The sequence below is a fragment of the Canis lupus genome, chromosome 12 (assembly GCF_011100685.1).
Source record: "Canis lupus familiaris isolate Mischka breed German Shepherd chromosome 12, alternate assembly UU_Cfam_GSD_1.0, whole genome shotgun sequence".
NCBI classification, from domain to species: Eukaryota; Metazoa; Chordata; class Mammalia; order Carnivora; family Canidae; genus Canis; species Canis lupus.
In genome coordinates, this window is record NC_049233.1 from 17,550,339 (window position 1) to 17,694,517 (window position 144,179).

The following is a 144,179-nucleotide window of genomic DNA, read 5'->3' on the forward strand; positions in this document are numbered from 1 at the left end:
AAGACAGCTCTATTTCTATCTGCATATAGTTTCAAATGAGTTAAAAAGGACATCTGAAGAGAAATACTAATGTAATCATTCAACTTATTTAGCAAGGGAAATTCTAAAACATTCTTTTGACCTACATCCAAGTCAGTTTCCTAGATTTGTAGTTAGAACATCCTATGCTGGTTACACTTGACATGGAATGGGTGGTAATTTGATTCTTTGTGAAGCAAAAAGCTGAGATATGTGTCTGTATGAAATTTATAGTTACCCCCAAAGAATTAATGGCTCTGGGTCAATTTGGATGTCCCCAATTCTATAGATTCAGAACTATGTCTTCAATTTATAGAAATCACAAAGGAAAAGTAAGGTATCTCTTTACCCCAAGGATGAACAAAAAAGAGACTTGCCAAAAAACAAAATTTATCAAATGATGTGTTGGATTGGCTTTGCTTCTAGTGTGTAAATGGAAGCACTGACTTAGGTAGAATTTAACAACTAAGAATAAATAAAGAGGAAAATAACTCTAAAAAAAAAAAAAAGACAGTGTGGTACTGGCATAAAAACAGACACATTAAAAAAAAAAAAAAAAAAAAAAGACACATAGATCAATGGAACAGAATAGAGAATAGAGAACCCAGAAATGGGCCTTCAACATTATGGCCAACTAATATTCAACAAAGCAGGAAAGAATATCCACTGAAAAAAGGACAGTCTCTTCAATAAATGGTGCTGGGAAGGATGTGCATGTGCATGTGCAGAAGGATGAAACTAGACCATTCTCTCACACCATACACAAAGATAAACTCTAAATGGATGAAAGATCTAAATGTGAGACAAGAATCCATCAAAATCCTAGAGAAGAACACAGGCAACACCCTTTTTGAACTTGGCCACAGTAACTTCTTGCATGATACATCTATGAAAGCAAGGAAAACAAAAGAAAAAATGAATTATTGGGACTTAAGATAAAAAGCTCCTTCACAGAAAAGAAACAGTCAACAAAACTAAAAGACAACCTACAGAATGGGAAAAGATATTTGCAAATGACATGTCAGATAAAGAGCTAGTATCCAAGATCTATAAAGAACTCATCAAACTCAACAGCAAAGAAACAAACAATTGAATGATGAAATGGGCAAAAAGACATGGACAGAAATTTCAACAAAGAAGACATAGACATGGCCAACAAGCACATGAGAAAATGCCCCGTATCACTTGTCATCAGGGAAATACAAATCAAAACCATAAGGAGATACCATCTCACAACAGTAAGAATGGGGAAAATTAACAAGACAGGAAACAACAAATGTTGGAGAGGATGTGGAGAAAGGGGGACCCTCTTGCACTGTTGGTAGGAATGTGAACTGGTGCAGCCACTCTGGAAAACTGTGTGGAGGTTCCTCCAAGAGTTAAAAATAGAGCTACCCTACGACCTAGCAATTGCACTGCTGGGGATTTACCCCAAAGATACTGATGCAGTGAAAGACTGAGACACCTGCACTCCAATGTTTATAGCAGCAATGTCCACGATAGCCAAACTGTGGAAGGAGCCTCGGTGTCCATCGAAAGATGAATGGATAAAGAAGATGTGGTCTATATATACAATGGAATATTACTCAGCCATTAGAAACGACAAATACCCACCATTTGCTACAACACGGATGGAACTGGAGGGTATTCTGCTGAGTGAAGTACATCAATCAGAGAAGGACAAACATTATATGGTTTCATTAATATGGGGAATATAAAAAATAGTGAAAAGGATCATAGGGGAAAGGAGAGAAAATGAGTAGGAAAAATCAGAGAGGGTGACAAAACATGAGAGACTTCTAGCTCTGGGAAATGAACAAGGGGTAGTGGAAGGGGAGGTGGATGTGGGGATGGGGTGACTGGGTGATGAGCACTGAGGCGGGCACTTGATGGGATGAGCACTGCCAACTATATGTTGGCAAATCAAACTCCCATAAAAAATATACAAAAAAAAAAAAAGAAAGAAAATCTGATTTTTTCCCTTCTAGTCTTAACTGAGTGAAAATTTTGTCCATTGTCTTATTGGATAACCCACACATTTGTTTTTTTTCTCTCTCTGTCTCCAAGGGAAACAAAATCAAGACTCTTCAGTGTTTGTCTGAGACACACATTCATATAAAAACACTCAAGAAGAGTATGAAAGTATTAAGAAAACTGAGGCTCATTAGGACAAGTAGACAGCTTGCCCAGAATCCAATAGGTAGAAGATGCTGACCTAGCACCTAGGTAGGTCTAATGCCCAAGTACATGCTTTTGCACATCTCCATATAATTCACTGAGCCTGAGATGAGCTACTACATCTTGTGAACATGACCATAAAAGTCTGCAGAGGAAGCTTGGTCGATGGGACAGAAAGTGAAAAAGGAAAAGGCAAGTGTATTTCAGGACAACATCTTCAGAGTCATAGTAGTTATTTATTTTCTTGGTTCACAAATGTATTGTTCATTTGATAGCAGCTTTCATGACAGACAGAAATTCTGAATGAGTAAAATGTCATTTTTTTATTGAGTAAATCATGGAAATCTAAATTAGCCATATCCTCAGGAAAAATATCTCACTGAGAAATTTTTACTCCAGTGAAGAGTGATTCATACCCCATAAATTTGCTAAAGAACACTTTAAGGAACTCTTAGCTGAGTTCTTAGCAAATGTAAGCCTAGAAATATTTCAAATGTCTTCTATAATAAGAGCTAGCATTTTGTAGGATAAAAAGGATATTTTGACTCGTAAGACCAAAAAAAAAAAAAAAATCCTTTCTATTCCTGGTTGCCTCATAACCAAAATAAATATTCTAGTCAAAAAACCTGGGTTTGGGGGGAAGAACTGTCTTCCCGTTTGGATAAGCCAAAATAATAAGTGATTAACTCATCTCACCTGAAAAGGCAGGAAACACAGTTTGTCTTAATTCTTTAGGCCTATTGTAGACACCATCTCTCTCTCGGAATCATTTTATTTAAATGATGCTGCCGATATCCGTATATATAACACCACATATCTGAAAGTTTTGCTTTCTCCCCCAAGCTATGGAATGATTTGCCAGTGATGCCAGATTCCTTTGTGACACATATTTAATACAATGACCCTGGGTTTGAGTGTGAGGTTTACAAACTGGATTGAAACTAAGGGGTCAGTATATCGTGAGCTAAACCTCATTTTGAGCGAGAAATTAAGGATTCCAAAACAAGACATATGTCCCTAATCACAGCAGCCTTGGTCAATCCTAGGCAAAAAGGGAAATGCAAAATGTCTCCTTGCCTCCTATCCCACTGGCATTTGAAAAAGCTATTATCTATTATTTGAAAAAGAGGAAAAAATGCTTATAGCTCAGATAAAGAGAAAAAACATAAAATTTTGTGGCTGCTTCAGTAATATACAAATATCTTCTACTGAAATCAGTGAGCTACCTGGAGGAAGTCAATTTTTAAAAAAGATTTCACAGTAAGATGTTAATGATAAAATCCATATCCTATCTGTAACATTATCATGAATTGCATGCTTCAACCACATTGACTGTCCCCAACTCCCTGAATAAGCTCTGTTTCCACATACCTGTTTTACATACTCACACTTCTGCCCACTTAACCTCTTTCCTTGTTTCAAACTCCAGATGTTGTTTCCTCTTTGAAGCTTTCATTTCTCCCACGGGAGAAAATCAACAAGTCTTCTTGTGTTCTCACAGCACTAGGTAGAGACCTTCTTTACAACCCTAGTCACAATCTCCATGAGTTTATCTGCTGCAAACTGGCTACCAGCTCCTTGAGAATAAGAATTATGTCAAATGAATATATTATTTTTATTTCCAAAGGCTAGAAGTGAGGCTAGCAAAAAGTATGATAATAATAATTACTATAGGAGACACTTATTGGTGGTTTACTGTCTGCCTAATAGTTCAAAGCAGGTTTCATGCATTAGATCATTTAATCCTTAAAACAAACATTTGATGTGGGTTCTATCACCATCCCTTTTGTACGACTGAAAATCGCAGCAGAATACATGCAGGACTATGACAGCACAAGACTTACCAAGTAATTGGCTCCCCCTGGAGTCTGGCGGTGCACAAGCTGTGCACAACTAGCAAGCTCTTTCAATGTTTTTAGAATCAAATTTAAATGTTTAATATTAGGTTTTTACCAGATAAATTTGTAATTTAAAAAATATTTTTGGAGGTCTTGGATGCTTTAAACTAAATATGTTAGACTTATCTGCCTTGTGTCCTTTTAAACTTATTATCTAAATAACCACTTATTCTGACGGAAGATTGTCACTGATCTGATCAGTGACAATTTTGATCACAAAATTGCTCTGATGACCATATGGGTTAATAAAATGACTAAACTAAAGGAGGCAATAGGATAGACTGTTTGAAGTCCAGTAAAAACAGTCCAGAAAACCTGAGAATGTCATTACTGTTATTCTACTCTTCTATCCTCCCACACCCCAACACATACATACAAGTTCTAGATTAAGATTTTCATTCATAGAAAGAATTAGCAAAAGTGTCTTTTTGCTATGGACATATGTAATGCTTACTGGCCATGTGCAGCTCTGCTAAAACACAATAAAATGTTGTATGTTTTTATTTTCCAAAAGTAATAGCATATTAGAACTTAACAAATGGTAACCAACCAATGAAAGTACATATTACATAAATTCATGACATTTATCTTAATTATATTTTGCCCATGATCTCAGAAGCAAAAATGTGTTATTAAATAATCCTGAAAGAAGTTATTAAATTCTGCATTGTTCTTTTTTTAAGGGATTTCAAGGAAATTTATATTTTGTGTTGTGTGTAAATACTCTTAGTATGCCCTCATGGCATGTTAAGTGGTAAGAGGAGGTCAGTATAACAAGGGATTTGAATGCAGAGGGAGGAAATAGGCCATGAAGAATCAGTAACTTAAAATAAGTTAATGTCAATTAGAGATAAATTTACTAAATAGAATTCAATAATAATCTCATATCCAAGGTCATATTCTAGCTTCACTGCTAATGAACAAATCATTTTAGCACAAATGCAGCATAGTTTATGAATAATTATCAACATGTAGTTGTACTGACCACAAATCACAATCACAAAGGATGACATTAAGTACATCTAAGCAGATTATGAAAAAGATGTGCTTTTCCTGAAGTGTTTACAGAGCCTATGGGTCTCTGGATCTCTAAGATGGACATCATTTCAAATTATTTTTTCAAGGAAACAGAATAATCCTGAACTTAGAGAGACACCTACAGGTACAGCAGGAAAAATAAAAGGAAGATCTGAGAAACAGAGAACAGTAGCATTATGTTCATTCAGGAAAACCAAAATGATTTTTCTTCAAAAACACTTTTGAATGTCAAGAGGATTTTCATAATGTTAGGCACAAATTTTCGTCTAATGACCTAAAGGATGGTTCATAATTCTTCGGAAATGGAGTCAGGGTTTGCCTATTGGTAGAAATAACATTATTTGTTAACATCATCAGCATCATTTTTACTATGTCTACCAAATAGCAGTAAAAATATTTACATATTCATCACTGTGCTAAGTCTTTTTTCCTCTCATTTAAAATAAAAATATACCTGGTAAAATAAACCTGTTCTGCATTAGCAGACATTTATGTCTTAACATAAATGGTTTTATGTTAACCTTTTTTTGTAAAGGAAAAGTTTTTGAGTAGTATGAAATGAATAGGCATTTAAAGATGCTAGAAGAGGGTGGTCGAGACCCCTGGCATAACCTTGTCTCTGGGTAAATAGGTTTAGAGTTGTTTAACATGCCCTCAGCTCTCCCCTCCATTGTATTAATCCCCACTCCCTGAAATGGAAATCAGAGGAAGAAATCATCCGGTTTCTTTAACTCTTCTATTTCCAGGCAGGTTTTGTTCAGAAAGGTTGCCCCTTCAAAGCTCCCCTCCATCTCCTGTACTATGATAATATTTATATAACACTGACGTTTCCATTAAGTTGTAGGGAAAGGATTTTAATGTCTTCAGAGTACCCTTAAGATGTCATTCAGGGTGTTTCCAAAGCCAGAAAAATTCTAGTATTGACAGAAAGACTACTGGAAAACAAATCCCATTATTTGTACCTTTTCCTGATTTTGACATTATGCCAGTATATCCAGTCTCAAAATCGCTGCACATCAAAAACAGCCCACAAAGGAACAACCAATATAGGTGAGAGGATATAGCAGATTCCACACAGTGAATATTCAAGGATCAAGAGCCCCTCCCCTTTTTTAAGATAAAAGAGAGATTCCATCAATTCAATCTCCCAAAATAAGATCTTACCCTCTCCATGTTTGTCATCTCTGAGCAGCACCCGAGCAGATAAGTTTCGTTACTGGAAATGCCTCTAATACATTATTCTAACAGTCTTCTCTCATTGTCAGTCTTGCCCCCACCCATCAAAAGGCATCTTCCACACCACTGGTGTGCTAAACACAAACTGTATCAGATTATTTCCAAAGAAAACCCTTTTATGATTCTGTCTTTATCTTCAGGACAAAGTCCAAATCCCTTAACTTGTCTCTGTACATAATCTGGCTCCTGCCTACCTTCCCAGTTTCCTGCCTTACCATTCACTTTTTTTCAACAATAATAATAATACAATAAAAATACCAATAGCATTTATAAAATAAACATGTCAGAACTATCCTTATAAATACTTTTATTGTGGTAAAATACATGTAACATGACATTTACCTTATTCACTATTTTTAACTGTGCAGTTTTGCGGCTTTAAGTTCATTCACATTGCTGTACAACCATTACCATCACCCATCTCTAGAACGTTTTTATCTTCCCCAATTGAAACTCTGTAACCATTCAGTTCCTTAATTTCACATTCCCTATCCTCAGGCCCTGGCAACTACCATTCTTTCTGTCTCTATGAATTTGACTATTCTAGAAATCTCATATAAATGAAATATCTGTCCTTTTGTGACTGGCTGACTTCACTTAGCATATTGTCTTCAATACTTTACCTAGTTGATGCATGTTTCAGAACTCCCTTCTTTTTTTTAAGGTTGAATAGTATTTTATTTATCCATTCATCTATCAGAGGACACTTGGGTTGCTTCTACCTCTTGGCTATTGTGAATAAAGCTGCTATGAACATGGATGCACAAATATCTATAGGACACCTCACTTGCAGTTCTTTTGGATATATACCTAGGAGTGAAATTGAAATTACTGGGCCATTTGATAACTGTTCAATTTTTTTTTTTTTTTTGAGGAATCATACATTTTCCCCAGCAGCAGCAGCAGCAGCAGCAGCAGCAGCATTGTACGTTCCCACCAGCAATGTACAAGGGTTCTGTGATAACTTTAGGTAATAGGTACCTAGAATAGGTAATCAACTTGAGTGGCCATGGGATGCCCTGATTACGTATTATATCTGGGTGTGTCTGTTAGGGTACTTCTGGATAAGATTAGCATTTGAATCAGTGGATTTAGTAAAGTAGATTGCCCTCTCCAGTGTGTGAGCATCACCCAATCGGTTGAGGGTCTGAATGGAACAAAGGCAGAGAGAAAGAGGAATCCACCGGTTTTATTTCCTAACTAACTGATCTGGGACACATCATATTATCTTTTCCGGTCCCTAGGCTGTGATTTACACTATGGGCTCTTGATTCTCAGGCCCTTAGACTTGGACTGAGTTATACCAACTAACTCTTCCAGCTATCATAGTCCTTCTACATTCCCAGTTTACATCATCATTCTGAAGAAAGCCATATTAACAACTTAAGCACCTTCATTTTAGGGAATATTCATAAATATCCACTCTCCTGGGGCTTGACCATGCCCAGCAATAACAGGGTCACATGTTCATACCCAGGAAAAAAGTAAAGTCAGATTTGAAGAAACATTCTGCCATTTCCTCCCTGTTCCAACCTTCGGGTCTGATTTAACATTCTTACTGAAGTGATTCCAGTAGAAGTTGGCTGAAGATCGTAACCATATTATATTTCTTTATATAAATACTTTTCCTTATTTTTTCCAAGGTAAGTATCATTATTTTGTTCATACATGGATTTTATTTTCTGGTGCTCAAGTCAATACAATACTAAATCAAAGAATGGGACTAGTCAGATATTTTTTAGGTAAAGTTTAATTTTTAAAATAGACTTTAATAAGAAATACTTCAAATAAATATCATGACTTTAAAATAATATCATTGTCTAGAGTTTCTGATGATGAATTAAACATATGGAGTTTTTAAGGATATATATGTTTTGATTTTTAAAGAAACTATATACACTTAGAGCATCACAAAATTCTTATAAGTCAGGTATTTTAATGTAAAGCTTTCAGGAAAGCACATATCAAATGTTGAAATAAATTGAAGACATGGTTTTATTCTCTGATCATCATTGAAAGTCTATTTTAGAAAGAAAGTTAACACAAAAAACAGGATGTTACATAGATTGCTGCTTCTTTTCCAAACACTTCTCAATATCATCAAGCACTTGAACGGCAGCCTTTGGAATTCGAGTCCCAGGACCAAATACATTGGAAACTCCAACTTCAAATAGAAACTCATAATCCTGTTGAAAGAATTTATTTAATTAAAGAAGAGACAATATTTTTAATTTCAAGGAAATGAAACTAGGGCAGTAATTACTGATGCCCCCAGCTTTCTCAACTGGTATACTATTCATATTTGAAGCTAAAAAATTTTTCCTTCCCTGGAAGTGCTAATAATAACCACTTGTACCCATTTTCCAAATACCCCAGTGTTTGATATGTGGTAGGAAACATGGCCCACTGAGCAAGAAGTTCTATGCCCCAAATCATATAATTTTCTTTTGCCTTGATTTTCACTACTTGTAATTATTTGTGTTAAATTTAGTATCACATTATAGGTTTGCATTATAAGGCTATTTATTTCCTCTAAGATATTTTGTCTACAGCTAGTGAATGCTAATACTTTTGGGGGGTGTTTTGTTTTAATTTTTTTTTTGCATATAGTTGACATACAGTGTTACACGATTTCAGGTGTACAACACAGTGATTCAAGTTTATACATTAGGTTTTGCTCACCACAAGTGGAGCTACCATCTGTCATGTTACATTGCTATCACAAGATCATTGACTATATTCCTTATGCTGTCTTTTATTTGCATGACTTTTTCATTCCTTAACTAAAAGCCTGTCTTTCCCACTCCCTTTTACACCCTCCCCTCTGGCAACCATCCGTTTGTTTTGTATTTATAGGTCTGATTCTGTTTTTTGTTTATTCCCTTATTTTTTTAAATTCCACTTATATCTGAAATCATGTGGTATTTGTCTTTCTCAGTCTGACTTACTCCACTTAGCATAACATCCTCTAGGTCCATCCATGTTGTCACAAATGGCACAATCTCATCTTTTTTACAGCTGTGTAATAGTCCGTGTTATACACACACACACACACACACACACCTTCTTTATCATTTGGTCTACAGACTGACACTTAGGTTGCTTCCATATCTTGGCTATTATAAATGATGTTGCAATAAACAGAGGAGTGCACATATTTTTTTGAATTTGTGGGGTTTTTTTCTTTGGGTGAATAGTGGTACTTTGAATTTTGCTTCATGATGAAATTAGATTTTCTGTAAATGAAGATTAGTTCATTTAAAAAAAAATTTCTCTCTTGTTTCCGCTGCTGTTTGTCAGTTTATTTTAAACACAAAGTTTGAGTGAGAAGATTCCCAGGACACAAATACTGCTCCAGGATGTATTCGGTTTAAAAATGAAGGTACCTGTAGCTATAATATTAAGTTTTAAGACAGGCTGTAAATCCCTGATCCTTATCGACTAGGGTGATCATATGGTTTTGTGGTTATTATTATAGCACCCTCTTTATTTTTATGAGTCTTTCTTTTTTCTATTGATGTATAATTGACATTTAACACATTAGCTCTAGGTATACAACATAATGATTTGATATTTGTATATATATTGAAAAATGATCACCACAGTAAGTCCAGTTAACATCCATCAAAAAGTCACAAAACTTAAAAAAAAAAAAAGTTACAAAACTTGTGTATCTGTGTTGAGAACTTTTAAGATTTACTCTTAGTAAGTATCAAATATATGATGCAGCATTATTAACTACAGTGTAACATTATATTCCTATGACTTATTTATTTTCATAACTGAAAGTTTGTACCTTTTGACTAAGTTCATTTGTTTTGCCCATCCCCTGCCTCCTGCCTCTGGTAAGCACCAATTTGTTCCCTGTATATGAGTTTGGGTTTCTGTGGGAGTTGTTTTGTTTTTAAGATTCCACATATAAGTGAGATCACATGGTATTTATTTTTCTCGGTCTGACTTATTTCACTTAGCATAATGCCCTCAAGTTCCATCCATATAGTCACAAATGGCAAAATTTCCTACTTTTTTATGACCAAATAATATTCCATTATGTATATATACCTATCTTCTTTATCAATTCATCCATTACTGGACACTTAGGTTGTTTCCACCTCTTGGCTATTGTAACTAATACATGAACAAACATAGGGGTGCATATTATCTTTTTGAGTCAGCGATTTCATTTTCTTCAGATAAATACCCAGAAGTAGAATTACTGGATTACATGGTAGTTCTATTTTTAATGTGAGAAACCTCTGTACTGTTTTCCATAGTGGCTGCATCAGTTTAGATTCCCACCAACAGTACACAAAGGTTCCCTTTTTCCACATCATCACTAATACTTGTTATCTCTTGCCTTTTTGATAATAGCTATTCTAATAGGTGTGAAATAACAGCTCATTGTGGGGTTTTTTTTTTTTCATTGTGGTTTTGATTTGCATTTCCCTAATGCATCTTTTCATGTACCTGCCAGCATCTGTATATGTTCTTTGGAAAATGTCTATTCAGGTCCCCAGCATCTGTATATGTTCTTTGGAAAATGTCTATTCAGGTCCTCTGCCCATTTTTTAGACTTTTTCAACACCTTTTTAAAAGCCCTATATTTATTCTTGAAGTCACATTTAGATGATGAATATGTGGTCATGCCAATTATCCTCCAACTACTTTTTTTTCCTGTCTTTAATATTTCCTTGTAATATTCTTGTAAATACTATATCCTGGCAATGACACTTAACACATCTTACTGAACTTTTCTCCTAAATCTGAACATATTTTTTTCTTTTTTTTTAAGATTTTTTTTATTTTGCGATGCCTGGGTAGCTAAGTTAGTTAAGTATCTGCCTTTGGCTAGGTCATGATTCTGGAAGCCTGGGATCAAGCCCTATGTCAGGCTCCCTATTCACCCTTCTCCCTCTCCCTCTGCCCCTTCCCCTGCTCATGCTCTCTCTCTCTCCTACTCACTTTCTAATAAATAAAATCTTAAAAAAAAAAAAACTGATTTTTTTTTGGTAAGTAATCTCTACACCCAACGTGCAGTTCAAACTCACAACTCTGAGATCAAGAATCACATGCTCTACCACTACCTGAGCCAGCCAGGCATCCCCTAAGTCTGAACTTCTAAAGTCAGAGAACATTTCTAATCATTTTTATAACCTCAACATTTGACACATTAAAAACACCTCAAGCATGTCATTATTCCTGGGCAGGTGCTATAGATTTAAGATTTCATAAGAAAACAATGAAATAATAAATTGGGGATGGTCAAATTGATAGGTTATCTCTTCTATCTTTCCTAATAATTCTATATATCATTTGCTCTGATCCCTGACTTACGTATTTGAAACGGAAGACTTATCTGGGAAAGGATGGAAATTTTGCAAATGGGGAAAGGGTTCTAGATCTACCTAAGCCTTATAAAATGTACTTTAGGGATCCCTGGGTGGCGCAGCGGTTTGTCGCCTGCCTTTGGCCCAGGGTGCGATCCTGGAGACCCGGGATCAAATCCCATATCGGGCTCCCGGTGCATGAAGCCTGCTTCTCCCTCTGCCTGTGTCTCTGCCTCTCTCTCTCTCTCTCTCTCTCTCTGTGACTACCATAAATAAATAAATTTAAAAAAATAAAAAAATAAAATAAATAAAATAAAATGTACTTTAGTGAGCAGATAAAATGTTGGAAACAAGTAACTCTAAATAAAGGATACACAGGTATTCTTTGTACTATTTTCATTTTGTATCTTACTATTAGTTTGAAATTATTTTCAAATAAAAACTTATTTCAAAACATTGTCTACTGAGCTGGCCAGGCATATAATCATAGTGTCTACTACATAAAATAAGTAAGCATCATGGGGCTGCTAACCTTGCCGAAAATATTTGGAAACCACTGCGTTGAAGAAGGTCAGAAGTTCCAGACTGTAGTTAACACACACTGGTGAGGACAGATCATATTTATTTAATTGAGCTGCAGAATCTCTAAGCTCCACGATGGCAGTGGCAAAATCTGTTTTGATTAACCACCATATATTAGTGATTCCTAATTTGAAATCTAAATGACTTTCAGCTGAGTAATAGTGCTATTTTATATACTTACTGCAAACAAATAATGCGAAAAATGCATAGGTGGTGACTGCTACAATTACAAAGGATACTCATATTAACACACAAGTGTGTCATTATTGAAAATAATCTTTAGTCTTTAAACTCACAGGGAAAAAAGTATGGAAAACATTTACAGATGCTTTGAGTAATTCAAATATCCATATCCAGAGGGTTAATACAACTTGTGTAAAATGTGTTTCTTGAAATGTCAGCTCATTTAGATAACAAGCCTGTGTTTTTTCTCAACTCATATTGCAATTCCAATATTTTGTGCAGCCTAATTATTTTAGTTCTTAAATTTTAACATGTCTAAGAGCTTAGACAGTATAGATTCTAAAACTGCAATACAAATAAAAGTTTCCATAGACAGACAATAAAGAATAAAAGCCCTTTCAAAAGCCCATATAGTAAAGTATATTTGTGAAAATAATAAGCAAATATGTTTAGAAAAGCAGTTTTCTGTTGACTATATCACCATAAGTATTATGTTGCTAGAAAGAATAAATAATATAATTTGGTTGCTAGCCCCACATTATTATAAACCTCACAATTTCATACATATATTTTCTGATTTCCTAAGTAGTATATAAGTCACTATTTTATATTCTGAATGGTATAAAAGAAAAAATTTTAGACTTAGACATAAGATCACATTTCAATGATAGGTTCCTACTATAGGGGAGGGGTCTTAGCATCCATCAATCTCATTTAGAGCAATCTCATATATACTTCTACTTTTTCTATTCTCAGTAGAAAAAGAAAACTTGATATAATTGAAAACTGGATTGGAAATAGAACAAATTTGTATCTTAACTAATTATTTTAAATGACAGGTAAGGTAATAAATGGAAGGTATCACCCCATCCCATCAATAAATTAACTGATTGTCAACTAGCATTCATTTCTCCTTTTCTAAGAGGATCCACATTTTTATTCAATTCAAGAATCCACCTCTTCTCCAATCAGGGAAAATTCAAACTATTGACTTTTCAGGGCTGGCTGATTCCATTTCTGGATTACGATATTTTTAGCTCTAAGAAAACTATACCCCAATCAAATTAGTTTTAATGAAGAAGATATTCTGCAAAACCATGTAACTGAAACAGCTCTGAGTTAGGGCAACATCCATGGATGGAAACATGGAAGAAATGAATAAGGTAAGCTACTCTAAACCAATAGAAGCATGTGCTGCTGACTGGTTAACCAAAGGACTCACTTCATTACCAAGACAAAGAGTGTTCCTATATCTGTGGTTGAGGGTTGATACATGCACTGGTGTGTTCATCATTCTTCTCTCTTCTAGCTGTGAGATTTTATTACTTTTATCCTGTTCCTTTTCCATCATTCTTTATTGAATATGAAGAAAGTATATATCTAGGTTACTAATTTGCAAAGAGGTAATTCCCTCATAAAAGCTTTATAAATTGTTAAATTTGGGGATCCCTGGGTGGCTCAGCGGTTTGGCGCCTGCCTTTGGCCCAGGGCGCGATCCTGGAGTCCCGGGATCGAGTCCCGCGTCGGGCTCCCGGTGCATGGAGTCTGCTTCTCCCTCCTCCTGTGTCTCTGCCTCTCTCTCTCTCTCTCTCTTATAAATAAATAAATAAATCTTTAAAAAAAATAAAAATAAAAATAAATTGTTAAATTAAATTATATATAATGAATTATAGCTTGAATAGAAAACAACATCCCGATCAAATCAAATGTGGGAATTCTCTAAGCACAGAGCCCTGAACTCTACATAGCACTCTACATAGCTTGCCCATGAAGCAGGCTCTGTTTTGTAGTTAGCTTTCTAATCACAGGTGCTCACTAACAGGCCCAAAGGCAGAGTAGGAAACAAGCATCTTGCCCAAGAGCAAACATCCCTTGCTAGAGGGATGCAACTTTCTCTCCAACCCATGCCTCTCACATCCATCTTTGCCCCAGTTCTTTGAAACATCTTATGTAATTGGGAAACACTTGGGAGGTTTTGCTAGAATAAAGAAAAAAAAAAAAAAGAAAGAAAGAAAGAAAGAAAGAAAACAACATCCCCCACATTTTTAGTAAAATTTACTTTGTAAAATCACCAGGAAATAATTTAGATCAAAATCTATATCAAATTTATCTTTAGTAAACATATACAGTAAATTAGAAACTAAATATAAACTAATATTACTCAGAATTCCCATTACAGTACTAGAAAAATACAGAATACAGGAGATGAACAATACCTGTGGTGGTATCACCCCTCCACACATGACAAGAATATCTGGCCGTCCGAGGGAGTTAAGTTCTTTGATGAGTTCAGGAACAAGGGTTTTATGACCAGCAGCGAGTGTGCTCACACCCACAGCATGAACATCTGCATCCACAGCCTGCTGGGCCACTTCACGGGGAGTCTAAAATAATCAGAAGGTCAAGAAACAAATCATCATTTATTCCAAAAAGTATTTTAAGACTGTTACCTACTTAACTGGCATTCCAAGGTTTTCCTCATTAAAAATCTTGAAGTGAATAACTTCAAATTTCATCATTCTCAAATCATAAATACCAACTCATCCAATTGATAAAATAAACACTAGTGCTATATTTGCTTCTAGCCCTAGAATTTATCAATTAGATTTAAGTTACACCAAAATATAGTTCCCAAAAAACCTTAGATAAGAAATATAGACAAAATATATTATCTTTCCATGTTACAATTTTTGAAAACTACATCTGTTGTCTTATCAACATTTATTGAATGGTTGAGCAGTACAAGACAACACATTATATAGTATCTATGAAGTAAAAGACTAAACATAAAATTCAATATGAAAAGTGAATCTTCAGTTTTAAAATAGAATGGGAAAGAGTTATGTTAGCAAGATGGCACACTAGGAAGCTCCAGGACCTCGGTCTCCCATGAAGACACTGAACAACGTACAAATCAAAATAACATGAGAACTCTAGAAACCAGTGAAGGGACTACAACATCTTGGCAAATACATAAACAAGAAAGGAATGGTGCCAGTATGATTGTTCTTCATTATTAACTGGATTTAACCAGTATGAAATACAGAATCATAAAGGATATTTTCAAGTATTCAATTATGTACTGAGTTACCCAGAATCATATTCATTTTCTGGAATGAGTCTATACCATTTGCTTTGATCATGTGCATGTATTCAAATCACTTCATATAAAAGATACCTACAAGCTTCTCATTGTAAATATACTGTAATTTGAGAAACTTGGAAAGGAAAAGGTTATCTCAAAAACCACTGAACAATCATAAGCTCAAAAAATTATCAAAATCTGAAAATTTCCTTAATTTGGGAGTATTTTAAGGCTCATAATTTCAGTGTGAAAACAAAAGATTCTATGTTCTCAGTAATGGAGCCACATTTAAGATCTTTAGGTAAAACACACAGCGTATTGGTAAAACCTTCAGTCTGGTGAAAAATATAACCTATGAAATTAAAACCTTTAAGAAAATGTGCATATTCTTGGTATTAAGAAATTTAATTGTTATATGCATGATTGGTCATTCACATCATCCATGTTATAAAATTTATTAGATTAAAATTCCATTTAAACAAATTCAGTTCCATGCTTTATGCTTATACACATTAAATTGAATTTTGTGTTCAAATGTTGAACATCTTAAAACTTCAAATTTAATTTTAATTAAATCAGACACAGAACTGTAAGAAAGTACCTTCACCCACAGATAAGTTTTCTTTTTTTTTAAGGACAAAGTATTATGTTAACAAAGTTGGTAGTACTAAAAGGTAAATTATATTTTTATAGATGGCATTTAATGGGGAAATGAACCTACAGCTCTTTGAAAAATTCTTGCAAATGCCAATGGATGACAATTGTTTTTAATTACTTTTATTTTATATAAAAAAATATTTCCCAAAAGCTACTGACTAAATATCAGGAATTATTATATTTGGTCATTATTTAAAACAAAGGAGCACCTAGGTGGCTTAGTCAGTTAAGTGTTGGAGTCTTGATTTCAGCTCAGCTCATGATCTCAGGGTCCTGGGATCAAGACCCATGTTGGGCTCCCACTGAGTGAGGCACCTGCTTGTCTCCCTCTCCCTCTGCCCTTCCCTCCTGTCTCTCTCCCCCTCCCTAAAACAAACAAATAGGCAAACAAAAAGCTAACATAAAAGGGTGGTAGAATAGAAGTAAAAAACTAGAATGGGAAAGTATTCAACTCAAAGGAAGAATGAAAGCAATCTATTTATTTAGTCTAAAATATATTTGAGATTCTTAACAAAATCTAGCTTAAATGCATTTATGAATTTACCTACCAACACAGCTCAAGGATGTATCTATCTCCTGAAGTTCAGGCTAACTCTTCATAGTAAAAACTTCTTCTAGACTCTCTAATAGTAGTATTTAAAAATTCAAAAGGGAAAACTTACAAATTCTACAAAGGGCCGCCCTCTTCAGGAAAGTTTACTTTTTTGCTGGTGAAAAGTCTTCACCTTAGTTGACCCATCTGCAGTGTGGAATAACAGACTTTCCTTTTCATTGAAACTCTTTCTTCCTCAGTTTTTTATCTCACTCCTCACTCCATTCCCTTTCCCTTCTTTGCTGCCTCCTTTTCTTTTTCCTTTTAATGTTCAAGTTCTCATCTCAAATACATTCTTAGTGGGAAGTTAAATCAGTTTCCATGGCTTTATGTACCATTTACACATTGATAAGTCTGAAAATCTTATTTATTATGGAGGCCTCTCTTCTCTGCTCCAGACATGCATATAAACTCACATGGTCATCTTCACCTGAGTGTTCTGTAAGCCAGTTCTCTTAAGCCTGCCTCCTTATCTGTAAATAGCCCTCTCTTTAAATTTTCTTCACAATCTTAGCTGACTTCTGCTAACCCTGACACTGCTTCAGTTAAGGCCTGCCTTGCTTCTCACTCAGATTACTGAACTACTTAACTGGATTCTTTGCACCTAGTCATGGCTCTTCTCAATCCACTTCAGAAAGTGATTTTCCGTGCTCGCTTCGGCAGCACATATACTAAAATTAGAAAGTGATTTTCCTGGAAAGTGAGCTTTCTAAAGTATACATTTGATTGTCACTCTGACTAAACACCTTTGGGATAATGTTCAAACTTCTCAGAATGGCATATAAGGCTCTTCATCTTAATCTACATACCATCCCAAGCTCTGTATTCTAACTGTACTAAACTTCTTACAGTTTCCTGAAGACATCATGCCTTCATGGTTCTGTACCTCTGCTCAAGCCAACTCTTCTTCTTAGCATGCCCTTCCCTGCCTTGCTCTCCAGGCTTCTGAAGGGCACAGCTCACCTATAAGTTCCAGGACACTTGGACAAGTTCCTTGTTCAAACTTCAATTACAGTGATTATTATTCTGCTATGATTACTGATAAGTAAATCTCTTTCTGTTCAGAGTCTGTAACCTCCCTGAAGACAAAAATCATATCTTACTCAACTCTGAACCTAGCATTTGATAGATGATCAATAGGTATATAGTGGATAAAGCTTTTTAATATAAAAGTTATTACAATGTACTCAACCAAAGATATTTTGTAAAGAATGACTGTTGTATCACTCTATAGAGGATTTCAGCTTCATTTACTTCCAACAAATTAACTTGCTGAATCAAATATTTTGTGATTAAATAAACTACTACTAGAGAATAACAAGAATAGAAATCTAATTATGAATTCCGCTCTCACTGTGATGTTTGATTTCCCTTTCAAAACACTTTCCACCAATCCATTATGGGCTATCTTTCCCATAAATTATTAGTCAAATCTCAATAAATGATACAATAAGACCTCTGAAAATAACCTACAGTTTCAGAAGCCTAGTAACAATTTTAGTTACTGATACTGATTTTACAAAGTTTTAGAAACACGTACATTAACATAAATTACATTACTTTCCTATTTCTGCCATAATTAACTGGATTATATGCATTTAAAAATAGATTGGGGAATTTTGCTGAACTCATCTTCTTTTATAACTTGAAAAATATTGTCACGGTTTATCATCTTAATATTATTTTTTCTGAATTTAAGTGATTTATGACCCTCTTTTTGAAACTCCAACAATTTTCAGTACCTGAAAAAGAGGACCTATGTCCACATCAAAACCAAGATCAGCAAATCCTGTAGCAATAACTTTTGCTCCTCTGTCATGTCCATCTTGTCCCATTTTTGCCACAAGAAGACGAGGTCTGCGGCCTTCGCGTTCCATAAATTTATTAACCCTAAGAACATTTTAAAATAGAACAGCTACTAAAAAGTAGTAATACTAAAATACAATGGTTATATAGCAATTGTCCAAAGGTAAGACATAAAAACTATAATTTATTAACAGCAAATCTTTCAAGTTTATTTAAAAACACCTTTTTACATCTGTTTACTCATATTTTGTGAATATCTCTATTTCAAATTGAGAATTCCATTAAGGCCTGGATATGCTTACCACCTTTCCCTTAAAGGAAAGTCTGAAAGATGGCACAGCCAATAAGCCCGTAACAATTGAGAAAATCACGGTGAAACACGATGAGGAAATGACAACTTTTCACCTTCTTAAGCCAGTCTCCAGAGTATAAGATACATAAATATTTAAATATAAACTAAAAGGTGCCTTTCAGAGTTATTTATAAAAATGTGACTCACTAGTTGTTTTGAACTGTCCGTATCTCACTTACCCATCACAAGTGTGAACTCCTCCAAGCTGAAAGCAATGTGGTGCCTTCTAATGACAGTTAATCAGAATATCTGCTAGCTTAAATCAATAAATTTACACCCCATGTGAAAAAGTACTACATTTGTTTTTTTTTAAGAGAAAAAAATTTCCATTTTGATGACTTTCACCTTGGATGTTTTGATATTTATAACTAGTGACATAAAAAGAGGGAAATTTATTACAAAGGTTGAGAAGAACAATCATCAGAAAGCTACATACCTGGGAAGTATGAAAAATTTATATTAATTTTAATGTCCTAATCATGTTTGACAGTGTTACCTACTGTCAGTCAAGAGAGTTTGATTTTAATTTATGTATAGATGGCACAAAATACTTATTTTCAAACAGGAAAATTATTTTATAATTATAATTATTTCAGCAATTAAACAATTTGAATAAACTTAGGAAATGTATACTGTAGTAAGGAAACTAAAATATAAGTACCCAGGGGATATGAAGCAGTATCAATGTTAATTAGACAAACATTTGTTTTATTTATATTTATATATATATATCTATATATATATATTTTTTTTTTTTTTTTACATTTTATTTATTTATTTGCAAAAGAGAGAGCTCACAGAGGGAAAGGAAGAAACAGACTCTTGGCTGACCAGAGGGCCCCACATGAGGCTTGATCCCAGGACCTTGTGATCATGATCTGAGCAGAAGGCAGATGTTTAACCAACTGAGCCACCCAGGTGCCCACAAACATTTGTTTTAAATGAGAAATATCTAAAGGGAGCTATGGTGAAAATTCAAAATATTACATTAGTAAAACTACAGACTAACAGGACAGTCGATTCAAATGTTTTCCAAATGGTGTGTGAGAAAATTAAGCCTGTAGCTGACTCATGGGTATTAAGTTAATAAAAAAGACATTCTGGTTAAAGAAATCTCACATATTACCTCTTGATAGCAAATGTTATTTCTTTACTTTCTCCAAATTCCTGGCGATAGGCTCCACTCACCATACGATCATTAGCTTTATGTTCACCAAACACCTTTTTCATAGCATCTGTGATTTCTCCAACTGTACATCTAAAATATTAAAATAATAAAGGCGCTATTAACATCATCATTGAGACAAAAGTACTTACTTTAATACTTAATATAATTAGACATATTTTATTACCTAAGTAAAAAATAGGCTATCAAAAATCTTATGCTATTTGTCTTTCTCTGATTGACTTATTTTGCTTAAATAAGAATGCTTTTTTACTGCATTGATAAAAGTCTCTCTCCTCAGAATACTTATGAAAAATAATTCTGGAAGCCTCTATACATAGCAATATCTTTTTAACAACTGTTAACTAAAAAATGACTAAATGATTTAAAAACTGTAAGTAGATAAGCATGTAAAGGTTACATGAATAATTCACCAAATACAATCTGGCAATACAAATAGGCAAAGAAAGCAAGATTCCCACTGATACTTTTTTTTTTTTTTTTGAGAGAGAGAGAGAGAGAGCATGAGCAAGGGGAGGGGCAGAGGGGGAGAGAGGATCCTAAACAGACTCCAGGCCCAGTGCGGAGCCAAACTTGGGGCTTGATCTCACAACCCTAAGATCATGATAGGTCAGCTGAAATCAAGAGTTGGACACTTAACCACCTGAGCCACCCAGACACCCCTCCTGCTGATACATTTTGATAGGAAGTAGGTCTTTTAGCATATTCCATCCATTTGTTTATTCATTCAACATTGATTGAATGCCGAATATGGGCCAACCAAGGTAAGTGCTAGACATATGGTGATAAATGAGACTGGGGTTGATCTTATAGAACTTATCTTTTAATCAGGGGACACAGATAATACACAGGCACACAAATGAATTAATAAGAATTTCATATGATAATAAGCACTTTGAACACACTGAAACAGGTGAAAGAGGGTCTCTGGGGAAGCTATTCTAAAGATAATGAAGATATTAAGATACAACTTTTCAACTAAGACCTAAATGATTTGAGAAGGAGAAACTCAAGGGAACATAAGGGGGAAAACTATTTGAAAAAGAAAGTACTAAATGCAAAAGTTCTGAGAGGTAGAAAAACATGTTCTTTGCTCTAAAACTAGAAAGAAGGACACTGGGAACACAGCATCATGAAGGAAATAGAATAAGATGAAGTCACAGATACAGGTCAGAATCATATCTCACACAATCTTGCAGGCCGTGGTAAGATTAGATTTTAATTTTATTTATTTATTTATTTATTTTAGATTTTAATTCAAAAGCCATGGGAGACCATTGCAGGACTTTAGCAGAGAAGTCTTATTTCTTTTAAGAAATTAAAACTGGAAAAAAAAATACACACACACAAACCCAACCCATATACTATGTATTTACTCTATCCCTTAAGCACTTAAAACATGTTAAAAAAAAAAGTTCATTATATTAGGCAATACGTAACAAAAGCAAAAATAATTCATTTAGTGACATCATATACTGGAAGAAATTTTTCTGTGGTTTACTTGCTTTTCTGTATGTCCTATTAGGCAAAGCATTGACTGCCCTTTATTTTCGACTATCTATTCAAAGATAACTACACAGTGAAAAGCTTTGGAAGACAGAGAAACCTTGTCTACCTCTGAAAAGAGAGTAGGTTTACTGTTAAAAATAAAAATGTCTCCCTATACTTGAAAGTACATCAAACTTCTCAATCTACAAATGAGTGACATGAATTCATTACAATAGTTTCAAATATCCTGGGCCATGGGGAAATACACAGTATTAATATACTTCACCCACTCTGGTGAGTAGATGGTAAAGGAGGCTTAGCTGCCTCCGAAGGGCTTCAGTGAGTTTTTTTGTTTTCACTTGCTGCAACTCTTAAAAGGCTGGTTCATCTTTTCTCATCTTTGAATACTTTTGACCCTTTCCCAAACCTTGTTAGAAAGCTTTAGTAACTAGTGGCTAAACAAAATTTAGCTGGTTGCACAGATCTGTTAATGAACTCAAATACAGAATCTGTTCACTGATTTTAAATACACCTTCAATAGCTCCACATGCATACAGAATAGCTCCACATGCTTACAGAAGAGTGGACCCTAGAGTATCATGAATAATGCTTTATCTGCTCAAACCCTGGTAATGACCAAGTATTGTAAATGCATAAAATGTCTTCAGGAACCCCACTGTTTGGCTAGCTGGCCACCTGGCTGCACTGTCCTGCAGCACACTGTGGCACATGGATTCCTGGGGTGCTCAGCATGCTACCTTTCATCCAATGAAGGAAATGGGAGAGCTTAAGCATCTTTCTTGCTCAGAAAGGTTTCATGATACCCCTGGAACCTACATGAATTCACTTATAATTCATTACCATCAAGCTGCTAAAATGACCAACCTTCAGCTTTTTCCTAGAGATGGGAAATGAGCACATGCACCTGAACAGTTCTCACTACCTTATTTTGCCAGTAACTGAATATGACAAAATCAATCACTTTTGCCCTGTTTTGTTCATTCATTTGTAGAAATGTTTAGAACTAAATTAGCTAGTTAATAATGATCTGAAGGTATTTTCCTTTGTAAGATGGGCTTTCTCAAAACCTAAGGACTGCATGCTTGTATATTTTAAATGTTAATGTTTCATTTTTAAATTTTATTTAAGAGGATTAAATCCTCTTAATGTTTACATGTTTAAAAAAATATGAATGCTGTAAGCGCACAGATATTTAAAGAAAATAAGAACTAACTTCATTTGAGTTTCCAATACTTTCTTTTAGGCTCACATGGTTTTTATAATCAACTTTTTTAAGTAACTACACTTTAAAAAGCTAAACTGGTCCACTTCTATTATTTGGAAATCTCCAAATTTCTTTTTTTTTTTTTTTTTTAAGACTTTATCTGTTTGTTCATGAGAGACATAAAGAGAGAGAGGCAGAGACACAGGCAGAGGGAGAAGTAGGCTCCATGCAGGGAGCCTGACGTGGGAATGGATTCCGAGTCTCCAGGATCATGCCCTGGGCTGAAGGCAACGCTAAACCACTGAGCCACCCAGGCTGCCTGGAAATCTCCAAATTTCAATATCCTCACCTTGCACGAGCTGCATCCACTGCAAGAGCCAGAATATTCCCATCTCCACTAGCAGCACATTCAGTCAGTGCAGAAAGACATCGTTCAGCCAAATCTTGATCTCTGATGGCTTTGACCTTATGAAAAAGTCAAGAAAAGGGACAATTTATGTGAATACCTAATAAAACAGAGATCAGGAAATTAGACATTGATATATATCACATAGAAATTGTTCCATAATCCTAAAACTCAAAAACAAAAGGAAAGACAAGGAGAGAATAAATGTATCCTAGGTCGGATACTCATTCAATTCATTCATTCATTCATTAAATAAACATTAAAGGGCTTCCTAAAATAATACTGAATTCTGGATAATTCTGATAAGTCAGAAACAAGCAGGGCAATAATAAAAAATAGATGGTGACTCTCCCATATAGTACATGCTACTTAGGCTTTACTAAGGTAACAGGACATTGAAAACAAGTAGATCTTTTATATGCATAATTTCAAAGGCACACTAAAGAATAAGAGTGACAAGGAAGAAAAAATAATAACAGGTTATAATTTAGAAAATATTTCAGTTACATGTTGTTTTCCTTAACTAATTAACAATATATTGGTAATAATATATCCGTGTATTGTTTTTCTTTATTCAAAAATAACCCAAAGAGGGGAACCTGGGGTTGGCTAAGTCAGTTATGTATCAGTCCTGTGATCTCAACTCAGGTCTTCATCTCTGAGTTTTGAGTTTAAGCCCTGTATTGGGTCTAAAAAATAATAAAGAAAGAAATCCAGAAGAGACAAGAGACAATGAAAAATAGCAAGAGAGTCAAAAAGACAATGAAAAGCATGGTCAAAAACTTTTCCTGTCAGGTCCTAGCTCTACTCTGCTTTACCAATAACCTGCCTAAACAAAGTTACATAAAATCCAATTTCTTACAAGTTTGCATCACCTATAAAAGACTAAAATATGATACTACTCAAGATGCTACTAAAATCTTGTATCTATACACAGAAGTGGACCAGAAATCTTATATTAAGGGCAAGGAAAAACCCAACTCCATTATCATTATTGAATTTTTCTCTTGCTTGAAATAAAGTTTAACATCATTTATGGCAAATGAAACCCCTCAAATTATGAGGGTGCAGAGTTAACAAAAGCCTAAAGTATAAGAGAAGAGAAAAGGAGTTTTCCTAACATAATAAATATTCAGACTTTTGTGATGACTGAAAATAAAATGCTACATCCTAAATAGGACCTTTTAAAAAATGACAAAAATGTGAGAGAGGGGTCATTGTCTCCTGATTGAGGGTGAAAATGGAAATAATGTCATTAAACATCTGCCATTACTGGGCGCTATATTTTATGTTGGCAAATTGAATTTAAATTTTAAAAAATTAAATAAAAAAATAAATAACTGCCATTAACTATAATAGAAAAAAATAGAAGATGATAGTTGTGCATTCAGTTTCACTGAACAAACCCTATTAGATTCCTAAAGAATATCTAAACTGAGGAGGGGAAAAAGAAGTCAGATCTTAAATTTTCACAGGGAAATTAAACTGAGGAAAACCATTAAAGATCACTAAAGAATGTCAAGTCTCTTGCCTTAGAAATAAAAGTAAGTATAAAAGATAAAAAGCCCACCATAGCTTCATACAATAGAAATATATAGGTTGTTAACTGTAAGACCATGTTATATCTTAGTATTTCATATACTTTGATTCATCTTGGGAAGAAATTGGAACTAAAGTAAGACAGAACTCTAGTTTCAATCAAAATAAATATATTTCATTTATAAACTGTATCTTACTTACAGCACCATCAAATATATTTGAATTAAAAAGAAACAGAAAGCAAATGATTCTTTCAGAGTAGTATCAGAAACCAGGGTCTGATCAGAAACAAATTATAGTGAGAAGTCCTAGGTTCAGATACTCTGAACTTAATTTGGTTTTGATTTTGAGTGAGTTACATAATCATTTAAGCCTTTGTTTTAATCTATAAATTATGGGAAGTATTATTATTATAGCAGTTTTTAATAGCAATATGTAAGTTTCACAGAGACAGCTGTCAAGATTTAAAACATGAGTGTTACAAATAAACCATGAAGTTCCAACAAATAAACCATGAAGGTCCAATTTTTCTAAAATAAATAAATAAATAAATAAATAAATAAATAAATAAATAAATAAATAAAACATGAGTGTTTAGTGTCAACAGACTTACATTTGAGTCTTGGTTGTTCAATTATTTATTCTGGTCAAGTTTCTCAAACTCAAACTTATCTTTAGTTTCCTTAACATTTTTTTTTTTAAGATTTCATTTATTTATTTGACAGAGAGAGAGAAAGCACAAGCAAGGGGTAGCACCAAGAAGAGGGAGAGAGAGAAGCAGACATCCCACCAAGCAGGGAGCCCAACAGGGGGCTCAATTCCAGGACACTGGGATCATGATCTGAGCCAAAGGCAGATGCTTAACCCATTGAGCCACCCAGGTGCCTTTAACTTTAAATTTCTTTAACTTTAAAATGTTGGGAAATAATGCCCACCTCATGTAGTTGTTATGAGGCTTAATAAGCACAACAATGTAGGGGCTTATACAGTGCCGAGAATATAGAAAGCACTCAAAAAACGATAGCTGTTATTACCTTCTTGAGTTTTTCAATTTGCTTGTTACGCACTGAAGTATTATCAATCGCCAGAACTTCCACAGATTCTTCTTTTTCCAATTGGTACTTATTTACTCCAACAATTATTTCAGAACCTATTAATTTCCCAGAGGAAAACAATATGTAGATAGTAATGCTCTGATCATCACTTACTTTCCCTATAAGCTTAATATTTTTACATAGTATTCTTAAATCCTAATAAAACTTCAATATAGATCAACAAATTATATCCCAATAAAATGAGAAGAGAGGGGAAAGAAAAGTTATGTATCAGAATCTCTGTAAGGGATTTTTGTTTTATTATTGTTATTTTATTATTCTCCCAAAGTTATTATTCTTCCCAGAGTTTCCTGATAAACACTTCTAACACTACAAAATTAAAATAATAATACCAGCAACATCAAGATTTAAAAGGGAGAAGATTAACATCCAATAGCATTTCTAATATATTCTTGAATTCTCTTATAACCCAATCACTTTTAACAAAAAATACTCTTAAAATTTAAAAGTAATAAAACAGAATTATAAAGATGTTTAGATGTTTCCTGAACATAGTAAGAATATATTTTGCCTCAAACTACCAGATTATTACTGTATCTAAAGACATCCTGCCACCCACCACTTCTCCTTATTTCCCTTATAGAACTCATCACAATCTATAATTATTTTGTTTACTTGGTCATTTTCTCTTACTAAAATGCAAGCTCTAAGGGTGCAGAGAGCATGTCTAACCTGTTCACAGGTGTATGCCCAGATATGGCATAGTGCCTCAAATACTAACTAAATACTAAAAAAGTGTTGGCTGACTGAATAAATTAATACTCCAATGCAAGCATAATGACAATATCTTTAAAACGCTGAAGATATCCACCTACACACTATACACACACACACACACACACACACACACACACAATGGCATACCTCCACTCATACTCTACATATGCTTACCCATGTGCATCCATGCAAAAATACAAAGAGACAGATAGAGAGATAACAGAGATGAAACATTTTATCCAAGTTTCATTTTTCCATTATTTTTGTCTTATTAACTACATATATTATCTTCAAACAGAAATTAATATCTCTTTTTAAATACTAGATTCACATATAAATGTTTTCATTTTATCTTACCAGAGTCTATCCTTGCCTGCCTTCGGGCAGCACATTCTTCAATTCGAAGTTTAGGTATTCCTTCTGCTACAGCTTTGGCCATTCCACCCATCTCTTCAATTTCATCAATGAGCTAATATGAAAAACAGATTAGTAAAACTGGAAAAGAATATAAAGATATTTCTATAAACTATACAATAGTTACACTATATAATTACTGATATTAATAAAGTCATAAACTATTTTAGTGGCAAGTTTAATGTTTCATAAGAAAAGAATTAAGTTAATATCAAGAGCACTGATTAGAAGTTCTACAGAGTTAGGGGCATCTGGCTGCCTTATTTGGAGGGAGCATCCAACTCCTGATCTTGGGTTGGTGAGTCTGAGGCCCAAGCTGGGTGTAGAGATTACTTAAATGAATAAATAGAAACTATAAAAAACAGAAAGAAAGAAAAAGAAATTCCATACAGTTAACAATACACTATTGTGTATTTGCAAGTTGCTAAGATAGTAGATCTTAAAAGTTCTTATCACAGGAAAAAATTTTATAACTGTGAAGTATGGATATTAATGAAACTTATTCTGGTATTCACTTCACAATTCATAGATATATATACATATATGTATATCAAATCCTCATGTTGCATATCTTAACCTAACACAACATATGTCAATTACATCTCAACTAAAAGAAGAAATTATGTACTTAAAGTTACTGAAAAACAGAAAAACTAGGACGTAGAATATAGAAAACAGTCTTGTTAGTCTTGAGAGAAAACTAACATCAATTCTGTAATCTTATTTTTAGTTACACAAGTAAAATATTCATGATCACATGAATAAATACTCTTTAAAAATATATTCCAAAATGCAATTTTATTTTTGATTTGAGCAGCAGAGTAATGATATTACTCCATCTTTACCAATACTAGAAAATACCTAAACCTTTAATCACCGCCTCATACATACACAAGACAGTGGGAAAATAAATGCTGGAAGGGTATATGAGTTAGCAGAAAGGAACAAAGTTAAATTTGTTTTTTTCCTGAAGAATTCAAGAAATAAGAATTTGTGTTGGATTCAAAAGAAGCCAAAGCTAAGATAGGAAGCTAAAAAGAGGGGAATACTTTAGAATTTGCAACTACCTCTTTCCCATTCTGTCAAGAGAAAATGCCTTGAGGAAGTTTACTACCCGCAGAAAATGGACCAAAATTTACTTCTGCAGAAAACCAATGGGCTATTAAACACCAAGTACAGAAAGAGGCAAGGATAAGATGTCTTGGTGAAATAAAAAGCTGCATTCTGAATAATAAGACTAAAGACAAAAGGCACATAGAGGAAACAGACAATACGGGATACAGAAGAAAACTTTAAAAAATATAATTACTATCCTCAGAAAAGAAGATTAGGTTCTGTATTAATGAAGCAAGTAGGATTAATATACAAAGGAGAAATTCAGAAAACAAAAATGAGCTTTTGAAAATTAAAAAAATGATATATGAATTTTAATATATAAGTAGAAATTTAAAGTTGATGACTCTTCAAGAACAGAAAACAGAATCTCATGGATGAGTTATATAACAGATAAGAACATCAGAGTATCTTTTAAGAAGGTCCTTATCCAATAACTAGGAGTTCCAGAAAGAGAAACCACAGAAAAATGGCAGGGAGGAAATTATCAAAAAAAGTAATACAAGACAATTTTCCAGAGCTATGAGAACACGAAAGTGGGCGAGATTAAAAAATGCCCACTGAAGGTCCAGTGCAATGTAGGAAAAAAATACATACACCAAAGTCCAGCAACTCAAAAAATAAAGAGATCCTAAAACTGTTAGAAATTTCCTGAGAGTGAAAATAGCATGAGATTTCAAACAGAAATAGTTGGAAGTTAGAATAAAAAGCTAGGATAAAAAGTAGATCAATGCTTATACACTCCCAAATGAAAATAATTTCAAACACAGACTATCTATCAAATCCTGAGTAGAGTGAAGACATTTTCAAACATCCAAAGTTTCATATATGTCATCTCCCAGTTACCACTTTTAAAGGAGGTTCCTATGAAGTGTGCTTCAAAATAACAAGGGATAAATCAACAGAGGTGGACACAGGATTCTAGATACAAATTCAACATAGCGGACGTAAAAATAATTCCCAAGATAATGTCAAAGGGAAGTCAAAGGACTATAATGGTCAGCAGGTCTAGAGAGAAACTAGAGAGAAAAATCAAAGGAGAGCATTGGAGGACTTCAGAAGGATATATACATACTATTGAGATATAATTGTATTGGTAGTATTATAAGACAAGAGAAAGCAGAGGTAAGAATCAGCTAAAATACTACACTACCATACTACAAAGCAATAGATAATGAAGGACTTAGACCTAATAGATACGTGTAATTTTAAAATATGGAGATAAAAACAAACAAAAATGATGTATTTGATTCAAGGAAGCAGGAAAAAAGTAAGTAGAAGACAAAGGACTACTTTTTTACGTTCCAGCCTTTTAACACTAGTAGGCTTTTCAATTCTTTGAACAAAATACTTTAATATGAATACACATGTATTTTTAAATTATGTTTCCACTTGTATACTATTAAAGTTGAATCTGAAATTCTTTTTCTCTCATTTTATAAATCTTGATATAAATAAGAGAAACTGACCTTCAAGGCAGCATCATAAACATCATTTGTGAGAGATTCCATCATATAGGAACCTCCCCACGGATCAGCCACTTTGGGAATCCCAGATTCTTCTTGAATAATGATTTGTGTATTCCTGGCAATTCGAGCACTTTTCACAGTTGGCAAACCCAAGGCTTCATCAAAAGAATTTGTGTGCAAAGACTGAGTGCCTCCAAACACTGCTGCCATTGCTTCTATTGTAGTACGAATAATGTTATTATAAGGATCCTAAAACATTTAGTGAAAAGCAAAAAGGCAAAACAAAACAACAGTTGATAAACGATGCTATGATTAAGCAGTGGCTGCTGTATACTTTCTTGCCAATGTCTATACTAGGCTTCAGAATATCCAATAAATTAGTAGACGCCAGACTTAACAGGCACTCAGCAAATGATTTATTAATAAATGACAAATGAAGCAGATAAACAATGTACTATGAGATAAAAAATCTGGATTTATTCTGTTCCTGACTGTGATCGGCAAATCACTGGACCTTTCTGAACTTTAGTTTCCTTAACCATAAAAATGAGGAGGTTAAGACAAATGATTATTAAGGTTTCTTCTAACCCTGAAACTGTATATCTTCATTTATAAGTACCTGAAGTCATATTTAATATGGATATATTAGTTTTTATGCACTTTTAAATGTGTAAGAACAATGTAACTTTAAAGTTATGAATTTTTAATGTATCAAAATAATTTAATATATAAAGAAAATGCATGAAAAAAGATCACCACACGATTTTCTAATAGAACGAAATTAAAACACTCACATGACAATAGCCTTTAAATGGGTCTGTGTGCATGCATACTTACTTAAACATAACTAAAATATTTTATGTGCACAAAATTTTAATTAGGCAATTTTATGTTATGAATTTGAGTTAAAATTACTTAGGACAATATTAACTAAGTCATGATTTTTACTTCCTCCTTATCATCACATTTTTTTTTTTTTTTTTTTTTAAAAAGGTAAAACAGCACTACAGTTAAGTGGATTTATATGATTTTATATTGTTAACCACTAGAGGGAGCCAGCCTTATTTATTATAATATGTGTAAAAAATCTAAATGTGCATTATATTTCAGAATGATAATTTTCAAATATTAACAGCTGGTTTCTTAAATCTACTTCCTGATTGTGCTATGTTGCTTATAAGACAATATATGACTAAAACTTTACACTTTATATATATATATATATATACACATACCTGCTCAGTAAGTGACCATCCTGATGTCTGACAATGTGCTCTTAGAAGAAGAGATTTAGAGTTTTTAGGCTGAAACATTTTCTCTATTAAGTGAGCCCAGAGTCTTCTCCCAGCTCTCATTTTTGCTATTTCCATATAAAAGTTCATCCCAATTCCCCAGAAGAAAGACAACCTAAAATAGTAATGTTAAGTCCATTATTTGTTTATACATATTTGATTATACAACATAAAATGGAAAATAAAACTAATTGTATCACACACTAAAGAAAATAGTGTCCAGATTTTAATTTCAAACAATTTAATTTGAATTAGAATCAAAGAATATATATTAAAGTAGCTTTAAACCTAACAAAGTACAGTTTTAGGCACACAGAAGAAAGGGCTGTGATTATTTGCCTCACTAAGAAATTATTCACTTTACAATTGGTTTTCTTTATAAAAGAAGTTCCTCTTGCACCCTTAAATAAAGAATGAATAGTTATCCAAAAATAAAATACTTCAAGAATACCCAATATGTAATTCAGGGGTCACCTACACAGGGAATCAAACAACAAACTTGTTTTCTTCGGATAGCAGGAAGTTTTCCTGTTTTGGTTTTTTTTTTTTTTTTTAAGACTTTATTTATTTATTTGAGAGAGAGTGAGAGAGATCGTAAGAGAGAGCATGAGCAGGGAGGAGAGCACTACTGAGGAGAAGAGGGAGAAGCAGACTACTCCTGAGCAGGGAGCCCGAGGCCAGGATTCCCAGGACCCCTAGATCATGATCTCAGCCAAAGGCTGACGCTTAACCAATGGAGTTACCCAAGAGCCCTTGTTTTGTTTTGTTTTTAAAGAATAATGATATATTTGGTCTAAGCATACATTTCTCCAATTGCCCCCAAGCCCACTACTCCTTTTTATTTTATATTCTGCACCTAGTTACACATTTGGTTTACTTGCCTGTGCCTAAAGGCACAAAGGCTGTGTTTCTTTCTATAAAACTAGGTTAGTCTGAAATAAAGAAATTAAAAACTAATAAAAATTCTTGATACGCCTTTTGCTGTTCTCAGATATTTGTCTCAGGATACCTTTTCATTCTTAAAAATTACTGAAGATCCCCAAGGAATCTTTATTAGGATAATATCTATCAATGTTTTATATATTAATTCATTTAGAAACAAGAAACATAGGACATAAGTAACATAAATAATATTTTTATGAAAAATAATTATACTTTGTCAAAAATTGTAATAAAACAGTCACTGTTTTACATTTTTGCAAATCTAATGTGTGGCTTCAGGGAAGACAGCTAGAATCAATATCGTTACCAGAAAGAAGTCAAATTTAATTCTGAAATTTAATTATACACAGTATTGGCTTATTCTCTAATTAGTACTCCAATAAAACATAAGAGAATCTAGTGTGACATTTATATATACAAGTTAATTTTATCAATAGGTCTACTGTACACTCATAAATTGGTCCTAAAAACTTTCCTAATATTGAGACAATCTCTGTGGTCAATTTACTCACCTTGGTGCAAATTCATCAATTGTCAGACCAGCTTGGAGTCCAGTTCTACAGTATTCCAACCCATCAGCTATAGTATAGGCCAGTTCCAGGATGGCATCAGCCCCTGCTTCCTGCATATGGTATCCACTGATTGAAATTGAATTAAATTTTGGCATGTGCTATAAAAATAATAAAAAATATAGCAGTGAATAAAAATTTTTAAAGTTTCTATTAAACCCATTTTCTAAAAGACTATTATTTTTAAATGATGTTCAACTCAGTATACTCTTTAATATTAACTGAAAATATTTAATGCTTACTTTGTTACATTTAATTCACTCAATTTAAGTGGTGATTCAATGAACCATCATAAAAACTGCACCTGTTTTATTTTCCTAGTGAAAAAGAATTTTCACTAACCATTCTTTTGAGTCAAAGTTTAAAATAAATTAGTTGAGATTAGAAATGCAACCAACCCTCAGTCTGAGAATTAAATAAGACATCTTTAATTCCAAAGCAACGACTATGACCTCTTACGAGGTTCTAAGATCTTGTAACTTTGGGTTAATTTGCTGAAGATATATAAATTTAAGTTTTACTAATTATCAATTTTATTATTTGAATGAAGTCATTAAACATGAACAAGTACATGGTAGGGGAGGAAAGAGAAAATGACTCAATCCTTAGTACTATATATTAAAACACAACAGGATAAATACATGGTTTAAAAATCTAAGATTTCAATTTGACTTAGTGTGACATTTAATGCTAAGCATACCCAACACAATTTCTAGCAAAATCACTACGAGAATGGCATTCCTTTCAGAGGGCACCTAGCTGGCTCAGTGGGTGGAACATGTGACTCTTGTGGGGTCGTGAGTTTGAGCCCCACATTGGGTGCAGGGATTACTTTTAAAAATAAATAAATAAAAAGATTAAAAAAAGAAAAGGTCATTTCTACCATTCCCCTAAAACTTTATATTAGGGAGGGTACATATCATACATATTCTGTAAAGCCTCCAAATTATTATCCTTCCCAAGAATTGGCCAAACATAAAATAATAAAAACTTAATCACTGAAATTCACTATGATAATTAAGAACATGGGCTCTTGAGTCAGAATGCTCAAAGTCTAGCTATGTTACTTAACTAGCCGTAAGACTTTAGGCAAGTTTCTCACCCTTGTTATTCCCTAGTTTCCTAAAGCATAAAATAGAGGTAATAATTATGCCTCCCTCGTGTAATTGTTATAGGATTAAATGAAATGATTCATCTAAACCATTTAGCATTATGCCAGTATGCAATAAGCATGCAAAAGGTGCTACTTGTTGCTGCTGTATGCTATTGATCTGCAACTTACCTTTTTTTGTTTTTAAAGATTTTGTTTATTTATTCATGAGACACAGAGAAAGAGGCAGAGACACAGGCAGAGGGAGAAGCAGGCTCCATGCAGGAAGCCTGATGTGGGACTCGATCCCGGGACTCCAGGATCACGCCCTGGGCTGAAGGCAGGCACTAAACCACTGAGCCACCCAGGGATCCCCTGCAACTTACATTTCTTAATATTTTATTTATAATTAACCAAAAGCAATTGAAAAATGTTCCATTGCAAAAACAGTAAGAGGACTGAATTACATGGAATTGAGAGATTGCCCAAATATATAGTTTATAAATAAGAAGCAATAAAACAAATAGGTTCTTCTCTACAAAGAGGAGTTTAGTAGTAGAATTTCTTTAAAAATAATAGAAATACTGGGATATTAGAATATTATTCAGCCTTAAAAAAGGTGGTTAATTCTCATACATGCTACAACAGAGATGAACCTTGAGGACACTGTGCTAAGTGAAATAAGGCAGTCACAAAAAGACAAATAGTATACGATTACATTTCTAGGAGGTAGCTAGAGTAGTCAAATTCACAGAGATAGGAAATGGAAAGATAGTTTCCAAGAGCTAGAGAGAAAAGAGGATAGGGAATTACTATTTAATAGGTACAGAGTTTTAGTTCTCCAAGATGCAAAAAGTTCTGGAGATGGATGGTGGTGATGGTTGCACAACAGTGTGAATGTACTTAATGCCACTTAACTGTACACTTCAAAACAGTGAAGATGGTAAATTCTATGTCATGTGAATTTTGCTACAATTAAACATTTTTTTTAATCAAGAAGTTGACAGTTTTCAACGTACTTCAATACAGCATTATTATGTCAGTATATGCAACCAGCACTTTCATCACTTATGTGAAGGATTATATAAAGCAATTTTGAACTTGAAGAGGATACTAGGAGCTTTACAAAGGTAAAATGCCCAACAACATAACAGCATAAACTGTACAAACTGCTACTAACTATTCATTTCTCCACTCTTCTCCTATAATACCTGAACCATAAATGCAGAATGCCAATTTACAAGAACTGTACTTCCAATCTTCTCTCATTACTGTGGGCATCCACTGGGATAAACGTGGTTGCACTGGCCAGGAAGTGAGTCCACTGGGATAAAAGTGGAACTGGGGATTCTTCCTTCTGGAAATTTACCTTAAATCAGAGGAGCTGAGTCCATCCCTCCCTTCAACAAACACATCCAGTGCACCCACCTCTTCAACCATGAGTGGCATAGTAACAAAAGAGGACAAGCAAGATTAAAGGAGACTGGAACCCTGGTGACTGTGGAGCTCCCATACAACCAAGCTCTTGACAGCCTACTTTCCAATTTCTTTCAGACAGAGGGTCCACTTCTATTTAGTTTAAGCTACTACTATTTGGGTGTGTGCGTCTGTCATATGCTGCTAAATGTATTCCTGTGCATATGTTCTTGAAATTGAAAAGGGGGATAGAAATATACAGTTCTATACAACACAGTTCACATGGGCAGAGATCTATGAAAAGAAATAAAATTGCCAAGCGTAAAGGCTAAATATTGATGAGACGAGGCAATGCTTGCAGGAGTTCTTAGACAACAGCAATTATAAGAAATAAAAAAGATTAAAAAAAAGTTTCATGGTGGAGGGGAGATGGGCCCTTTGCCATGAAATAACATAGTCTAACCTTAAGGTAGATTAAGAGAGCATTGCAAGCAAGAAGCAAAGTGTGAGTGATGGCAAAACTACTTATTAATTACTCAGAGGAAGATGAAAAAGCGTTATGTTTCCCTTACAGAGATTGCTACAAACACAGAACACTGTAAAACCCTTCTTTTCCCACCATTCTGATGGTGAAGACAACCTTATTCAGAGGTGAAATACCAGGAAACTCATTCTAGATGCAGATATAAGCAATATCTTATAAAGCTGTTGTTTTGATAGCCAAATGTCTGACCCCAGTGTATACTTCGAAACTAAATATGAACTCTGGAAAGAAATAAAGAAGTGTAAATTATGAGCCCTCCTTAATTCTAAAAATTATCAGATAATAAAAATTTTAATAAAGAAAATACGGTATGCATCTAATGCTCAGATTCCTATAGATAATAAGACTATAAGATGAGTACATTAAAAGCAAAACATACAAATTAACAACACACATATACATAAAACTCATACTCTGACTTTACACTAAAACTATTATTTTGACTCATTTATTAAATTCAAATTAGGTGATATTTTATAAAAAGTCTTACATCTAAAGAAGTAAAGCAAATCTCATAAGTAGCAGGAAATACCTGTGCTGTATATTGGAAGATGTCAGCAATAATTCTCATGGATGGTTCTGGAGGAAAAATGTAAGTATTTCTGACCATAAACTCCTTTAGTATATCATTCTGGATTGTACCAGTAAGTTTCTCTTTAGGTACGCCTTGCTCTTCTCCAGTTACTATGAAAGTTGCAAGAACTGGAATAACTGCTCCATTCATGGTCATGGAAACTGACATTTTTTCTAAAGGAATTCCATCAAAAAGAATTTTGGTATCTTCCACGGTGTCAATAGCAACTCCAGCCATTCCAACATCACCACGAACTCGAGGGTTGTCTGAATCATATCCGCGATGTGTTGCCAGATCAAAGGCAACTGATAATCCCTGCTGACCAGCTGAGCACATAAAGAAAAACAATGTAGGATTTAAGGAGTCTGGCACCAAAGTAAACTCATTTACATTAACACTACTAAAGGAGTTGATTCACCTCATCATAATATATATTTTTTAACATTTTTATGCTCATACATGTCAAAACAAATTTAAATAAAGATAGTACATTTCCTAAGTTGTTTCCCATGTGGTAAAATGCACAACTTGAATTGCAGAACGGCAAGAATAAAACATCTCACCTCATGTCTGAGGATCTTTTTTATCTTAGCACTTTTTAAAAAATAACTGAAAGTATGTACCTCTTAATCTCCTTCACCTATTTTGTCTTTATCTTAACAATTTCAGATAGAAATATTTTTTAAGGTACACAAGAAGACCTATTTATAAATAGTTAACATAATTTAGTATCTGTATGCTTATATAATTAGTTCTTGTATTTAATAGGGTAGTAAACAAGATGTCCTGGCTATTCAAATATTCTGGAAAACAGAATGATGAACACTATGCAAAAAACAAAAAGTGTACACTGAATATAAGATCAGTCCTCTATGTGTAATATAAATTTACAAATCCTCAAATTTAGCAAATATGATTTTAATACAGATCAGATAGAAAAAATAGTAGTTAATATAATTTTCAGAGACATGAATGCCAGACTGCACTAAATATATTTGTACATTATCGTTGGCTTATTACTTTACCTGGGCATCTTTTAAATTGTTTTCCCCTTCAATTCCCATCTTGACAATGTTAATTAAAAGCTTTTCAAAGAGAAAGCCCATGTCTCCTTTCATCATACAATTTCACCTAATCTGTTTTACATAAAGTGCATGGTTTGTTTTTGTTTTGTTTTGTTTTTTAAGATTTATTTATTTATCTGAGGGGCAGGAGCCACAGAAGAACAAGGGGAGTCTTCTTTAAGTAGACTCTGTGCTGAGTGCAGAGCCTGACCCAGGGCTCGATCTCAAGACCCTGAGATCATGACCTGAGATGAAACCAAGAGTCAGATGCTCAACTAACAGCACCACCCAGGTGTCCCCATAATATGCAGGTTAACTGTTGTTAGCATTCAAGAATTTAGCAATTTAATTTGGTTCACCTATCCTTTGACTATGGAAGTTGAAAACATTCATCTTTTTCAGAGTATAGTCTTAACTACAAAATTACAAAGTGACTATCATCTTTACCAAGATTAACCAGTGTCCCTTCAAAAGAAGCCAAGAACAGGAAACCTATGTTTGATTATGAATATGATGTGCTGCATTAAAATCTCACCCTTAATATTGTCTTTATAGAACTTATTGCTTTCTTCCACAGTACTAAAACCAGCATACTGGCGGATGGTCCAGGGTCTAAAGGTGTACATGGTGGGATATGGTCCACGTGTGAATGGCTTCACTCCTGGAAGTTCTTCAGCTAAGTCCTTGGTATCCCTGCTGGAATACAAAGGCTTTATGGAGATCCCTTCTGGAGTGTGCCATATTAAGTCTTCTGGGTTTTTGCCTTTCAACTGCTTTTTAGCCAGGGCAGCCCATTCTGGGTGAAGGGGTTGTTGCTGATGCAGAAGTCGACGCCATATAAGCCTGGATCCTGGTGACTCTTTGAGCTGCTTCAGATGGTGCGGTGAAAGCAAAAGAAGCCGAGTCTTAGCCCTCAACATGATGGAGCATGAAAAACACTCAAAAAAACCCAAGAACTGGCCTAGAAAAAGAAGCAGAGTATACATGTATTCACAAAAGGCAAAATGGGAACTATTGGTGAAAAGATAACGAAGGCAGCATTTTAGTATTATTTCAGCTCTTCTCCTTTTCTGGTTCCAATAGTTTACATTTTGTTAACTTTGGCCCCTCTTCACAACTACTATCATTGTTCTAGTCTTCTTCTCAATACTTTCTTAGCTGGTTTTACTGGCCCGTCTTAGCCCCTCTAATCCATTCTACAAACTGACACCAATGCAACTATGATTATGTCACACTTCACTTAAGATTTCTCAAAGGTTCGGCATCATGTAGAGGATAAAATACAGCTCCTAATTTTTTCACTGAAAATATTTTTACAGCTACTTTATGACAGGCATTGTGTTGGGAGCTGGAAAAAAAAAAAAGTGGTGAATAAGACAAGTAAGACAAATTCAAGGCCTCTATGACCTGATCTCTGCACACCTCTCAGACTCATCACTGCTTTTGTCCTCTACACCTTTTGTTCTAGAAATATTGGATAACCTAGAGCTCACTGCATATATCAAGTTCTGTGACTTTCTCTTGCTCTTTCATCTACCTAGAATGTTCTTTGGCTAATGTGGCTAAGGTATCCCAATACATAGAGCTTTCTATGTGCCAGGCACTGCTGTAAGAACTTTATAAGAAGTAGCAATTTTAATCCTTTATAAAGAGTAGCAACACCGAGACAGGTACTAATAATATCCCCATTTTACAGATGAGGAAACTAAGGCACAGAAGAGCCAACATTTAAACCGTAGGCAGCACTAGGTTTAAAAGTCCTTGTATTTATTTATTATTTATTTATTTATTTATTTATTTTTAATTTACGATAGTCACACACAGAGAGAGAGAGAGAGAGGCAGAGACACAGGCAGAGGGAGAAGCAGGCTCCATGCACCGGGAGCCCGACGTGGGATTCGATCCCGGGTCTCCAGGATCGCGCCCCGGGCCAAAGGCAGGCGCCAAACCGCTGCGCCACCCAGGGATCCCAAGTCCTTGTATTTAAATAATACTCAGAGCCTCTCCCTGAACTCAAAAGCTGGACTAAATGAGCTCTTAGGTAACTGTTTCTGTTACACATCAATCATCTTCCATAGCATATTAGAACACTTTTTTGTGTGTTTATATAAAATGTATTTAAGATGTATTTCATATTTATACAAATACATATATAAAATAAATACGTATTGCGTCAACATACAGAACCTAATATTCTAAAAGGCTTTGAGATGCAAAGTTTATTAATATATTCATCATGCCATATGATACATAAGGCAACAAGTAAAGTGAGCTTAAAATTATATTTTCCATACCGTCTCCTGTCAATTTAATGAGGCTTACAGAAAAGTAAGAATACCCAACATTTGTCAGGGGGCTGTGAAGCAAAGGGCAGTTCTGAATGAAACATCTTTCCAAATAATGTGCTTTCACATTAATATGGCAGGAAAGGCTAGCTACCCCCAATGTTCAGCTAATTTGGGTTGGAGATGACAACATACAGCATGCAAATTACACTTAATATTAGTGTAATATTAGTATAAACCTATCCTTAAATATAAGAAATTGTTGGGAGAAAAATCACCAAGTGATTTCAAGCTTTACACAAAAACACGTTTATCCAAGGTCGCGAGCTCTGAAAAACCGCTCTCTTTCAGGGTAAAAGAGAACAAGTGAGTAATTTACGGTTTTCTGTCTTTCCTAGTTCACCTCTTACCCTTCCCTCCACCTGTATACACAAAGTCACTTTCAGTCCTATCACCTCGTATCCGAAAAACCTCAGAGGAACAAGAGCCGCAGCCTGGAGGGGAGGCAGCTGTGGAGGCAGATCACCCCCCCCCCCCCATAATCCTGCAAGCGCCCCCTGCCTAGCGGAGTCTCGGGGTGCTGGCGCGGCCGGGGAGGATGACGCCGCGCCTCGGGGGCGAACAAGCACCTTCTCTGCAGCATTACCTCCTCATTCCCACGTGCGACGCTGGCAGTGAGAGGTCGGTCGGGAAACTAGAGCCAAGGAGAAGGTAGAGGAGAGCGGGGTGCCGTCACCGTGGGAAGAGGAAAAGGACAGGCTCAGGGGACAGAGGGAAGTGGGGAGAGAGGAGCCAGAGGAAAGGAGGGAGCTGAGAGGCTGACGCATCTCGAGGCGCACAGTCTTACTCACTGGCTGGCCTGTCTCGGACCTCGGCTGTGACAAAGGGCGGCTGGACTTCGGAACCCCAAGCCCCGCGACCCAGAAACACACAACCGAGCTCCTCACTGACCTTGCGCAAAAGCCAGCTGGAGGGGTCAGGGGGCGTAGGCCGACACCGCCCTCCCCGCCGCCAATCTCCTCGCGCTTCCGTGGGCGCGCTTCTGATGACGTTAGAACTGTGACCCGAGGCCCGCCTCTCCCGACAGGCGTTTCCGGTTTCTGCCCGCCCACTTCCGGGCTTCGTCGGTTTTTCAATGGTTTGGGCGCGAATTGCTGTGACGTTGACTCGCTGGAGGGCTGAAGAGGCTTCTTTGGTGAGTCGTGGAAGCTCTTAACCTGCCGGTGAGTCCAGCTCGCGGCTAGCGCGATTGTGACCGACTCCGCGGTTTGTTTCTCAGGAGCGTGGGGGTGAGACTCCAGTGGATATTCCATATCTGCCTTTGCTTGGGGCCAAGGATTGAAGTGTTTTTATTCGCAAGGATGGAGTGAAGGGACGCCTGGTTCCTCGGTTCTTCCCTCCATCCCCCAGTTCATCCTCGTCCTCGTTCTTTTTTTTTCTTTTTTTTATCTCCCGCGGCCCAAGTGGGGCGAAGTGCAGCCTTGGAGATTAGCGTCTTTAGGCATTGAGGACACTAGCGTCGCATCCCGAGGCTTTTGTCAGGAGGTAAACATAGCCTGGTTGTGTTTTGCCAGACTTGGCGCTAGACCTGGGTTGAGAGACTTGGTTTCCACGAATTTCACTAAGGACAACAAGAGGATTTGGGATGCCTCCCTGTTTCCTACGGAGTAAGGAGTGAACTCTACCGCAGCATGTAGTCTGGCCGCGGACTACCGTTCCAGCCTCCTTTCTATTCCATCCAGACACCGGCAAGTCTGGCTGAATTTTCCGTGTCCCCCAGCAGACCAGTTTCTTTTAACCTGTTCTGCTCTCAGACTTTTGCTGCTTTCTCTCAAATACTTTATTCCCTGTCTTTCTGGCTAAATATTTCGAAATGTAATTCACATATTACTTTTTTTTTTTTTCTGGCCGCCCCCAGCACACGCACACACATCAATTTGAGATAGCCGTTCACTCATTTGTCTTTTATAACTTTTGTCACATGGTGTATACTTTTATATAGTAGGGTTTTTTTAAATTTTATTTATTTATGATAGTCACACAGTGAGAGAGAGAGAGAGAGGCAGAGACACAGGCAGAGGGAGAAGCAGGCTCCATGCACCGGGAGCCCGACGTGGGATTCGATCCCGGGTCTCCAGGATCGCGCCCTGGGCCAAAGGCAGGCGCCAAACCGCTGCGCCACCCAGGGTTCCCTATATAGCAGTTGTTTTTATATATCGGCGTCTACCCACTGTCACTGAGCTGTGGTTTCCTGTGGATCTAAAACAGGGCAAAGTTTCTGTTCCTTTTACATTTACAAGTAAAATGTCTATTCTCGTTCCTGGACAACCAGCCCAATAGAAAACTATGACTTTTATGTATCGAATTGTTACCGTGTCCCATACGTCATTCTAGGCACTTTACATATTCTGTACGAAGTTTTAGCTTCACAAAAGCCTTTAATGTTGGTGCTTTTAAACTTTAACCCATTTTGTCAGGGGGGAAATTGAACAAATTTACGTGCCTAAGCTTGTACCGCTAGTTAAATGCCAGAACCAGGATTTGGAACCAAGCTTTTTATCTATTTATCCTTATCCCTGACTTGCTCTTGGCAGTGTTTCTCAGGCTGAGGTGTCTTCATACCAGGGGACATTTGATAATGTCAGGGGACAGTTTTGGTTGTCACACCTTGGGGTTGGTTAGGAGGAATGGAGAGCAGGTGGCTCTTGCACTGGGGAGGTGGGCAGAGACAGGAGAGCAGCTCAGGTGGAGGGCATAGTGCATGCCTCACTCAGTGTGTACTCAAAATCATCAAATCTAGCTAGAGAGAGAGTCTTATAAGGCATAGTGGGAGAGAAGTACAGAAAACTAGACCAGGCTAACGGTTAAGAACTGTAAGTGGCATGGTAAAGCGTTGGATATTGTGTAGTAGGTATTGGGGAAGGATTTTTTATTTTATTTTATTTTTAATTTAAGAAAGTCATTTATTTTGTTCCAGAATTTGTGATCAGGAACAACGTGGTAGAACTGACTCCTGTCTTTTCCATTCAGGGTCAGCTGCAGCATATTAGCTTAAGTACATGTGCCAGGCTGGTAAGATGGCCCTGGGTATTCTGGGAGTTCAGCTGGGCTTTTGCTTGGGCCTTTCACTTCCTCTCCATGTTGGCCTTCCTCAGAGCATGGTCGCTGGGTTCCAAGAGCAAATATTCCAAACATGAGGACGTTGCAGCTATGAGTCTCTTCATGTTTAGGCCAGTAAACTGGTACAGAATCATTTCCACCATATTCTGCTGCTCAAACAGCTACAGAGTCTGCCAAGATTTAAGATAAAGGGACATAGACTCCATCTTTAAATAATAGGAGTAAGAAGGAATTTGCACCATTTTTTAATCTACCAAATGGGGTAAGGACTAAGTCTCAGCCCTCACTTGCTCCCTCACCTTCTTCCTTGAACAACTTGTACTCTATGTACGGTAGCCCTTCCAGGGGAGGTCCTCAAGTGAAACTGTCATGTGGATTGGTTTTGAAGTAGGGGAAATATAAAGGCATGGATGTCACATTGAGGGAATTAGGCATCTCAGGAATGTAACTTAGACTAGGTATGAAGTAGGGTAAAGTATAATTTAGCTTCCACTGTTTTTTGTAACTGATCTTACGTGTACTCCCTAAGTGTAGTTTGTCATCTTTCAATTAATTATTTCTCACTATTTCTGTTAATCTTACTGAAAAAAAGTTTCTTACTGAAACTTTACCTTTTAAATTTCAAAGAAATAGATTTATCCAAAGTACCTCCTTTATTATCTATCTCAATCCACCTATATAAACTATTAATATAATTAACTCTGAATTTTTAGAAAAGGAATGGTGACTGATTTGTATTGTTATGAAAGGACAGAATAATCAGTATTCTTCTGTGCTTTTTAAAAATGCAAGTAGCCCACACGGAGTAGTAGCTTAAATCCTTATGAGTGACCTTTCTGCTTGAATTTCCACAACATAGTTTCATAGTATGGTCTTAAAAATTAATTCCTTTCATCTCTGGCATAAATTCTGAGAATACATTAGGCTTAAAATAAAAAGACCTGAATATTACTATATTACTATTCCAATTAATATTGTCTGTGACAGGGTAATACAATTTAATACATTATTATTTCCATTTTCTTGGCTCTAAACATGGAAGTAATGTTATTGTATAGGGGAGTATAAAGGAAAGATGCAAGAGCATTTTCACATGATTTTTTAAAGCCATAAAAATGGAAGAAATTTCCAGGAATGAAATTGAATCAAATACACTTACTTTAATAGTAATCAGTGTTACTTGTTTTAAAGTATGTTCAAATGTTCTAAAAACACTATCCCAAACCTTTCATTATTTTTTAAGGCAAACTTGGAACATTTATAGGTAGTACTTTTTAACAAAATGTATGTAGGATTAAGCTTATTTTTGTGTCCTTTTTATTTTACAGATTTTTTGACGTACTATTATAATTGTTCTGTTTAGATCAAGATGTCTAGCAAAGCAAGTGCTTCCAAGAAAAGATCTCAACAATTAAAAAGAAACCCTAAAAGAAAAATTGATGATGAAGATGTGGAGTTGCCAAAGAAAAAGGTAATAAAAATAATTGAGTTTATCATTCTGAACTTTTTGAGTAAAAATGTAATTTGTTCCATATAAAGGAATATATAAAGACTAAAGGTCAATTTTACTACAAATTAAAGTAATTCATATCGTTATGTGGGAGCTGTTGCAACATAATTGGTAAAGGTTCTCAGATAAAAATTGTTTCAGTTTCTAAAGATACTGACCAGAAAATTCTTTGTTGAGGAGGGGGTCATAGGGCGTTTTTAAGGTGTTTGAATGTAAAGACTAGGAATAAACTATATACAGATTCTGTGGTTAAAGATAGGAAAATCTGTCAGTTAGTGGGAAGAGATTTTTATTAACATAGAGAAAAATTACTTTGGGAGGAATTATCTTCTTTCTACCATAATTTTGCCCATTTCTTAAAAAAGAATATAAAATTTTTTAAAAATTTGCGTGTTTTATCCTATAAGAGGCAATGCCTATGTTTTTTGCAGGTAAAGTATGTACCACTATTTCACAGTCAAAATGACTAATGATTTCTTTAACATATTCTTTGATACGGGGCAATGCCTATGTTTTTTTGCAGGTAAAGTATGTACCACTATTTCACAGTCAAAATGACTAATGATTTCTTTAACATATTCTTTGAAACGGGGTGCCTGGGTGGCTCAGTTGGTTAAGCATTCTATTCTTATTTTTGGCTCAAGTCATGATCTTTTGAGTCATGGGATCAAGTCCCAAGCTGGGCTCTGCACTCAACGGGGAGTCTGCTTGAAAAATTCTCTCTTCCCTCTGCCCCTCCCCCACTGGCAAGTTATCTCTCTAAAATAAAAATAAGTCTTAAAAAAATTATTTGACCCTCTATGGAATTCTATTATACATTATCACTATTGTCCAGGAATTGCTGTAGTATATCCCGTGCCTGGGATAAATACACACCCTTTCTCTGCACAAGCAGCAGTATGTTTTTTCTGTCTAGCCAGAAGATACATAAATACTCTTCAACATACATGACAAATATATTGCAAAAGTGGTATCTTTTATCTGATGCTTAATTACATGTGTATGTGTTTTTCTCTCTAGGTTAGAAACACTGCAAAAAATAAAAATCCAAAGCATCTGCCTTCCAAAGGTATTTATTTTCTGTATCTTGTTTAACTTGTCCGTCTCAAGCTGTGTGTATTCATGAAAAACTTCTCAGCATCTTGTTTATGAGTTGTACAAAAGCAAAAGATAGTAGGGGCTCCTGGCTGGCATAGTCCTTTGAGCAACTGACTCTAGGTTTCTTCGGCTTAGGTCATGTGATCTCAGATTCATGAGATCAAGCCCCATGTCAGGCTCTGTGCTCAGTGAGGAATGTGCTTAGAATTATCCCTCTCCCTCTTCCCCTCCTTCCTCACCCACACATGTTCTCTCTCTCTCTCTCTCTCTCTCTCTCAAATAAGTAAATCTTTTTTATAGAAACAAAGGACAGTAATAAACAGCTGCATTCTCATTTTTGCAAGAATAAATTGTACTGGTTAGTCTGTTATTTTGGTCAACTGAAATTTTACTTGCTGCCTCTAGCACATATTGTGGAAGGTTCTAAATTGATAGGAACTAGAGAAAATCAAAGTTTCCCACAATCTGAATTATTACTGGTCTGTGATCTATAGACACACCTACTGATTTTTCTTTAAAACAGATATATTTCTGTCCTACCACCATTGCATAGATTAGTTTGGGACTACTGTCTAACTTTGTTTGGAGTAAACTAATTTGGAGTAGTCATCTTTACTTAGGCATCACTTCATCTAAAAATTCCTACTTTCAGGGGGATCCCTGGGTGGCTCAGAGGTTTAGCGCCTGCCTTCAGCTCAGGGCGTGATCTTGGAGTCCTGGGATCAAGTCCCACATCGGGCTCCCTGCATGAAGTCTGCTTCTCCCCTGCCTGTGTCTCTGCCTCTCTCTCTCTCTCTCTCTCTCTCTTTCTCTCTCTCTCTGTGTGTGTGTGTCTCTCATGAATAAATAAATAAAATCTTTAAGAAAAATAAAAATAAAAATTCCTACTTACTCCTCACCAAGACCAAGCAAAGTCCATGGTTTTGTACTTCCATAATGCACAATACTTTTGTAAGGCTTTGCATACTTGTATTTATACTAAATAATTATAATTAGTCTCCCTTCTCTCTAAAACTAATCATCATATGAGCCAATAGTATTATCTTCTTTGTTTATCCTTTATAAATAGAATACCAGCAACAAGACCCTGAATATTTTGTTTCAGTTGCCATTCAATATTTGGGAGAAATAGCTTTCTAGTCTTCTCAGTGAAACTCTTTAATTTAGGTCATTTCTGAGAACCAGACTTTTATACTGAATCCTAATAAAGTGTAGCCTGCTTTTGCATTTAGAATTGTCTTGGGTTTTTATCTGCAGTTTCAGTTAATAGTATTTTAATTAACATAATAGCATAATCATATTCAACACCTGGCATATTATGGGAATAATGGCAATAAAAAGGGAATGAAACAGTTTATGCAGCTTTATCATATTTTGGTTCTCATGATTCTGTTAGCTTTTTAAAATAAATGTATACTTAAATCAGTTTTTAAGTAAAAATGTAAAACTTTGAGATTGACCAGTCTCGTCTTTCACCAGTAACAGGACAAACAGAACATACTAATCTAAAACAGATTAAGATAGCATCCAACAAGAGGAAAACCTGGCAACTTCTTTCAGAGAGTATCAGAGAGCATTTGCAAATTATGATGGACTCAGTTATAATGTAAGTATGAAATCTTTCCATTTCATTCTTGATCTCTGCTTACATGTTCCCCATAGAAACATATTTCCTGAGACACCTGGGTGGCTCAGCGGTTGAGCATCTGCCTTTAGCTCAGGATGTGATCCTGGATTCCCAGGATCGAGTCCCACATCGGGCTACCTACATGGAGCCTGCTTCTCCCTCTGCCTGTGTCTCTGCCTCTCTCTATCTCTCTCTCTCTCTCTCTCTCTCTCTCTCTCTCTGTGTGTTCTCATGAATAAATAAATAAAATCTTAAAAAAAAAAAAAAGAAACATATTTCCTTAGAAACATTTCCTTTTATATGTCATTTTTTAAAAATTTTATAGTGATAGGATGTTTTTCAGAACAAGACATATGTAATGTCTTTTGATGCTGTTAGCTTTAAGCAAGAAGTCTGTTAATTTCAGAAGCTTAAAATTCCCTGGTGAAAGAAAAGAAGTCTATGTGGCATGACCTGCTCTTTGTGAACTTTAAACTTGTTCTAGGGATCCCTGGGTGGCGCAGCGGTTCAGCGCCTGCCTTTGGCCCAGGGCGCGATCCTGGAGACCCGGGATCGAATCCCACGTCAGGCTCCCGGTGCATGGAGCCTGCTTCTCCCTCTGCCTTTGTCTCTGCCTCTCTCTCTCTCTCTTTCTCTGTCTCTGTCTCTCTGTGTGACTATCATAAATAAATAAAAATAAATAAATAAATAAAAATAAAAATAAAAAATAAATAAAAAACTTGTTCTATCACTAGGGATACTTTAAGAAGATGTTGAGTTCAAATTGACACTTTATATGTAAGCTAACATGTTAGAGGGGATACAAAGAAAATAAGATAGTATTCTGCATCAAGAAGCTGAACTCATCGAAATTAATGACAATAATAGAATGTAGTAAGAATTTTGATTGTATCTATGCTTAAAATGTATTTGGTATAAAATAAAAAGTGGTTGATTCTGCCTGGCTAGTGAGGAGGGGCACTTGAAAGAAAGCAGGGAAAACAAGTAAGTGCATTATATTAGTTGTGTTTCAAATTGTTACCTATTTAATCTCTTTTTCTTTTCTAGAGCAATTTTGAGTAACAAGATTAGAAAAAATGATCAAGTTCAGTATCATCTTAACTACCTGAAGAAAAGGTAATATAGTTATGTAATAGAACATTTTTTTAAATATAATTAGTAAAAATCTAACTTCTTCCTGTGTTACCAGAACAGACATTTGTGTGTATAAAAGTTTTCCTTTCATTTTGTTTTTTTTGTTACTGTTTTTATTGTTTTAAGATGAACAACTTGGAAATGTATATTCTAAAGTGCTGCTGCACAGTTATGAAGTAAGTTAAGAGAATCTATTTAAAAAGAGAGTCTGAAAATCATAAAATGCCAACTTCTACAATTTATTTTTTGTATTAAGATTTGAAAAAATATTTTGTCAACTTTAACTCCATCTTCATTTTGAGCAACTTGAAGTTAATGGTTTACCATTCTTATATTTATTCCATTGCTATTTTCTCTTCACTTCAGATATTGTACTACATTATTTTCATAAGCAGCAAGTGTGATTTTCCTGGGTATTACTGCTCTTCATCTTCTGGCAAATCCCAAATGGAAATTTCTTTTCAAATGCTCTTAAAAGTCACACCACTGCCAATGATATTCTAACTACTATTTGCACAACTTTATCTTTTTCTTTAAAGATTTTATTTATTTATTTATTAGAGAGAGAGAGAGAGAGAGAGAGAGAGAGCATGAGCAGGGGGAGGAGCAGAGGTAGAGGGAGAAGCAGACTCCTCACTGAGCAGGCAGCCTGATGCAGGGCTCGATCTCAGGACCCTGGGATCATGACCTGAGCCAACAGCAGCTACCTAACCAACTCAGCCGTCCAGGTACCCAACTTTTTCTTTTCAAGAAAAATGTTCTGCATCTTAGTTTCAGGTTTGCTTGGAAATGTTTGTGAGCTAGTACTTTATTCTTGGAAAGGCTGAGCAGAAATTCTGCTTACTTCAAGTATAATTTCAACAATAGTAGCAAAACGGAAAGGGTGGATGGGGCTAGTTTATAAAAAGGTTGAAGAGATTGAAGAAGGTTTACTAGAAGCAGGCCTGCAACCTGCTTTCAAGAATGAATTAAAGGAGGAGGAGTATACAAGAATCTAGTATATAAGCCAACGCATAAAAAGTGTAGCAATTTATTCCCTTTTAATGTAGAACAAATAAGTCGTATGTGCTGTATAAAGAATATTGTAGTACATAGTAACTGCTCTTCACAGTGATCACTGTGGGTCATTAGATCTGTTCAACATTTAGGCTTTCTTTATCCTGTAGCAGCCTTGGAGATACTTCAAAGACTGCCTATTGTCTCAATTTTGCTTTCACAACTCAGTCTTTTGGCTTCCAAGTAACAATATTCAAGATAGTTTTCCTTCTGCTGATATAGCAGAGTACTGCCATAGCAAATTGATTCTTTGGATCTCTGAATAAACTTTCCTGTAGCAGCATTTGGAGTGCCTGTTCTTAAAGATACTCTGTGAATAAAAGTATAAAAGAATAAAAAAATAAATAAATAAAAAGTAAAAAAGAATATATAGTGAATTATGTTTGGGTATATTAACATAAAAGTCCTACAGTGAACAAATATTTTTCATTTTGTTTAACCTAACATCTTCAAAATTGGTATATTTACCACAAGAATTCTTTATTTCATATATTAGTCTCAACTCTGCCTCTGGCTTGTTTGTGGGCTTCATTCTTTTAGACAAGTTGTCCTCACTACCTTAGAATTGTAGATATAAATAGTTCCCTGTTTATCTCTTCAGCCTTGTGAAGAGGAGAAATAGAATTCATGTCCTCTTAGCTTCGGTTAGAAAGTTCTGGGAAATGGGCTCTGATTGGCCCAGATTAGGTGCTACATGTATCTTTAGACTGATTTTGTGGCAAGAGCTGTTAGGATTCATACAGACCGGGTCGTGTGCCTATCTCTGTGATCAGACAAACAAAACAGGGTTGCTAGTCAAACAAAATGGGTTAGCCACTGCAGTTTCTAGAGGAACATACTTAGGGAAAGTTTGCCCTATAGAAAAATAGTATAAATGATGATTAGGTGTTGTTGACATAGTAGGGTGTATTCATGTTATGCTTTCGGTTATTTTAGTTAAGAAATCAAGAACTATATATATATATATTTTTTTTTTTTTTTTAAGATTTATTTATTTTAGAGAGCAAGAGATCAAGCACTAGCGAGTGGGGGGAGGAGCAAAGGGAGAGACACCCATGCAGACTCCAGGTTGAGTGCAAAGACAGATGCGTGGCTTGATTCTACAACCCAGGGATCATGAGCAGAACCAAAATCCAGAGTCAGACACCTATCCAACTGAGCCACCTAGGTACTCCACAGGTTTTTATTCTTAAACGTGATGTCTTAATGATTATTAACTTAATGATAGTCAAGTTAATCCCAACAGTTTAACAAAAATTATGACTGGTGTATTTTTATATTGCCTACGTTTTTCTTTACAAAAATTAGTATTTTGGGACACCTGGGTGGCTCAGCGGTTGAGCGTCTGCCTTTAGCTCAGGGTATGATCCTGGAGTCCCACATCAGGTTCCTCAAAGGGAGCCTGCATTTCTCTCTGCCTGTGTCTCTGCCTCTCTCTCTATCTCTCTCATGAATAAATAAAATCTTAGAAAAAAAAGTAATGTTTTGAGTAAGATCCTAGGAAGATGAATTTTAGTTTCCACTATTTAAATTGCCTGCAAATCTTAAGTAGTATGGTTTTTGAATACCTCAAAATGCTGCTATTAGGTAGAAGCAACCAAATTTAGATTGTCCTCCTGAATTTCTTCCTCTTAGAATCCAAGAATCCAACCTTTTAGAAAAGCTGTATTACTCCCTGCTACCAGTGAGGGTAATAATAGGTTAGTTTCCATTGGTGATCTAATAAACTTGGTTTGAAGGAGGTTTTCTTAATCTTTTTAGGTTTTGTTAACTTTTCTGCTTTTAATTTTTTTCTTCTTTCCTTTTTTTACATATTTAGAGAGGATTTTTTTTTTTAAGATTTTATTTATTTATCCATGAGAGACATAGAGAGAGAAAGGCAGAGACACAGGCAGAGGGAGAAGCAGGCTCCATGCAGGGAGCCTGATGTGGGACTCGATCCTGGGACTCCAGGGTCACGCCCTAGGCCAAAGGCAAGCACTAAACCACTGAGCCACCCAGGGATCCCCTAGAGAGAATTTCTTAACTTTAATACTGCACAGTATTCATGATGATTGTACTTTTAAACAAAGTAATTTAATCTTAATGTTTTATTTGCCTTAAACTCTATGAGACCTCCCTGTCTTTAAAACCACTGTTAGAGTAACTGATCCAGAGAATCTTTTTCACTGGTCACATTGTCCAGGACAACTGAACTATAGAATCTAGGGCCATAATTATGTCTTCCAGAGAAGTATTTCATCTCTTACCCAGCTGTTCACAATAAATGATGTAATTATGTGCTATAATAGTCTAGGAAACACATTCAGAAGATATAAGGAAAGTTTTATTTTAAAATGTGCATAAATGAAATTGTGCAAATAAATATATATAATAAAATTGATTGTTAATAGTGTAAAGTAGAAATTTTTCCTTTCATTAAACAATTTAAGTGCCCCATGATTTGAGGTAAATCTTAATAAATCAAAAGGCTAAAAGATGACGTGTCACAGCTTTTTATGGGTGAGTCATTGCTAATGTTAGCTACTGTTAATAAAAGAATAGTAGAGCCCTTGGGAATATGAGGGCAGAAAAAAGATGACAGCAGTATTTCTAACACAACAAAACAAAACAAAAAAACATAAAAATAATGGTAGTACAAAGGTAAACATAATTACATTTTTATTTTATCCCTAAGATTGCTACAACTGTGTGAAACCCTTAAAGTCCCTCCCAAAAAGCTGAAAAATTTAACTAACGTGTCAAGTCTACTGAAAATGGAAAGGGCACAGCACAGAGCTAACGAAGAAGGTCTGGCATTATTACAGGTATGAAATTTGTAAAGGGACTCCATAATTAGAAAGGAGAAGAGAATAAGAAATTTTTTTAATTATCATGATAGTCTCTGATATTCTCTGAAAAATAAATACTAGATCTTAGAACAGTTTTCATTAAATTCTTCTCTTTTTTTTCTTTTTTTTAGTCAGCAAAAACTTTGCCTAAACTTTGAGCCTCTAAAGTTGAAAGTATTTCTAATATATTAGTGATTAAGTACTACTATTTTTTTTTCATCTGACTTTAACTGAACTATTTTTGGTTATCAAACTACAGGAACTCATCACTAAATGTAGAGTTATTCTTGGTGGTGACTTTCCAAAACCTGTGTCAGCTAATAAGTAACAGAAGTTATATTCATTCAACAACAGTGTATTCATTGAGCTCTCTCACTCAGTGATAGTGCTGTAGAAGAGGTGGTAGTGAGCAAAGTCTCTGTGACTGAGAAGATGGGATAGGAACTGCTGGGGCTTAATCTCTATGGACCTCTGCATAAGAACAGAGCCATAGAATTTCACAATCAGAGTTAGCGTAAGAAAATATAAAAATAAGGACAAACAATAGCAATCCACAGATAATGAAAGCACGCCGAAAACAAGAGTTCACAAAACAGATGAACACTATCTAATTCTTAAGCAAACAAGTGATTCAGAAAAACAGGAGTTATAGAAAAAAATTATAAATCAGTATTAGAAATACTAAAAACTGAAGCTACAGAATTCAGGAAAAAATTAGAAGTAAAAAAAAACCTTTTCAGATGCAGATTAAATTAGAAGGAGAATTAAAGAAAATCCAAGGATAAATGCTTTCAATAAGTAGTAAAATAAGGAGAAAAGGTTAATAAAAAAGAAACATGTTTTTAAAGGTATTGAGAACAAATGACAAATGTAAAAGCTCAGCAAAGAAGATATGGCATGGTAGGAATGGTAGGAATACCCAAAGAAGATAACCAAAGCAATGGAACAAAATAATTTTTTTTTAACTACAATGGAATTTTTTAGTCCTTATTATAATAACTGTTTCCTTTTTTCATGCTGTTACTCATTCCCTCTCTAGTGGGTTGAATAGTGACCCCAAAAATAATATGCACAAGTCCTAACCCTAAGAGCTGTGAATGTGACCTTATTTGGAAAGAGAGTCTTCCCAGGTATAACCCTAAGAGCTGTGAATGTGACCTTATTTGGAAAGAGAGTCTTCCCAGGTATAATTAAAGATCTCAAGACGAGATCATCCTGGATTATCTTGATAGGTCCTAAGTCCAAAGACTAGTGTCCTTAAAGAACCAAAAAAAATGTCCTTATAAGAGTTGGAGACATGGAGGAAAGGGCTATGTGAAAAATGCAGAAATTGGAGGGATGCAGCCACAGGAATGCTGATACCATCAGAAGCTGGAAGAGATGAGAGGGGATAATTGGAGTGGAAAACTATAGATGAAAGGAGACTTAATATGTACCTACTAGAATGGCCAAAATCTAGAACATGGACAGCAACAAATGCAGATGAGGATGTGGAGCAACAAGAATTCTCATGGCTGATGGGAATGCTAAATGGTACAAACACTTTAGAATACAGTTTGGCAGTAACTTACAAATTGAAACATACTCTTACTACATGATGCACAAATCATGCTCCTTAGTTTATTGTAGATGGATATTTGAATACTGCACATGGATATTTGTGGCAGCTATCTTCATAATTGCCAAAAGTTGGAAACCCAAGATGTCCTTCTTAGGTGAATGGATAAATAAATATGGTACATCAAACAATGGAATATATTCACCACTAAAAAGAAATGAGCTATTAGACCCTAAAGAGATATGGAGGAACCATAAGTGCACATTATGAATCCTAAGTGAAAGAAGCCAAACTAAAAAGGCTCCATTACTATAGGATATGCAACTATATGATATGCTAGAAAAGGCAAAACGAGAATGAAAAGACCAGTGGTTGCCAGGGGTATGTGGTAGGGATAGAGATGGATAGGCAAAGGACAGGAGATTTTTAGGCCATCAATCCTTTGGCTCTGCTAGGTTCACATAGGTCTTCCAGGATCTCTGATTGTAGCAGTTTCAATGAGTTTTTGAGGAAATATTCTTGTACATGGATTATATCTCCTTGTTCCATGGAAATTAAATTTCCTTATAAGGAATTATTCTGGTAAATTAATTTCTTGGAAGTCTGTTTTTTGAAAGAAGAAATTTACCAGTTTCTTGCAAAAATGTTTCAGTATATGAGATATTTTTAAAAATGTATATTAATACCTATTTGGGTTTCATTTAATAATATATTTAATTTAAAACATCAACTTTCTCTTTCTGACTCAGGAAGAAATAGATAAAATAGTCCAGACCATATTGTCAATGACTGGGAATATTGAGAGCTTAAAGAACAGAATTCAAGTTCTGAAAAGTGAGGTGGAAGAAGAGGAGGAGAAAGTAAAAAAGGTAATTGTTTAATAATGTGTTCCTAGAGCCTGGATCAATTTTTTAATGCTTACATCCCACCAAGACAACTTTTGAATATAAGAAGAGAAAAATTGGCCTTTTGAAATAATCTATATCTTTCTTTTTCTACTTTAGATGTTTCAAATAGGTAGTAGTGGGGTACTCTCTCTTCCAGAACTTTCTCAGAAGAGTCTCAAAGCTCCCATACTTCAGGTAAATGTCAATTTACCATATCAACTATATCATCAGTTATGAATTGCATATATAAAATCATAATATCCTTCTCCTTTGTTAAAACAAATGAAATCCATGATAAAAGTTCTTAGGCAACATTTTTCTCACTTGACAGAATAGTTTGAACATCTTTCCTTGTGAGCATCTTGCATGAGAAATCTTCTCATTCTTATCAATAGCTGTATAACATTCCCTTGTATGAATGTACCATACTATAACTTGTGAATTACTGATAGAAATAAATAATTTTTGCAATTACAGATAATGCTCAGTATACCCTTTTATATATAGCTTTACATATTTGTGTGGTCATAACTGGGATAGATTTGTGGAGGTAAATTCCAATAGTTGAGTTTGGTTATGCTTCTAACAATGACATATCTCTTCACGAAATAATGTTGTGTTACTTGTACCAGACTATATACTTGGATCTGTTTTCACAGGTTCTAATATAGTGTAAATACTTATAGTGTTAGAAAGTCTTCAAGGTTTCTCAAAAATAAAGTAGTCCGTCTGTAATCCATTTAGGTCGAAAGGAAAGGGACTGGGCAAAAAATAAAACAGTAATACAAATTTGAAAAAACAGGACTGAGTTGATTACTGAAGTTGGTTGATGAGTATATGAGGTTTGAACCATCCTCTCTAAATAACATACATTTGGTATTTCTCATGATAAGTTAAAAACTATTTATGTGGGTAAATGTGTCAAAAGATACAAACTTCCATTTATAAAATCAAACAGTCATGGAGATGTAATGTAGAACAGAGTGACGGTAGTCAATAGCACTGTCATATATTTCCCAGTTGTCAAGGAAGTAGATTTTAAAAGTTTACATCACAAGAAGAATTTGTAACTATGTATGTAAATTTGTATGCTACATATTTTTTTTGAGGTGGGGCGGGGTTGGTGCTACATATTAACTAGACTTGTCCTGGTGGTCATTTTGCAATGTACACAAATATCACATCATTGTGTTATGTACCTGAAGCTAATATGATGTTATATGTCAATCATATCCGTTTTGAAAATTTTTAAACTAATTGTACCATCATACCTACAGAGAGAAATTTTGACATTAATTCCAAACCATAACGCTCTTCTGAGGGACTTGGATGTTCTCCATAATTCATCCCAGATGAAGAATATGTTAAGCTTTCATTGAAGAAGCATATAAGAGACTGGATGCCTCTTAAAGAGTTTTTTTTAGATTGTTCTATATTAATTTAATGTTTATGAGTTTGTAAAAACTGTTGGCCTATGATGATGCTGCAGAGGCTGAGACTTCTTTGGGATTTATTTTCAATATGCACTTAAAATTAGCCTCTGTAGATCTATTAGCATCTAATGTAGCCCTGAAAACTGTTTTTAGTAGTTGCCAAATTGAGCTCACATTTCTGTTGCTATGTCTTGTTGTTTGCCTAAGCTGCAATCTAATTATTTATAATGGCTGAATAGAGCTCATTTATTGGTTAGTACAGAGGAACTATGATATTATGATATAATGTATGTAAAGTGTGTGGAATGCCCGGTACAAAAGAACATGATCGTTTGCAATTATTATTGTTCTTTAGTTCATGACTTGGATTTTCTGTCTGGTCATCTGGAACTTGAAAAATCCCCAAATGCTTTTATTCTTTTACATAACCCTCTAGACCTTTTGTGACATAATTAAGATTTGCCAAGTGTCTTTACCTTTGGGAGTAGCATGAACATTTTATTTCTTTGGTTGGTTTATTGACTAGGTGTTGAATATTTTCCACTATCATTAAAGCATACTTTTATTTAAAGGAACATGAGCACATCTGTTCCCCTAAAAGAAAAATCAAACAAACAAACAAAAAAAACCCTTTCTATAAACTTTTTCGCGTCGTCTGAATGTTAGGAGTTTGTTGGACAGTTAGGTAGTCAGGGCTGGAGTCCTCAACAAGAGAACATAGAGTCAGGACAGCTAAGACAAAACAGTACTGATGTCCTGTTTCGCAGCTTAAGCAAGACTGCACTACCATTTTGTTCTGCAGCCTTTGTAGAAATGACTTCTGCAAAATGTTGTAAAATAAAACAAAGCATTTGTCATTATCATGAGCTGAGGCAGTTAAGACCTAAGTCCCCAGATGTCAGCCCCAAAAGACCATCAGCATGTAGCTATTAACCTAATAGGTAGACAAATGTCTGATTTACATGCCTTAGTACACCCCGGTTGTTTAAGATAGTACTCCAAAAGAGTTCATAAAAACCTCTAGACTTAGAAACTCCAGTGGCAATCCTCTTGGGTCCCCTCCCTCTTCAGGAACTTTGGACTATTGCTCATTCTTTATCCAGTCTATCTATTCCTTCTTCCAAGCAGCATGACCAAGACCTGCAGCACTAAAGGAAAAGAAATCCTGAAACAAATATATACATGTGAATAAATTATCACTTAAATATATTAAAAATCTTCTCTAGTCACTACAATATATTGTCTGGTTTGCTTTTATTTATAAAATAAAATAACTGCAATTTCTAATTATTTTTCCTCTAGCCTAGAATATCTGATCAGTTAGGTAGAAGGTGCCATAATTCTGTTGGTACCCTCCAGGCAGAAACCACCAAGAACACAGCTTTAGTTAAATACAGTGTAATGCTCATTGCAGTGAGGGAGACATTGTCGTGTGGAATCCGAGAGAGCTTAGTAAAAGGGTCAAAAGCAATATCCTCTTAGGAAATAATGGTTATGGAGAACATTAATGGATTCTAGAGGAAAAGTCTTCAAGAAAGGAAACCTATAGTGCAGCACTTAAAACATTTTTGTGTACTTTGGACTGCCTGCTATATGCCAGGCAAAGCAACTAAAAGTAAAAGAATAATACAAAATCTCTGTAAAACCCCTCACTTGGAAACTTAGAACTTCTTGCTTTTAGAGTGATGAATAGAGCCCCAGCTCACTGATTTTTATTGTTAATCATGATGTTTATAATAGCTTTTGATGTAGGGGGGATTAATAGAAAGTCTGCTATTTCTCTTAGAATATCCACTCAGTGGGTTATTGATAAAGCTGGAATTTTTAAGTTTTGCAGAGTGATAGTGCTTTACCATGCATGACTGGTCATATTGCTTTCTTGCAGTTTTGAAAAGTACATGACCTGATTTTGAAAGATCTACCATATCTTCTGGCAGATAGTGGGCAATCCAAAACATACACAATATTTTCTTCAAAGGCTAAGTTTGTTGTACTCTTTGTGAAGAATTTAAGAGTTAATTACAGACCCAAATAAAATTAAAATTCAACTGCACATGATCCCAACAATTCAGATGGCTATCCTCCTATGTAGTAGCTTCACTCACCTATGTTCTCATACAAGTCATGCCAACTATAGTATAACTTCTCACCACAACAAGTGGAGAGTGCCACTTGCCACAAACTTTCAAGTCTAAAACATACAAATTTTGGAAGATATATAGTATAAATACATAGTGTAAAAGAAAGAAGGTAAGTTATGACTCGGGAGGCAAATAGGTGTCTTGTACAGACAAATGGAAGAACTTAGTGTGCTGTCAGTATTTGAAATTCTTATTTTATAGGAACCCTTCCATTTTCCCCAATTTTAATTTGGGCATGTGTTTAACAAAACAGGTTTTGCTTAAATATTAGACACCTAAACTGGAACCTAAAAGTAAGGAATTTACTTTCCTTTATTTGTTTGGATAGAATTTCCTGGCATTCTCCACCAAAACTAAATGCAGGTGCGCCTGTCAAACTTATTAGGTAAATCAGGTTGGCTTAGTTTACAAACATAAGTCTTCTAAATCCTCTCATGTTTCCTTCATTGTCAAGAAATACTTCGCTTTGAGGAAGGGAGAAGAAAGAAGCAAAGGCAGAGAGAAATTTAGAATAAATAAATAAAATTAAAAAAAAAAAAAAGATTTGCTGCACAGAATGTATTTCTTTGCTACTAAACCCCACCTTGAAGTTGGCTTTGAGATTCTCTCTGCCCCTCCCCCCACTCACTCTCAAATAAATAAATACATTTTTTGAAGATTTTATTTATTCCTGAGAAACAGGCAGAGACATAGAGGGAGAAGCAGGCTCCCCAAAGGGAGCCTAATGCGGGACTCCATATCAGGACTCTGGGATCACAACTTGAACCGAAGGCAGACACTCAACCACTGAGCCACCCAGGTGCCCCTAAATAAATATATATATTTTTTTAATTATCAATATACTAGGATCAAAAACAGTCTGCTTTTGACATTCAGTAATTGGCATCTAATACCCTTTCTCCAGTCACTTTCAGCTATCAGCTACCCATTGTGTTACTTAAGCACCTTCAAGTAAAGAATGCCCCAGGGACACCTGGGTGGCTCAGTTGATTAAGGATCAGACTACTGATTTCAACTCAGGTCATAATCTCAGGGTCATGAGTTCAAGCCCAGCCTGGGCTCTGCCTTCAGAGGGGATTCTACTTGAGGTTCTCTCCTGTCCCTCCCCTACTGCCCCCCCCCCTCAAATAAATAAATCTTTTAAAAGGGGGGAATGCATCGAGTTTCCCCATCATTCGATCTTGACTTTAAGAGGCATAAAGATGACAAACAGTATCCTCCCATGTGACCACATTCAAATTGAAGCACTCTTCATATGCCATTGAGACATTCATACTGTTTATTATCCCAGAAGCACTCTTCATATGCCATTGAGACATTCATACTGTTTATTATCCCAAAGTTCAGGTATTGTGTTGGGGCCAAGATGCCTATGTAAGTGTTGGCTTATCGTTTAAAATTGCAGCCATTTGAGGGAAGCAAATAAACTGATGTTACATTTAAAAGAATAGAGTAAGAGAATTAAAATGATCAAAAATACTCTCAATTCCACAAGTATACTTTACTCTAGACATTACCCCTTTGTCAGCTTTGGAAATTTAGGATAGCAAAATCATTTCCTTCAAAATAGATAAAAAAGATATAAGAAGTCAGTACCTCTTTGTCATTTCCTTATTGTACCCCATCCACCTGTGTCCCATTCCTTTCTGTTCTCTTTCATAAGATCTTAACAGATAGTTGGTTTGGGGTCCAGAAAATGTCCATCTTTAAATCAAAGTTAGTATTCACTGCTTTTTACACCATAAGTCTAAATGTGATGGAAGAGGTGGAGTGAAAATACTAGTGCTGTATGCATGATGATTTTCACCTGACACCATAAACTCCTCCCTAACTACAGGTGTGGACACTTTTTTTTCCCCTTTCCTCTTTCCACTAAGGACTAATTAGGGACGTAGGCTTGAAGAATAAAGTCACCATTTATGAAGAAGGAACCACTACCCTGATACAAACTGAAATTTCAACAGCAGGTAAGCATTTATTCATTAAAATAACATTTCAAATCATTGATTATAATTGCAAGAAGAAATGAGAGAAATAGGGGAGATGAATTTCAGTATTATGCAGGAAGAATATATCATCAGGTTTACAGGAAAAGATGTTTGCTTTTTGTTTTACTGTTTTAAATTTTAATATGAGGAAAAGAAGCATTACAGAATATAAAATTATTTGCACTGATAGGGGCACAACTAGAGAAACAGATAAAAGAAGGCATCTCTAAAGAGAAAGCCTATCAGCTGAAAAATAATTACTAGCATTAGATCAGAGGTGCTTTAAAAAACTCGATTTCCTCATTAACAAATGTTCACCATTGTACTGTAAGTGCTATATTATCTTTATAAAAACAGAGATTTTATACTTTATTTATTTATAAGAAAGGCCTCCCAGGGGGATCCCTGGGTGGCGCAGCGGTTTGGCGCCTGCCTTTGGCCCAGGGCGCGATCCTGGAGACCCGGGATTGAATCCCACGTCGGGCTTCCAGTGCATGGAGCCTGCTTCTCCCTCTGCCTGTGTCTCTGCCTCTCTCTCTCTCTCTCTCACTGTGTGCCTATCATAAATAAATAAAAAATTAAAAAAAAAAAAAAAAAAAGAAAGGCCTCCCAGGAGAGTGTTGTTTTCACTGTCCAATTAATGTTAAAATATTTTAGGTGCCTGTTGTGTGCTGAGGGACATTTCAGTGCCCCAAATAAACTTAATCCCTAAAACTTAAATGAGTATAATTACATTCTTTGACAAAGATTTCAGTTAGTCTGTTGTTGATAACAGTTGAGTCAGAGGAATTACAAGTCTTCACCTTCCAATTCTAGAACAGATACGAATTATGGGGAATTTATAATTGATTGGTGGTATTATGACCCTCTGATCTTATAGCTTTCAGAAGTAATGGTTGTCATTAAGACTTTTTAATGTAATTCAAAAATCTGTAAAATATCTGTAAAAAAATATTTTTTGTCTCTATGAGAATTCCTGCGTTCTGTTTTGTGGCCTTCAAAAAATATTTATTTCATAAAAGGTCCTTATGAAATTCATCATTGTTTACTGAAAGATTGTCCAGTGGTGTTCATTAATTATAATGCCCTCTCTGTTTGAACCCATGGGAGAAATGATTCTCTGATTTTAATGTCATCAATGTTTGTCTCCTTGCATAATTTGTGAATTGAAAGAGCTTCGTAATCTAGAAAGGAATATTGAAGCCAGATCAAGGAGGGTTTTGATTATTTAGAAGTTAGAGAATTTCATTTAGCAATAGTACAAGTGAAAAGTCAAGCAAATGCTATGGTAAAGAGCATAAGAATAATGTTTTAAAGATTTATTTATTGTACTTAAAAATTTTTTTTAAAGATTTTATTTATTTATGACCGAGCGAGAGAGAGCACGAGCAGAGAGGGCATGAGGGTGGTGGAGTAGGAGAAGCAGACTCCCAGCTGAGTTGGGAGCTGGACATGGGGGTCCATCCCAGGACACTGAGATCATGACCTGAGCCGAAATCAAGAGCCGTGCCCCAAGAGCATAAGACTAATTGTATGGACAAGCTGAACCATGTAACTAATCATGTTTGTTTCTCTTGTTGTTGGCTGCTAGAAAGCTTATAGTACAAAACGTGCTCTACCTACTGCAAATACACTTGATTCTCATTGTGGTAGTTATGTTGCATAATGCCACAGGGATCACTGTAGGTAGGGAAAACATAAGATTAGGTTTCTGCAAGTCTTTAATCACAACATTTTCATCAGAAGATCAACACATAACCTTGTTTATGTGTATTTCTGTTTAAAGACACATTATTTAATACATACTGTTGATTTTTTATCATTGAATTCAGAGGCAAGGGCATTATAATTCACATTTGAAGGAAGTTTATGTAACACATGTATCTTCTTGGTAAGACACATCACAGTCTGCACATAACACTATAAACAGCTGTTGAGTACTATGCTTGGGGCCATTTTAAAATAGTGAAATCACCAACAGAAAGCAAATAAATATTTAGAGTACAAGAGCTGGAACAGGAAGTCAGCTTCTGCAACTTCAACTGATAATGTTGGCACTGGAGATTCACATACATCCATAAATAACTGTGAAAGCACTGTGAGTATTGATTTAAAGGGCTCCAGGTAAATTTTAGCAAGTAGGTGAATTCACAAATATGGAATCCACAAATAAAGAGTATTAACTTGGGCAGCCCAGGTGGCTCAGCGATATAGCACCGCCGTCAGCCCAGGGCGTGATCCTGGAGACCCGGCATGGAGTCGCACATCAGGCTCCCTGCATGGAGCCTGCTTCTCCCTCTGCCTGTGTCTCTGCTTCTCTCTCTCTCTCTCTCTGTCTCTCATGAATAAATAAATAAATCTTTAAAAAAATAAAATAAAGAGTATTAACTTTATATGTAAGACTATAGTCCATTTGCTTTACCTGCTGGCATGTACGTTTATTTCTACCTTGCCTGAATTTTAATTTAAACTTAATTTTTCTTAATATATTTTACCCTGTTGCAAATATAGAGGAAAAAAATATGTTTTAAATCAGTCAAGACTTGGGGTCCCTGGGTGGCGCAGCGGTTTGGCGCCTGCCTTTGGCCCAGGGCGCGATCCTGGAGACCGGGGATCGAATCCCATGTTGGGCTCCAGGTGCATGGAGCCTGCTTCTCCCTCTGCCTGTGTCTCTGCCTCTGTCTCTCTCTCTCTGTGTGACTATCATAAATAAATAAAAATTAAATAAATAAATAAATCAGTCAAGACTTGATTGGAACTTTGGGGGAAAAATGTTTTCTTAGGGACAAAAAGCAGGAGATACGTAGCCCCCAAATCTAGAAAATATAATTATATATCAACGGTTGAATTATATACATTGTATTAAGTCCCTTTTTTATTCCTTGGTTTTATCTAACTAAAATGAGCCTCAGCCTTTGCTCACATCTGATTTTTCATCTTCAATCTAGGTGTTTCTCTGCAAGTTGTTCACCTGACCCACTCACGTCGTTTTCTGGTTCTTTGCCCCACATTGTGAAAAGGAGTATCTCTACTTAACCCTAAGACTCTTACTCTGAGTTTCCTATCATCCACTCAGCAACTACTTAGAATGCCTTTTACTATGTGCCAGACCCTGTAGATGCTGGGGATACAGTGGAGCACAAAGCAGATGTATCCTTCCTTCTTTTACCTCCCAGTCTGAGACATACTTAATGAAAACACAAATAAATGAGTCATTACAACTGCTACTATGTCCTAAAGGAAGAGTTTAGCGTACAGTGAATGTGTATCATAGGAAGACTTAACCCAGTATGGATACTCACTTCTATCCAGGATTCGGTCATTAACATTCCCTATTTCCACATGTTCTCTGCTTTACCCACTTCAGTGCCTCTCTTCTTCCTTCTTCTCCCCTCTTCAGAGGGAGCAGCTGCATTTCAAATTACATCCAGTGAAAACAGGACTTCAAGGATATTCCTCAGGAGATTCAAATGTTAACAAGCAAAAACTAAACATATACCTTCAGGTTTTTAATTAGGTGTGGAATTGCTAGAGCTCTGGAGAAGATGCAAGTGCTAAACTGTTCTACCAAATTACTAATACTGGAAAAAATGTTGAAGAGTCACTTTCCTGAATCACTCAAGGTATTCTACATTTAAGAGCTTTCTTTAATTTCTTTCTTTTATTAATCTATGAAGTAATATTAGACTTGTGGCTGTTTCCCAATTTTTTTCGATGTCAGGACTTTCTTGGAGCACTTATTAAACAGTTTCCCAGTCCCCTCCTGCTAGACTGATTCCATCCATGCATTGTAGATACAGCCCTGATGATTGTTTTTTGTCACTTTAAATTACTTTTAGGAAAACTTGGGTGGTGATGGACTAGATTATTTCTAAGGTAAACTCGAGTTTTAAACTTTTTTTAATGGCAGAAGGGTATGGATTAAGTGTCATTGCTCATAAGAACATAACCTAGGTTTATGATGGAGCTGAGGTTCAGGGGTCATTATAAAATTTTTCTGACTATTTTCAACATCTTAATTATTGAAGTTTTTTTCAATGGTTTTGTTGGTCATTAAGCCTCTATCTGTCGAAGTTGGCTCAATGTCCATGAGGGCCTGCTGACAACTCAGAGCTACTGTGGAAAAGGACATTGATCAGAGATTACAAATTAATGTGAGATTAAAAAGATTTTAAGCACTTGGAGAAAAAATGCAGAATGCAAAGAAATTGTCTTTGAAGGCTGAGATTCTTGATCAAAGAGATAGCCATACAACAGTGATTTTTAAATATGAGTGGCAGGGCGAAAATAGCTCAGTATTAAGAGTATTTGACTGCAAATATGAGTGGCCTGCTATTAATCCAGAAGAGATATAATGAATCATAATTGCTAAAGACAGAGACCAGAGACCTGTGTTTTTGGCACACACCCTGCATAATCCTTGTTTACACTAAACGTTAACAAGTGATCTAGAATACTGTACTAGGTTGATTAAATCTAATCATCTTGCCTTATGGATCATGTTTAACCTATATGTGCTAGAGAAAAACTGATTGATAATCTGGAATTGTATGGCTAAAAGAATACCAAATGGACAATCTGACTGGAAATTTCCCATTTTGAATGCATACACTGTGGCAAATCAATGTTTGGCCCACTCTTTTGCCAGAAAGAACTAAAAAGGTTTTGGTGACCTTCACAGGTAACCTTCTAAGATATAATCATCAAGACAAATGATGGGCACCTACATTATAAATATTATATTTGGATAGTAATTTAGCAGACAGATAATTTTAATTTGTTTTATCCTTCCAACAACTTTGTAAGATGTCCATTAACCCATTTTAGAAATGAATAAGTTGGAATCCAAAAAAGATAAAAGCAAGTAAAGAATTGGTTAAATCTCAGTTTCTTTGTTTTCATATTTACTACTTTTCACATAACAGCTTAGCTACCAGATGCCCAGGTGTAGATATTGACTTTTTTTTTTGACACCTCCCATACTGTTTGCCGTGGAGCTTTGCTCATAATAATTCTCAATAAACTGTTGTTGGTCACTGGCAATGTTATAAAATAATTACTTATTAACCCTCACCTGTTCCAGTCTTATTTTTTAAGGATCTCTGAATTCAAATTAGTTGAGTTGATCCAAATAGTATGTATCATTTTTTTAAAAATATCTTTCACATTATCTCAGTTGAGCTTTATAAAACCTATTAATCCCTGTGTAATATTAATACCTCTAAATAGGCAGGTATTAACATAATTTTACGGGTGATATTACTAAATCTCTTCCCGTATGTAAGTGCAAGAGTTCAGATTTAAATGCAAGTTATCAGATTACAAACCGCGTGGTTGTTTGTTTGTTTTTTTTTGTTTGTTTTTAAAGGTTTGCTTCTCATAACACCATTTGAAATAAGAGATAAATAAGCTGTGTAGGCTAGGCACAAATCAATGGCTTACTTGTATAATCTCTTTAATAGCTGCTTAGCTTATCTTTGAGTCTCTTTGTCTTACTTCAGTTATTGCATTGTTGTATAATGCATAGCTTGGGTTCTCTGACCATACTTTCAAAATCCTCTTCTATTTACACTATGCCCTTTAGAGAATAAAAACGATAAAGAATAAAATGTTTTGTTGGTCACACTGCCTCCATTTTTTGAGGCTATGGGTATGTATTTTATAATCTTTTTTTTTTCTTTTTTAAATTTTTTAAATTCCAGTTAACTTACAATGTAATATTAGTTTCAGATATACAATTTAGTGATTCAACACTTCCATACAACACCCGGTGCTCATTACAAGTGCACTCCTTAATCCCCCATCACATTTCACCATCCCCCCACCTACCTCATGTTAGTATTTCAGTAATTAAATATCTCTCCAAATTTCTTTCACAAACTCCAACTGCTCATTCCTCCAGCAAGCATCCTTACTTCCCCTAGCTACTTCCCATCTCCTCACAGCACTCACCTTTTGAATAAATAGCTGTCAAAAGCATTTGTTTTGTTATTCTCAACTAATGCCAAATCTTTCAGTCAGCTGAAAATCTCTTACAAACAGGTCATGTTTTTTTTTTCTTTCAAAATCTGAATATTGGAAAGAACATTTTTAAACCTTCTAAACATTCCACTCATATACTAAGCTCCATCTTTGAAAAGAGATACATGGTTTCTTCATGGGAATAAACATTTTAATAAACTTATGATTATGTATAATTAAGATTGGCAGCCCCAGAATTTAAAGAGAAAAAGCATGACCCTTCCATGTTAATTTGATTCTCAGATTTTCACTCAGTATTAGCCCAACTAAATTTGAAAAGATACATTCTATGAAAGATTTGAGTGAGGTCCCAGACTGGGCCAGACAGAAGAGAGTTGAATAATGTTCTAGGTATTGAGGTAAGTGATTTGAATCAAGATGTGATAAAAGAGGTAAGATGTAGGTTCCAATGCCCTTATAATTTAGTTTTCACTGAAGTATAACACATTCTAAAGGTGCACACAACGTAATTATGTAACTCTGAATTTTCATAGAGTAAATATCTGTACAACCTGCAATCCAATAAAGAAAGCATTACTTCAGACGTGGTTTCTCCCTATCCCATCCCCCAGTGCTCTTTTCCAAACATTATCTTTCCTTGCTCCCCAAAAGTAACCACCATCCTGACTTCTAAAGCCATAATTTGGTTTTATCTATTTCTTAATATAATATAAATTGGAGCACATAGGATATCTTTTTGTATCTACATTCTTTTGCTCAACATTAAGTTTCTGTTTTATAATCCATAGTATGAATATACTGCAATGTATTCATTTTGTCCACTGCTTATGGAGACTTACACTGTTTTCACTTTCTATTTATTATGAAAATACTGCTAGGAACACTAGCCTGGAGCTCATCTCTCCTTGTTACAACCACAATTATCTCTTTTCTGTAAGCACCCATAGCATATGAAAGTGGTTTTGTAGGGCAAGCATCTATGATTCTTAGTGGAGAAAAAAAATATGAAAGGCCACAGAACAGAATTCTATTTTTTTAAAGATTTTTCTTCATTTATTCATGAGAGACACACAGAGAGAGGCAGAGACAGGCAGAGGGAGAAATAGGCTCCCTGCAGGGGAGTCCCATGCGGGATTCAACTCAAGGACCCTGGGATCACACCCTGAGCTGAAGGCAGATGCTTAACCACTGAGCCACCCAGGTGTTCCCAGAATCCTAACATTCAGAATTGTTTAGTCAACAACCAGTTGATCCACTGTGTCAGACTCCATGTATGTAATAATGAATAATTATTATTACATAATTACAACCCTCAGGGAATGCTTATAGAGCCTCGCTCCATGAAATCTGAAAAGCAGGGGGCTTCTTTGGGAAGGGGGATTACCCTCAATGATTATTAGCCCTAAATCCATATATCAGATTCTGATTCATTCTGTAAGTATGTATTATTGATCTGTGTGCCATTTACTCAGCATATTGTTTCGGTACCTCTCACTGCTGTACAGTAAAAACCTAAGTTTGGGGAGAGTTTTCTTAGGCTTTCCTAGACTTTTACAGTTTTCATGTATAGTAATGAAAAAGCAAGAGAAAGGTTTGTATGTGTGCATGTTGTATATATAGGTGTATATATAGGTGTATATAATTTCCCCTCTCATGGCCACAATTATACCATAGAAGAAGAAGTGGAAACGGTAATATGAAACTGAAAGAATTAGTAATGTGATTGGCTTGTCTCTCTGGGTTCTCTGGCTCAGGTTTATGGAGCAGTGATGAACATAAATCGTGGGAATCCCTTTCAAAAAGAAGTGGTAGTGGATTCATGGCCAGACTTCAAAGCTGTTATCACCCGGCGACAGAAAGAGGTACAGGTTTAAAAGGCTAAAACAAAAACAAACCCCCAAAACCGGAGTTGGCATCAACTAAAAAGAAAAGATTAGGTAAAGGCAATATTACAATCATCACAGCCATATATATTAGCATAAGAAGCTACATATTTCACCATTAGTTCTTTTTTAAGACTTTATTTGAGAGAGAGAACGTGTTCACAAGCAGTGGGAAGGGGCAGACGGAGAAGCAGACTCCTCGTTGAGTGGGGAGCCTGATGTGGGGCTTGATTTCAGGACCCTGAGATCATGATCTGAGACAAAAACATGCTTAACCACTAAGCCACCCAGGTGCCCTTCACCATTAGTTTCTAATTTGATTGTCTTTGGAGTATCAGGCATATGAAAAACGTGTTCAATAGTGTTTCTTCAATGTTTCACAATTTCTAGAAGAATGAAGCATATATACTTCTGCATACTCATTTTTCCTCTGGTTTGATGATGGCTGAGGACCAATGACTTTGGTCATGTGGGTAAATACATAAGAAGATTGAAAAGGATGACATCTACCCCATTCTTTGAGGACAAGGGGAAGCTCACATGATCAAATGTGCTACACTGACCACATAGGAAAGTTCTGAGAGTTATATTTAAGGTGTCTCCATTAAGTCATATACTTTTCATTTTTATAAATAAATAAAATACCAGAAAAATATGAAATAGATATCTTAAAATTTCCCAAATACCAGAAATATAATCAAGCAAAAGTTCCAAAATTTCTGTTCTTTCCCTCACTATAGTATATTAGTCACATCCCCATCTAGCCATTGTTAATAGATGGCTAATTTTGGTAACAGGAATTATCTAGACATATGTAGTCAATGGTATCTAATCTATCTGGGATTTGAGTTACATGGAGAATATATGTATGTTTTTATGATTATGTCTTCTGTCCCAGGCTGAGACAGACAACCTGGACCATTATACTAATGCCTATGCTGTGTTCTACAAGGATGTCAGGGCTTACCAACAGCTATTGGAAGAACGTGATGTTATCAACTGGGATCAAGTTTTTCAAATACAAGGTGACATCAAGTGCAAGATATTAGGCAGTCTTTGTTTTTTTCTCATTTTTGTCATACATGCCAGATAGATATATTTCACATATATGATAATATATATGATAATGTCCACATAAGTGGACAAATTCATATATATACATTTTATGTACTTAAAATTTACATATTATGTTTTGTAAGAACACTTGTTTTACTCCTAATGAGGCTTGGCCTTTCGGGTAAGTAGAAGACGTTTAAATGGGGCTGCTTTCAAGTGATATTTCCCCCCACTGTTACTGTAATATGGATATCACTAAGTATCACAGCATGTGTTTCTTTATTACTCTTAATCATTTCCTGTCACAATCTTTTAAAGTGACTCTAACTTAACTATAAGCCAATAGGTAGGTCTTTTCTTCTTTCTGAAGCAGGTGATTCTGGAAAGAGATAATTAACTGATTTGCATATGATATCTGACATGATTTAGTAAGATAAGAGTATATTTGAGATCCAAGGAGATAATTGCATGGTTGTCAATGCTAGTGGAAGAATTTTGCCCAAGTCCGAATTAGATTTAGAGTTTCTGATAGTGTGCATGGACAATTTCAGCTTCAGTGTATCACTTTTTCAACTTTTCATAACAATTGGGAGGTGATACAGTCAATGAAGTTACTGTTTTTAACTTTTCCATTGAAAGTGAATTCCTTGATCATTTGATAGCAAGGGAGGATTTCTCGTGCTAGAAATACAAAGTCTGATAATTTTTTTCAGCAGCAAACAACTGAGGCCCTCTCACAAGGAGAAAGTTCCTACCTACCTGCAAATAATGACCAATGCATATTCATAACCTAAAGATTTGGGGTGTTTTATCACATCCATTTGGAAATGCTCAAAAAGGTGTTATAATAGAAGTTCTAAACTATCTCTCACTCTTACATATTTACCTCAGTTACACTGGTTAGACATGAGACATGGTTCTACCACTCATTTAGCCAAACTAGGAAAATGTTTTCACCATTATTACTTTAGTGTGGAAATGAGTATATCTTTTACTTGGTGTGAAAAATCATGGCAGTAATCGGATAGATGGTGGTGCTATAGGCCCACTCTCCTCAAATCACCTGCAGCCATCATTAGGAAGAGAACATCTCTATAATGCCAGTATTTTTTCCCCCAGCAGGCTGAGCTGCTAGTCATGAGTCAGGTATCATCATTTAAATTGACACAGTCATCCTTCCTGAAGTTTAGTGGGGACAGATGTAAGTTAATAGCACCTAAAATAGCTGGAGTGTTAAAGGCCTCTCATTTAGCATGTAATCAGTGTAGGGCATTACCTTTGGCCGCTGATGTGGCCTCTTGGCTATGGGCTTCTATGGTAAGAACTACAGTTTCCTTGAAATACTGAGTAGCTTCAAAGAAATCATCAGTATCTTCACTATTTTTAACCAGACACCTAAAGAGTGCTGTTTCCAAAACATACCCAAATCATGAACAACTCCAAAGACCTACTACCGCCATAGAAATGGCCAATCTTTTATCTTGCTGCCACAGAGCTATTGGTTGGGCTGATTAAAAATTAGGCAATGGAGGGGCATGTGGGTGGCTCAGTGGTTGAGCATCTGCCTTTGGCTCAGGTCATGATCCTGGAGCCCTGGGATCGAGTCCCGCATCAAGCTCCAGGGAGCCTGCTTCTCCCTCTGTCTATGTCTCTGCTTTTCTCTGTGTGACTCTCATGAAAAAGTAAGTAAAATCTTAAAAAAAAAAAAAAAAAAAATAGGCAATGGAGCAACTTCAGTGCCCGGTGTTCAGAGTAACAGCACCCTCTGCACAGGAATGCCTTTGTCATTTTTAATCCAAGAGCCACCCATAAACAATATTAAATCAGGGTTAATCCACTGACTACTAGGAGTCAAACTCTTTGTGTTGGCCATGGGAGAATAGGTAATGAAAAAGTATACAGTTACCCAGATAGGCCAGGCTCTTTTGTTCACTAGTAGTTGCATGGACATAAGAGAGCTCATTTACATGAGCACTAAACTAAAAGTTTCAGAAGCCTGCTTGCTGGTACTATGGTCCAATAAACTATGATTCAATAAATGGCCTGAGTTCTGTCTTTTCCAATTAGTAAGTCTTTCCTGTCTGAGGAGGTAGGGTAGACAAAGACAGGACAGTCAGTGCAAGTTCCTTCTGTGAGCAAGGAGAAAATAATTTGTTAAAATGGTAATCTACACAAAGGACAGAAGGACATGGTCAGCAACACCATGGAGAGATAATCAACAAAATCCAAACTATGGAAATTCTACCCAACAAACTGGATTCTTCAACAAATAAATTGAAAGGATTTTTAAAGAGAGGTTGGGAGAAGATACAGATATTGAAAGAAAACCTGTAGATGAAAAGATTTACCAGACAAAAAGTGGACAAAATCTAATAATAGTGCTTATGGACTCACACTTGCAAAATAAAACTTAAAACAAGGACATTATTTAGAGGACAGTGAGAGAATTGTGATTGGGAGAATGATAAGTAGAACATGGTTAGTACATTAATAAGAGCACGTAATGTCATGAGCACGTGTGTTATATAAGACTGTTGAATCACTGAACTCTACCTCTGAAGCTAATAATACACTTTATGTTAAGTAATTTAATTTAAATAAAAGTTTAAAAAAAGATGATTAATGAACTTTTATTTTGTGGCCTTAGTAGTAGTTAAAATATATAATAATTAAGTTATGCATTTGTCTTATGCAGTTTTCTCTGCTACATCTTATAATTTTAAAAAGTTTTATTAAAGAAATGTTAGTCTGGGCAGCCCGGGTGGCTCAGCGGTTTAGCGCCTGCCTTCATCCCAGGGCGTGACCCTGGAGTCCCGGGATCGAGTCCCACGTCGGGCTCCCTGCATGGAGCCTGCTTCTCCCTCTGCCTGTGCCTCTACCTCTCTCTTTGTCTCCTCTCTGTGTATTCTCATGAATAAATAATAAAATCTTTAAAAAAAAAAAAGAAATGTTAGTCTGACTTTGAGAAAAAATTATTTCAGTCTAATTTAGAAAAAAGAAATTTTATTTGAACTACTATCCATACCCTTGGTTAGGATGAACTATGTTTTCTCATAGTCTCTTGAATTACTTCAATGTAATTCCAGGTTATAATATGGAATTCTAGCCACAGCATCTATAATTTTTAATAGCAATAACTTGAATACCTACTTATCTCTTTGTAGATTTAACTCCCTGAGGGAGGAACCAAAGTTTAAATATCAGATTGTGTTCAACATGTCTTCCTATTCATGTAGTCCTGTATTCTTCAAGAGGAAGTGACTTACTGGAAGGAGGAAAAAAGCCTTTAGATATGGATGGAAGTTGGAAAGTCAATTTCCAGAGGATAAAATTAATCAGGACCCAGAATGGAAAAGATAGAGCTGATAAGATTTTGGAGAAGCAGAGCAAGGCAGTTCTAAGTAAACAGAAGATAACATGCCAAGCAGTGAGTTCTATCAGAACAGAGACTATAATTCTTGTGTTTCACTGTGATGCCCAGCATAGTGCTTTACATGCAAGTACTGAATGAAAATTTATACATAACATAGTATAGCTATGATAAACGAGTAGGATCCAAGTGAGTTAAGTTTAGGATAAATCTCACCAACTAAATTTATACCTTGATATTTCTGTAATGGACATCTAGGCAAGAGGCTGGAAGACTCTAAGTCAGAATGCCATGCCAAATAAATCTGAGTTATTTTATGCTTCTAGCTATACAGTAGATTATAGACTTTTAGAGTTATAAAAGTTCTCTTACCTTTAGGAGTTTAAGATCAGTCTGAGAAGTCAGAAAAATCAAGAAAATCCCACAAGCAATTCCAAATTCCTAAGGGATATTCCCATCAGAAAGGTTCATGGAAGATCACGATTATGTGAAACAACATGATGGGGATTTGAAAACCCCACACACTGTTTGAAAATCAGGCAGAGAGTAGCTGTAATAATTTATATATAAATATGTAATGGTTAGGATAATACAAGGTGGCAAACTGGTGGTATTGATGATACTTAGCATAAAAATACTGCAATGAACTTCCTTTTTTGTGTTTTCAAATAAAGTATATTTTTCATTATATCTTTCCATGTACAGGGCTGCAGAGTGAATTATGTGATGTTTCCAAAGCTGTTGCCAACTCAAAGCAGTTAGGTGTAAAGCTTACTTCCTTCAAAGCTGTTCATTTTTCTCCTCATTCAACTCTGCCGGACACCAGTTCTCTGTATGTAGATCAAGTTTCTACGTGTGGGATGGGACTTAACTATATAGAAGTACAAATAGCAGTACCTGAAATACTTAGCATTATTAAGGAATATTTGGGTACCCTGGAGTAGGGACACACAGTCTAGATATGTCTGTGTGTCTATATGTCTCTGGGTCTGTGTGTCTGTTTTTTTCTGCTGTGCTTAGCTGCTCATAAGTTCTTGAAATAATCAAATCAGCATCTTTGTGCGTAATGAATGAATCCAGGAGTCCTATATTTTCACTATATACACAGAAAAATTATTGCTTGGTATGCTCCTCCTCCAAATAATTCCAAATAACCTCTGTTGTCTGAGCCCAAAGTGTGTATTGTTTTTTTCATGGTTCAGGGATAAGGATAAGTAACTGACTTATATGGGTCTATTCTATGCCAAGCACTGAATGCTTTAAATATATTACCTCTCGAACTCTTTTCATAACCCCATAAACTATGGTATAATTCCCTTTTTGAACAGTCATTTCCCAAATTTGTATACTCTTTATTTTGGATACCCTGTCCTTCAGGTACAAGGTCATAGTCACTGATATAACTACTCCTTAGCAATATTCTTATTTGCAGTGACATTTCTACCTGAGGCTTCTTTGCCTCAGTCTCAGCCTTTGTTTTAAGTTCATTTTCAAAAATTAAATTAAAACTTCTTCTAAGCCAGTAATTGCTTATATTTATTTATTGTTTACCCCTGCTTAGTGATTAGATTATTGGTCCAATGCCAGAGCCCATAGTATGCCTAGAATGTGAGCTAACACTGCTGAACCACTTACAAAAAGAAAACACAGGGGGACCTGGGTGGCTCAGTGGTTGAGCATCAGCCTTCGGTTCAGGGTGTGTCCCAGAGTCCTGGAATCAAGTCCCACATTGGGCTTCCTGCAGGGAGCCTGCGTCTCCCTTCTGCCTATGTCTCTGCCTCTGTGTGTGTGTCTCTCATGAATAAATAAATAAAATCTTAAGAAAAGAAAACACAAACTGTTACTATATAAAGACCGTAGCACAAATGGCATTAGAAGTCATGGGAGATGGTCTTATGACATGGATCATTTCAAGAATAAAAGCAAATTCTGAAGCAAAACCAGTACCATAGGTTTTTAAGTAATCCATCTCAGGTCTTAGAAATTGCAGCAATTCCTATCTTTGTCTTTATCTCAATACTATGAGCTTTTAGACCTGTTTCCAGACCTTTAGGGGAAGGCCTAGAAAGATTAGTATTACTTGAGCATCTCTATATGCCTAGAAATGTTAAGCAATTTGTATTTCTTTTCTGACCATGGATGCATACAAATAGAAGTTCTATTCTAATACTTTTTTTTTTTTTTTTTAAACCAAGGAGAAGATTAGTGACCGAAGAATCTGGACTTACCCAAGGCTTTAGAGAGGGTGTCAACAGACTTAGACTTAACAAGTCTGAGAACTGTTTTACAGAAAAATGAAATACCCTAATCTATATGAAGGCAATAAGAAATGGGGGTAAAATTAGAAGGAAAGATTTAAATCCCATATAATGAGTATTTTGTCCTATCAGAAATGAAACCCTGAGAGATGTTCATAAGTGGGAAGTGATAGATTCTAATCCATTGAAAAAATTTTGGTATTTGCTAAGTACATCTCTGGGATTGTTTCTCAGTTTGAATCAGTATAAAAAGACAAGCAGCTGTTTGTAGTCAGATGATCCCAAGTTTACATTTCTTCTCATGTTGTTTTCTTCTAGAATGAGTTCTCCCCCACGGCTAACATACCTGAGCGTTACTGATGCTGATCTACTCAACAGGACTTGGTCACGAGGAGGCAATGAACAGTGTCTCCAGTACATCAAAAACCTCATCTCTTGCTTCCCCAGTGTATGTGTCCGTGATGTCAAGGGAAACCCAGTCTCTTGGTCTCTCACAGACCAGTTTGCCACTATGTGCCATAGCTATACCCTGCCAGAGTATCGCAGGAAAGGTTATAGCCGGCTGGTGGCCCTCACGCTGGCCAGGAAGTTGCAAAGCCGGGGATTCCCCTCTCAGGGCAATGTCCTGGATGACAACATGGCATCCATAAGCCTCCTGAAGAGTGTCCATGCTGAGTTCTTGCCCTGTCGTTTTCACAGGCTTATTCTTACCCCTGCAGCTTTCTCTGGCTAAGTTTAGCTCTAGCCTATTGAAACTTCAGGCATTTTCTTCCTTTCCCTGATGATACATATACTCCTTAACTGGCAACGAGGAGAATATTCAAACTGGAGTCAGAAGAATCTCAGGTTGTTGAAAGCAGCCTGGAAAAGACATGCAGGATCAGCCTGAGAAGCCTTCACTCTCTCTGTGTCAGGTTTCTATGGTAAATAACTAGAGGTCAGAGATATCAGTGGCTGAGAAGAAGATAATTATCTTCCTTTGGGATCCACCGCAAGAAAAAGGTTCTAAATCCAGCAGTTCTCAGCAAAGTTATAGAAATGAAAGCCTGAAAACAGTGATTTAAAAGAAGCATGTGGCTACTGCTTTATTATTGCTGCTTGGGCTTAGCTCTGAATTTTCACAACCACAGCTGCTCCCCACTACCATACATACACTCCCCTGTACCTCCTGTTGCTATGTCTCTCTAAACTCTTCCTACCGCTTTTGATCCAGGTGCTCTGTAGAATAATCCTCCTTTTTTCCCCTTTAATTATTGGTTTTCCATTTCTGCTTACAACTCTAGCCTATAGTTCTTTTCTGGGAATGTTCAAATGCAGTGGTTCTCACATTTTAGGGTACTTCTAAACCACCTGAAGGGCAGATCTGCAACACAGTGGTGGAGCCTCTTCCCCACAATCCCTGATTCAGTAAGTCTTAGGGTCTGAGAATTTGCATTTTTATATAATTCTCACTGCTCGGTGGTCTTGAATGGAGGAATGAAGATATGGGCATTTTAAATGCTAGAAACAGATGATATCAGCATAGGACTGGACCTTACCTATCACCTATTCCAGTTCCTTGTTTATAATCTGCTTTTTCATAAGAAATTATATACGTGTGAATGTGTGGTATGCAGATGCACATATAAATGTGCTTTCATAGATACACAAATATAAATACATTCCTTTTGTATTTTATATATGCATATTATAAACATAGAATTTTGATAACATAATAAACTAATTCTTTGTATATGAAAAATTTAAGGATCAGGGAAAATAAATGATTTTTTAAGACAATATAGATAATTGCTGTTAGATGTCAAGCCAGAATGCTGTCATTTTTATTTCAATCTATTTTTTTTCGCTAAATCATCTATCATTTTTGTAAATTTAAATGCTTAAATAATTAAATAAATACTTTCATCAGTCTTATATCCTGAGGGTTTTTTTTTTTTTTTTTTTTTTTTTTTAGTTTAGGTTTCAATTGCTTTTGTGTGAATATTTATCTTTCAAGGACTGCAAAGGAAGAGGAGATAAGCATCACGAGCTGTGTTCCTCCATTTGCAATAAAAGCAGGCACAAACACAATGGTCAGATTTGTCTAGTTTGTATAAAGTTGACTTCGCCATAGAAAAAGTATTTTCTTATCTCAATAGAAGTCATAAAATCCCAGCTACAAAGATAAGGGAAGATCCAACTTTAGATGTTTATTCTGACAGAAGTAAACAAACTGAGAGAATCCTTTTAATTAAAAAAAAAAAAAAAAACAAGACTCCTTGAGAATGATATATGCTTAGGTCATCCTGAGCTACTGGTTACCTGGAAACTTATCCTTGTGCCAGAGGGAAGAACACCAAGTAATCCAAGTCCATAAAGCTCTTGGGAGAATATGGCCTAGTTTCTGCCCCAGGGATGCTCATTATCTTTAGCATTGATTAAACATGGTTATTCCTGCCTGGTAGGTGGCAATAATATTATAGCCTTACTTTTTTCTTAATAATAATATGCTAACCACTTATTTAAAATTTAACTATGTGCTGGTAATTGTGCCAAAGAGTAGATATATATAACTTAATTGTTGTGAAGGATAGGAATTATCTTATCTCGAGAATTCTGGCTCAGAGGTGTTATGACTCACCAAAAGTTATGCAGGTTTTAAGTGGCCACATCATGGTCAGAACCAGGTTTTTCAGATTCTGAAGCCAGTGCTGTTACTCATTACACTAATTAGTCTCTTAAGCAGCTTGAAACTCTTTGGGGGCAGTTATTCCTTTATCTCATTGCTTTCTGAATGTTTCACCGCCACCACTACCCCAAAGTGGGCTGGATATTTTGAAAGAGACTTTTTTTTCTATCCAATTTCACTGTAACTTTACATATATATATATATATATATATATATATATATATATATATATATAATTTTTTACTTTTATCTTCCAGATAACCATGTTGGATATAATTGTTCAAATTTCAACCGTTTCTGACCCTTTTAAGGAAAGTGTGGAGCAATTTCTGGAGAAAGGAAAGAACTGCAAGAAGAGAGGGGGAGGGATTGGGTCCTTAATGCTGCCTTAAGGAACTTATTCAGTATAATATACAAACTGTTGAAGAGTTTGAAGCAGAATATTCACTTGTTTGGAAATTAGTTTGGAGACTATGACAATAGTCTAAGCAAGAGATGATCCTGTTTAGCCTGGATTTGAATGCTGATAATGATATTGGTGAGAAGTGAACCATTACTAGAGGTATTTAGGAGGAAAAGCTGTCAGGATTTCATGGCTGAATGGTATACTGAAAGAGAAATCTCAAGAATGACTTCTAGGTTTCTATATTATGAACCCCATGGCTGGTGGTATTTTTTCACTGAGATGAACACTGAAACAGCACCAGGTATGGAGCAACTGGAAGTAGAAGGGATTGTTTGTTCTGTTTGGGGATGTGGCATTTTGAGACCTATTAAGTGATGGAGTCAAGTTGGATATCTGAGTCTCAGGGAAATTGCCTGTGATAGAAGTTTAAATTCAGAAGTCATAGAAATATAGATGGTAACAGAAGCCATGTATTAGGCTGAGGTTGCCTAAGATTTCCTTGAGGACATCAATGATTTAAGGTCGAGTGAAGGGGAAGACTCTGGAACAGGAAGAGTAGCAGAAGATCAGGAGGAAAGGGAAGAGATAATGTCATGGAACAGAAAGGAGAAAAATATGAAAATGAGGATGGTCAATGGCGACAAATTACAGTAAGAGGCCAAGAATATATAAGGAATAGAAACTTTATATTGTACTATCAAATATTTTAAATACATATCCAAAAAGAAGCCAGAAGGAAGAATACATGTTGTACAATTCTGCTTATATAAAGTTCAAAAGAGGCAAAACAAATTTAGAGCCTTAGAAATCAGGAAGCAGTTACCCTTCGGGATAGTAGCCAGAGGAGGATGGAAGTGCTTCTAGTTTTTGGTAATATTCTGATTCTTGACCTGGGTAGATTATATAAGTATGTTCACTTTGGGAAATCCTAGTAAGTTATAGAATTATGATTTATGCACTCTTCTGTAAGTACCTTACACTGCAATATGAAATATCTATCAATGGAAAAAAGGCCTGGAATCTGGGGGAAGCATAGTCCCTTGACCCAAGAACTCCACTTCTAAAAATGTATCTTACTAGTATAATAGCAAGTATACAGAGATTTCTATAAAAGGATTTCATTACACATTGTTCATAAAGATTAAAAAATAAACTAAATATTTAAGTAACTCACTGATTAAATGCAGGGCAACCATTCAATGAATCTCTAAAGAACACCAGAACACTGCCTGCTGATATGGAAAAGATACACATGCTAATACTAAATGCAAAGCAATGCAAAGCAACTACAGTGAAGTCTGTATCATCTATTTAAAATTCAACTGCAAAGAGTAAGCATATAGGTAAATAGTTCTGAACGCAGTATAAAGGCTTTCATTGGGAAGAGAGGAGTCTTTGGTAAATGGCAGCAAGGATTTCATTTTCTGTCTATAGCAAATCATAATAATAAAGGAGTCAGCATAAGTAATATGCTCAGCTCACCTGGGACAGGTACTTGTCTTGCTTTGCAAGTGTCTGTGTATTTCTGCATGAGTGAATATTCACTCTGCCTAAGCCCAATGAGGGGGAAATATAGAAGGACAACTGAAATTCAATGTGCTCAAATTTGGGGAGCAAGATAAGGCAATGCAATTTGGGGGGACATTTACACATCCACTATAACAATCTCATTTAATATGATGAGTTTCGATTCTATTCAATTTGCATTTTTAATCACTAATTTTTGTTGGGTGCTTTGAATTTTGAGAAAGTACATGAAGTAACTGAATTAAATGTCCTTAGGTTGTCTATGAAAAAACTTTGATATCAAAAGTTTGATATCCACTATCACTACCCTCAGTAAACACTAGGGACAGAGAAAAAAATAAAACTGAATGTATGATGGGATAGCACAGCATCAACTACAAAAATGACTCCTTTCTTTCAGGCTGGCATGTTTGCATTAAAATTATTTCAGTGTGGAAAATGAAAATAGTAGAAGTATCAAATATAGATGGAAGGGTTTTGCTATCTCAGTACAGCTAGAATTAACAGCATTATTCTCTTTTCCTGAGTCTCTCATAGCCCACATTTCTCAACCTCTCATAGAAACCTTAGCTCTAACTGTAAAACCCAATTGCTGATATCCCTCTGCTTTTTCTCATCGAGGCCCTTACTACACCTGAAGAATGAGAGAAAAGAGGGAAAGTTATCGCTCTAGGCTTCTGTTCTTTTTTTCAACCCCTCCTACATCTGCAGCGCTGCTATCACGGATGTCTTCAGACCTGTTCCAATTTTGTTCACTTCTTAAGTGAACTTTTTGTTTCTCTTAAATGAATCTTTTTTTCACTTCCTCTTATTCCTGCCCTTGTGTGGGAAAAGTTTACAGAAAAAGAACAGCTAACATCTGGGTATTCTTCTTACTGATTTATGTTCAGCTTTCTCTTTTGCTTACAGATTGACATTTTTCCAAGGCAAAATATGCTCTAGGTTTTAAACACAAGTTAAAAAGCATTGCTTGTAATGTAATAGGAATATCAGACATTGGGTTAGTACCATGCAGTGATTTCAGTGAACACTAGATGTCAGAGTTTAGTTCTAGATGATTTCCCAGAGAGCAAGCCCTTGAATTGTGTCTAGTTGTTTCATTAGAATTTTTGCTGCATTTGCTCTGTTTCGGCTCAGTAGGTTCCCTGCGACAATTTTTTTCTAGGGCTTATGTGGAAAACAAATACATAAGAAGAGCAATACAAATCCTGAAAAGACAGAGTTAAAGGGTAGATTAACCCCACCAATATTACAACACTATAAAGATTATATAGTATAGTAATGGTATGTGATTACGCAGAACAGTAAGGCAGAAAAAAAATAAAGGTCCAGAAATAACCACACATACCTAGGAAAGTTTAAAACAAGACCAAAAATAACATTTCAAATCACTGAGGTAAAGATGGAATTTTAAATAAATGACAATTTATTTAAAGGAACAACTGGATAGCAATTTGAAAAAAATCTAAAATAAAACTGGATTCATACCTCACACCTTATACCAGAATAAATTCCAAACCAATCTGAAATAAATAAATAAATGGACTTTTAAAAAGAAAAGTCATACAAATACTAGAAGAAAATATGGTTTAGCTTTTTTATGACCTGGATGTGAGAAAAACCTTGTGAAATTCAGGAACTCCAATTCAGAAGTAATAAAAGAAAAATTTTTAAATCTGAAAAATAGTCAAAATACAAATGACAAACTAGGGAGACTATTTACAACTTATATCACACAAGCAGGAAAGAATAAGAAAAGTAGTATATATCAACAAAGACCTCTGCTTATTTTGCCAACAGAAACATAAGAAAATTAAACCAGAAACTTTTTTTTTAAGTGACCTATAACTTATGGGATGGAGACAAGGCTTCTCTGAATATAGCCCATGTATATACTTTTGCCTTTTTAAACAATGTATAAACCTGAGATGTGTAAAAAAAAAATCTAGCTCAGAGAGAGATCAAATATGATAAAAGATTATTAGTAAATTGAGATGAAGGGTAAAGCTGCTGTTTATTAAACTGTTCTTTCAACTATTTTTGTGTTAGAATCAAAACTACTGGTAAAAAGTGGCAGATTTATGGGAGCTCAAACTGTACAAATGACAAACACAAGTCACCACAAATTTAAATATAATATTTTAATGTAAAATATTACACTGAAGATGTTATATTATTCTCATTTTTTTCTTGATGAAGGATTTCTTCTTTACCTTCTCATTGGTAAATCCATGACTAGTAATTATTAAGAAATATTGAATTTGCAATGTTTTAGTCTACTCAAAAACCTTGAAACCAGACATAGTTGACAATTTAGGTCAGCAGTAGATGATAGAAACCTGAGAGGCGAAGAATGTGGAAGTAGAAACAGAGTCCTCAATGAGGAAAGAAAGAGGAAGCAGGGCTCCAAGGAGGGGGAGGGAGAGAAGGATAAATATGATAAAAATAGAAAACTAGTTAATTCAACAATGGTATCAGGCACCATTCTTGTAGTGGGGATATAGCAGTGATAGTTAAATTTCAGTGAACAAAATAAGGAAAATCCCTACCTGCATTCATTCTTGAGGAAATAGTGGTAGGCTCTGTTCCAGGGACTTTACATAGGCTAATCAAATCCCAACAACAACCCCAGGAGGTTGGTGCTATTCCTATCTCACTTTTCAGGTGAGTAAGAAAGGCAAAAGAAGGGTAAGTATGCTGCCTAAAGCCCTGCAGCTAATATGTGATAGGGGTAGGAACTAATCCAAGGAGGTAACTCCACCACTCACACTCTTCAATTCTGCTCTATATCACATTAGAAAGTCAAGAAGGAGCTGCATAAAAGACAAAAACAAGCAAACAAAAAAAAGAACAAAAAAAAAAAAAAAAAAGGAAGAGAAAGTGCAGAGAAAAGGTAGAAAAGACACAAAGCATGGTCAGAGGAAAGGATAGCTGTCAGGAGTATTAAACTGAAAAAGGGTCAGGGCACCTGGGTGGCACAGCTGGTTGAGGTTGAGCAGCTGACTCTTGGTTTCAGCTCAGGTCACGATCTCAGGGTCATGACCTCAGGGTCCCGAGACGGAGCCCCACATCAGGCTCCATGGTCAGCATGGAATATGCTTGGGGATCTCTCTATTTCTCCCTCTGCATCCCATGAGTGCTCTTTCTCTCAAATAAATAAATCTTTATAAATAAATCAATTACTTTAATTTAATGTAAAAAAAACTGAAGATGGGCTAAAATTCATGTCTTCTTAATGAATTTATGACACTGAAAATAAAACATGAGATTATCCTTAATGGAAGAGCTGAAGAAGAGCTACTTCACCATTTTATGCAAGCCTTACCCTTGAGAGGTGAACTATGAAGTATGTATAACAGAAAAAGAGAGATTATTACTAACAGTATTTTTGAGTTCATGAACATTCCAGATCAATTTGTTTGCAGACCTGCTAAGCAAGAGACTCAATATTTTCTACCCACTCATTGCTTTGTTGATATAACGTAGCACATTATGACAGCTAGATATTTGGAGAATGAAGTCTTTCTGGATGTAAAATACTGAGGATTTCCACAGCTGTCATACCCTTACCCAGATCACATGTACATTAGTTAATATAATAATGTAATGGGAAGAAAAACTCCCTTCCCCTTAAGTTTTGATTTTTACCTAATCAAGATTGGGTGTTAAGATCATGGCCTTTAATCTACTAACCCAAGTGATAATTTTATTTGAAATAATTCATAAATATTTAATTCACACATATTGAGTCAAAGATTAAATTATCTCTGGGGATCCCTGGGTGGCGCAGCAGTTTAGCGCCTGCCTTTGGCCCAGGGCGTGATCCTGGAGACCTGGGATCGAATCCCACGTCGGGCTCCCGGTGCATGGAGCCTGCTTCTCCCTCTGCCTGTGTCTCTGCCTCTCTCTCTCTCTCTCTGTGACTATCATAAATAAATAAAAATTAAAAAAAAAAATAAATTATCTCTGGAAGAAACTACATGTTACTATCTAACAGGTCAACTTTTGTTTATGCTCAAGATGGATATATGCCAAAGAACATGAGTTCTTCATTATCATCATTAAATGCTGACTCATTCACTAATGATTCAGTTTCCTGTTTAATAAGTTACTTACTCATACTCAATGAAAGGGCTAACTAAGTCTTATATCTTGATCTCTGACAGGAGAGAATGATGATGAATATACTTTAAAACTGTGGTTGATGCAGGCATATGACACCGAATTGCAATTTCAAAATCTCTTTTAAATAGCTACTGCTCAGAGCTACATGAGTCAGCTTGCAGTTAACTGACAAACCTGCTATGCTCCATCTTTTAACTCCAAATTTCAAAATACTTGGCCAACATCATTTAGGGGTCAACACCTCTCTACAGAGTGAAAAGATGATATGCATAAATGTTTTATTTAAGTATATACATAATATAAAATTTTAAAATATATATAGCAAATTAGTCTGGGCTACATATTAAGCAAATTTAAGTCTCTTTCTTCTTCTTCCAGGAACACAAATATTGATAACTCAAAATTTAAAACAAATATCTCATTTCTAAAACTTTGCCTCAGTTTCCATTTTATCTCAGCCCCCTGGGCTAAGCTGCTTGATATTCACACAATTGCCACATTCTCATTCTGTCTCTTTCTCATCCCCACGACCCCCCATTTATAACTACCAACATTTGCTCCTCTATTCCAGGATAACAAATCTGGTTCTCATTCCCTAGCTCCAGTCCTTGACTTTTGCATCTTTTCCTGCAGACCTCATTAAAAACTTTGCTGTAGGTTCCCAGTTCTAAAAAACAAAAATGAACTTTAAAAACTTAAATTAAAAATATTTTTCAGACCCAAATCCAATATCTGAAACCATACAAATCCTGGAAGAGAGCATAGGCAATAATTTCTCTGAAATTGGCCATAGTAACATTTTTCTAGATATGTCTTCTGAGGCAAGGGAAACAAAAGCAAAAATAAACTATTGGGACCATATCAAAATAAAAAGCTTTTGCACAACGAAGGAAAGAATCAACAAAACTAAAGGACAATCTACTGAATGGGAGATTATTTGCACACGATATATCAGATAAAAAGGTTAGTATCCAAAATATATACAGAAATTATACAACTTAATGTAAAAAAAATCCAATTAAAAATAGGCAGAAAACATGAACAGTCATTTCTCCAAAGAAGACTTACAGATGGTCAACAGACACATGAAAAGATATTCAACATCACTTTTCATCAGGGAAATGCAAAGCAACCAGAATGAGATACCACTTCACACTGTCAAAATGGTTAAAATCAACAACACAAGAAACAAGTGTTTGGTGAGGATGTGGAGAAAAGGTAACTCTCATCTACTGTCAGTGGGAATGCAACCTGGTACAGCAACTGCAAAAGACAGTATGGATGATCCTCAAAAATTTAAAAATAGAATTACCATATGATTCAGTAATTCCATTAATGGGTATTTACACAAAGAATACAAAAAAACTAATTGGAAAACATATATGCTCCCCTATGTTTATTGCAGCATTATTTACAATAGCCAAGATCTGGATACAGCCCAATTGTTCATCCATAGATGAATGGATGAACTTGTGGTATATATAGATGATAGATTATTACTCAGCCATAAAAAAAATAAAAAATAAAAATAAATGAGATCTTGCCATTTGCAGCAACATGGATGGATCTAAAGAGTATAATGCTAAGCAAAATATGTCAGTCAGAGAAAGACAAATGCCATATTTCATTCATATGTAGAATTTAAGAAACAAATGACCAAAAAAAAAAAAAAAGAGAGAAACCAAGAAATAGACTCTTAACTATAGAGAACAAACTGATGGTTATCAGAGGAAGGGTGGGTAGGGGATGGGTGAAATAAGCGTTGGGGATTAAAGAACACATTTATCTTAATGAGCACTGAAGAATGTACAGAATTATTGGATCACTATATTGTACACCGAAAGTAATACATTATGTTTACTATACCGGAATTAATTTTTTAGAATATATTTCTCAGGCTTCATAATTTTCAGAATGTTACCAGAAGAATCCTTTGATTTGACCTCCACAGCAGCCTTGAGAAGGTGGGATGGACCTTATTTATACCTTCAGGTATAAATTTATACCTATAGGATTGGAGACATTGGGAGACTCACCAAAGTCTCCTGACTCAGTCCAGTGTGATCTTCTTTGCATTGTCTAAGTTCTCCAGGTCATGAGAATTTAAGCTTTCAAAGGAAGTAGCATTGAAGTCTCTTTTTAAAAAAAGGCTGATAGTTTTCAGGGTCCAGGCTGGATTTTATTTATATAGAATAACCTCACATTATTCTCAAACCTATGCTTTGTGTTCATTTGAGCAGCTTGCTTGTTCGTTCTTTTTTTTATTCACTCAACTGTATACAGTGATAGGCCAGGTAGGATTATGAAGATCTTTTATGCCACGCCTAAGAGTCTGACTTCATTTTTGTAGCTTCAGGGATTGGAGAGGAAGAAACAGAAAGAAAAAAGGTGGCATCTGCAACACTAGGTTAAATATTAGGTATGTGGGGCCAGGGGGTAGCTTCTGAGGGAAAATAAAGATAATAGAATCACCAGTCTTACTAATCTTTGAAATAAGGAACAGAGAGGGACGCCTGGGTGGCTCAGCAGTTGGGCCTCTGCCTCCAGCTCAGGGTGGGATCCTGGAGTCCTGGGATCGAGGCCCACATCGGGCTCCCTGCATGGAGACTGCCTTTCTCTGTGTCTCTCATAAATAAATAAATAAAAATAAATAAATAAATAAATAAATAAATAAATAAATAAATAAGGAACAGAGAAAAGGAGCTGATTTAAGAGAATAAATGAGGGGTTCAATTTTAGATATTTTGGAACCATGGAACATTCAGAAGGTACATCCAATAGAAAACTGAAGAGAAACATATTTCACTCGGTTAGACTGTGTTAAGAAACAAACCCCCATTTTTTTCTTATATATAACAAAAGTTTGTTTCTTGCTTAGAATACATATCAGCTGAATCTCTGTCATGTTGGTTGTCTTCATTCTTTGATCATACCTGAGACAGCAGCCCTCATCAGGGGCGTGCCCAGAGCCAGCCTTGCAGTGACTCCAAGTTTTTGCTCAGATGCATCTGACACCACATCAGTTTATATTCCATACAAGTCACATGGCCTAAGTCAGCATCAGTGGGGTAGGAAAGAGTACTCCCACAGAGGGAGCATTGCAAGTCCTATGGTAAATAAGCCAGGAAATAAGATCCTCTTTCAGGAAAAAGAAGTAAATAATTTGAGGCAATAATACAATCTACCACAAGTTTGGAAGTGTCATGGCGTATAAAAGAGATATAAATTTGAGAATCGTTAGTGTACAAGTTGCAGTTGAAGCCATGGGAATAAAGTCACAGAGTATTTTAGACTTCTGAGAAATATCAAGAAGAAAACTACTCTCTACATACACTGCCATATATACCATTGCACCATTGCTCATAATGTTGTCTTATCCAGAGTGCCCTATTGGTCACTCTTACATCCAAATTCTGTTTATAATAGTGTGGTAGATTTTTTTTTTTTTTTACCTCTTCTTAATTACACCCTGTCTTCTTTATAGGAGTATTAGCTCTCCCTACTGTACAGTTTTGTTAGGTGGTAAGACTAGCTGTTTGCTTTTCCACTGTAGGAGCTGAAAGGGCCCCCAAATCTTCTTTGACTGTATCTTTCCTTTTACTGTCCTACATTGTCAAGGGGTAAGTTGCATAAACTCAGTCAGTTGGATGCTTGTGAGAATCTGACTCCTGAATAAATGCCACAAGGACAAGTGAGAGAGTTGTTCATTCAATCCAGCAATGGAATCTGCTCTTACAGTGTCAACTTCCTATCCCTCTGCAACAGCTTGGATCCTTATCCATTTCAAAGTGGGTTCTCCTGCTTTCCCAGCAAATCTGTGAGCTCTTCGTAATAACAGTATCCTTGTGATAAAGCTTATTACCTTTAAATCATTTAAAGTTGGTATATTAGTCAGTTCAGATTACCGTAACAAAATACCATAGACTGAGTGGCTTAACTACAGAAATTTAATTTCTCAGTCCTGGAGGCTGAAAGTCCAAGATTGGGGTGCCAGCATGGTCAGGTTCTGAGTCAGAGCTCTCTTCCTGACTTGCAGATGGCCACGTCTTGCTGTGTCCTCACATGCGAAGTGGGGAGGGTGGCAGTCCTATCAGACCCCACCCTTATGACTTTATTTAACTCTACTTACTTCCTAAAGACCCTATCTCCTGACACAGACACATTAGGGGTTAGGCCTGAGAATGAGGGCATACTTTCTAAAGGCAGAGGTACTAGAATATTGACAGTGATACTAAATTATTAGTATTTAAAATAACTTCTGAATCCAATCAGCCAAATGAGAGCAGCTGGTCCCTGGGAGACTGGCCTATTAGTGACAAGCTTTTGACCTTACTAGATATAGAATCTGAATCACTTTTCAGACCCCAGGTATATAAATTGTTTCACTACCCCTTAATGGCTGCATATTTGCAAGTGTTGTAGGCAATTCAGAGAGGAAGTAAATGGGTTCACTTTAGTCTTTTAGGCACTTTGAGATATTAAAGCAGACCAAGCACCACTATCCTGGAGGCACAATGGCTGTTTCTCTGTTTTATAAACTTCTTAGATTTGATCTCTTTGAAGTTTAATTTATTCTGCACTTCCGGTGCATTTCTTTTATGCATTAATATACAACTTTTTGACATCTAGAAATTCAGGTGCTACATGATGGGTGAGCAGTTTCATTTCTCAGCACATAGGTTTTCCTCATTCCACAGTCGCACTCGAGCCCTTCACCCAATCTCCAGAGGCAAAATAATCATAATCATAATAAAATAAAAATTTAAAGTAATAAATTTTATGGTTTATATTACACTTCCCTCAGAATACAGACACCTTTTTTGAAATTCCCTCTATTCCTGCAAGGAAGGAAAATGCAGTGTTACTGCCACTTTGAAAACAGTAAAAAAAAAAAAAAAAAAAAAAAGGCTAGGGTTTATCTATGTAGATTTTTGGTAATATTTCTCCTAATACTGTCCATGGACCACTAGCATCAGAATTACTGGGGGGGGGGGGGGGGGCTTGCTCAAAATCCATATTCTGAGTGCAACCCCAATTCTATAAGAACAGACTCTTTTAGCAGTTTAAGGCATCGATCCTCAGGTGATTTTAGTGTACATTAAAGGTATTTTATCCTACTTTTGGACATAGGGTTTGAAAAATGAAAACCTCAAGAGGACGAGCAATTTGGCTCATTCCCCCAGATGTCCCCATCACCTAGAACATTGGCTGACATTTACCACATACTCAGATATTACTGGTTAAGTAAATGAACAGAAAAGAACATGAAGTCATAAGCTTAAAATAGGAATAACTAGAAATAGGAGGAAGCATTGAAACATGTTAGAATTCTGGCTCCATTGTTTATCAGTGCTTGACCTTGGACAAAAACTTAACCTCTCTGTTCCTCAAGGTTCTCAAGGAGACCACTGGCTTAGCTTGTTGTGAAGAAAAAATGAATTTAAATATACAGAGTGCTTAGGACAATTCTCGTCTAAAACACTCAAAAATTGTGTTATTTAGCAGTAATCAGCCCGAGGTCAGGCATCTCATCTCAGCCAGATCTGACCTGGATTTTCTCACTCCTTCAACACTAATATATATTTGTGTGTGGTTTTTTTTTAAAATTTTATTTATTTATTCATGAGACACAGAGAGAGAGACAGAGACATAGGCAAAGGGAGAAGCAGGCTCCATGCAGGGAGCCTGATGTGGGACTCAATCCCGGGACTCCAGGATCATGCCCTGAGCTGAAGGCAGACACTCAACCACCGAGCCACCTTAATATATATTTGAATGACTTGGCATACATCAGAAGGACTCCTCTTTCCAAAATAACACTTTCACCACGCTATTTGGTCTTTCATATATGGGTAGAAATTTCCACCATTGCAGTCATTTTTCTAAAGTAGATAGGGAAACAGCGACTGTTTTCTAGTAAAACAAGCACCTGTTACTAAGGATGGGGTGGCAAACACAAACGAAGCTCTCCATTTTTTTCCCATTAGCTACTTTTCTCCTTTCACCCTGGCCAAAGATTAGTTGTGTCAGTGTGCCCACCAAGGAGTAGACTCTGGAGGTCCACACAGAGATGCATGCTCCTCCAGCCTCAAATTTGGAATACATACTTTTTTTTTTTTAATTGCTCGGGTTAAAGAGAAAGGGGGTGAAGGAGTGAAGGGGTAATTTTTTTTTAAGATTTTATTTACGTATTCATGAGACACATACACACACACACACACACACACACACAGACATAGGCAGAGGGAGAAGCAGGCTTCATGCCTGGAGCCCAATGGGTGACTTGATCCAGGACCCCAGGATCAGGACCTGAGCCCAAGACAGAGGCTCAACCACTGAGCCACCAAGTGGCCCCGAGGGGGTACATTAAAAAAAAAAAAAAAAAAAAAAAAAAAACTAGGTGAATACGGAATTTTAAATCCTGAAGACATTCATTTAACAACCTCTTTTTGTTTTGTTTCTGTTCAATCCAAAGCACTAAACCCCTTCCTGGGGTCAGCATTGATTTTAAACCAATATGAAGACAGAAACAACCACCGTCCCACAGATCGTGGCATCTCAAAGGAAGAACAAACAAACTAAAAGCTGTTTTCTCAAGGTCTGCTCCCTAGATCTACATTCGATAATTCTGGCAGCACGGTGGGGATAGATTTGGACCGGACATGAAACCCTTTTCACAAGAATTGATTAAATCTGATAATTAAAACAAAACCAGAAAACTTCCTTGTTCCTTCACCGGGGAGGCGCACCCCAGGAAAGGAGAGGGCACTTCAGGGGGGACGCATGTGTGAGGACGGCTTTTGCCTTTTGCTGGGGGATGGGGGGGAGTTGGGGGACAGAAGGTGGTAACCGGAGCTGAGATGTAAGAGGGCACATAGCATGAGAAACAGGACAAAAGCAGCAAGCCCAGGGGCGAGAGTGAGAAGGAGAAACAGGAGTGATGGGGGGTGGGGACACTTTAAAACGTTAGAAAGGGGCAGCCCGGGGGGCCCAGCGGTTTAGCGCCTGCCTTTGGCCCAGGGCATGATCCTGGAGACCCCAGATCGAGTCCCTCATGGGGCTCCCTGCATGGAGCCTGCTTCTCGCTCTGCCTGTGTCTCTGCCTCTCTCTGTCTCTCTGTCTCTCATGAATAAATAAATCTTTTAAACAAAATAAAAATAAGCAAGTCAAAGGCTAGGAAGAGGGACACCTGGCTCAGCAGTTGAGGACCCGCTTTAGGCTCAGGTCCTGATTCTCCGTCTGCGGATCGAGTCCCCCATAGGGGTCCCCGCAGGGGGCCTGCTTCTCCCTCTGCCTGTGTCCCTGCCTCTCTGTGTGTCTCTCATGAATAAATAAACAAATAAAATCTTAAAAAAGAAAAATAAATAAAAAGGCCAAAAAAAAAAAAGAAGAAGAAGAAGAAGGCGGAGGCGGAGGCGGAGGTGGAGGTGGAGGGCCCCGGGGCGCCCGGGGCAGGGGGCGGGGCCGGCAGGGCGCCCGGGAGCCACACCCCCCGCCGCGGGGTCGGGCGCCCTCCCGAGCTCAGCGGGACTTTGCTGCGGGAACGGCCGGCAGGAGCCCCGGATGAGCGAGCCGCCTGCCGGGCAGGGGCCCTCGTGGCCCCGCCGCGCTGCGAATGCCGCCGCCGCTCCGTGCATCCCGGGGCGCGACAGGTCGTCTCCGGGCGCGGGGAGTCCGGCGGCGGCGGCGGCGGCGGGGGGGCGGGCGCGGGCGCGGGCGGAGGCCTGGGCGGCTCCCCCGGCGGCTCCCCCGAGACCCTCCCGGCCGCAGACGGGCTGGACTGTGAGCCCTGGATCCGAGAGAAGGTGCTGTTCCTTCTGCACCCAGAGAGGTGGCTGGGGACTCCAGGGGACTCTGCAAGGGCAGGAGAGGCCGGCGGGGAGGACCTTTGCCCGGCGGCCGGAGCCGCCCGGGACCCCGACTGCGAGCGGGTTCCCCGCGGCGGCGGAGGCGCGCCCCGCTCCGGAGCGCCCCCCAGGTCGGTGCTGGTGAGGATCGTGGACTACCAGGCGACCGAGGAAGTCCTGTGGACCGCGTGGACCAAGGGCCTCGCGGCCGCCCGGACCCAGGAGCGCTCCGTGACCGCGATCACTTTCCGCACCGGCAGGGAGTGAGGCGGGCTGTGGGGCGCAGGGCTGCGGGGACCCCCGGGCTCTCCCAGCTTCGGGGGAGGCGCCCCCGGCCGCGCTCGCAGAGGCCACCTCGCAGCCCCCTGGGACTGGACCGCCCAAGGATAGGACACAGGGAAGAGGAACCGGAGGAGTGTTGCGGGCTAGTGGACGAGCGAGGCTCCTTAGGAAAATGCTGCTCCTGGAGCACCGACCTGTAATTAAAGGACAGCGAGGACCTTTCAAGAGGCCGGGGCAGCGCTGCAGGGAGGCGGATGACACCCCACAGCCCACAGCCCACAGCCCGCACCGAAGGCGGAACTGTGAGCCACACCATACCTCCCTCCTTTGTGTCTTGAATATATTGTGACGGCCTGGGGCCCTAAGTCGTGGGAAGAGGGGAAGGAAAGGGGTTTTCACGTTGGTAAAATGTGGGCCTTTTGAAATACGAAAGTCGATTGTTGATTCTCACTTTGAAGTACCTCTCAGTGCACCTCTTGCCTGCCTCCCCCGCGCTCTTTAAGACCTAAAATCAGAAGTCAAGTTTGAGGGCTGCTCTCTGCAAAGGGGGTGGGGAGTAGATGGAGAGAGGGGCTTGTTTTAAAGCTGAAAAAGAAAGTAAAAAGAAATGAGAAAATTAAGGCATCAAGTAAAGAAAACCTTTCCTTTTTACTTTCCCCTGATGTGCACATTTTCCTTTTTTTTATTAAGTTTTAGAAAAAAAAAAAGTGGAAAAAGAAGAGGGAGAGAACAGAAGACCCAGCTTTGAAGGTTAAATGCCTTAATTTAAAGGGGATTTACTACCCCCAAAGTATATAGTTTAGTAAAAATGCTTTTTACCTGGTTTTTATTTATTTTAATGTTTTAAATATGGCAGATAAATCTGATCTAAAGGTAGATAATGTAGAGTTTGCCATAAAATATTTTGTATATGTTACTGCTGTTTCTTATTAATAACATTTGTATTCAAAACTGGATTGAAAATACAAGTCTCTTCTGGTGCTATTGAAATAAATCTATTTGTTCCTCTTTTTTATTAAACATCACTTTTATTGATTCTTGAGTAGTGTGGTCTGATTTGGAGATCTGTGAGGAGCAAAGCATTCCCTATAGAGACGAACTGCTTGACCTATGCACTGTTGAAGAAGTATTTGGTTACTTCGAGAATTAACAAAACAAATGGATGCTGGCTTTTGAAGAGTAGACTGTTGAACAGTGCCCCCTACCTCACTCCTCCCTCTTGGATCTTTATTTTCAGTTGAGAGCTTGAAATGCCCTCAAATATCATCTGATCCATCTCTTACCTCCTGGCAGACAGATAGGTAAGATACCTATTTTACAGATGAGCCAACCTAGGTATAGAGGTCATGTGGCTTGGGTAAGTCACATAGGTAGTAATTGCAGAGGCTTACTGAGTAGAAAAGAATACTATATTCTCCATCCTAAAGTTTGAGAATGGCCTTTAGTGGGACTTGCTTGTAAGTCAAAAGATGGCAGAGTGTCCTGGGTTGTCTGACTCATGTTTATGGGAAGTGCTAGAATTATCTCGATGCTCCCTTAGTCCTGCAGGGCCTGTTGGCTAGAGGATCACCACCAGCAGTTCTTAGGACTAAGAGATCCACACCTGAGGGAGGAATGCAGCACCTGACCTCATCTGTGTTCAAAGCTACTTGGGAGTAGAAAAAGTAATACAGGTCCCATAAAGTGAATTATCTTTTCTTCCAACAACCCTGTCTGGCCCCTATGTGAGGTTAAACTTCTTGGCAGACAGTTTTCAGGCCTGACTTAATTAATTGGTTGTGAGTCATAGTATATGCCCCAGGTGATTGAGCATTGAATATATAGTCAGCAAGAAAAGCTGCCCTAACATCAACCAAAACATCATTTGGTTGCCTTCTTTATGGAGGCCAACTCTAAGTTCAGCTTCTTGGGTTCAGAACTGCCCCACTTCTTACTTCTAACGGTGACTCTGGGTAAGTGATTAATCTGTGTGTTTCTGTGTCCTTATTTGTTAAGTAGGGTTAATATATAGTATTAACCTCATAAGGTTTTTTTCCTAGGATTAAGTTAAATGAAAAATACTTAATGCTTTGCATATCATAAATGTTCAAAAGTTAGCTGTTACTATGAGTGTTGTGATTGTTCACTTTCATCTGAAGCAGGCTTTTAGTCTTTTATTTAATAAAAAAAAAAAAAAAAAAAAAAAGCTGAAGGCATACAGCACAAGGAATCCATACAACTCAAACTGGTGATTTTTATTGACTCTCTTCTGCATTCCTGAAAGAAAAAACTTCTCTCTAGCTTTTCCCAGAATGTATTTAATGGATCAATAAATACATCCTTAAATTTGTTAGAAATGACCTCCACAGCTTGTGATAAATATATATCCTAAGATTCAAAGGCCAAAGGTGTACATTGCTTGACAGGGTCTTTGAGGAGGTTCACTCTGCTTAGTTCCCCTTGGGCGGTAGGAGTTTTGAATACTTTCTTTAGGTATCAGGTTAGTTTTCCCTCTGGCATTTATTTGTAAATCTGATGCCCTACTGTCTCAGAAAAACAGAGTAGACACAGTTTTTATTTTATCACCTTTCTGTCAAAAATGTATTTACTCAAATCAGCTTCATAACTCTTTTAGTCCAAATATGTTTAGGTTAATTTTATCTCAAAAATTGTTTTTAAAGCACTCACCAACCTCCTCGTTAACTGCCTGCAAATGCCCTTACAGATTTCCTTCAAACCAATGTCTCCCAGATATGAAGTAACATGTTGAAGTACTATTGAATTTGCTTCACAGTTTTTCCTGATCCCTATTGTGTGAGGAGCCTGAGGGGTCCTTTCCCATTCACAGTGTCCTGGGAGTGAATCCAAAGTGAAACCCGAGTGTCCTGTGTTAAGAAATCTCCAAGAGGGATCCCTGGGTGGCGCAGCAGTTTGGCGCCTGCCTTTGGCCCAGGGCGTGATCCTGGAGACCCGGGATCGAATCCCACATCAGGCTCCCGGTGCATGGAGCCTGCTTCTCCCTCTGCCTATGTCTCTGCCTCTCTCTCTCTCTCTCTCTGTGACTATCATAAATAAATAAAAAAATAAAAATTAAAAAAAAAAAAAAGAAATCTCCAAGAATGTCTGGGTCTTTGCTCTTTGGTCTTACTGCTGCTTTGTGGGGGAAAATAGGATCATCTCCAATTGTCCTAGGTGGATTATTTCATAGCAAGGACTCCTGGAAGCCATCTGGCCACTCAAGTGACCATAATGCAAATATCACAACCACCATTAGACAAGTGTTGGCTTCTCTGAAAACTTTTTTCCACACCTTTGAGATTTATTACATTTGACTTGCTGCTCTTATTCTTGTTGGTTATCACCAATATGTAATGCATGCCTTTTTGCTTATAGAGAAAGACAAATCTTCCTGTTAAAAGAAAAAGCTGGCTGTATCTGGGTGGTTCTGCGGTTGAGCATTTACCTTTGGCAGAGGTTGGGGTCCTGGTATTGAGTCCCACATCAGGCTCCCTGCATGGAGCCTGCTTCTCCCCTTTGCCTGTGCCTCTGCCTCTCTCTCTCTCTCTCTCTGCTCTCATGAATAAATAAAATCTTTTAAAAAATAATAATAAACATAAAGAAAGAAAAGAAAAGGTTATATTCCTTATAGGAAAGTTTGAGGAATATTTCGTGAGAAAAAAGAAAATTAGGTGTAAAAGAAGAATTCACCCACGATTTCTTAATATTTGGTACGTTTCCAGTCTTGTTTTATGTATTTCATTCCATTTTTATGTGTATATACATACCTATACATATACACACACTTTTCTTGGCATAAGCTATATATAAAACCTGAATATTGTCAGTTACATAAAGTAAGGTACACTGATGCTATTCAAGGTGAACCAGGAGCAAGGGCATCTGTAAGAATTTTTTTTTTTTTAATGCAGACTCTCAGGCCGCAGTCCAAATCTATTGAATCATAATTTGCATTCCGACAAGATCCCTGGGTGGTTCACATTACAGTCTGAGCAGCATTGATACATGTATGCCATATTCAGTTCTATATCCTACTTGGTCACTTACAAAAACTAGAAAGTTTTCATTTTCTCTCTGTTCTCCAGTAATAAATCATTAACAACGTCCTGGAAAGAATACGTTGTTGAACAGCAAAAGCATTTAGAGATTACAAAAGACTGAAATATAGATTGATTTGTGAATTGGCAAGGAGATCTCTAAAAATCTTTGTGATTTTTCTTGGAATCTTCACTGTTCTAAAGTTTTTCCGTAATGAAACATTGATTGTTGGAGCTCAAATTATTTCTGAAATGTTCTATTATTATGTCAGATTGTGAGACAATGCTTACCTAAAAACCCCTTAAGGGAAGAAGGGCAGGAAGTCATTAAAGAAAGCACTTGCTTCATTTCTGCCGGCTGAGTCAGCCTCCAGCACTCCCCTAATGAATTGTGAGGGGGTGAGGAGAAAGGTGGAGCCTGACTATGAATAAACTGCCTCGGATGAGAAAACAAAGGCCGTGTGACTCTGGAACACCCTGATATGTTTATAACTCTAGTCAGTACTTTGCTCTTTAATTAGGGAGAGCAAATCTTTATAACTTGCTGGAATGGAGAGGAGAGTAGACACAGTGCAGTTTACTTTGGAAAGAGTAAGAAATGACAATCAGTTCTTGGCACTGTGCTGCCAATATTTACTGACAAACGGTAGACTTGGTCAGCTTCCCAGGCGTGGAATGAACTTTATATTCAAAATCAGATTCTAAGTGTTTAAGATCGAATGAATACTTTTGGGGAGACAGCAGCCTTCACAAAATTGGACAGGCATAGGAAGGGAGTCAGTCAGCATCACATGGCACTTGGCGGGGAAACCAAGGCAGACAGGGCAGTGGGAAAGCTTGATAGCGACCAGGATGACCTTAACATTATCCTCAGTTTGACAAGTCCCCCCCCCGCCCCCCCAGGTAGCTTCTGACCTCTTTTCTTGGAGCATTTACTTTAGAAACTTAGCTTGTAAAGTCATTCTTTGCCTCTTTGACATAGAATTCTTTCAACTTCTTGTCTGTTTCCCATCAGAGGAATGTCTTTCTTAAGGATCTGGGAGCCATCTCTTGGAAATGGAGTCAATAGAGTTGGCTCCTGACTTCCAGTCTACGGGAGAAGGTGAGAGCCTACCTTAATATCAATTAGCAAACAAGATGGTTGAAGAATTGAATAGGCCAGCCTTCCCACCATGTCCTCCTGTGTTTTTCCACTAACCTACCCCAGTGCTTAAAAACTCTCCCACCTTCTATTTCAGAGGAGTTGAGTTCAGTCTCTATTGCAGTAAATTCTTTTTTTTTTTTTTTTTAAAGATTGTATTTATTCATGAGAGACACACAGAGAGAGGCAGAGACACAAGCAGAGGGAGAAGCAGGACTCTGGGATCATGCCCTGAGCCAAAGGCAGACACTCAACTACTGAGCCACCCATTGCAATAAATTCTTAAATTTATTTATAAAGTCTTTAATAAATTCTTCCTTGCCTATTCAATTCTGTCTGGTACAGTTTTCCTTTGACAGTAGTGAAAAAAGGATGGGTTCATATATGCTCTGATTGGAAGCTATTATCATGGAGAAGCTAGAGACGGCTATCTAGAGAAGCTTCTTCTATGATCGGCTTAGGGCTTTCTCTAGTGTTTGGGGAAGCTGGCAGTCACTGACCAAGTTCTGATCTTTCTGGGCTGATTGCAGCGGAGGCTGTGGGTTCCAAGCTACTTGCTCCACAAATTGTAGGACAGAGTTCTACAACCAGATAATATCAGCCCCAGAGGATTTTTTTCTAAGAGTAAGTTAAAAATACTTGGAAAAGCAATAATACTCAAAATTAGCTATTATTATATTATTATCTGTGCTATTGTTGTTTAGTTCACTTTTTTTTTTTTTTAAAGATTTTATTTATTTATTCATGATAGACCTAGAGAGAGTGAGAGGCAGAGACACAGGCAGAGGGAGGAACAGGCTCCATGCCGGGAGCCCGACGCGGGACTCGATCCCGGGACTCCAGGATCACGCCCTGGGCCAAAGGCAGGCGCTAAACCTCTGAGCCACCCAGGGGACCCCCAGCTTCAGTCTTTAATAGCAAAGCACAGAACATGTACAACAGAAGAAATTCTATCAAAAGCAAACCAGTGGCTTTTATAAAGATGCTTTTCTGTCTTTTTCCATATGTATCATACATGGCCTGGCCATTGTCCATTTTTATGTTGTCTTTCATTAATTTTAGGAGCATCTTGAAGACAGAATTAGAAACCAGAAGTCCTAGTCACAGAATTCTAGAAGATCCAGTCACAGAATTCTTTTTTGGAGATTAATCACATTATATTTATTTCTTAGAAACCTTCAGAGTGCAACACTGCAAGTAGTTTCCTTATGGAGGTGAAATATGCCCTAATTGTTGGGACCCCAAATACTTTATAATGGATTAATGCCACTTTACTAAAGTAAGGGCTGGGGATCCCTGGGTGGCGCAGCGGTTTGGCGCCTGCCTTTGGCCCAGGGCGCGATCCTGGAGACCCGGGATCGAATCCCACGTCGGGCTCCCGGTGCATGGAACCTGCTTCTCCCTCTGCCTATGTCTCTGCTTCTCTCTCTCTCTCTGTGCGACTATCATAAATAAAATAAAAAAAAAAAAATTAAAAACTAAAGTAAGGGCTGTGTAGGATCTACCTAGGCATGGATATTACCCACTGGTCACTGAGGTTGTTGGGTGCATAAGCCTAATCTTAAAGCTGGTTTGTTATATAGCATGCCCCAGGTCCAAAACCCTGAGTACTAAAGTTGGTTCTGACCCCACTGGATTTTCCTTAAGCATGTGTCCATCTTCCAAAAAAAAAAAAAAAAAAAAAAATCTGCGACTTTGAGGCTATTTGGGGATTTTTTTTTTCTTAAGGATTTTTATTTTGTTTAGTATTTTAGAGAGAGAGAGAATGAATGGAGGGAGAGGCAGTGGGAAAGACTCTCCAGCAGACTCCCTGCAGAGCCCAGAGCCTAATGCTTGATCTTATGACCCTGACATCACGACCTGAGCCAAAATCAAGAGTCATATGCTCAACCAACGGAGCCACCCAGGCATCCCAACTTTGAGGTTATGTTGAAAACTGACTAGGTCTGTGGAAATATGGGTATAATTGAATTCCCAAATTCAACTTACTTAGGAGAAAGGTAGGGGGAGTATAATGGGTACCAGATAATTTTTACCAAACCAAGAGAACTTCCAGGATGGGCTTCTGTATGTACTCAACTTCTGTAAAGATTGATTCTCTGACAGTTGGTCTCCATGTCCCGGAGCATGCCTGTGGACTTCCCAGGCTAGCCTCAATATTAATCCAGATCCCTGAGGTAATAAGTTTCAGGATACACAGTCCTTCTTTTCTTTTCTTTTTTGTTTTGTTTTGTTTCCTTTCTTTTCTTTCCTTACTTTATTTTTTAATTGAAGTATAATTAGCATACAGTATTACATCATGTTATGCAATCTGTCATCCCCAAATAACTGAGTGGGAAAATGTACAAATGTAGTAGTGAAATAATCTTATAATCAAAGTGTTGGAGTGGAAGAAAGGAAATTCCGTGACCTGTATTGAATGGCATGCTGAGGACTAGGCAATGGTCAGTTTGTCGCAAGAGCAAAACATAAGCTGTGTGTCACCTTTAGAGATCTTAAAACAGTGATAAAGCTGGACTAGAAGTTTGCTTTTATCATCCCCAAGTGCTTAGTGATAGAATACTCCTTTCTGAAAAAAATCTATTGTTGATCTAAGTTCTAAAAACGTCCTGTTACTGTTTGAATTTTAAGAATACAGATGTAAGCTTGAAATAAACAGGTTAAATTTTTTTCTATTTTTTTATAGGGAAGATTTTTATTATTATTATTATTATTATTATTATTATTTAATTTTAGAGAAGGGGGTGGGGTAGGGGCAGAGGGAGAAAGAGAGAGAGAATCCCAGGCAGGCTCCACACTCATTGCGGAGCCCAATGGGAGGCTCAAGCTCACTCCCATGAGATCATAACCTGAGCTCAAGAGTGGACAGTAAACCAGACTGAGCCACCCAGGTGCCCCTATGGGGAAGATAATTTAATGATCACTTCAGTGTTGTCTCCCTAATATCTCTCTCACACACATGCATAATCAACTACATGTGTTCATTTTGAGAATAGATGACTAAGAGTTTAGTATCATTTGAACTCACTCAGAGGATATGTTGTGTCTCCAACCTCTATTCCTGCATTTCAGGAATCAATATAAGCATTAATACAGGTATTATAGTGATTAAGAAAAGAACTTGAGTTCCTTTAATTCTGACATTGTGTAAAATTTAAAATTAGGAAACAGCAAAATATAATATTTTTTGTTTGATAAGTCAAATTTAGTTCACACATTAACTGTTTTACTGGATTCGGATAGTATATTTAACATTAAATTTATTTTTTATTCATCATCAAGAGTGAATCAAGAAAATAAAACATTACATGAGTAGTATAATTTAGTAGTTCTCTTTCTGTTGCAGACACTTCAATTTTATTAAAATTTGCTTACTAGTTACTGGACAATTATTTACCAAAATTATTATTATATCAGATGAACCAAAGAATTAAAGTTAGTTGTTTTACTTTATGATTATTACTGAATATTCTTTTCTCGTACTGTTTTTAAAAATCATCTTTTTGGTACCAGGTTCACTAAGTATGCCACTGCAAGCATGTAGTCATGAAGTCTCAAACATGGGGGATGAAGAGTGTTGGAATTAAAACTAGAGATTTCCTGCTCTCTAATGAAAACTGTTTCTGTTCCCCTAATGAGAAAAAGCAGCCCACAAATTCATTTTGGCTTTGGACTGACAATTAATTGATATATGATGCAATACCAATTAGGTTCTAAGTGCAGCTCAGAAAGTGCAGCTACCTGCATTTGAATGTGTTCAACAATAAATTAAAATTAGCAGGTCCTGTTTCTTTATCTTTGATGGTTTTGTTTAGTTCAACAAAGTCAGGGAACCTCAGTATCCCCCACCTGACTTCTTCTAAAAAGGCTCGGTGGAAAATGTTGCATTGGGGATGACCAGGAAGGACTTAACATTCCTTTCAGTTTGACTACACTTTAGACAGGCTGCTTTCTGTCTCTAAGCCCTGACTTCCATTTTTTTAGGGCATTTACTTGAGAAAGCTTTCACTTATACATTCTTTCTCTCCCCCTCTGACTTGTAAATCTTTTTTTTTTTTTTAATTTTTATTTATTTGTGATAGTCACAGAGAGAGAGAGAGAGAGGCAGAGACACAGGCAGAGGGAGAAGCAGGCTCCATGCACCAGGAGCCCGATGTGGGATTCGATCCCGGGTCTCCAGGATCACGCCCTGAGCCAAAGGCAGGCGCCAAACCGCTGCGCCACCCAGGGATCCCTGACTTGTAAATCTTTAAAAAAAATACATCTCTTGCCAGTTTTACAACCCAAGAATGTCTTTCTCAAGGACATGTGACCCATCCCTTTGAAAAGCAGTCATCAAGGAAGACAGCACCCTTATCTACTTGTCTCTGTGGAAGGGTAGGAGCCTAAGTTTAATGGATGCTAATTAGCAAACACAAACGGTCTAATCCTTAAGGAAAAAATGTGCAAATTGAGGTCTAATTCAGTGTAGAGGTTATATGCCATTGATCAGCCTCCCTATTAACATCGCTAGTGCTTTTCTATGAACTCAACATTCAAAACCCTTCCCCCTGTGTTTCAGCAGAGGTGAGTTCAGATTAAGTTCTGGCATCTTTCCTCTATTACAAGAGCCTTAAAGTCTTGCTTTGATAGATTCACTTTATCCAGTGCCAGTTTTGCTATGACAGGGATGAGATAAGATCAGGAGAGGAACATTTATGTTTATGATGGGAAGATACATTTGACTTCATAAAGGCTGAAGATGCTTTGCATCTCAGGGGAACTGACCGTGATTTTGTTATTCTACAGCTTGTGTGTCTTGCCTATGCCTTCCCTGGGGCTTCAGAGCACCGGGCACACGGTTGTGGTTGTGAGGTCCACAAGTTCCAGTTATTTGAGGAGCAGGAGCTTTCACTCTCTGACCTCAGCAAACTGGCAATACTTATATGCAATGATTCGTTGTTAACCACCCTTTTTTGATTATTCACAAAATGAAACTCATGTCTTACATGTCTTCTATATAGTGTGATCCTCACTTAAAAGTTGAATTTTCAAAAAAAAGAAAAGTTGAATTTTTTTCATTGCAGTTTTGAAGATGTTCATGGGTGTGTTAGAACAAACCATTAAATAGTCATCCTGCCCAAACCAATTAAAACTACTGATTGGTGATACTCAGGTGCTTTGGAGGAAAAGGATAGTTTGGATTTGAAAGAAAGACCTTAGAGCAGGAGTGAAAGTTCTAGTTGTCACATGTTCTGTCTTAGAAAATGACAGTAGAGAGGCTTCCACTACACTGATTAGCCAAGGAACTCAGTCTGACCTGACTTGAGAACTCTCTGCAATGATGCGGCTGAAGTGCTTGAGCTGGCAAAATGCAGAAAAGGGGAGCTGGTGCTAAGGACCAAATCAGGAGCTGGGGCTGAGCTTGCAGTGCAGAGCCTAGGCCCGGAGCAGGGCACATATCTTGTGAGGCATTGGTCGAGTGGTGAAGCCAATGTCGGGAGTTAGGTCCAGGTCCAGATGGGAGACCCCAGGGGGTGGCTGGAAGGTGAACTTCTGCATGAGGCTGGTGAAGAACAAGAAAAGCTCCATCTTGGCCAGTGACTCACCAGCACACATCCGGCGACCTGGAGTGATGGATATGATGGACGGTTATAAGATGTGTGAACAGAAAAATCTAAAACGCAACCTGGACAAAGACGAAAGCTGTCCACATGGGATTTCTCCTATTTTAGAATGTGTGAATTGGTCACTTTAACCTCTTCTGAGTTCTGTGGGCTCTGCAGAAGCCCTAGAAATGCAAAAATTAAGTACATATGCTAACTATCCCTGTGAGCTTCCACAAGGGAAACAAGCAACAAACATTAGCATTTTAACCTGAAAAATGTTAGGACAGGTAAAACCAAGTGTGTCATGAGAACAGATAGTAAAGGTGCCCAATGTGATTTGAAGGGTCAGGGAGACCTCTTCCTTTGTATGAGAGCTTTCTATCTCAGCTCCTGTGTAAACGGTGAGAAGTCAGCCAGGCAAAATTGTGGCGAGATGTAGAAGGGGTCATGATGTATTTTGGGGCTAAAAAAACTTGATTCTGACCAGAACATGGATCATGAGTTAGGGAGTCCAAGACCTGAGGCCAGAGGATAAGTAGACACTAGGTTATGCTGAAGTATTTTAAGAACAGAGATTTGGTTAGTATTACTTTTAGAACATGACTTATTTGGGAAAATGTCAAGATTTTGAAAAATGGAGTCAGTTAAAATTGAGGAAATCTTCAGGACGCCTGGGTGGCTCAGTGGTTGAGCATCTGCCTTTGGCTCAGGGTGTGATCCTGGGTTCCCAGGATCTAGTCCCACATCAGACTCTCTGTGAGGAGCCTGCTCCTCCCTCTCCCTATGTCTCTGCCTCTCTCTAAAATCTTAAAGAAAATTGAGGAAGTCTTCTAGGTAAGTTTTTATTGACATAAGCGGGGACTTAATGGTTATATGTATTTCTTAAGAGACACTGAATTGAGAATGGTGCATTTTTTTCTGGCTCAAATTTTTTTAAAGTTTTTTTTTTTTTAAGATTTTATTTGTTTATTCGTGAGAGACCAAAGAGAGAGGCAGAGACATAGGCAGAGGGAGAATCAGGTTCCATGCAGGGAGCCCGATGAGGAACCTGATCCCAGGACCTGAGCTAAAGGCAGATTCTCAACCACTGAGCCACCCAGTGGCCCCTCTGGCTCAAATTTAATGAGTTTTGTGGTTACACTGTAGAACAAAGATAATATATTTGATTGAGATATGGCATTATGAAAAGTTTCTGCTTCCAGTCCTGTAGAAGACCCAGACAGATCTTTTCATTCCTCTTTCCAGGGTCTGTAAATCCTAAGCCTGCTGCGTTGCTTTCCTGCCAATGAAATGTTGCAGACAGTCCAGTTAGATTTCTTTTGTTGTTGTTTGTTTATTTAATTTGGAAGATAACTCTCAAGTATACTGAGTCACAAAAGACTTCAAAGTTCAGAAAAGTATTTAAATGTGGTTATTTTTCAACTCATGGAAAGTAGCACTTTGGTTTATGTAGGACATCAGGGAAACAGATTAACTCCACAAATGGGGTGGTGGGGGACAGTTTTTCACTATGCCTAGTAGCAAGGCAGGATTTTTAGGAGTGAAAGGCAATGTCTACTACCTCTCTCTGTCTGAAAATATTTATTAAATAAAAGCTAACAATTCAATGTTTAATTTAGCTTGTCTTTGAGACTACTGCTCCCAAAGGGCTTACTGCCCGGTAGGTGAGCCCAACAAGGAAAGAGGTAAATATTATACAGATTCACAAGCTTCAATAGGGTGTTATGGGAGACCATGGAAGGAACACCTAATCTAGTTTTGGGGATTAGACCTTCCCACCTGCCCAGAATGAAATGTATGCTGGTAGTGTCATCTAAATGAACGATAAATAATGCAATTTAGGGTGAGAATTATCTAACCTATATTTAGGTTTATTTGGTTTAAGGTAAGAGTCTAGCTGCCTAGCAAGAGAAAGCACGAATCAGTTTAGTTTACTTTTATGGGTACCTTGATGAAAACATAGCAAATTATCTTATCTTTTAAAAAAATGCTCTATGCAGAATTAGGAGTGATCATGATCAAAGATCAAATAACCTCTCCAGAGAGCAAAATCTCTTTCTTAATGCAGCAAGTAAGAAGTGAGAAGAACTGGGGAAGAATGACTTCAACACAACTAAAGGAATGAAGACTTCACACTCAACACTGGTTTTATGATATTTTTTTTCTTGTGATAGTTTTGTGGTGGTTATATTTTAAGAATATTTCCATTTGTTTATGATAAAAAAGAGTATCACTGCTTCTAGATTTCCTACAGCAGGAAACACACACACACAGTATAGCTGGAGATTTTTAGAATTCTCGAGGTAAGCTTTGGTAAAATTGTTCGAAGATGGGCCACCGTACAAAAAATCTGGACTGTTTGCTGCTTGTCTCATTTCCTTTAACTCTGGTTCCAGATGCGATACTACATTTTTATTTCAAGTAGGAGTCATTAATACATGTACTGTTTTCTTGTATATCAACCTATGTGTGTGTTTGTGTGTAAAAATTAGGAGAATGCATTGTACTTTGTGTCTCTCTCTATCCCTTAGTTAGCGGTAGGTAAGGAAAGTCTATCCTTTGGGTGACTGCTGTTTACCTATCACTGAATGGGTACCTGGAGTGAATGCTAACCTACCGTTTGTGTAAGTAGAAAGGCACAACATAACAGACTGCTTGGTACAGTTTTGCTGTACCATGGTACAGTTTTGCTAAGATGCTTTCCTAGGAATGGAGAATTCACTTTAGGTTCTCAGGAATCCATACAATTATAGAGTAAATCCATTTAGTTCCCTGGATTCCAAAATGTACTCTGGTGGAAAGCTCTTCTCTCTTCCCTATCTCTAAGCCCCCTCCCTCCCTACCCTACCCAAGAAATCCTAAGAAAAACACTGGCATTTGTATATATTAAAGCAAAGCTTTTTAGAGGTGCCTGGGTCACTTAGTTGGTTAAGGCACCAACTCTTGGTCCTCAGGGTCCTGAGTTAAAGCCTCGAGTTGGGTTTCATGCTGAGAGTGGAGCCTACTTAAAAAAATAAATAAGGCAAAGCTTTTCTGGTTACGGTGAAGGTGGCTGCTCATTGTCACCTGTTTAACTTTCTCCGCAAATTCCATAGCCTCAGCTGTAAGGAATCTTCAAGGTTTCCCTAAGAAAATGCCATTGCAGTGCCTAATGTCTTACAGCCAATTTACAGCCTGGGAGGAAAGGCCCCTTCCACTCTCACATCTTTCTGACATTTAGTGACACATGGAAACAATTACAAAACCAAAGCACAGTCCTCAGACAAGGCCCAATCTCTCTAGATTTTTCAAAGCACCTTTCTCAAAATAGGATATCTTACCCAGTGAAAAGGGCATAAACGCTTCTTTCTTGATAAACTTTCCAGTAGAACTGAGGAAATGGTTGGGATTAAATGTGTCTGGCTTTTCCCACTGTGTTTGGTCCCGAAGTACAGAGGTCAGCAAAGTGATGACCTCAGTGCCCTAGAAATAGAAGCGCTATTAATGACAGACATTACATTCCTTCTGAAAAAAGTGGATCTTTAAAAATGTGTGAAGGTCTGGGTTGCTCATTTTCCAGAAACAGTATGTTCTTGAAGAATATGGAAGGAGAGGAAGTAGAGGGGCAGCAGGCAGGACTTGAGATTGAGTGTGGAACATGCACTTACTCAACCACATTTTTGTTCAGTACCTTAACTAAAAAAACACAAGCCTTGGACTCAGGACTGGAAATTGTTTCTTACTTAGTCATGTGTTTGCTATGTGATAATGGCATGTTTTTAGCTTTTGCTATATCCCAGTTTCTAAACTTATATGAAAGGAGTTAAATAATTCTTATGTGGTGACTTAGCCTCAGAGGCAGTGATATGCAGGACAGAACCTGGTGCGGTTCCTGGCAGGTCTGAGGCTCAGGGAAGTTTTGCTCCTTTGCCTCCAGGGACTGTAAGAGTGGACAAGCTAGATCTCACAAGCCCATCAAATCCTCAAAAGTCAGTTACCCCCCTTCCACAGCTTGCTACATGCTCTGAGACAACTGAGGACATCAAGGAAAGGACCTCTAACTGTGATACAGGAAAGAGTATTCTGAAGACTAAAAATAAAATAAGAGTAGAAAGAAAAGACTGCCTCTCAGTTAAGGACAGTGTTTACTACTTCACCATAGTTAATCATAGCTTCCTGTCCAAGAAATCTTTGGAATACTATCATTGTGGTTAGCTGGCTTAGCACGTGAATCGGTATAGTTTTTGAATCATGAAAAGCAAACAACTGCTTTAAAGTGTTTTATTTTAAAATTACCTTTGTTGCTTTCTTTTTTATTTGTAAGTATACGTACCCGGACATTGTGGATTTTTCCTCCTCCTAAGAACTGTGCTAGATATTTCCATTGGAGCTCAGTGAAACCATGGGACCTAGCAGCCAGTAGCATGGTAGGCGTGTTAGACCCCTTGTACCTGTGAAGCTCTGATACAGTGCTCTACGTAGCTTGTAGCCAGATAGATAACTAGAACTAAAATCCTGCCATTATTACAGCTTCCTTGGTGGTTTCTTTTTCTTCTTTCTTTGGTTATATTTGTCTTCATGAGCTACTAATCTGATAAATTCAGTCCAACAGTGTGTTTCATGCATGCTGAGAAGAGAAACTCCAAACATGAATGTTGCCCCCTTGTTTGCAGGGTACGCACAGGGGGTAGCAAGTGATAGTGTGGGCAGGGGGTCCACATAACCAGTGGCCCCTGTGCATTCATGTAGAGATGGCTCAGAAGCAGTGACCAGACTAGACTTTAAGGAAAAGAATTAGTGCTGTAGGCAGACGCTGGTCCTCTGCCAATTCCCGCCTTCAGTATACTTTTAGCAAAGATCTATTCTTTCCACTGGCAAAGCAAAGAATGCATCTAGATGCTGTAAGGTTGAGAAGCAGAGGGCCTGAGCATGTTTCTGTGTGAGGAGGGAAGTGGGGCTGGAGGTGCTGCTGTCAGGGGCCCTGCGTGGAGTGAACCGCTTTCTAAATGGTGGCACCCCTTTCCGGGGATCTGGCGGTGATCTGGCCCCCCTACCTACCCATCTTGCTCTGTGAACCCCAATTTCCTCAACTACCACTTAAAAAATAATAATACCTTTTAAGGTTGCGCAGAGTAATTAGCACCTATTCTGTCTACACACAAACTGACACACTCAGTTCACCTTTATTGCCTGGTAGGAAGGGAGCAGGAGGCTGAGATCACCTTTGGCAGTTTATTGCAGTGCTTCTGTGATTTTTGAGCAGCTGACATTTTTTTCCCTCTTCCCTCACTTCCCCTTCTTAAACCCTTACCTTGGGGATATAGTAATTTTTAAACATAACGTTTGTGGTTGTTGCATGAGGTAAGCCCGTGGGCAGGATATTAGCAAATCTCTGTACTTCGTGAATGACAGCATCTGTGTATGGCATTTGAGTTCGATGTGTAATCCGAGGCTGAGCTGACCCCACAACTTTGGTGATCTCATCACAGACCTTTTCTGGATAAAATACAGAATGATTAGAGTGGGGGTAGGGTGGGGGATATTGGAACAGTCTTCTCAATTTTCCTTCCATGTGAAAATGAACCTAAGCGCTGAGTTCTGACTCATCTTTTCTCTGATCTGCTTCCACTCTTAGACCTCTATTCCTGAGGCTCCTCTGGGGACCTACATGGGGTGACACCTGCAGACCATCTCCAGAAGCTTGAAGAGCAAAATCTCCTTTCTTATGTCAAAAGGAAACTAAAGATGCACACTGTCCTTGAGGGTATAAATTAAAGGTATCCAGTGTGGCCATAGAATTCTGCTTTTTCCACCCAAGAGATTTCTGAGTCCTTCCTTCAGGCAATGCTCTGAATCTTAGGAGACCTACTCTGGACCTCAGGATATCGCATCATGAGCAGAAGTGCCCAGCACAGCGTGGTGGCTGTGGTCTCTGTACCAGCCGCAAAGAGGTTACTAACGAGTGCCACCAGATTTTCATCACTGAAATAGGTTGTAGATGTATCTTTCTCCTGAAAAGGAAAAAGGAATCATTAGTGATGAAATATTTTTATACTGGTCAGTCATGGCAAATAACCCAACATGAATTTAAAAAACTAAGCCTGGCATTCTTTCAACAGAGTGGATTTTTTTTTTTGTTATGAAGATGTGCAGAATTTTTGGGTAAAGTACATTCCAAGTGCTAATCATGATAAATAATTCTAACAATGGGAAAGGCTCTTTGACATTTGGAAATTAGTTTTTAACTGAGTGATTAGAATATGCCCAACATTGTTTCTTTTTTAAAAATTGCATTAAATCTTTGTGTTAGTTAATGAAACACATTTCCAATGCAATAAAAGGAATACTGTACTAATTCTAAAAGCTAACATTGGAGATCATCTATATGTCTTGTTTTTTTTTTTTTTTTTTTTTTTTTAAAGAGAGTGATGTGAAAAGCAGTAGAAAATACTCAAGAATGGAAAACGTAGTAAATACCATTCTTTGTAGAGTACATATCTGCCATTATTAACTTAATTGAATCCAGCGATCTTTCTGCTTTGAAAGAAATATATTTCCTCAAGATGCTATTACTTAAGCAAAATAATAAACAATAGGCTAAGGTAACCCCTGAGCAAAACACTATTACCTCCTGCTGTCTGACCAAAAAGGCATCAATGAAACTTCTTGGATCATTTTTGTCAAATTTATGCTGATGATCTAGGAAAGTCATCCTTATAAAAGCAAATAATTCATCTCTATTCCTGAGTACTGTCTTATGACTTTTTAGGAGGAACCCCAAAACTGGAAACATATTGAAAAGCTGAAAGAATAGAAAACAACATAGTTAAATGTATATATGTAATGCCTGCAATCCTGGGAATGATACCATTATTTCTAGAAGCATTATAGAAATAATATCTCATTTAGACTTCCATTATTTTTAAAGATTTTATTTATCTATTCATGAAAGACACAGAGAGAGAAAGAGAGAGAGAGACAGAGACAAAGGCAGAAGGAGAAGCAGGCTCCCTGCAGGGAGCCCGATGTGGGACTCAATCGGTTACCGGAACCACTCCCTGAGCAGAAGGCAGACACTCAACCACTGAGCCACCCAGGCATCCCTAACTAAAATCTTAAAAAAAAAAAAAAAAAAAAAAAAAAAAAAATTTAGTTAAAGATTGAACTATTTATTTACTTATTTTTAATTTATTTAAGTTCAAATAATTAACATAGTGTGCATTATTAGTTTCAGAGGTAGAGTTCAGCAATTCATTGGTCTTATATAATACCTAGTGCTCATTACATCATCTGCCCTCCTTAATGACCATCACGCAGTTAATCCATCCTTCCACCCACTTCCCCTCCAGCCACCTTCAGTTTGTTTCCTGTTATTAAGAGTCTCTTATGGTTTGTCTCCTTCTCTGGTTTTGTCTTTAGTTTTCCCTCCCTTCCCCTACGCTCCTCTGTTTTGTTTCTTAAATTCCACATGAGTGAAATCATATGATAATTGTCATTCTCTGATTGAGTTAAAAATAAAATTAGACATAGTCACCTGTTTCAGTCTTCTCTCATACCTGTATTTAGAGTAAATCTGTACTTATCATAAGAGAACCCAAATTCGGGCAGCCCGGGTGGCTCAGGGGTTTAGCGCCGCCTTTGGCTCAGGGCGTGATCCTAGGGAACCGGGGTCGAGTCCCCACATTGGGCTCCCTGCATGGAGCCTGCTCCTCCCTCTGCCTGTGTCTCTCTCTACCTCTCTGTCTCTCTGTTTCTCATGAGTAAATAAATAAAATCTTAAAAAAAAAAAAAGAGAACCCAAATTAACAATAACTACCAATAACATTGTTAGTTGTCAGTTGTGCTATTGAAAATGGGAACTATTTGACAAGGCTCTTAGTCCCAACATTCTAGAAGATAGCAACTTTCTTGCTCATGAATATACAAAAACTGGATTGTAGCACTATTTTGAACTTCCATGAATCAGAATAAATGTTAGTTTTATTTAATACTTTTTCTAGTACTTGATAGTTCTTTAAATTCACTCTTCTAAGTGAATTCTACTGAGTATTTCTTATTCATTCATGGTTTACCCCGATGGTCGATTCATAACTAGTGGTATAGGTAAAAAATGAATGGCCAAGATTGTAAAATTTACTGAACTCATATATTGCACTATTTATTGATATGATTCACAATCCATGCATCATAAGGTATTTGATGCAGTAATTTGTGATGGAAGAATTATCAGATGTGTTAACCAACCAGGCTTGTAACATTTCTGTATTCAGAATATTCCAGAAAGCGTACATCTTTGAAATGGCAAATACTTTTTCATGGTCTCTTGAATAATACCCTAGAGGAAGTAAAATTGAATAGGGAAGATACAGTTACCGCAATCCTAGGACCTCCAATGAGCTTCACATTTTCACCAATCAAGGTTAAGAGTCTCAGGAATTGGGTGTCTTGGTAATCAAACCGTTTTCCGAGCAACACTGACACGATGACATTAGCAACAGAAGCATTCATTACTGTTTTGACCTCAAAGGGTTTTCCTACAAGAGAATTCATTAATCAGATTAGGAATGCTCACATAAACAGTATTAAACCAGTCCTGGAATGATTGGGACAGACTGTCAAGAAAAGACTTCATGGAGGAATGGATTATCGGTGACCATGCCTTTTAAGAAGAGGTGAGAGTAGATGGGCCTTGAAAAATATCCAGAATTTGATTAAAATACTGAAAGTATATGTTAGCAAAAATCTACATGTGTCTCATTTAGAGGAATTAAAATGTGCCAGGTGAGGGACATTTCCGTGTGTGTGTAGCAAATGTTAATGCATAACATCTGAGAAAATATCAACCTAGAAGGCTTCAATCAAATTCAAAAATTTAAATAGGATATTTATATGATTAAGATGATTTTACTTGAAAGAACTTCATCCAGAGCCTCTTATTTTTAGCCTCTTCTGTTACTGGGACCTGTTTTCCTCAGCATCATTGAAAACTATTTAGATTATTAAATATGTATCAGTGGAAGTACACTTATTTTTGGTCACTGGAATGCTAAGACTTACTCTTAACATCAGCACCTATCTTAAATGTGGAGGCTGAAGACCTAGGGTAATTTCTATAGAGAATATATTTACTTCTTAATATATACATGTGAGGGTATGTGAGATGCTATGTTCACAAAGTCCTGAGAAATTGTTAGAAGCTTAACCATGGAGAAGGAATAGATGTTTTCCTATAGATACTCTCTCCAAAGTGCTGACAGGCTCTCTATGTATACAGGGACTGCTAATTTAGCACGTGGAGCCCTGACCCTTGTCTCTTTTCTGTATTTATCTCAGGCTTGTCTACCTTTGACCATTTTTCTTCATATTACTACCTGCATCAGTGAAGATAATATTCAAAGGAGCATATTTTTAGTAAGGAATGAACTCAGTTTATTAAAGAAATGAGAAAACTTTTAACATGAAGATAATTAAATATTAAAATAACATGGAATTAACTCTCTATCATTTAAAGAGATCAGATACCATATCTATTATGGAAGAACTGTTCCAAATTAAAGGAGGCAAAAGAGATGTGACAACTGAATGTAATGCAAGCGCCAAGATTTTCTCCTGCTATTTAAGACATTAATGGCACAACAGCAAAATCTGGCAAACTAAGTTCTGTGGATTACTGAGTCAATACTAATTTCCTGAGTTTTGAAAAATGTACTTTGGGGATGGGAGAGAATGTTTTTGTTTATTTTTAAGAAATACATTGAGGTGTTTAGGAATAAAGGGAGAGCATGTCTCCAAAGTACTTTCAAACAGGTTAGAAAAAGAGAGAAAGAGAGATGGCAAATGTAAAATGTTGACATTTGGGGTATGTTACAGAAGAGTATGATTTGGGGAATTATTTGTAAATTCTTGGAATTTTCCTGTGAGACTGAAATTATGTGTAAATAATAAAATATAGCTTTTGGGTTCTTTCTCATGAAAAATAAGACATGGTTTAATTCATTCTACGCACCTCTGTGAGACTCAAAGCTCCATATGAGATGTTGGCATTCCTCTATAATGGTATCTTCTATGATCCGCTTGCCCATTCCAAAGTTCCGTAAGGTGGCCAAACTGAATCTTCTCATAGTTTTCCAGGTTTCACCATGAGAGAAAACAATTCCTTATAATGAGGAGAGTGTTTTACAATTATTTCCTCAAAGCTTTTATCATTTAATTTGCGAGGACAAATAAAAATTAAAAGAAGCTTTATCCTTCCTGTTGAAAATAAGAGACTCCCCTCTCAAAGCATTTACTTTAAAGACTTGTAAGTAATATATAATCATATCATATGTATGTATGACTTATACATAAGTCATTCTGACTTATTTCAGATAGGTCAGACTTATTTCAGGACTCATTTCAGTCCTTCTGAAAATTAGAATAGGTCTTTGGTCAGCTTTATGACCTAGCAATGTCTTTCTCAGGGACTTTGGGGCCACCTGTTTTTCAGAATACAGACATCAAGGAAGAAAGTGCCCCTTTCAGGGCAGCCCGGGGGGGGGTGATGGTGGGGGGCAGCGGTTTAGCGCCTGCCTTTGGCCCAGGGCATGATCCTGGAGACCCCAGATCGAGTCCCTCATGGGGCTCCCTGCAGGGAGCCTGCTTCTCCCTCTGCCTGTGTCTCTGCCTCTCTCTCTCTGTGTATCTCATGAACAAATAAATAAAATAAAAAAAAAAAAGATAATTTTAAAAAGAAAAAAGAAAAAAAGAAAGTGCCCATTTCTCCCAGATTCTGTGGGAGGGCCGAGCCTTACTTTGGTGAGTACCTTGCCCCAAGTTCAAAACTACCTCTTATCATAAAGATATAGGAATTCTATTATTCTTTTTTATCCAATTAACACAGATGGTCACTCCAATTACCGGGTGAATCAAGGATGCACTATGTATGACAAATGGTGCTGCCAAGCTCTCTTGGTTATTGAGGACTAGTTCTTGTTTCTCTTAAGGACATTTTTGTAATGGGTTGTATCTGCTTGGTTATATAAAAGAGTGGCATTTCTTTATGTTTTTGCAATTTCTTAGTAGATTGTGATAGATATCACATTTTGGTTTGATGCTTATTCAATAACAAAATTATCTTCTTTTCTATTACCTTTGTGGAGAGGAGGATTTCTGGGCTGGGAGAAGATTTTGGTTTTAGTTCTATATCTCTGACAAATTTATTAAGCAATTCTTGAGTTTCTACTATATGCTTACATCATGTAGGTGTGGTTAATGGATAGATGAACGATAAAAACAAAGTCTCTTTTGCTAGGGAAGAATGTAGACTATAGACACAAGAGTACCCAAGAAAAAAGTTACAGTAAATAACTACCAAGAGGTGTAACCAAGCTTCCACATTAGTGCTATATGTACTAATTTCTAGGCACACATATTGTTGTAGCATATAGTAGGTGCTCCATAAATATTTATTGAATAAAGCAGCTAGATGAATTTGTGTGTGGCTACAGGAAATAATAATAATCAAACAAGGTTTAGAAGAGTTGGGACATATACTAACTTACAGAAAAATAAGGAGAGAGAAGGTTGCCAAAGTGGCCCACCTCTTTCCATGGTGGGATTTGTGGTAGTAGTGGCATTCTTCTTGTGTTTCAGTCCCTAGTCCCCGCCCTTCCTCCATTTGCATTTGAGGTACAAGAGACAGGGGAGGACTTTCTGAGTTTGATAACCAGAAATAGGAAACTAGAATAAATAAGGCAACCAAGGTGTTGGAAACGGGGCAGCGCCATCCTTGTTAGTGTCAACATGAAATCCAGAACAAGATAGATGTCTCCTGCATGGTTGTGGCCACTTTGTGTGAGGTTAAGCCTTTCTTTCAAAGGAAGGTTTAGATTCTGCCCACATTCAGTTCTTATATTAATATAATATTATTTGTCTATGGATCCTGTGTGCATAAAACTCTTTTACAACAAATATGTGACTCTTTGAACTATCTCATTTTTATATTTAAAAATTTATATTTGAGAACACAGTAGTAGAATATGAAGGGCCCACAGAAATCATTGTATCTTTCAGGGAATAGCAATAGCTCAGCCATGTAATTGTGGAGAACATTAATTTAGCATTATAAGGAATGGAACTTCTTTTAAATGCTGGGACTGAAGTTTGAAATATACTTAGGTTACATGGCAAAATAACTTATTAAGGTGAAATTATACTCCAAAATGGTTTAATGGTAACAAAAATATTAAATTGTTTTTCTGTTTATACAAAATTGGTTTAAAGAATGCCTGTACCAATTTGGGTGGATTACTAGACAGGGTGTGGAGCAGAGAAGTAATCATTTTCTCTTTGAACAAAGAGTAGTTTTCCTCTGAGCAGTTAAGACACTTAAGAAAAAAGACTACTTGATTCCTAAAATGAATTATTTGCTAAGGAAAAAAAATTGTTAGATTTAACATTGATACAAATTAAAACAATTTTGTGTATAATCATAAAATCAGTGAGTAATATATGAAGTATTGTGAAAAAGAACAGAGATGCCAGAGGCAATAGACAAAAAGTGTCCCAAATTTCTAGAAAGAATAAAAGTGTCCCAAATTTCTCCCAGGAGCTAAAGATAAGGGACTGAATGAACTGTTACTCCTCAATGCTAATTTTGTGAGATGTTAGTCGGAATTCTAAGAAAAAATATTCCAACACACACAAAATCACACATAATGGAATATTACTCAGCTATCAAAAAGAATGAAATCTTGCCATTTGCAACAACATCGATGGAGCTAGAGGATATTTTGCTAAGTGAAATAAGTCAGTCAAGGAAAGACGACTGCCATATGACTTACATTCATATGTGGAATTTAAGAACCAAAACAGATGAACATATGGAAAGGGAGGAAAAAGAAAAAAAAAAAAAAGAGAGAGAGGGGGGAAACAAACCACTAGAGGCTCCTAATAGTAGAAAACAAACTGAGGGTTGATGGAGGGAGGTGGGTGGGGGATGGGTTAAATGACTGATGGGAATTAAGGAGGGACATTTGTTATGATGAGCACAGGGTGTTGTAGGTAAGTGATGAGTCACTAAATTCTACTCCTGAAACCAATATTGCACTATATGTTAACTAATAAATTTCATGTAAAAAATCTTCTAAGCACTAATAAGTGTGAAAACTGAATTAAATAAAATTAAACAGACTTTGATGTTTTCTCAGAGGTTTTAATATCCTAATAGGTATTCCCTGAGTCCAAGAGAGGCCTGTAATGTGTAGTATTTCTCAAATTCACTTTACTGACACTGCTTTTTTTTTTGGATAGAACATTTACTAATATCTCAGAGAATAAGGCTTTTGAGAAGGATAGTGTGAGAAATGCTTTTTTCAAAAAGTTGTTAAAGAATTAAAATGGCTTAGTAGTATTTATTAGACTGGTACTAAACTAGTAGTCTAGTAAATACTACTAGTTGACTAAAAATAATTAATATTAAGATGAAACTATTCCCATTTTTAGAGTAATTAACGTTAAAGGGTTGATGTAATAACTTAAAGAGTTATTATATTAGTAGAATGACATAAAAGTATAGCATTTGGATTTCCTCAGGGCATTTATCCAAGACTCACATAAGCAAAATGCAACAATTTTATCTGGATGAAAATATGGTTCAGTATTATTTATAACGCTATTGTTACTGTATTGTTTGATGGATCAAAGTCAATCATTAGACTGTGACCTCTTAAGCCGATGACCTCTGTTCTCTTTATATTCTCCTAGCACTGTACTTTTCACACAGTTGCTGGCTAATAATAATTTGTTTAACAGAATTAACATATACAATGAGAATAAAATCATAAATCATAAATTTTCTCCTAAGTAACTACTATTTGTGTAATGTATATTGATGAAGGAAAAATTAAATCATGAAAGGAATTATTAAAGATAATACAGTGCAATTGATTTAGCAATTTTGACCATAAGGATACATTTTAAGCTTAGAATTTATTACCTTTTCCTTCAAAAAGTCTTTCAAATATGGGCACTTGAGATCGTTCCCCAAATTGATCGCCATAATTGACAAGGGCATCTTTTACTGTCTCATATCCAGAGAGTACCACCACCTTCTTTGGACCCATTTGGATGCTGTAAATGGAGCCATATTTCTGGGAGAGCTTGGGTGTGTAATAAAAAGAGAAGCGATTAAAACATGGTAGTGTAATAAAAAACGAACTAGATCTTGATCTTAGATAATTTAATTCTGACAAACAAGTCAGTTTTGTATTCTTGTGAAATGACAATACTGGACTAAGGATGCTCCTTGGTTGCTACATTTGTTTAAGCCATAATTATTATGATCATCTACTGATTGTCCTCATGCTCCATTTTGATTTAAAAGTTGCAGTGCTCTGACATCATGGAATTGATTCATAGTATCTCTCTCTTATATCTTTGTTTGGTCTCAGAAAATGCCCATGTAGGACTCTAAGAAGACAAAAACACTTCTTGACTACCACCCTGAGTACCTAACCATCATATTCATGCTCTATCCTTTGTGGGATACTATGACCATAGTAGGTCCAAGTTAGTTCCCCACTACTGTGTGACACTTCTTACTACAAAATAACATTCAATTTTCTCTGATAATTAAAAATAAACAAGATGATCATTTATTGCCTCCTAAATATGTTGCCAGTATATCTTTTTAATGTACATTACAAGCCAGAAAAGTAGATATTATCATCATTTCCATCATATAGGCAAGACACTGTGGCTTCAAGAAGTCACAGAATAAATAGCAATACTCAAAAAAGAATATACATGTAGACTCGTTGGCTGCATAGCTTGTGGTCTTTATCCAACTAAGGTTTAGGTAAAGAATGAGAAAGAAACTTTTAATATTTCTTTCTTTAGGAAACTGAACTTTGGAAAATAACATTAGGATTGCAACCCTCATGAACTGTTGGTAGGAATGTAAATTGGTGCAGTCACTATAGAAACCAGTGGTTCGGGAATCCCTGGGTGGCTCAGCGGTTTAGCACCACCTTCGGCCCAGGGTGTGATCTTGGAGCCCTGGGATCGAGTCCCACGTCAGGCTCCCTGCATGGAGCCTGCTTCTCCCTCTGCCTGTGTCTCTGCCTCTCTCTCTCTCTCTCTCTCTCTGTCTTTCATGAATAAATAAATAAAATCTTAAAAAAAAAAAAAGAAACCAGTGGTTCCTCAAAAAATTAAAATTAGAAATACCATATGATCCAGTAATTCCATTACCTGGTATTTACCCAAAGGAATAAAACACTACTTTGAAGGTATATGCACCCCTATGTTTATTGCAGCATTATACAATAACCAAAATATAGAAGCAACCCAAGTGTCCACCAACAGACAAATGGATAAGGAAGATATTACACACACACACACACACACACACAAGAATGAATTCTTGCCATTTGCAATGACATGGCTGGACCTAGAGGGTATTATGTTAGGTGAAAAAAATTAGACTGAGAAAGACAAATACCTTATGATTTCACTTGTATGTGAAATTTAAAAAACAAAACAAATGAGGAAAGGGGCAAAAAAAAAAAAAAACTAAACTAAACTAAATTCTTATACAAATCCCATAGCTAATTAATAACAGGTAGTTCTAGGTCTCAATTTGCTAGGGCCATACTCTTGATTGTGCCTTTTGTACACATTGTTTTGAATAAAAATAAACATTTTCTAGAGTAAGACTATAATCATAATTCAGTTCCTTCATAGTGAAATATGTAAGATATGGAATACAGATACAGAGTATGGAATATGTAGACCGAAGTGGTTGAAATAAAGGATATAAATCATAAATATTTCTGGATAAAAATATCACTTAATAATAAATAGAAATATATTTACTAATATTTTTATATATCCAATTTGAAAAGATACAAAAAATTAAATTTACAACAGCTCAGTTAACTTTGAATTCTAGCTAGTTACTTCATTGCACATCTATGACCCAGTTGTAAATATGTGCATGCTAACACACCTATAAAGGGTAAGAATAATGTGAAAATTATAAATATGAAATGAACATTTATTTATTTTTTACCTCCAGCATAGTTTGATATGGCCTCTTCAGATTGAGAATATGCAGATTTCCAATAATTGGGAAAGGTCTGGGTCCTGGAGGAAAATGTTGCTTGGAAGCCTTAGTCATGAAGATTTTTATATTTAAAAGAAAAATAAGAAGCAGGCTCAGAATTGGAAGTATGATAGAAGAGTCAAACCCACTCATTATCTCTACGTAGACGTAATTATTAAGGTAATAGAAATCTCTGCAATTGCAACCAAGCAGAATCAGCAACTTCCAAAGCAAATCAAAAACATGGAGGCATTGCTCATAATATTTGCCCTATCTTATAGTCAACCATCTATTTTATAATTAAAGTGAGTTCAGCCCTACATGATATGCTTGCCTTATCTCAGCTCCTCCTCCCTTCTCTCTTTTCACTTCTCAGTTCAATCTGTTTTATCCAATAAAACCTGGGCAAAGGATTTCCTCTTCATGTAAAACAAGAATTTGTCTTTGAAATTTCAGAGAAACACAGTATGTTTAATCCTTGATGTGAAATCTACACTTTCACAGTAAAAAAAGTTGTATTGTTTGCTAAGATACCCCATGATCTGTGTGTGGCTGCTCAAATGACAGTGTCACACCAAGAATTTCAAGATTCCTATACAATGGTAAGTTCTTAAAAGAGTTTCATAGGAGTCCCAATGCCAATGGAAAGAGCATTGGTTTTTAACTTGAGGTCTGTGTGCATATCCTAGCAAGTTACTGATCCTCTTTGAGCCTTAGTTGCATTTTAAATTGAGAGAAATACATAAATTATTCATTTGTTACAATGAGTTAAAAATGGATACATATACAGCTCTTAACAAAGACTTAAAATTCTTCATTTTTTCCCTCTTTCACTCCTGAAAAGTTTTCTCATTTGTTTATGTCTATATTCTTTTCTGTATTTTTTTTATATTGCTGTCATCAAATTTTCCATCTTTCTGTGCTACTGACTTTTGCATCTGATATATAGCCCATTCTAGTCAATTTGCTCAAGAAAGAAATACGTATCTTTCCTTTTTTGTGCTAGAATGACTGTGAATAAGGAACTAGTTTAATAGATTAAATTGAACAGTTTTTAAATATATTGCCTTCTTGATAACAGTATTTCCTCAAGTTTCCTACAAGTTGCCATCATGTTTCATATTTACTTTTTTAGTTTATCATTTGTTGTACTCAAGGAATATAAATTTCTTGAAATCAAGGACTCTATTTCCCCCCATTGTGGGATCTCCAATGTTTAGAACAGTGCCTGGCACTTAACAAGTTTAAATTAGTGAATAAATCAGGGTGCAAATAAGTGATTGAAGTCCTCCAAATATTTTATTTCTGGAGAGTCATTCCTAGTAACTTGGAATTTGGGGAACAGAGTGACTATATGTACCAAATCCTGTGATTTTGTAGATACGTAAACAAACCAAGAGAGTTCAGATTCAGCAGGGGTCATGAAGCTTCTTCCCAACAGAGCCACAAGTAGGACTTAAATCTGCTTCTTTGCAATGCTCTTTATACCACATGGCTTAATCCCATGATACTAAATGTTCTGTATACAACGACGTGACTTCTCTGCTTGGCATGGCTATGGGTTGCTGGAACACAATACCAATTAGCCCTGTCTGGCAGGCAGTAATGAAAACCTTCTTCAACTATGTCTTGAACTTGTGTATAATCTAAAAGGGGCAATTATAGGCACAAAATGAAGGGCAGTATTACTTTGCATGGAAAGTAACTGTTAGTATCAAAGCCACCTGTTCAATGGCATCCATGCTTAACAGTGTTACTGTCAAATAGGGTCTTTTTCTAAAACAAAGAGTAAAGGGAGAGACAAAAAGTCCAATCAGACCAAACAGGGTGTGTCAATAATTAAAACGTAGTGGATTGTTTTAAGTTGCTATACAATAATAGGCAATACAGTATATAATAATAGATCCCAGTGTTGTTATTATTATTCCAGTATTTCAAATTAGGAAATTGAAGCTTTAAGAAGTGATCTGGGGTGCCCGGGTGGCTCAGTTTGTTGAGCGTCCAACTCTTGGTTTTGGCTCAGGTCGTGATCTTGAGGTCATGAGATCCAGCCCTGCATCAGGCTCCACACTCAGTGGGGAATATGCCCGAGATTCTCTCTCTCCCTCTCCCTCTGCCACTTTTTCTAATTGTGCTCTCTCTCTCAGATAAATACATAAATCTTAAAAAACAAACAAAAAGTTAAGTGATCTGCCTGAGGTCCCATAGTTAATAAGTAAGAGAATTCGTTTTGCTGATTCCAAAGCTCTTATTTCAGGAGAAAGAGTGTATAGGTTATTACCATGCTTTTATAATGATGTGGAACTGAGGGTCATTCCTTAAGGAAGATAATTTTGATAACATGCAATATAAGTGTTTATTATTATTCCTATTATTGTTATTACTAAGAGTTTACATGTACCCCAATATTATATTATGGTATTTAATTTCTGGGTCTAAGGAGGGTCTGAAGCACATTATACAGCTCTTGATGCATAATGCATGGCATAATGAAAACAAAAAGTGTGACCTTCAACACCAGCATATATAAATTTGGATTCAGATTCTGCTTTTTATTCTGTTGCTTGTGCCAAGCTACTTACACTCTATGATTCAATATGAAGTATTGTTAATATAAAGGATTTATCAAAATTAAAATAAATAGATGAAAATAAATAAATAAAATAAATGTATGAAAACAATCTGATTTATTGGCCAGTTATCTACCAAACATGATTGGGCATGTTTTCTACATTTATATAGGGCAGTGGATTACCAAAATTCCTAATTAAAAGATGAGGTCCATTTCACACCCAAAATTTGTTTCATTCTAGTGAGTTGTAAATGAAAATTATACTGTAAATAGTTGATTCTTTATAAAATGTACATTATTATTAATCTGCACACTTGCCTCTCTCACTATATCCAAGATGATAAGCATGATCACCTTAATATTTCATTTAGGAAGTCACTTCTGTGGACCCTCCTATAGGACACCAAAATATCAAACATCTGCAGGATTGTTTCTTGGGAATCAAACAAAATTAGAATTTAGGCTATCTGGTAATCTGTAAATTTGGCGAAAATATAACAGTTTATTCATGAGGGTGGCCACCTGCTCAATGAATTAGGACCCTTGAATATATTTGATTAGTTTTGACAAAATCCCTGGATGAATAAAGTATAGTTTCATATCCTCCCCTGCCTCATGGGAGGCATCTCAAGATTTACAACAAATAGCTTAAAGATTGTTGGTGGAAACAAATGCTGGTAAAGCCTGAAAACAGATAAATTTTCACCAACTGTCTATAATTACAGTCAATAATTATAAACTAATGTCTCAGTTTATTTTATTTATTTATTTATTTAATTTTTAAATATTATTTATTTATTCATGAGAAACACAGAGAGAGAGGCAGAGACATAGGCAGAGGGAGAAGCAGGCTCCCTGCAGTGAACCTGGTGTGGGACCAGATCCCTGGACCTCGGGATCGTGACCTGAGCCAAAGGCAGATACTCAACCACTGAGCCACCCATTTGCTCCTAATCTCTCCATTTAAAATGTGAACCAAAAATACAAAAACTTCCAGAAATAGGCCATCTCAGTAAAACTTAAGGTTTTTAATCAAATCAATCTAAATAGCATTATTTACCACTTTAAGTGATTTTGGAATGAATAAGGTATAAACATACCCAAAACATTGTTTTCAGTGCCTCAGAGTTGGGCTAGGCTGACGGGGCTTTTCCTCAGGAAGAGAGTTTCCCTGAGACTTCCAGGTTGTGAAAGGGTGAGATGGAGTCAGGCAGGGGTACCATTTTGCTAACGACTGCATAGTGACTCAAAAAGGAATTGCCTCCTAATGCAGTAAAAGAGAAAAAAGGAAGAAAAATAAGGTAAAAAATGAGGAAAGAAACAAAAGAAAGAAAAAAATTGAAGGGGGATGAGAGCAGGGCATGATGGCATAGTAGCTCAGAGAATATTCTTCTACCTGAGGCCAGCCTATTCTCAGGAGGGGTTGTATGCTGGCTCCAGCTGGAGCTAAGAGAGAAGCTTAACCAAGTTTGACTAACAAGCATTTTGTTCTGATTGATCAGTGGGATAAATAGCTGAGGTTATAATTTAATGAGGCAAATATAGGATTTTGGAGGGTCTGTATTTGGCTTTGTCATAGGTAAACAAGGAGATTTTGTAAGTCTTATCGAGTCTTATGGGGAAGGGTGGTTTTTTTTCCAGTAAGCTCTTTCATTTTCTGGAGCATAAAGGGTAAGGACCCTTTAACATTCACTATTCCTAGAGCATAGAGCTCAGATAAAATTCCACATTATCAATTCCCTGTTATCTAATGTTTGACATGTTATTGAAAAACTTTAAAACCAGAAAAAGGAATTATTCAATAAAGATCCACATGTATGCACTTATTTACCAAACTTCTGTTGTAAGGCCAAGACCTTTTTTGGGGGCGGGCGGGGCAGTCTGCCGATTGAAATTTCTAATCTATTTTCTGGCATAAACTACACAAAACTTAGTTGTCTAGGATATTCAGCTTCAGGTTCTTTAAATAACATAAAGATGCTTGACAAGCAATCTAAATAATTGAGTCTTTCTAGATTTTTGTGTTGTTTATTTTCCAGTCTGTATTGTCTTATTTATACCTAATACAAAATCTGTTTTTGCTGTCATTGTTTTAGTAACTTGTCTTTATAGTCTTTCTAATATATCCAAGATAGAAGTTAACATTTTGACTAATTGTGCTTATAAAACATAAATGAGCATTGAATTTGGGAAAGGTTCCATATAGACAAGTTACTAAAATTGCATCATTCAAAGAAGTATTAAGTAAACTGATAACATACAATTGTTTGAGATCTTTGCTGTAAGCTTCTGGGAGGTAATCTCTAAGCCCTTGGAATGTCCTTCCTGATAGGAGTGTATTCATTTACCTGGGGACCTTGGGCCACCCAAACAGTCTCTGCTAACTATGATTTACAGTGTGGTCTTGGGCCATATGGTAACAGCTCAATCTCTGGAAGGGTAGAGACTAAGATAAGCCATGTGGTGGTCAGTCATGTCTGTGTGACCAAGCACAAACAAAAACTCTAGAAATCAAGGTTTGGTGATCTTCCTGCTTGGCAGTACCAGGAATGTTCACTTAACTCCACTGAGAGAGGACAACTGGAACCTTATGTCTGGAACTTTCCTGGACTTGCCCTGTGTGATTCTTTTCTAGCCCTATGTTATAGTAAACAGCAACTGTAGGGATCCCTGGGTGGCGCAGCGGTTTGGCGCCTGCCTTTGGCCCAGGGCACGATCCTGGAGACTCAGGATCGAATCCCACGTCAGGCTCCCGGTGCATGGAGCCTGCTTCTCCCTCTGCCTGTGTCTCTGCCTCTCTCTCTCTGTGTCTATCATGAATAAATAAATAAAATCTTAAAAAAAAAAAAAAAAAAAAAACAGCAACTGTGAGCATAAATGCTTTTTCTGGAATTCTGACTTTTTTTTTTTTTTTTTAATTCTGACTCTTTTTAACAAATTATTGAACCTGAGGGTATTCTTGAGGACTCCCAAACTTTGTACTTTTTAGTAAATTCAATGTAGAAATTACCACTCACATTAAGTACATTCAAACATGAGTGAATATTGAATTAGTTGTTTTAGAAAGGCTTCATATTGGCAAGTTGCTAAAACTGGATCAAACAATTATAAAGTAGGTTGGTAACATATAATCGTTTGAGAAATATGGTTATAGTAACAGACTAGACAGCTTGTTTAATTCCATGAGTTGAGTAACAGATACCAGTAAAAGAGAACTTCTATTGTATATTGATTAAGAAACTGAAGAGAAGGCCATTGTACCTGAGTCCACTCCCTTTATTTATTTTATTTTATTTTTATTTTTTTAAAATTTATTTATGATAGTCACACAGAGAGAGAGACAGAGAGAGAGGCAGAGACACAGGCAGACGGAGAAGCAGGCTCCATGCACCGGGAGCCTGACGTGGGATTCGATCCTGGGTCTCCAGGATCATGCCCTGGGCCAAAGGCAGGCGCCAAACCACTGCGCCACCCAGGGATCCCTCCACTCCCTTTAGAGACATGAATTTTAAGCCAATCATTATATGTACTATGATAATATCTAAAAGGGATTTTGTACTGAGGAAATTTTGAAGGTATCAAAAGGGCTTGCTGAGGATGATTGAAATATTTACAATTTGCCTGACATACTTATGGCCAATAAACTCAAAAGAGGATATTGTGGAATCTGATATAAATTCTCATTTCTAGCTCAATAAAGAATTGGTGATAATTATTAGAAAGTGCCTCTAAGAGAATAGTTTTGAACTGAAGTAGATTCTTCTTAGATCAGATCCTAGAGATACTTCTGTGGCTCCTAATTGTTTGATCTTACCCATATTCATATTTTTCTTTAAGGTACTTTGCCTTAGATTTTTAATTTTCCCCCATGAATTTATTCAAAGAATAAGTGGAGAGGTTTTCATCAATTGGTTTATATATATTTTGGCTTCCTATGTTATTAACTGAGTGCTGGCTACTTGTTCTGTTGGTGAAGATTGGAAGTGATAGCATCATAGTGCAGCTCACTGCTTGTGTGATCTGGACTCTGTTCCCTTACATTCCCTTCCCAACAGCGTTTTCTCTGTAAGAGAAGTGTGTTCCATGTCATCATCGAAGGCTTGTAAAACTCATGCTGGACTAAAAAGTCACTTTATGTTTGAAATCAAGGATAAAATAAAATGTCTTTAATGCATAGCAAACTAAACATCCATCACATATTGAAGCAGCAGCTTATAAAGTGATATTTTTCAATCACTTCATGCTCCATTTTGCTTCATTTTAGAAATTTGGAAGAAGAATGACTGATAATTTAACCTCACTCAATGTAGATGTAATCCCTGGCTCCTTCTATACTTTTCTAAAATGGAATAGAGCTGGGGTGCCTGGATGGCTCAGTCAGTTAAGTGTCTGCCTTTGGCTTAGGTCATGATCTCAGGTTCCTGGGATCGTCCCACGTAGGGTTCTCTACTCAGTGGAGAGGATGCTTCTCTTTCTCCCTCTACCCCTTCCTGATGCTCGTGCTCTCTCTCTCTCTCTCAAATAAATAAAACCTTACAATCAATAAACAAACAAATAAATAAATAAAATGAAATAGAGCCAATCCCATAATACAAGCCCAAAAGACAGTTATTGCAAGGTGATGTGTCACTATTTTTTATTCATCTGACAAAAATTCCAACTCTTTTTCTTCCTCTTTCCCTTTCTATTTCTTCTTTTAATGAACAATTCAGTTCTACAGGTATAGGTGGGACTGAACAAGGCAGTTGTTCAACCTTGTGGTAAGGGTGACTGAGTGGCTCAGACAGGTACACGTTGTTGGAGCCTGAACAATGTAAGAATGGTGTCCATGTAAGAAACTGCTCATGGCAGAGAATAAGAGTCAAGAAGAGTGAAGAGAGTGACCACATGGAAAAGTGGTTCAGTGGGTTGTCATAACCTAACAGAGGATAATAAGCTGATGTCTACACAGGAAGAACCCTGATGATGAAGTGTGGGTGGTGAGGAGACCATCTGCATGGAGGATGAGGTAGTGGTAGTGATGAGACATGTGTTACATACTGGGGCTTGATAAATTAAGCGCTCAAATTAAGGATAAAAAGAGTTAGGTATATCACTGGGCCTCCCAAAATAGAAGACAAGAAAATTATAATGAATCTTGGACTGTTGGGTTGGAATTAGAGATGTTTGTGTGGATTTACAGTTTTGAATAGAGTCAGTTCTGCTGTAAGGTGACATACATATTCCTAAAAACTATCATGTCATACAAAATCAGACAATAAAAAAAACAGGGCTGATGAAAGAAATAAGGTTGGAGCAAACACTTCATCAGTGACACATTTAAAAAAAAGTTTGGAACATAGTAAAAATGATCGCACAGTTAACATGTTAAATGAGTAAGAAATACATAAATACTATATACTAAATATAGCATTTTACGTTTAGAAGGACCAGAAATTTGCTTGTGGAAGTAAGTATCAGAAGGATTGCAGCTTTGGAGTCATTGTGAAGTGATGGAAAAGAGAATTATTTGAAATCAGACAGATGGCATGTAGCACATAAAGTGAGTTGGAGTAGATGGTAGATGTTGGGTGTGTATGTGTGAGTGTGTGCATGCACATGTTTTACATAAGGCAAGGAAAGCTTGGTTCAACTGGGTGTAGTTTTCTGTGTTCATCTTGTGTTTCTTGCAGAGGAAATCATGCCTAAGTAAACATGAAAGTTGCACTATGTTCAAAGTGTTCCTTAATATTTCAGTTGTATTGGAACAAAATCACATTATGAAGCAAATGTTAAAGCAGAACTCATTGTGTATATATTGAAATATTTATAGATGCAAATACACACACATAACTTATCTAGATATTCTCTATCTCCAACCACTCAGAGAACCATGGAGAGGCAACATCGCAATAGCAATGAGCACACCTAGATCTCAGAATCTAAATACAAGTTTTCTTCAACTTACACTGGGATCACATCCCAATAAACCCATTGCAAATTGAAAATGTTATAAGTAAAAAAATGAACATAATACACCTAATGTACTGAACATCACAGCTTAGCCTAGTCTACCTTACATGTGCTCGAAGCATAGTAGCCTATAGTTGGGCACAATCATCTAACACACAGCCTATTTATAGTAAAGTGTAGACCATCTCATGTAATTTATTGAATACTGTATCAAAAGTGGAAAACAGAATGATTGTATGGGGACATAGTGATTGTAAGTGCACTGGTGGTTCACCCTTACAGTCGCATGTCTGATTGGGAGCTGCACTGCCACAACCCAGCATCAGGAGAGGTGATCACACTATATATCATTAGCTCCAGAAAGATCTTAGTTCCAAATTCAAAGTATGGTTTCTTATGAATGTATATTACTTTTGCACCATTGTAAGATTGAAAAGTTGTAAGTCAAACTATCATAAGATCGTAAGTCGAGGACTGTCTGTACCACTAGAAGAAACCAGGACCTGGAAAAAAGACAGATTCCAGAGCTGGAACAAGGAAAGTATAAGATAAGCATGTGTCAGAAAGATATAGGAAACCAGCCTCAATAGTTTCCCACTGGCCAAATCTGGGACAATTTTATTATTACAATAAATAATGACCATACTGTAAAGACTTGAATAAAATAAGAATTCATTAGACTCTTTTGATATAAATCAGTAAATAAAAAATTAGAAGATTGAGGAAGAATGAAACATTTACATTGGGACATGGGACGTTTCCCATTGTTTTCCAACAAAACAAGATTAATTACAAAAGTAAAAACAAGAAACTTTAAAGTGGAGAAATAGGCACCATCTTCATCAATAATCACAATGATCTTAGTAATGGAGCAAGTTCAAAAACAAGTTCTAGGGGCAACCTGGGTGGCTCAGCGGTTTAGCGCTGCCTTCAGCCCAGGGCCTGATCCTGGAGACCCGCGATGGAGTCGGGCTTCGGGCTCCCTGCATGGAGCCTGCTTCTCCTGCTGCCTGCATCTCTGCCTCTCTCTTCTCTGTGTGTCTCTCATGAATAAATAAATAAAATCTTTAAAAACAAAACAAAACAAAAAAACAAAAACAAATTCTACCTGGTAGGCTACAACGAGAAGCATGTAGTTTCACTTTTGCGATATTGCTGTACATTTTATAACTTGAGTCTAACCATTAGGAAACATCAGGCAAACCCAAATGGGGGACATTCTACAAAAATACTGGCCTATCATTTTCAAAAGGGTCAAGGTCATGAAAGTCAAAGACAGACTGAGGAACCATTAAAGATGAAGGACTAGAGAGAAATTTACAACAGTAAATGCAAAATGTGATATTGAACTGGATCTTTTGCTACAAACGACATCATTAAGACATTTGGTGAAGCTCAGGATTTGATAGTTGCTTTGGACTGCATTGTGCACCCTCCCCACACACACCAGATTTACATGTTGAAGCCCTAGCCCCCAATGTGACTCTATTTGGAGATAGAGCTTCTAGAGGTCATAAGGGCAGGATCCTAATCTGATAAGATTGGTGGTCCTATAAGAAGAGAAAGAGATCTTCCTCTCCCTCTACTTGTACCTTTCATCTCCTCAAGCCCTTCCCCACCATCCCAACTCACACCTAGAAAGGGCCATATGAGGACACAGAGAGAAGGCAGCTATCTACAAGCCAGGAAGAGAATGCTCACCAGGAACCAATATGCTGACATTTTGGTCTTGGACTTTCCTGCCTCTGGAACTGTCAGAATATAAACTTCTGCTGTTTTGTTTGCTTGTTCATTTTTTTTTTTTTAAGATTATTTATTTATTTATTTGAGAGAGAGAGAGGCAGAGACACAGGCAGAGGGAGAAGCAGACTCCTTGCAGGGAGCCGGATCTGGGACTTGATCCTGGAACTCCAGGATTTTGCCTTGGGCCGAAGGCAGACACTCAACCATTAAGCCACCCAGGCATCCCTAAGCTTCTGCTGTTTAAGCTGCCTAGTGTATTTTGGTATAGCAACTCAAGCTAACCACTGTCAGCTTGAAAATAATAATGCTATTTTCATGATTTTGATGGTTGTGTTTTGGCTGACAGAATATTTGTTTATAGGAACTATATACTAAAGTATTCAGGGATAATGAAGCCAGAAACTTACATAGTTCAGCTTTTTCTGAAAGCTTGAGATTGTTTCAAAATAAAATTATTTCAAAGACTTACAGAAAATCTCATTATTTCAAAGAGATATTGAGCAAAATATCCCAGTATTTTCTGAGGAGTTTTGGTCTTACTTTAATAGGATAATAGACTAAAGTATATAGAAAGGTAACATTTAGATTTATGTTGATGAAAAAATTGACCAAAAAATCAGCCAGCCTTCTTAGAATACATTTTTTTAATAAACATATTGAACCTGCATATCCAACAAACTCTAGGCTATATTGGAGCTTTAATTACTGAAAGGCAGAAATAAGATGGTACTTGAGACTTCCCTCCAGAACTAACTACATGAGTGCTGGATTTTGTGCCAGGCACTCCCATATATTAAGCAAGATGCAACTTTCTGCCTAGTTCATTGCTTTGGAGTAGGGATGTGAAAATGTGACCACGGAAACAGATCAGGCATTTGTTTGGGTTTTATTTGTTTTTACAGAGCGATATTGTTCTGTTCATGGAAACTACACCATGTGTAGAAAAAGGAACTTTGCAAGAACGGATTTTTTTTCAAGGTAAGTACTGATATTCCTTGTGACCGGAAAAGTTACTTGTACTTCATTCATCATTTCATCTAATTCATATATGGAAATCAAGAAATGGATAAAATTTGAGGGACTATAAATTCTGGTGTTTTTTTTATTGATGGAAATGTTTTCTTTTTTGTTATTGTTGTTTTGTTTTTAATTAGGCTCCATGCTCAGCGTGCAGCCCCATGTAGGGCTTGCACTCACAGCCCTGAGGTTAAGAACTGAGCTGAGATCAAGAGTCAGACACTTAACTGACTGAGCCACCCAGGCACTCCTGATAGAAATGAGTTCTTAGGAGAAATATATACCAATTTTAAATGGTGGGGGTTAAAATATCCCCACAGTAATCATGATTCAAGCAGAAGTAGCAGAATGCTCACATCTAAGATCCTCTTCCCTAGGCCTGATGCAATCAGGGCTGAGGTAAACTGCTGGTTATGTGGCGCCGAAATCTCAATCTTTGCACTAATACTTGAAATTTCACCAAGAGACATTCATTTCTCTGTCCTTTTATAAGTTAATCTCTAGAAGAAGCATTTGAAGTTGGTTGTAAAAAAATCGGTATTTGAAGTTACAAGATATAAGTTTGAACCTCCTTTAGCCAGAATCTCAGCTTCTTTGATGATAATATCTGAATCAGAGGGCTATTGCAAGAGTAAATTTGGACAGTTTATGGAAAAGCACCTAGTTAGTATAAATACTTTAAAAAATTTAAACAATATTAAGATGATTTAAATTTCTTCTAATTTTTCTTAAGTGCTCCTAAGTGTCAAAATGTTACCTTTTGTCCTCAAAATAACTCAACAAAGTAGATATTATCTCTTTTTATAGGTGAATAAAGAGACTCAGAGAGATAAAATACTTTTTCTAAAAACACATAAATAGTAAAAGACTAAGCAGGAGTTAAATTCAAGACCTGGCATACTAATGGGCAACTCCCTTCCTTCCCCCCCCAAAAAAGAAGGAATTTGTCTAAAAGTGGACCTGGCAGATCTATACTTATTGTCAGAAGAGGTCTAGGAAGTTTCTTTGTCTGGTTTACAAGGACGAGATATGCTTATTGGAGCTGTTCTCATTTAGGTTGGCTAAAATTGGGGTAGATATTTTTCTAAGAGATTTTTGATGAATACCCAGTGAAATAAGGCCAAGAGAAAAGCTAAGATCATTACTTAGAAAAGACTGGATTTTCTGCCCCCCAAGTGGACAAAACATAGCTCTAGGGATAGATAGGATAGAAGTTGGTGATTTAGGAAATAAAGTACAGGTTAGAGAGATCTGACAGTTCATGAATTTGTTAATTCATCTTACTTGCTATTCTCCCCAACTGACCTATCCCACCAAACCACATCCACATAATTACACACACACCAACAGATTCTATCTTCAAAAAGAAGGAGTGGTTCTCTGGGTGGTTCAGTGGTTTAGCACCTGCCTTCGGCCCAGGGTATGATTCTGGAGTCCCGGGTCGAGTCCTGCATCGGGCTCCCTGTATGAGCCAGCTTCTCCCTCTGCCTGTGTCTCTGCCTCTCTATCTCTCTCTGTGTCTCTCATGAATAAATAAACAAAATCTTAAAAAAAAAAAAAAAGAAGAAGGAAGAATGGATTGAGGAGACATCTAATCTTTCATTTCATGAGCAAGTGGTCTCCAGGGGAAAGAGTGTTGACTTTATTTTCGATAGAGTTGAGTTTTGTTTTTGTTTCTTTTTTTTTGAGATTTTAAAATATGTTTTTATTTTAAGATTTATTTATTTACTTGGGGGAGGATTAGAGGGAGAGAAACTCAAGCAGATTTCATGCTGAGTATGGAGCTCAACTCAGGGCCTTTTCCCTCCACTCTGAGATCATGACCTGAGCTGAAACCAAGAGTTAGAGGCTTGCCTGACTGAGCCACCCAGGCACCCATAGATTTTTAAAATTACTCTTTGCCTAATTGTATGCTTTTTTTTTTTTTTTTTTTCTGGCAAGTTTTCCTTGAATTTTATTTAGATTCCCCTCTCCTCTTATCTATGACATTCTGTGTATGCTACCTTTCTAGCTTTTTAAATTTTTTATTTATTTATTTAAAAGAGTATTTATTTATTTATTTATTTATTTATTTATTTATTTATTCATGAGAGACACAGAAAGAGAGAGAGAAGCAGAGACACAGGCAGAGGGAGAAGCAGGCTCCATGCGGGGAGCCCGATGTGGGACTCGATCCCGGGACTCCAGGATCCTGCCCTGGGCAGAAGGCAAGTGCTAAACTGCTGAGCCACCCAGGGATTCCTGTTCTAGCTTTTTTTTAAAAAAAGAAAATTTTTTAAGTAAGCTCCACATCTAATGTGGAGCTTGAACTCATGATCCTGAGACCAAGAGTCATGTGCTATCCTAACTGAGCCAGACAGTCCCTCTTCATCCTACATCTCTAATCAAACTACAGGACCTGTCCTGAGTTGAGCAGTAACCAGGCCTACTATTTAATTGGAGGATGTAAGACCTTGGATTCCAAGAGGGGAAAAGAAGTTGATAGAGAACATCCCTCTTTTGTTTTGGATAAGAATTTGGAGGCAGGTGGCAGAGACCCAAGGGGTAAAGATTTGAGAACTATTGGTTTGCAGAAGTTTGTGAATTCCCAGGAAATGGTAATTCATCTTCTCAACTGAGCATTCCTGGGATGACAGTGGGACTCCTTTGTCCTCCGTGAGCTGCAGGAATGCTTACCAGATGCAATGAGTCCTTTCTGGCCCTGGTTCTAGAAGAACACCAAGCATTGCATGACGAAAAGACTGAAGAACAAAAAGACTTTGTTCAAGCCTTAATTAGAGAAATTATAATTTCACAATCTGGCAAATCTCTGACATATTTTGCCCGATTGCTGTGCCTCCCTTCATTATCAAGATTGCTGCCACCCATGGTGCCTTAGCAACTGGAATTTAATTTCCCAGAGAACAAGCTAAATCAACAACCAATCGAAGGGGCGCCAGACTCCAAAATGAAGAGATTTAAGAGATACACAAAATAAGTGACTTCTAACAACAACAACAAAAAAGCTATTGCAGTAAAGCAATAGCTCAACAGATCAACAGAGCTCTCTTATATGATAGGCAGTAAAGACTGTAGAAGTAAGGGGTGGGAAGACTGAAAATATCTCAGCTTTCAACAAACTGTCTGAAATTGCAGTTAAAAATTATAGGCCAGTCTTTTAGATTTAGATAGGAACAAAGAATAGCAAAAACTTCCTGAAACTGATCATCCAAGTAGAGCTGAAAAATCAGCCAATTAATATAAATAGTATTATTTGATATCTGAAATGCTTTTTTTGGAACAGATAAAGAATAGAAAAAACGTTATTTAACTATTAACAGAGCCAGGTTAGACTTTGAAACTTGAACAAAATGCACCACATTCCTCAATAAACAAAGTTGTAAGAACAATTAAGGAGATTCAAGCATAACACATGCACACACATGCACACACACACAAGATATAGCTGCACCTATAAAGATGGACAATGATTTGCAAACAAATCAATAGATGGACAGAAGGAGCACAGAATCTCTGTTAAAACCAATGAAATAAAGATGGGCAATACAATAGATTTGGATAACAGTTCCAGTCAACTTTCCATGTGAATAGCAGGAGTACTAGACAAAGAAAAGTTAAGAGATGGAGAAGAAGCCATTAAGTAGTAGAAGGAAGTTTATCTGAGCTGAAGACTCAAATCATCAAATTAGGATGCTTCACCAAATTCTAGACAAGATAGATAAAAATAGCATATTCTATTATGAAAAAAAGACCATTAATTCAGAATTTTAAAATAAGAGTACCCCTAAAAAGAACAGCATTGTAGCAAGGCAGGAGAGAATGTTCATAAGCCAAAGGCTAATGGCCATCACAGCTGTGTTCCTAAGCACGTCACAATCATAGACTTAAAAAAAATACCTGTGTATACTCAAGATCCTCTAAGTTTTGCCTTATGATATGCAGGGAATAAGGGGGTCTCTGGACATCTGGGTAGTGAAGATGATTATGGTGATAAGCAAGACTGGGTATAGTGGATTTAATAAAATAAGTGCACTGCAAAATCCATGTGAAAGAGACTCTGATGTACATTAGAAAGAAAATACCTAATTGTCTAGTGAAATACTTAAGATCTATAAATAGATTATACTTTTTCTCCAGAGGAATAAAATATTAAATAATTTACTGTTGTAATTTTTAATATCTAGCATCTAGTAGTTAAAGGCTCTGTTAATTTTACCAGGGCTTATTTCCTCATAGATACAAAGATATATCCTGACAAGATCCCAGGACTCCAGAAATAGAAGGAAAATGTTAAAAGGTTCTAGAGAGAGAGAAAAAAAATCATATTTCTTTAGAAATGGTTTTATATGATTATGTCAGTTACCTTTTCTAAAACTTAGTTTCTTAAAACTTACCCCATAATAGGAGACATTAACCTGATTATTTTGTAGTTAATACATAGTAACAATTTATTGGAATTGAATATGGACTAAATATGAGGAGTGTGTGTGTGTGAGCGTGCGTGTGCTTGTTAATAAAATGAATTCCAACCACCAAAGAAAGAAGAGCCAAAGACAAATGCTTTAATTTATAATAAAATAACATTTAATTTATTGGAATTTTATACAAAATAGACTTTGGTCAGATAGCACTTGAGCTCTTGTTGGAAATATTAAACATGCAAAAAGAATTAAGCATAAGAATATTCAAGCAAAGACATATTACTACCGACTTTTTAAATCAATAAAGCGCCACCAAAAAGAATTATATTCTTGCTCTACACAATATATTTCTTTCATATTTCTTTTTTTTTTTAAGATTTTATTTATTTATTCATGAGAGACACAGAGAGAGGGAGGCAGAGACACAGGCAGAGGGAGAAGCAGGCTCCTTGCAGGGAGCCCGACTTGGGACTCTATCCCGGGTCTTCAGGATCCTGCCCTGGGCAGAAGGTGGCGCCAAACCGCTGGGCCCCCGGGGCTGCCCTTCTTTCATATTTCTTATATTGATTTCTTAGGTATTGTTTTATTGGTTTTAGTTTTATAATCTTTGGGATTGAAGATATAGTATGTATATTAAGAAACTGAGATAATCAGATGTGTTGATTTCTTTGTAAATTTACCTCTATGGGGGAAAAAAAACGAATATATATGGAATATTCACCCTGGACCTACCCACTGGAGAAAGTAGTCTGGGAGTCCTAAAAAGAATCCATTTGACTTTTATAAGCCATATTCCTACAACTAAACAATCATTGAGTGTAAAGAAATAGCACCATATTGTGGTAAGATTTTTCACATTGGACATTTGAGGCTCAGGACCCATCCGTTCTGTTCCATGTTCTAAGTTGGATGATGCTTTTTAAAAATTTTAAACATGATTCTAGATAATGGGAAAGGAAGCCGAGGCACAGGAATGATATTCAGTCTTCAGGTTCTGGCTGGTTGTAGCCATCACATTCATACATTGTCCAGTTCTTTCTCCTTTGGGACCTTTAAAGAAAACAAATTTAGGGCACTTTGTAGTTTCTTTCGCTTGGCCACGTCAGAGGTTAGGATAGAAGCAAAGATATTTTCTATAATTATTATCCATGTTCAGAAAAAACTAAAAATAAAAATTGTTTGTGTTGGGGAAGAATGAAAGAACAAAAACATTTACCCCACTCACCCTGACTACCTTCTCTTTCCTAAGTTGTTCTCTCTGAAAATCCCATTGAACACATCAAAATATCTATCACTCTTAAGCTCTGTAAGAAATAATCTGGGGAAAATGGCAAGGGAGTAAAGAGGTACACACTGGAGGTTAGAAAGAAGATGATGTTATTCATAAAACCTTTTGTGAGATTCTTCACTAAGTTCTTAAGCTTTCCATATTCTACTGTTTTTGACTACTCAGGTATATGGTATAAAACCTCATGCCACTGCCTGGGATTCCTATTATTTTTATGAGTAGCTTTTTATTGTTCTCAGAGGAGCAAAGGACATTTGCCTACTAAATTCTGTCTTTTCTTCATGTCCTTTCTGCTTTGGAAAAAACAGTAGCTTTTGATTTTATTTGTCTGGACACATTGTCTCAATTTCTCTCTATAAATATGCAGATTATCCAAGTTTATCACAAGGATGCTGAACAGACAATTGGGCTTGGGTGAGTAAAACTTTCCCTGGTTTAGTCATCATTTACATCCTTAGAAAACTGTACATACAGTACCTCCCAATAAACAGAATCATCAAAGAAGTTGTCCTTAGATGGCTGTCCACGGACAATGAACCTGAGAATTAAACCTGTGAGAGTAGGGAGAAAATAAGTCATGTTATGATGCTGAAGAGGAAAACTTACTTGCATAGTAGTAAAAATACTGCTATAAGGTGCACCTGGCTGGCTTCAGTCAGAAAGTAGGCAACTCCTGATCTTGGGGTTTTGAGTTCAAATTCCACATTGGGTGGAGATTAATTAAAAATAAAATATTTTAAAAGTATATATTGCTATAAAATCATCCCCTTGAGCTTACATGATAACTACTATCAGAAGTTTATAATATTTTCAAATTCACCAGGCGATATGTTTATCATCTATTATGCTGATAGCATGCATGGAACTGTTTACTTATCATCCTACCTGTGATCAGCCCTCCAGCAATTGCTGATCCAATGGAAGAACCTAGGGCAGCTGCCTGCATTGTCATGCTAGACCTAAGAAGCCAAAAGAAAAGACCAGTGTTGGTTTTCCAGGATTACCAGCAGACAAATCTCATGTCCTGGGGGAGTGGATGCTTGCCATCTTCAGGCCAGAGAGCAGCATTACATCAGCAAACAAACATTTGTTATGATTTTTCTTTTATTTTGTATTTTTATTTTCTTTGAAATTCTTGAGCAATATTTAAAGGTTCTTATAAGCACTCAAGCAAAATTGTCTTTTTCTTCAGAAATGAAGAAAAGGTCTTCCTTAGAAAGAGTTTAGTATTTTCTAAAAATATGGTACCAGATTCTGATCCCTGATCCATTCAACAAATATTTATTCAGGACTCACTCTGTGCCACTTTCCCTTTTAAGCATTACAGATGGAGTAATGTACAAAATAAACACTAGTGGCCATCTTTCCACACCCCATACCAAAAGGAACAATTGCACTTTAATTTAAAAAATCAGCAAGATCAGAAAAGCTAATTTTAGCATATATTGTAAAGACAACTCATTAAAATCTCTGTAAGTCATCTTAGACATAGTTACCTTAAAATAAAATTAGTGAAAAAAGTGCCTCATAATTTTGGGGAATGGAAGAATCATTAAAAGCTAATGAAATGCGGGATCCCTGGGTGGCGCAGCGGTTTGGCGCCTGCCTTTGGCCCAGGGCACGATCCTGGAGACCCAGGATCGAATCCCACATCGGGCTCCCCGTGCATGGAGCCTGCTTCTCCCTCTGCCTGTGTCTCTGCCTCTCTCTCTCTCTCTGTAACTATCATAAATAAATAAAAATTAAAAAAAAATTAAAAAAAAAGCTAATGAAATGCATAAGGTTGTTATATGAGTCACAAAAGGACTAGGAATGTGAATACTTCTGTAGCATGGCAACTCTTAGCAGGCAATTCATAAATAGTTGTTGATGGACTGAATGAGTGATTATGAGAAAGCAAACAACTGGAAAATGAGAGTTTTTTGGTGTTTCATCTTCATCATCCAAGAGAGAGTATGTATTTAACTCAGATTTCTGTTTTTTCTTTTTATTTGAAGGTTTTTTTTTCTACTATGTGAAAAAAATTGTACTGATAATACATGATGATTGTAAAAATATGAGAAACAATTAATCCAGAAAAATAAGGGAAAAAGTTTAATTTCCCTCAAATCCTACTCAGCACAAGAATGTAAAAGAGAGACATATATTTTTATAAAAAGGCAATCACGTTATAATATTGATTTTCCCATTAATCCTTTTAATCAAAGTGTCCTTTGATGTCAGTAAATGTAGATCTGGATCATAATTTTAATTACTACTGAGTTAGGGACAAATAGGGCTAGGCAGGGCTAGGTTGGGGGTCACAGAATCAGGCTCACAGAAATCCCAAAAATGCTGAGGTGTAAGGAAACCAGAGATAAGAGAGCCAGCCAGACCACCCTGCCCTAGGTGTATGGGTGGGAGGATGTCTTTTTTATGACAATCATCTGCGACCAACAAAGAATAGTCAAGAATAGACTCCAAAGAAGTAAGCCATTAAAGATGTTATCACCAGCCCTAACTCAAACCAAGACAGCACAAGAATTGCAAGGTCACAAGTTTCCTAGTCAGTTCTCAATAAAAAATTGCTACTATAAGCCCTCAGTGGCAACCCTGTAGGGACCCCTCTCACTTCTGAGAGCTTTCTCTGTATCTTTGCAAACTTCTATTGCTTTACTTGTTCTCCTTTGCTAGGTTCATTCTTCGATTCTGTGAGACAAGAACCAAGCTGTCCCGTATCACTACCAAGTACTACACTGTAAAAAGGTACTGTAATTATAGTTCTACAGGTTGGATTCTTAGTTGTTTCCAATGTTTCATATTTTTAAAAAAAATGCTGAGAACACATCCTCTTATGAGCATGCTTATGAATTTGCCCAATAATTTCCCTAAAATAAAACCGATTTGGAATTGAAATTATTAATAAGAGTTCACACACTTTTTAAAGGGCTTTTTGAAATAGAAAAATATATATTCATATTCCCATTTCTCTATTTTAGCTACCATTCAGTAGTACTATTTACTTAATTTTTACTAACTTGATAACCGAAAAATTGGTAACTTGTGTTAATTTGCACTTCTTTGATTACCAGTGAGGTCAACTACTTAAAATATATTTATTCATTTGATATTTTTCTTTTTAAAACTGCCTGTTAATTTTATCAGAATTTGCCAAAATCTTTTCCACAGTATTAAAAGATATTTTGATAAAAAGAGTTCCATGATAAAACAGGCTTGGAAAATATGAGGTTTAACAAAATTAACAGCCTTATTAAAATTACGCTGCCATAATGTGCCCAGATGTCCTTTAAGAATATTTACTTTTCCTGTTCTATGCTTACCAAGAAGCCTGATTTGCATTTTAATATTCTGAATAGAAACACCAGGGTAAATAGTCTTGGCTGTTGGCCAAAATATTTTGTCTGGTGTGTGAAACATATGTGAATTTCATCCATGTGAATAGGTCTTCCAAAGCTCATCATCCACCCCCACCTCCAAGTCCCCCTGAGCGTGTTGAGGAGTGGCTGCTTAGCCTGAATACCCAAGGACTAGACTCTCAACCACAGAACCTACCCAAAATCTGGCCACCCAATGAGACCCAGACTCAGCCTATGAGAGCCTGATAATCTTGTTTTATTACATACATCCATGGAACTGTGCAGGCATGATGCTCAAGAATTCCTTTATTTCTAATCATGAGGCACATCTTAAAAGTGTTTTTGCAGAGTGTTTATACACTATAGCACTTAGGAGCTCATGGACTCCTGCATTTATCATGCTTGATTTGCATTCAAATATGCTAGTGTTCGGTCTCAACAGCATGTTAGGTCCTGGAGAGAATTACCAGAAAATGTGGGTATTTCTGGGGTTGTTCTCCAATTTTGTGAAGGAGGCAAAAAAAGAAAACAAACAGAAGATATGAGTGGTCTTTCCAGATGAAAGTGGAAGCAAGCTAGCTATTCAGTAGAAAATGTTTAAACTAAACAAATTTTTCAAATATTTATCATTACTGGTCTCAACAGAATTGAATTTTAATCTATTAGAACTAAAGAGATTTTTCTCTTCAGATTATTCAACTCCAGCCAGTAGTTGCTTTGAGACATTTTCAAACATATTCATCTTTACTTCATGCTTTCAATTGGCTTTAAAAATTGAGTGTTTTGGTTCCTCTTTACTTAATGTCTGAGTGATCTGGACTGGACTGAGTGATCTTCCTAGCTGTTTTGCATGGATGACATTTATATCAAATTGTTCTAATCTTGTTACCTAAAAATGACAACAGATGGCCTTTGACATTACTTTTGTTGTCCTGGATTTGACTGATAACTGTTTTTTTTTTCCTCTGGCCATTTAAACAGTTATGCCCCCTTTGGGAAGAATCTAGGTCTATTAGAGCTTGAAGGGATTTTAGAGAATAAATAATATAATTCTCTCATTTTATAGAAGAGGAACTGAGAACCACAGAAGCTAAGTGAATTTTCAAAGGCCTCATTATTAACCATTAGCAAAGCTGGAGCATATGCCAGTCTTCCTGATTCTCTAGATCCAGCTGCTTTTCACATTATGCTAACTCATTATTCTATGTGTTGATTATAGGAAATGACCACTCAGCTCATCACGGATGCCCCATCCTCCATTTTGGTGAGACCAACTAAAAGAGTAAGCCTACTATAATTTGGTTGTGATTATCAAGTTGCCCTATCTGCAAGGAGACACTTGCCTATGGTAGAAAAATTTAAAATTTAAATTAACACTGTTAATTAAAACAAATGAAAACCAATCACCATTAATAACATTAGTTCTGACACATCTTCCTATACAGTTCTATTATCTCAGTTGTGTCTCTTTGGCTCCAGTAAGGACAATACTTATGAACTGTGGCCTGGATTGCTAAAGAAAAGGCTCTCTCATCTCCAGGTTCCTCAGGAATGAGATAAAACATCATCAAACCTCAGGGTGCAGGAAAACCCATTCTTTAACTCACGCTGTAGATACTCCCAAGAGTATCGCCACAATGCTTGAGAGGCCTCCTACCACACCAGGTAAGCCATGCAGGTTATGAACACCACATGTATCATGGATCCTCAGTTTAGCAGTAAGACATGGCTAAAATTGTAAAAAGAAGAAGGTTTATTATTTTGACATATAGAGTTCTGTAACTGAAGTCAATGACTATGCCCCTTTTACCATCCAGATCTAAAACCCCTTAAGTCAGAGAATCTGAATATGTTAGTACAAAACTACTCTTGTTAGTTTTTAGTAGATGGTTTTGAAGTTTAAGTGATTTCAAATTATCCTCCTTCTTACCTACTGATGATAAGGAGTTTAAGGGGTTAAAAGGGCACAAAATCCTCAATTATACAAATAAACATCACCTTTAGTGGAACTGTCCAAAGGAAGTAACACCAGTACTTAACATTTAATTCACACTAATTATTAAATAATTTATCAGATTCTTTCCCGTTACACAAAAGAAGTCAAGGAAGAGTGGAAACCACTGCACAATGAAATGTGAGTGGTATTTCTGACAGGAAGGGAAATGATCCTCAAACAAGGAGGGGTGATGATAAAAGGAATTTTCATGGCTTTTCTCTGTTGGTGGCATGCCTGAAGATGATGGTACAGATTCAAAGTTTGAGGGCACTTGTCATACTTACGGTCAGGAACCGGAACCCCAACACGGAGACCATTCCCGCAATGCTCCCAATGATCAAAGAACCATAGGGGTGAATCTTCATGTCTGCACAAGTGCCCACAGCCACTCCTCCAGCCAAGGTTGCATTTTGAATGTGAACCTGTGTGGAGCACAGAAACACGAATGAAGTGAGCTGAATGAGGCAGCCTTCGGAAGCAGTGAAGCAATCTACATAGGGTTCCATGGACCCCATGGCACATTCTTCAGTTCAAAGAGCTATAGATTATTTTTTAAAAAGATGACAGAAGGCCTTTCTTCCAAGCAGGTGACATTTGATATCTTCCTTGCTGGAGTTCTTGGTAATGACTAAGTGATTGGGTTAGTGAGACCAGTTTGGGGAGGGATGTGAGGAAAACCAAAGAAGTGGTAGTGGAAGACCGGAGTATGTACAGTGTAGTTATCCTAACTGTGGTATGTCTATTTTTTTCAGTTGGAGAATGCATTTGTGGTATTCATGAACCAAAAGAGGTCTGTGGCTACTGTGTGCTTTGTGGAGTCCATGATATCCCAATATTTAAAGATGGAATGTAGAGACACCAAAATGTGCACATTATCCATGAGAGACAACAGCTTTCCCAAGTTTCATTATTGGGAACATTTGAAGATGGTGGAAAGAGTAACCAATTTCCATTTACCAGAATTCCTCATAGGAATCATGTTTTGGCTGTTCTGCCTGAGGGGGAAAGTTCATCCCTACTTTTAATTAGGACCGAGTTGTACATGTACAATTTTTTTCTTTTTGTGTTTCCAATTTTCTTTCATTAAGCAATTTGTACATTGAAATCCATGTCCTTAGCTATGCTTGAAGAAATTACAATATCCTTTTCCTCCCTCGGGCTGGAAAAGAAGAGCAGCTGATGTGTGGATTATTCCTTCACTGACATTTCTCTGCTTCATAGGCAAGAAACTCAAAAGACCAACTTGGGGAGGATTTTAAAAAATGTGTTTGAAATAACTTTAGACATGTAATAGTTGTAAAAATCCTGCAGAGTTTCCATATATCCCTGACCCAGTTTTTCCCAATGTTAACATCTTATGCAATCAAAGAACCAGGAAATTAGCACTGATAGAATGAATTCTAGTAAAAGTCTTATTTGACTTTTACCAGCATTCCCAGTAATGCCCTTTTTCTTTTCCAAGGTCCTATTCAGGATCTCATGTTGCTTTTAGTTGTCATTTCTTTGAGAGGAATATTTGCAGTCAGGAAAACAGAATTAATGTGCACCTTCCCCCCATTCTCTTTCTCTACACTTGGCAAGTTTTGTTTCTAAGGAGGATTTTCTAATACCTTGGAGACAGTCAGCTCTATCATTAAAGAAATAGGGCTCAAATCTTTGATTTTTGCATGACTATATCCCTTAATAGACTGTAAATTCCTTGGGACACTTTTTGATTTGCCACAATACAAATTTGATGAAGAAACAAATGAACATAATTTTCAAAATATTCTGCAAGGTTTGCGGTGTTGTGATTTGTTGTGGCAGCTCAGCAGTGGTGCAGAAATGACCCACTCATCTGAGCAACCACCAGTGTCACTTAGCGAAGCTTCCATGGTGGTTAATATGTACTTACCATATCGAGCTTGCCTCTGTGCCCAACAAGACTGGACATTGCATAGGCTGTGAGCACGCAGGCAACAAGAGAGAGGTATGTATTTATGATGGCCAGGTACTGTTCCTCGGCAGTTTCAGCGATGGCTGAATTAAAGCTGGGCCAAAATATCCATAAGAAAAGAGTCCCTGCAGTAAAACACAGAAAAGGAAATTAGTTCTGGATGTGGAAGACAGTCCAGCAGAGGCAGTTTGCCTTAGGTACTGAATCAGGCAAGTTCATCTCTACTCACCGATCATTGCAAACAAATCTGAATGGTACTCAGACTCTTCCTTCTCATGACCCTTTCTCAAGCCTGTCCGGTACAGGACACCTGCTACTGCCAAGCCAAAGTAGGCCCCAAAAGCATGGATGGTCATTGATGCTCCAATGTCAGAGGCCTGAGGGGCAAAGCATTCATGGTATTAGAGGTGAAACTTAGTCCCACTACGGAGCAAAAGTCAATGAAAGGACTGCTTCATTGGTTAAATGATTGCTCCATAGTGAGACTCAGTTTCACTTCTAATAAAATTAAAAAGAAAGGAAGGATGTGCCAGAAAGAATAAAACAGGATAGTGAAATTAAAAAACATACAGACTTTGGAGACATGCAGAACTGACTTCCAATGCTCTATCAGGTACTTCCTTGCAATGTGACTTTAGGTAAATTACTATACTTCTCTGGATGTCTGTTTCTGTAAAGTGGGAAATATTACCCAGCTAATATAGTTGTGAGGAGACTTAGTGGGGCCATGTTTGTAAAGTGCTAGGTATTCGTGACCTTCCATTCATTATAAGTTACTTTTCCAGGTTAGGGAAATTCTTACTGAAATATTATGTACTGTGCTTGTTTCAAAAGGAAGATGCTTTTTGCATTCATTTGACATTACAGTTAAAACTCACTTAATTGCAATTCAAAGACTTGAAGCTTTCAAAAGCCCCAGTCTTTCCTATATTTTATTTTTTTCATTGTGTTATGTGATGATGTGAAAACCAGCTGAGGTCCAAGATTCATTTGAAGCAATATATTTAGGTCCCTCCTTAGGACACTATGAATTTGATCCAGTTTTCTACATTTGTCTGCCACTAGAGGGAAAGTTAGGAGTACCAAATGTGAGGCATAGTTCCATAGTACTTATTAAGGTAGGAAAATGATACAAACTTATTAATTTACTTAGGATTTTCATACTTGATATATTCTTTTTTTACCATTCAGATCCAGCTAAACTGTCACTTCCTCAGAGAGGCCTTCCTTGATTCCACAACCTAAATTAGGTCTTCCAGTTATGCTCTCCCATAGTCCCCTCTACTTATTTTTCATAGCAGGTATTGCAATTTATAATAATATTTGTGTGTGCATGTACATGCAGGTGGCTCTGGTGGGTGGGGGATATATGATTCTCTATTCGATGTCTATCTCTCTCACTGGACTGTAAATTCTATAGATACAGGGACATTAGCTATTTTGTCAGTCAAAATCACCATCACATGATACCTAGAAAATTTTCGAAAACATTTTATGTTGAGAGTAGAGGTGGGCGAGGGGATGGGAGAAATAGGTGATGGGGATTAAGGAGTGCACTTGCTGTGATGAATACCAGGTGTTGTATGGAAGTGTTGAACACTATATTGCTCTCCTGAAACTAATATTACACTGTATGCTAACTAACTGGAATTTAAATAAAAAGAAGAATTTGCTGTGACATTAAATGTTCAATAGAAATGAGCAAAATACTGGGGTATGTTTGGAAATATTCTATCGATTATCCTTAGGGAAAAAATTTGATCTAGACTTTAACAAAAGCCTTAGAAAGGGCTAGTCAGGGGCGCGTAGGTGATTCAGTTGGCTAAGTGTCCGCCTTTGGCTCAGGTCATGATCCTGGGGTCCTGGGATGGATGGAGTCCCTTG

At 36.7% G+C, this 144,179-nt stretch overlaps 6 protein-coding genes and 1 long non-coding RNA gene across 20 annotated transcripts in view; 4 read left to right on the forward strand and 3 right to left on the reverse strand.

Annotated features, from left to right (window-relative positions):
• Window positions 1-8,100: 8,100 nt before the first annotated feature.
• MMUT (methylmalonyl-CoA mutase) lies at window positions 8,101-40,483 on the reverse strand. Of its 5 annotated transcripts, XR_005367807.1 has the most exons (14): window positions 40,248-40,390; window positions 37,651-38,076; window positions 36,010-36,377; window positions 32,371-32,528; window positions 30,860-31,031; window positions 29,625-29,873; window positions 26,986-27,097; window positions 25,831-25,946; window positions 23,201-23,316; window positions 20,079-20,210; window positions 18,537-18,684; window positions 14,677-14,844; window positions 12,228-12,368; window positions 8,418-8,554 (listed from the first exon to the last, which is right to left on the reverse strand). XR_005367807.1 is itself a non-coding variant. In XM_038554276.1 (13 exons), exons 2-13 carry the CDS (start codon window positions 38,033-38,035, stop codon window positions 8,426-8,428), a joined length of 2,253 nt encoding a protein of 750 aa, XP_038410204.1. In that variant the 5' UTR covers window positions 38,036-38,076; window positions 40,352-40,483; the 3' UTR covers window positions 8,101-8,425. The 5 variants fall into 5 exon arrangements, 4 of the variants coding, with proteins under 4 accessions (XP_038410204.1, XP_038410202.1, XP_038410203.1 ...); XM_038554276.1 differs by lacking the exon at window positions 12,228-12,368 and having other exon boundaries at window positions 8,101-8,554; window positions 40,352-40,483; XM_038554274.1 differs by lacking the exon at window positions 12,228-12,368 and having other exon boundaries at window positions 8,101-8,554; window positions 40,248-40,388.
• On the forward strand, window positions 40,005-56,889 carry CENPQ (centromere protein Q). 5 transcript variants are annotated; one of them, XM_038554284.1, is made up of 9 exons: window positions 40,005-40,595; window positions 43,884-43,991; window positions 45,051-45,099; window positions 46,614-46,734; window positions 47,803-47,871; window positions 51,623-51,752; window positions 54,084-54,203; window positions 54,339-54,416; window positions 55,499-56,889. In XM_038554284.1, exons 1-9 carry the CDS (start codon window positions 40,536-40,538, stop codon window positions 55,598-55,600), a joined length of 837 nt encoding a protein of 278 aa, XP_038410212.1. In that variant the 5' UTR covers window positions 40,005-40,535; the 3' UTR covers window positions 55,601-56,889. The 5 variants fall into 5 exon arrangements, with proteins under 5 accessions (XP_038410212.1, XP_038410211.1, XP_038410215.1 ...); XM_038554283.1 differs by having other exon boundaries at window positions 40,019-40,595; window positions 46,608-46,734; XM_038554287.1 differs by having other exon boundaries at window positions 40,443-40,595; window positions 43,849-43,991; window positions 46,608-46,734.
• Window positions 56,890-59,670: 2,781 nt separating this feature from the next.
• Window positions 59,671-76,233, forward strand: GLYATL3 (glycine-N-acyltransferase like 3). Of its 4 annotated transcripts, XM_038554279.1 has the most exons (6): window positions 59,698-59,762; window positions 63,289-63,406; window positions 67,520-67,627; window positions 68,547-68,673; window positions 72,780-72,906; window positions 74,651-76,233. In XM_038554279.1, exons 2-6 carry the CDS (start codon window positions 63,329-63,331, stop codon window positions 75,063-75,065), a joined length of 855 nt encoding a protein of 284 aa, XP_038410207.1. In that variant the 5' UTR covers window positions 59,698-59,762; window positions 63,289-63,328; the 3' UTR covers window positions 75,066-76,233. The 4 variants fall into 4 exon arrangements, with proteins under 4 accessions (XP_038410210.1, XP_038410207.1, XP_038410206.1 ...); XM_038554282.1 differs by lacking the exon at window positions 63,289-63,406 and having other exon boundaries at window positions 59,671-59,762; XM_038554278.1 differs by lacking the exon at window positions 59,698-59,762 and having other exon boundaries at window positions 62,804-63,406.
• A 14,529-nt stretch (window positions 76,234-90,762) lies between these two features.
• Window positions 90,763-92,223, forward strand: C12H6orf141 (chromosome 12 C6orf141 homolog; the record flags this gene model as incomplete). The annotated part of the gene is made up of 1 exon (XM_038553376.1): window positions 90,763-92,223. A coding segment is annotated over one exon (411 nt), but the record flags the coding sequence as incomplete, so codon positions are not given.
• A 9,350-nt stretch (window positions 92,224-101,573) lies between these two features.
• LOC610105 (cytochrome P450 2K6-like) lies at window positions 101,574-112,192 on the reverse strand. Its single transcript, XM_038554288.1, has 7 exons — window positions 111,937-112,192; window positions 110,304-110,464; window positions 108,559-108,732; window positions 107,800-107,941; window positions 107,242-107,426; window positions 105,272-105,413; window positions 101,574-101,969 (listed from the first exon to the last, which is right to left on the reverse strand). The coding sequence occupies exons 1-7, from the start codon at window positions 112,049-112,051 to the stop codon at window positions 101,782-101,784; spliced, it is 1,107 nt and encodes a 368-aa protein (XP_038410216.1). The 5' UTR covers window positions 112,052-112,192; the 3' UTR covers window positions 101,574-101,781.
• Window positions 112,032-143,804, forward strand: LOC119874176. 3 transcript variants are annotated; one of them, XR_005367808.1, is made up of 7 exons: window positions 112,032-112,230; window positions 129,184-129,259; window positions 135,375-135,421; window positions 137,681-137,752; window positions 139,583-139,645; window positions 139,904-140,028; window positions 141,112-143,804. It is a non-coding gene; the product is annotated as an uncharacterized LOC119874176 (long non-coding RNA). The 3 variants fall into 3 exon arrangements; XR_005367810.1 differs by having other exon boundaries at window positions 139,583-139,627; XR_005367809.1 differs by lacking the exon at window positions 129,184-129,259.
• Window positions 134,083-144,179, reverse strand: part of RHAG (Rh associated glycoprotein) — a 20,621-nt gene continuing 10,524 nt past the window's right edge. The window contains 7 exon segments of the mRNA NM_001110768.1: window positions 134,083-134,769; window positions 135,485-135,558; window positions 135,893-135,966; window positions 139,971-140,092; window positions 140,644-140,781; window positions 142,254-142,420; window positions 142,525-142,672. Of these exon segments, the coding sequence (NP_001104238.1) occupies window positions 134,737-134,769; window positions 135,485-135,558; window positions 135,893-135,966; window positions 139,971-140,092; window positions 140,644-140,781; window positions 142,254-142,420; window positions 142,525-142,672 (756 nt within the window). The 3' untranslated portion in view covers window positions 134,083-134,736.

Coding starts and splice junctions, on each gene's coding strand:
- MMUT (XM_038554276.1), bottom strand. CDS start 38,035: ATGTTGAGGGCTAAGACTCGGCTTCTTTTGCTTTCACCGCACCATCTG. Junction 25,947..26,985: donor GCAGGCAAGGATAGACTCTG/GTAAGATAAAAT, acceptor GGAAATTAATAG/GTTCTGAAATAATTGTTGGA. Junction 18,685..20,078: donor ATAACATTTGCTATCAAGAG/GTAATATGTGAG, acceptor AAATGTTCTTAG/GGTTAATAAATTTATGGAAC.
- CENPQ (XM_038554283.1), top strand. CDS start 40,536: ATGGTTTGGGCGCGAATTGCTGTGACGTTGACTCGCTGGAGGGCTGAA. Junction 51,753..54,083: donor AAGGTCTGGCATTATTACAG/GTATGAAATTTG, acceptor TTTCTGACTCAG/GAAGAAATAGATAAAATAGT. Junction 54,417..55,498: donor TCAAAGCTCCCATACTTCAG/GTAAATGTCAAT, acceptor TCATACCTACAG/AGAGAAATTTTGACATTAAT.
- LOC610105 (XM_038554288.1), bottom strand. CDS start 112,051: ATGAGAAGATTCAGTTTGGCCACCTTACGGAACTTTGGAATGGGCAAG. Junction 108,733..110,303: donor TTGGAGGTCCTAGGATTGCG/GTAACTGTATCT, acceptor CTATTCTTTCAG/CTTTTCAATATGTTTCCAGT. Junction 105,414..107,241: donor AAAATTACTATATCCCCAAG/GTAAGGGTTTAA, acceptor TTCTATTTCTAG/GGCACTGAGGTCATCACTTT.
- GLYATL3 (XM_038554279.1), top strand. CDS start 63,329: ATGCAAGTGCTAAACTGTTCTACCAAATTACTAATACTGGAAAAAATG. Junction 63,407..67,519: donor ACTTTCCTGAATCACTCAAG/GTATTCTACATT, acceptor TCTCTGGCTCAG/GTTTATGGAGCAGTGATGAA. Junction 67,628..68,546: donor TCACCCGGCGACAGAAAGAG/GTACAGGTTTAA, acceptor CTTCTGTCCCAG/GCTGAGACAGACAACCTGGA.